The sequence below is a fragment of the Melozone crissalis genome, unplaced genomic scaffold (assembly GCF_028551555.1).
Source record: "Melozone crissalis strain CALT ecotype California unplaced genomic scaffold, PUWL_Pcris_2 ptg000061l_1, whole genome shotgun sequence".
Lineage (NCBI taxonomy): Eukaryota > Metazoa > Chordata > Aves > Passeriformes > Passerellidae > Melozone > Melozone crissalis.
This window is the reverse complement of record NW_026535839.1, coordinates 5,391,779-5,533,281: the sequence shown is the minus strand read 5'-3', so window position 1 is coordinate 5,533,281 and position 141,503 is coordinate 5,391,779. Positions and strand designations below refer to the sequence as shown.

Below are 141,503 nucleotides of genomic sequence, written 5' to 3'. Positions count from 1 at the left end.
GAACTGTCCCAGCAGTCCCACAGGGGGTTTCCTGCAGCCTCAGTCTGCTTTGACTGCCTGCAGCAGGTTCTGTCCATTTGTGCATTTGTACGTCCCTCCCTGCCCTGGGTCATGGCCTGTGGGGCTCCTCACACAGGGGGAACACAGCCAGAGCCCCACAGTGTCCTCCTGCTGCTGCTGGAGAGGCTCTGCTGACACACTTTCCCTCTCCCCATGCTCCCACCCCCAGCAGTGGGAGTTTTCTCACTGCCTCACCTCCCACAGCCCAGTGAAGGGGGGTGTTGTGTAACAGGAGCCGTCGGGAGGGGAAACTGAGTCACAGCAGGGAGGGCAGTGAGTGATTCCAGCTCAGCTGAGGATCTGTGGCCAGAGGAGCCCTCTTGGAATGGGACCTCAGGCACAGCAGGAGCATCCCTGCATCCCTGCATCCCTGCAGCAGAACTCGTTGCCATGGCGGGGAATAAACGAGCCCGGGGCGAGGCAGGAGGATCTGCAAACGGCCAGCACAGCCCTGAGAGGGCTTCTGTGCTCTGCCTGCCTGCGAGGGGAAAAAAATCAGATGGAAAAATACACAGCTGGGATCTTTCAGAGTCAACAAGGGTGGTTACAGGGTCAGAGGAGGAAGCTTGTGAAATGAAAGCAGCAATTGCAGTGGGAAAATGTACATATGTCTATCTGGCCAAGCCAGATAGCAAATAGTGGTGCTTATGTTATGGAAGATATGAGACGCTAAGAATTCAAAAAACAACGAAAATAGCAGGGAAAAAGCATACCCAGAAGGGCTAAGGGCAATAAGAACAGAGTTCTTCAAATTGTATTTGTATTGTTGCAGACAAATGCTTAATAGAGATGGCAAAATTGCTAATGATACATAACAGGCAGAAACAGGCAGCAAATATTTCTGTTTGGTACTTGGAAATGAGCAGGCAGCTATATTTGTCTCACGTCAAGCTGCTGAAGCACTTTCTAGTTCATTAATTATGTGGCCTTATTAAATATCATCTGCCAGGGATAAACACTGCAGAAGTGGCAGGCCAGGGTGCTCAGCTTCATGCCCTGCCTGAGCCAGAGCCTGGAGTGAAGCCCAGAGCCAGGGATGCTGCAGGAGGAAAGGTGAGTTGGCTCCGGGAGAGAAAACAGGGGGTGACCCAGATCGGTGCTGCCTGCTCAGCCTGGCTTTAATCCTGTGCAAGGAAAGGACAAGCTGATGTAAGATTCAATTAATGAAGAATTAAAGGATAGAAATCTAATTAATGCCAGTGCACATGGTTTATGGAAAACAATGTCTTGTCAAACAAAGCTGGCTCAGTCTGTGGTGGGGTGGTGTTGGGTGAACAGAGGTGACTGCACCAACCCACAGTTCTGGGGAATTCAGTTCCTCTGAACTGGAGGGGGCCGGGTCCCCAAAACAGGCTGGCAGACTGTCAGCACAGGGTGAGCATTGGGGTGAAATGTGGGCTCAGCATTGCAGGGACACTGCACAGGCTCACCCTGGGGCTGTGGTGACAAACACAGGGACCCTGCTGTCACCCCCTCAGCTCCTATGGCTGGAGTGTCCCGTGTTAACTGAGACAGAAGAAGACCTTTGGTGGCTGCCCCTCCTGCAGGAGAGACTCTGCCTGTCCCCCTTGACAATGTGTGAGGTGAAACAACCTCACCTGCATTCCTGCTCTTTGCACAGTCAGCCCACCAGCTGGTTTCCCCCTTTTTCTTTTTTTTATTTCTTCATGATTCCCTTGTTGCTTTTATGCTGATTTCTTTCTTCCCCTTTGTTTCAATCAGGGATAAGATTTTGGAGGCAAAATAGACCCACAAACAAGGCACAAGGAAGGGGACAGGCATCTGTGCCACATCCAACAGTGCCCTGCACATCTGTCACCCCCAGCACAGTGCCAAGGCATGCAGGGCTCTGATGGGCACTGGGCAGGCATCCCCCACATGCCAGGACAGGGGTTTATCATTCATATTTCTCCCATGCTGCACATCACCCTACTCTCACTCCTGAGGAGGAATTATCCATGGAAGAAATGCAAAGATGTCCTACCAAGGCAGGTCCCCAAGTACCTGTCAGGTCACCTCCAGGTGCAGCACCAGAGGGGGACTGTGAGAGATGCTCGCAGGGAGGGCTGGAAAAATCTTTTTGGCAATGGGAAGGAAATGGAGAGAACAGCTTCTGCTGTTCCATTTCCAGGCAGGTGAGCAGAGGGAAGAGGGGGACATCATGAGCATCCCAGCCACAGGGAAACATTGTGGGCATCCCAGCCACAGGGGAACATTGTGGGCATCCCAGCCATGAGTATTGGAATATTACCAATATAGTCAGATGTAACGTGCCTGGGCTTGTCTGTGCCTTGCTGCTTGACCAAAGGCAGCAACTGTGATGTTTTCACCTCAGAGACACCTTTGGCTAGCTGGATGTTGCAGCTGGACCTGTGGAGGCAAGTCCAGACATGCAGGAGCTCAGGTTTACCTCTGGTGGAGAAGCTTTAAGGCCATGGTGATGGAAAGGAGTCGGTTCTGATGGAGGGTTTGAATCCCGAGCTTTATTCTGGCCCACAGGCCTCTGAATGCAGCAACAGCTCCAACAGAACTCTCTGAACGGCGTGGTTGCTGTTCCTTTAACCCCGGGGAGAGGAGGAAGGAAGGGGTAGGGAGCCACCAACCAGGTAGGGGAGGGATGTCTTAAGGGACAAAGGACACCTGGATGACCCAGGGGTGGAGGGCATCTTTTGAACTCTGCAAATCACTCGATGCCCTTCTGGAATGCCAGGACTGACAGACAGTGCTGGGAGGGGTCAGGGTGTGTAAAGGAGAGGTGACTGACACACCCGGGGAAGGAATCTACAGGGAGAAACCTGGGGTAACTGAGGCAAACCATAGCATCACACCACAACACACGAGCCTGGCTGGCCATGCCCCGCAGCGAGGCCAGGTCCCTGTGCAGGTGTGCCCTCCCCGGGTCCCTGTGCAGGTATCCTCTCCCTGGGTCCCTGTGCAGGTGTCCCCTCCCCAGGTCTCTGTGCAGGTGTCCTGTCCCCAGGTCCCTGTGCAGGTGTCCCCTCCCCGGATTTCTGTGCAGGTGTCCGCTCCCCGGGTCCCTGTGCAGGTGTGCCCTCCCCAGTTCTCCGTGCAGGTGTGCCCTCCCCAGGTCCCTGTGCAGGTGTGCCCTCCCCGGGTCCCCGTGCAGGTGTCCCCTCCCCAGGTCTCTGTGCAGGTGTGCCCTCCCCGGGTCCCCGTGCAGGTGTCCCCTCCCCAGGTCTCTGTGCAGGTGTGCCCTCCCCGGGTCCCCGTGCAGGTGTGCCCTCCCCAGGTCTCTGTGCAGGTGTGCCCTTCTCGGGTCCCTGTGCAGGTGTGCCCTCCCCGGGTCCCCGTGCAGGTGTGCCCTTCTCGGGTCCCTGTGCAGGTGTGCCCTCCCCGGGTCCCTGTGCAGGTGTGCCCTTCTCGGGTCCCTGTGCAGGTGTGCCCTCCCCGGGCACTGTCCCCAGGTGCTGGGGGAGCTCGGGGCTGCCTCTGCTCGGTTTTACCAGCGCTCCGAGGCTCAGCCTCATCGCCATTCCGTGTCCTCGCGGCGTCTCCTGACACTGGATCATTTACAATGCCCAGGAGGCAAATACAATGACTCATTATTATTAGTTAATGAAGCATCCAAGCACTAAACCCACAGTCTGCCGAACGGATAAAGAGCTCCGGCTGAATCCGATTTAGCACGGCTGCATCTCGGCAGCTCCGGCAAGAGCTGCAGCCCCCGGCCCCTTCCCAGCCTGGATGGGGCAGGAGCAGGAACAGGAACAGGAGCAGGAGCAGGGAATAGGGAGCAGGAATAGGAGCAGGGAACAGGAGCATCCATCCCCCTGCCAGAGCGCTGCTGGCTGCTCCCACTCAGCAGAGACTGTTGCGTTGTGATTTCAGGGTTTACCTCAGAAACCCGGGTCCCTCCCCTGATAATTCCCTCCCAGATGTGTCAGTCACCTCTCCTTTCCCTTCCCAGCACTGTCTGTCAGTCCTGGCATTACAGAAGGGCCTCGAGTGATTGGCAGATTCAAAGGATGCTCTCTACCCCTGGGGGGGCATTGGGCCATCCAGGTGTCCTTTGTCCCTTTGTCCCTCCTCTCCTGTACCTGCTTGGTGGCTCCCTAGCCCTTCCCTGTCCCTCTCCCCGGGGTTAAAGGAGCAGCAACGCCCTGGGCTCAGGGCGTTCTGTTGGAGCTGGTGCTGCATTCAGAGGCCTGTGGGCCAGAATAAAGCTCTGGATTCAAACCCTCCATCAGAACCGACTCCTTTCCTTCAGCATCGCCTTAAAGCTTCTCCACAGAGGGAAACCTGAGGAGCAGCCCCTGTTATGGGGGGAAGCTCCATCCCAGCACCACCAGAGCTCCTGCAGGCCTGGCCTTGTCCCCACGGGCCCAGCTGCAGCACCCAGGCAGCCCAAAGTGTCTGTGGGGTGAAACACCACACACCCAGCCAGCCCAAAGTGTCTGGGGGGTGAAACACCACACACCCACAGCCAAAAGTGTCTGTGGGGTGAAACACCACACACCCAGCCAGCCCAAAGTGTCTGTGGGGTGAAACACCACACACCCAGCCAGCCCAAAGTGTCTCTAAGGGTGAAACACCACACAACCATCAGCCAAAAGTGTCTGTGGGGTGAAACACCACACACCCACAGCCAAAAGTGTCTGTGGGGTGAAACACCACACACCCAGCCAGCCAAAAGTGTCTGTGGGTGTAACACCACACACCCAGCCAGCCCAAAGTGTCTCTAAGGGTGAAACACCACAGTTGTTGCTATTTGGTTCAGCACCAAGGCCAGACACACTCAGGCACATCCCATCCTGCTATATTGGTAATATTCCAATCTAAGAAACCCCTTCAAAGCCACCAGCCTCAGGGAACAGGGGACACCAGGGGACAAGGGATGGTGCTCTGCATTTCAAGCCTGCACCCTGGGTCAGGGTGGGTGAGGGCAGGGGAGGCAGGAAGGGCATGGCACGTCCTTGGCTGGCAGCACAGATAATGCAGAATTTCTCAGGCTGCATCTCCCTTCCCAGAAGAATAAATATTTGATAACAAATTACTTTGAAGATAATCCACTTAATCCTTTGCCATGTCTCCAGGTTTCAATATAATTAAAGCATGATTAATGTTCTAAAGAAAAGCTGAAACCCCATGCTTCTTCTTGCCCCCCCTGCCTGCAGGGGATGGGCTCAGCTCATGACAGGGATGATGGGGTCCTACCAAAATCACAGCTGGTGGCCAAGTAAAGTCCAAAACTGGACCTACACACATCCTGCATGGCTCAAACCACCAGGCTTGGAGCAAGGACAGGCAGACCAGATGTGCTTCTGGCTCTGGGAAGGGCTGACAGAGGCATTCCCAGCAGCTGCTCACACAGATGTATCCCTGGACTGGGAAGGGGCTTTTGACCCCATACCAGCTTCCTTCCAATTCTCCACCAGCCCCTCACTTTCACTAGCCCTTGTCCCCCACTCAGGGCTGCTGATGTCCCTCTGGTATCCCAATTTCAGGCTGTGGTCTGCAGACCTGGTTGGATGCTCTTCTGCATCTCCCAAGGGCTGATGCAGCTCCAAACCAGGAATTTCAGATCCTCAGCCCCTTAACCCCACCTCCAGAGAGGCAAAAATATGTTATAGTGGTATCTTGGCAGGGATACACACGTGACAGAGCAGAACTGTGTGGGCTGGGGAGCAGCACAGAGGGGAGATGTGTGGGCTGTGCCCTGCTGATGGAGTGGGATCACCTTTCCAGTCCTCAAGCACTGAAACCAGGGTTGAGTCAGTTGATTAAAAATAGAGAGTGAGGGGAGGTGTGAAAGCCATGGGAAAAAAAAAAAGAAAAAAGAAAACAGGAGGAAAATAAAGAAAAGCCAAGCAACCTAAGACAATCTGCATTTGCCTCCCTGAAGGTCCTGGAGCTGGGAGGGGGGAGCCTGGCACTCGGGTATTTCAGAGCTGAGAGGCCTGCAGGGAGCCATGGTGACACCTCCCTGGTGCTCCCAGATGTGGCAGCACCGTCCCCGTGGGGATGGTGGCAGCTCTGACTGGTCACAGCTCACAGCACACAGCAAAGGCTCCGAGGGATGGGTGGGGGCAGCAGGTGACACCACTGGAGCTGGAGGACAGGACCCTCCCTCTGCTCTTCTCTTGCCAGCACAGCTATCAGGGACTCAGATGTGCAGAAACACTTCATTTCCCCTGTCCTGCAGCTGTTTGCAGCAAACCCAGGCTGGATTTTCTGAATTTTGCTGATCAGTGTTGAATGGAGCTCCCTACAAACCATCACCACAGTGTGTCTGGGGCAGCACAGGCAGAGCTTGTGCCAGCCACAAGTGTGTCCCCTACCATCAGGGAGGGGCAGTATCACAGACATGTTTTATGAAAAATCCTTTCTTTAGGATTTTTTCTTGTTGAGAAGCTGAGAGACCTCAGGAACAAAATGTAAACAATGGTTATCTGCTGCTGTGGAATGCAACAGGTGGATCTGTGATTGGCCCATGTTTGTTGTTTCTAATTAATGGCCAATCACAGTCAGCTGGCTCAGACTCTCTGTCCGAGCCACAAGCCTTTGTTATCATTCTTTTTTATTCTATTCTTAGCTAGCCTTCTGATGAAATCCTTTCTTCTATTCTTTTAGTATAGTTTTAATATAATATATATCATAAAATAATGCATCAAGCCTTCTGAAACATGGAGTCAGATCCTCGTCTCTTCCCTCATCCTCAGACCCCTGTGAACACGGTCACAGGGCAGAGCAGAGGAAAGAGGCAGCCCTGGCTGCTGTCACACATTCCACTGTCCTTGTGGCAGAGCAGCTCTCCCAGGCCAGCACTGGGAGGATGGATGTGGCTGCATGCAGCTCTGCTCCTGGTCCTGCAGCACTGGTGCCACCCCCTTGTCATCCCTAGGGATTCCCCAGCTCTGAGCCAGCTCCTCTCAAGGCTGGGAGCCCTGAGGAGTTCCCAGCTCCAGCTCAGGCTGAGGGCAGCCACATGAGCAGCCACAGTGCTGGAGCTGAACTGGGCTTCTTGTAGGAGGTGATCCTGCCTGGGGACATTGCAGCATGCCATGGGCAGGGAGCCTTGGTGCCACACTTTGCCTGCACCTAACGAGGATATGGATCCTGGCTGAAATTAACACTCTACTTTCACTCCTCAGGTCCTGGCAGGGCTTTCCTCGTTGTGTGCCCTGGGATAGTTGTGTCTTCAGGTCAATCCTGTTAAGAGAAGCTTTGGAGCTCAGGACCATTCACCATGAAGTTAAAAACCCCCTTAGCTGAGGGAGCGTGGGAGAGCAGCACGGAGCTGCACTCATCAGACAGCTCAGCCCAATCAATGCTGGCTCTAAGGACACTGGCAAAGCTGCAGCATTCAGAATATGAGCTCTAGCTATTGAATGTCAATAGCTGGCCAGTGCTTTCAAGCATCAAACACAGCAGGCATCTCGCTGCAAGTCAGGATGCTGCCCTGGAGCTGCTTCTGCAGCCGGCACGGGCAGGGACGTGGAAATCTGCTGAAGAGAGGGAGCCAGCTGTCAAAGCCTGCCAAAGTGTCAATGGGAAAAGAGTTACACTGCTGAAGGATCAGTTATTCAGCAGAGATGGCAGTTTCATTGCTGGGATGAATCACAGAGCCGTGGCAGCCGTGCTGAGGGAGCTCTGCCCGACAGAGGCTGTGCAGCCATCGGGGTCTGTGCTGCTGGAGGCTCTCAGTGTGATGCTGGGCACCAGGAGCAGGGTGGGTTTCCAACAGAATACCAGCAGGTTTTGCATCACAAGCTGCAGGGCTGACATTAAATGATAATGATAATGATAAGGAATAAAACTCAGCGCGTTCCTCAGCGCTCACAGGTGCTCAGCAGAGGGCAGCCTGCAAGGCAAGAGGGCTCTGCTCCGTGTGCTTTGCTTTTGCTGCACCCTGGGATAGCCCTGAGGAAGGGAAGAAACAATTGCTTTCACAAGCCTTCCTCCCTGCCTCTTTCCTCCTTCTGTTTTCCTCATTGAATTCAGGCTCCCAAATAAAACTAGGCAGAGAAACTCTCCTGGTGGTGTCTGACAGCTCTCTGCAGCAAGAGGTATTTTAGGAGCATCCTGCTGGCCTTGCTCTCTCCCCTTACAGGACCTGGACAGCCACAGTGCTAAAGACCAGTGGGAAAGGGGTTGAAATCAGCCTCAACCAGCACCTCCAAACCCATTTGGCAGTGCAGGAGCCCCAGAGTCCCTTCCCTGGCTGTCCCCAAGCCCTGGGATGCCCCTGAAACCTGTGCCCACACTGAGGCACATAAGGGTTCACTTGGGGCAATGCCAGCAGGCAAGTTTTGTATTTATCTCCCTTGAAAATATGTCCTTAACAGGCAGTTAACATTATGCTTAAGTGACAACGAATTACACATTTCATTTAAGAGCAGGCACAAGGAACAGTGTAATTCCCTATAGACTAATGGTGCATTTCTCCTCACAGACAGTCAATTAAATATTTAATCAGCACAATAGCCAGTTAAGTATTGTATATGGCCATAAATACAGCCCAATACATTTCCATGCCACATTAAGCTGAAGCTTGTAGACACTTGTCTCCCCAGCATCAGGCACAACAGCTCGGTCAATGCATCCTTCGAAAGCAGATTCTATTTATTGTCTGTCATATTAAGCAGGCATCATTTCTGTCCTGTCCCAGCCAAGTGTATTAACTCCTCAGCAGCACCATGTGAATAATCTGCATCAAATTGTGGGCTAGGGGAGGATTCCTGCCTTCCTGCTCAGCAGCTGTTTGTGAGGTGACTGCAAATTTATTTGAAAAATTTCTCTCCAGGTCACATCCTGGAGCTGCAGCAGTGACTGGAGGGCCCCTGCTCCCTGTGCTCCTCAGATGCTTCAGAAGAGATGAAAGATTCAGCAATTAAAAACACAAGCTAGAAAAAGAAAGGGAAAGAAACGAATTCTGCTTCTCCTCATTTAATGGAGAGGGCTGAGGTTGGAAAAGCAGCAAAATTTAGGTTTGCAGGCAGAGCACTGCCAAAAGGAGGAAGGGAGGGAAGGATGGGGCTGATGGAACCCTCCGAGGACACAGCAGAGCACTGGGTGTGGGTTCTTGGTGGCAGCACAGCACAGGCTGTGGGCACAGTGGAGCTGTCCCCAAAGGAGAGCAGTGCTGGATCTGGGCATGCAGGGCCATTCCAGGGCAGTGTCCAGAGAGAGAAACATTCATTCCTCTTTCCCACCACCATCTGGGAGACGTGTTCTTTCACCAGTGTCTTCTTTCAGGCTTGATTTCTGCTCTGCTTCCTTCCAGTCCCCACTTCCCGAGCTCTCATCGGCTTGATTATAACCGTAAGGATAAATCTATTTATGGTGCCTCGTTGCAAAATGAATCAATAAACCTGAAGCAAGCACAAGGCCAAATCCTCAACATCCTGAATGGTTTCGTGTCAGTTGCCTCCCACATCCCCCCTGAGTCTCTCAGGGGTGCTGTTTGCCAGCACAGGGGTCATTCCTGGGACAGAAAATTGAGCATATGGATTATTGACAGATGATTTTCTTTTCTGGCTTTTGAGCAACTTCAGATGCAACTCAAAATCCTCTTTTAAGTTTTGGCAGGCACAGTGATCAGTGCTGGTAAAGCAATGAGAAGAATAGAACCCCCTCTTGTGCTTGGAAAAGGGGTCTTTGCTTGATTTCTGGATTTCAGGCACATATCAAGGGCACAGCACCTGAATATGGCAGAGGTCCCAAAAATTTGGGACCATGGAGGGTCCCAAATAACTGGAGGGCTGTACCAGAGTGAATCCTACAAAATGCCTCTGTAAATGGCTTTTCAAGGGTTGTGAGCCACCCTTTGCAGAGCTGTAGACTGTGAAAAGGTGATGTGTAAGGAAAAGTCAAACTCTGGGAGGGACACCCGATTTTGGGTTGTTTTGCCTGTTTTAGAATAGTTTCTGGGAAATCTGTTACATTACATAAAGGTTTGGGAAAGTAAAGACTGTGTTACTCACTGGAGGCCAATGCACAGATGAGGGAGTCACACTTGCCCAGTGAGCTGTGGTGGCAGCCAGGACTGTGACAAGTGACTTCATGACCTCCCAGAGCTCCATTCTGACACAGTTCCATCCTCAGCCTGGCCACCAGCATGCTTTTGCTGACTGCATCCTCTTGGCTGAAGCACAGCCAGGCTTTAAGCCCCCAGTTCTGTGGCCCTTGCTTTAATCACAGCCTGAATTTCATCAGAAGTCAGTTTGGTCTTGAGTACAGGGAGAAATGGAATGGGAACTGCCCACAGTGCCCCCAGCCACCCCCATGGGCTCCCTCCTAATAAATCCCCTTCCATTAGGAAACAACAGGCAAGCACCAGGGCTGGTTTACACTTTTCTGTCTCTGTTGCTCTTTGTTCAACCTCTGCAACAGCTGCCAGGAGCCATAAATCACCAGGCACAGTCCTGGAGCTGGGGATCACTGTCTTGTAAAACAAACATCTTCCAGATTTTGTAGCACCTGATGCTGGTTACAAACTGTTGGTTGTCAAATTCTTCCTCTACCATTTATTTCCCAGCCCCTCATCTCTGCTGCTCCTTGTCTGCTATATATCTTCTGTTTATTGTTATTTCTTTTCCCCCTTTGTTTTAATAACTCTTTTACTGTGGATTCTTGTAAAAACAGCTGCTCTAGCCAGTAAAAGAAAAAAAAATAAAAAGAATATCTGGAAACAGATGCCCTGGCATTGCTTCAGCTGTAATCTGTTAGATTTATAATTCCTCTTCAGTTCAATATTGATTCAGAATAAAGCAACTCAAAACACACTGGCAGCTCACATCCTTTTGTAGTCTCCTCTAGTCTTTCTTCTTCGCTGCCACAACATTTCTTTTCTCTTCATCCACACAACTCAAAAAATATGCAGAGGAACAATCCAGTCCAAGCTGATGAGATATACCCAGGTGCCTGTAGAGCAGAGGCTTTATGTCTGTGGAAGCTCAGAGGAATGATGTCAGCTCATTTTTTATTGTTTTAATTTCTTTCCTCTTGTCCAGAATGGTGTCCCAGCACCCCTTTAAGTCACTGCCCTGTATTTCAGGGACTCTGGGAGTCCCCAGAGCCCCACAGGGAGGCAGTGGCAGAGCACAGCACCTGCCAGAGGACACAGCTGGGGCCATTCCCTGGGCTGAGGGTGCAGGAGCCCAGGGAATGGGCACTGAGGCTCCTCTTCTGCCTCCACAGGGGTTACTGAGTCCCCTGGCACCACACTGGGAAGGAAACACCAGAATTCCCCTTCCATAAAGTGCCCTGAGAGCCCCCCCCAGGACAGGAGAAAGCTGTTAGCTCACATCTCAGGTATGTGGAGGAAAAAGCCCATTTAGGATGCATGTGTTAGACATAAGGCAGCAGATGTCCCTGAAGCCTGACTGTGAGTGCTCGAGGGCCACAGCACCCTCCCACCAGCACACAGATTGCTTTTGACTGACCCCACACCAGTGAGACTCTGCCTAAGTGTTGAATGGAAGGGTTGTCTGAAGCCTAAAAGAGGAATTTGCTCTTTTGAACATTTTTCCACACTTTATTCAATGCCACCTGCCTCTTACATCTCCATTTCTCTCAGGAATATTTTCTTTGAATGTTGGGACTATTTGTAACTGGCCAAGTCCAGGGTTCCTTCCTCATTCCTGAGAAAACTCTGCCAGTCCCACAAGCTGTGTCTTCCCAGTGGAGCTCTCCTTTGGGTCCTGTAAATGTATTAATTTCTTCTTTAGGAGAGGTGGCCTGAGCTCTCATTGGATTGTAAAACCTCAGATGGTTTCCAGTCTCACATCTCACCCAGATATGGCACCACCTACATTTTCCCCTTGGAGAGATCCCCTCAGATTCTCCCCTGTGTTCTCTTCTCCTCTGGCTTTTTAGTTTTTCCTTTTCCCTCTGAGGAAGTGAGCCCAGCTCAAGGGCAGCACACAAAGCTCAGCAGCCACGTGTGTCTGCACTTACCTAAAGCCAGGCTCTAAGAGGCACAGATGTAGGCAGTATCAGTCCTATGATAAGGTGGAAAATGCCACTTCCAGCAAAGCCAGACTGCTGCAGGGAATTTGATTTGGGGAAACAGCTCCCAGTGGTCCAACCCTCAGCCAGGCTGTCTCAGCTGGGACAGAAGTTCCCTGATTCCCCTGGCTGTGTCACACATCAGCCCAGAGCTGAGAAACCCTCCAGCAGTCATTTGCATCCCTGTGCCTGGAATGGCAGAAATGCTTCTAGAAATGTTCCCAGAGGCTCCACATCAGCAGGAGAGCTGCTCTCCACCCTGCAGTGTCCTGTTCTCCCAGCACAGAGCCTCCGCCAGGGTGGGTGGTGGTGTTTGCAGGGGTGCCAGGATGAGGGAAGAGACAAGGATCTGACTCCATGTTTCAGAAGGACTGATTTATTATTTTAAGATATATATTATATTAAAACTGTGCTAAAAGAATAGAAGAAAGGATTTCAGCAGAAGGCTAGCTAAGAATAGAAAAAGAATGATAACAAAGGTTTGTGACTGACTGAGACAGTCCAGACAGCTGGACTGTGATTGGCCATTAATTAGAAACAACCAACATGAGACCAATCACAGATGCACCTGTTGCATTCCACAGCAGCAGATAACCATTGTTTACATTTTCTTCTGAGGCCTCAGCTTCTCAGGAGAAAAAATCCTAAAGAAAGCATTTTTCATAAAACATGTCTGTGACAAGGGTGGGTGATTTTCCAGCAGGGATGGGCAGGCACTTGTTTTTAGCAAGCTCAAAATCCATCTTCACCATGTTGGCCCAGCCTAATTATTGTGCTAGCCAGGGAAAATGGCAGACAGGAGCAGCTTTCTGTGCTGAGAGTCCCTGGATGGATGTCAGGCACAGCCTGCTGGAACCAGACAATGTCCCCTGCCCTCTGCCCGGCCTGCATCCCAGCAGAACACACAGACAGCTCTGGAAAGCCACCAGGGAATGACAGCAGTGAATAACTGTGTGCTCCCAGCACAACAGTTTGGAATAATTGTGGCTGGCTGTGGGTCTGGGGTGCACCAGAGTGTCAGCACATCCTGAGCAGGCCAGCAGGGTGACAGACACCAGGGATGCCTCCCTGCCTCTGTGATCAGCTCTCAGCAGCAGTGGAGGGGGTTTGCAGCTTCAGTGTGTCACATTTTCTGTGCTGTCCCCTCCTTCCCATGGGAACAGCAGAACTGAGCCCTTATGTGAGCTCTCAGGTCTGTCAGCTGGAGAGGTGGGTCCTGTGACCTGTCTGAGGTTTGTCACAGTGTCCTTGGAGTCAGCTGGTGCAAAACAACTGGGATTTAACAAGTTGGCAGTCTCTGAGGGGGAAAAAACCCCTCTTCTGTGGAAGCATTTCCCACCAGCTCTGTGGTCACTGTATTTTTCTTTCAGGAACTGATGCATTGGCAGAGAGGCACAACCCACACAGGGTCCCCAGGGTGGCTCTCCCTGCCTTGCACCTCCTGCCTCTCAGCTCATTTCCAGCACATTCCACTGCTGTCCATCACCACTCAGCATTTCCAGGGGTGTGCAAGTGCTCAGCCTTTCCCAGGGGTACCCAGGCAGGCCCAGGAGGGGCAGCAGGATGGTGTAGGCAGAGCTTGCTTGCCCTGTGCCAGGGGCTGGCAGAGCCATCGCCAGCCAGTCTGGGATTGTCCTCATTTGATTATTTCTTGGCTGCCTTCAGGGTGCTAGAGGACAATGCACAGAGCCAGGACACGCCTGTGGGCTGGAGATGGAGATTCATTAGGCTCATTGCATACCCCATTACACACTTGTGAGACTCTCTGTGGCTCTGATGCAGCTCTCTAGAAGATTTGCAGTCACATTGCTCCTCTCTGGTCTGTCTGTATTTATTTCAGGGAAGAAAAGGGGAGCTAGGTGTCATGGTGGCTGGAGAGACAGTCCATGTGGAACTATTCCCATAGGAGAGTCCCCACTTCTGCAATCTCTGTGCAAGGAACAGGGAAATGTGATTTTCCAGATGAGAGCATCCCTTCTCCAGTGCTGGACACATTTGCTGTGTTTTCCTTCCCTTCTCCCTTCTCAGACAGCCCAGCAGCAAAGCAAGATGCTGCTCTCTCAACTCTGCTTCACCCAGCTCCTCCTTTGCTTGCTTTCCTGGGCAAATCTATGTGTCAGCTTCAGGCTGAAGCCCAAGAGTCCCAGAACTGACTTCCCTGCTCAGTTTCCAACAAATTAAGCAAGAAATCACCAGAACTGTACAGGAGAGTTTTGGGGCACAGAAGAACATGAACCCCTTCCCTTTGTCTCTGCCCTGGTAATAGGGGGACCCCCAATACCACTCCTCTGACCCCACAGCTCAGGCCAAGGGACTTTTCTGCCTGCTGTTTCCCCTCTGTGATATGAACAGGGTTCACCCTGCGGTCTTCCTTGGGTGGATGAGTTTTCCTGTCTCCTCTGAAACTTTTTGATGTGTTTCCCAAGAGGGGAAGTCTGGGGGCATCCCATGGGAAGTGCTTTGTCTCACAGTGCTGTATACTGCAGGATGATGGCTATTAGCACGCTCAAAGCAGCTGTCAGTCACCTTTCATCCTGCTGCATCCCCTGGGAACGAGTCAGACAGCTCTGCACAGGGCTTTGCTCACCAGGCTCAAGTCTTTAACGTGGGGCTGCTGAATTAACAACCCTCAGCAGCAGCCACCAGCAATGGGATGTGACAGCCCCAGGCTGGGATGTCCCTGGTGCCTGGTGTGGGACCTGCAGACTCATCTGCCAAGCAACAGGGATGTGGGATGTGCAGGATTTTGCTTCCCAGGTTCCTCCAAAGGCAGCAGCATCCCTGCTCTGTTCCTGCTCCCAGCCCAGCCCAGCACTGCTCCTCCCTGCAGAAGGAGCCCAGGGAGCACTGAGAGGCTGTCACAGTGAGTGCTCCTGATGCTCCAGGTTAATCACTGCCTCTCACTCACACAGACACTTCAGGCTGATGTTTGCTGCCCCAGGAGACTCATTACTGGCTGCCTCACAGGGCAGGAGGAGGAGGATGGGAGGGATGAACTGCACACTACAGGGAGAGGAGAAGAAAGGACATTTGGGCAGCACTGAGCTTCACCTCTCCAAGTGCAAACATCTGGTCCAAGTAAGTCACTGTAGCATCTTCCCAGCCAAAGAAGGGGAAAATTCCTTCAAAGGAGAGGCTGCCTGTCAGAAATACCTGTTGGGACAGAGCCTTCCAGGGAGAAAACTGCCTCTTCATTGACCTCCAGATAATGTCTGTGTACTTCTGAATATCAGAGTTAAAATGTAACAGAATTTCGGTTGAATTACAAGATTCAGCTGATGGGAGCTGTACAATTCCTCCCACAATGTCTCGGTGTGTCTCAGAGGCCAGAAGCTTTATCAGGCTCTGAAGAAATAGAAAGAACAAGAGCAACCCTGGGTATGTGAATAAGAAAACATGAGGTACCCAAACCTCTGATGTTAAGATAGGAATTCATCTCTAAAACATAAAAAACTGGCAAAATACACTGAGCAGCTGAGCAGCCCCATCACTGGCTGATGTCTACCTGCAGCCACAGGGCAGCCTGGAGGAGTGAGGCTCCCTGAAGGTGCAGAGGGCAGAGAGTGAGACACAGCTGAAGGTCTGAGCTGACCCAGCAGGGCCTGAGCAGTGAGCTGTTGGTGCCACAGAGCTGCTGGATCTCCCTGCTCATCACCAGGGACCAGCACCTGCCCTGCCAGCCTCATCCTCTCATCTCATCCCACATTGTCACAGACATCTTTTACGGAAAAATCCTTTCTTTAGGATTTTTCTTCCTGAGAAGCTGAGAGGCCTCAGAAACAGAATGTAAACATTGATTATCTGCTGCTGTGGAATGCAATAGGTGCATCTGTGATTGGTCTCATGTGGTTGTTTCTAATCAATGGCCAATCACAGCCCAGCTGGCTTGGACAGAGAGCCGAGCCACAAACCTTTGTTATCATTCTTTTTTATTCCATTCTTAGCCAGCCTTCTGATGAAATATTTTCTTGTGTTCTTTTAGTATAGTTTTAATGTAATATATATCATAAAATAATAAATCAAGCCTTCTGAAACATGGAGTCAGATCCTCGTCTCTTCCCTCATCCTAAGACCCCTGTGAACACCGTCACACCACACCACATCTGCAGCCACATTTCTCCTCACAGAGAAAAGCAAGGCACAATTCTTCCCATTAATATTTCTGGGTTTCACATTTTCTGAATCTCAGAGAAAGGAAAAATAATTATTACCTTATTTGCTGTGCCTGTGTTGTGCCAAAAGTAGAATGCAATATAGAGATTGTTTACCCAAAGTGATGCTGTTTGGTTTCCTTGGCCTATCAGGGCCAAGCGTGTAGCCCCACATTTCTCTTCACAGAGAAAAGCAAAGCACAATTCTTCCCAAGAATATTCTCATCTCATTTGCTGTGCCTGTGTTTGTGCAAAAGTAGAATGCAATATGGAGATTGTTTACCCACAGTGATGGTATTTTGTTTCCTTGGCCTATCAGGGCCAATGCCTGTGTGTGTGTGCCAGGACAGCCACAAGATCCTGTGCAGTTGAATGCTTGGCAGATTCAGTTTAGATTTAATGTCATATAGTGGAATATATTATAGAATAATATAGTATATATTATAGATATAGAATAATATAGTAAATATTATATAATATTATATATTATATAATATATATTATATATTATATAATATATATTATATATTATATATTATATATTATATATTATATTATATATAATAATAATTATATATATTATTAGAATAATATAATATAATATAATATAATATAATATAATGATTAATATAGAATAACTTAGGATAAGAAAGTGATTAATTAGCCTTCTGATATCAATGGAGTCCCCCTCATCATTTCTCCCTGCCACGAGGGTCTGCCCATTTCAATACACGTCTGCCTTCCTTCTCTGCTTCTCAAACACAGCTTTTTCTGCCTTTCTTTGTAGAGACAGAATATAAAGGACAGAGGTCCTGGTTTCCTCCTAGCTCTTGAACACAAGAGCCCTTGGAGAGGATCTATTTTAAGAGAGGAGAGCCTTCCCACTGCTGGCAGAGCGGCCCAGCAAGGGCAGGCTCAGTGCCGTGCCCTCCAGTCGGGCACTTGAGACACCTGCTAACAGCCTCTCCAGCTGCCAAATGCTCCTCCAGAGCGGCACAAATCACTGCCTCCACCACAAACGCTGGCAGGGTCCGTGGGGAAGAGGGGGGAAGGCAAAGCCCCCACTGCACAGCCTCTGCACTGGCTCATGGCACGGGTGGCAGCAACGCCACCTTTCCCCTGCCGGGGGGCTCAGGACCCCTCCAAGGCTGAACATGTTGTGCTTTCAATCCAGAGGGCTGGAAGAGCTGCCCAGGCTCCCCTTGTTGAGGGCAATCATTTTTTCCTCAGTATGAAAAACCCTGAAGCTGATTTTATGTCAGATGCACAAGATGCCACAGAAGCCACTCGGCACATTTTGTTCTGTTCTCAGAATCATAGAATCATTTAGGTTGGAGGAGACCTTTAAGATGATGGAGTCCAACTGTTAACCCAGCACTGCCAAGCCCACCACTAAAGCAGCTTGTGCTCCAGGGTCACATCTCATTTTAGAAAGCCCCAGTGTGCCCACTCCAGCCTTGCCTGGTAGGTAATTCCCTGCTTTTTTGATTCTTCACTTGGGAAGGTTCTTCTTTACATCTGTTCCGAATTTGATTCTCCTCTATTTAGGTTTTATAGCCCTTTTTCCTCTCCCCTTGGTAATTCAGATGATATTATCCGTATCACTTAAGTTTTTAGTCACTTCACCTAAATTTTCTTATAATCAGCTTTATTTTTCCCTTTCCATATTTTTTTAGTGGTGGGTTAAGCGCCTTTATCCTGATTTCCCCTTTCTACATGGTTATTTTTTATTGGTGTAAACAGAGTTTATCACACTTAGCAAATAATCTGTTAAAAGAGAGCTTGAGCATATAGGCATTCTGATCCACTGCAGATCCACCCTAAAGAAGACTTTGGACCCCACTGATGTTCCTCTCACCCCAGAATGCATCCAGCAAGCTGGAAGAAGAGCAGGCCTATCCTCCAGGTTCAGCTCAGTGATATAAAAATGAATACTGCTCAGAGTAAAGCTGCAAACCTCCATTGAAACCAGCTCTTTGTTGCTCTCGCATATTGGAGAGTGCCTTTAAATTCCTCCTTGTCAAAACCATGCAAGCCCTTGGCATGCCCATTCTAAGAGCTGGTACCTGTTCCAAGCACTAATGCTGCTTCAGGGAACAGAAAAGCAAGGCTGAAGGCTACGATGTTCAAAGCTGCCTTAATTATTAGAGCGTGAGCTTCCAACCCCCTTGAGAAGCACAGGGAGTGTTGGCCTCAAAATTCACAGCGTGCTCAGAGCAGCCAGGGATCCAGGGAGGTTTGGGGACATCTTGACTGCAGTCTGTCTGCCTGGCTCCACCAGCCTTGGATTGAGTCCTGTTCATTGCAGCAGCTCTGAATTCAGAGCACAGGGAGCAGACAAGGCTCATTGCCTATTCCAGCCAGAGAGACTGCAACATTTGTGGTTTTCGGGTTTTTTTTCCTTTAAAATAAGGTTACTTGAGTAGACAGCCAGGAATAGACACTCAGTCTCCTCGTTCCTATACTGAGCCCCACTGATAATTATGCACAAACTGTCAGGGCTGCTTTGGGAAAGCAGTTCTAGAACTGAAGCAGCCTGACAAGCAAAGCTTTGCCTGGAGAAGTGGTGTCCTCAATGACCACCAAAGTCCAGCAGGGAGAGCTGGGACCATTCAGACCCTGCACAGTGCAGCAAGAGCTTTTTCTCTTGGCCACCAATGTTCCTGAAATTGGGCAGCCTGGCCAAGAGGGGCATGGATTCATGTTAGTCCTGAGGAAAAACATATTCCTGTGCAAAGGAAATCTGTGGATATGTAGGATATGTATCTGTTTGCAATGTGGAATGTGTGAGGCTCCCTCCTTGCTTCATACTCTGCTCTGGTATTTATCCTCCCAGCAAGCCATCACTGCCTCATCTTCCAGGACTGTGCTTCAACTTAGACATCAGCAATTTCCCCTGCCACAGGCAATCAGTGAAATTACCTGATTTAAGGCCAGAGGAGTCAAAAATGTTACACTTTGGAAACCCCTTTGCACAGCTTCATTGCTTTTGCACATCGCCAGGCTGCAGACAGACCCAGTCACTTTTTCCATTTTGCACCAGGCTGGAGCAATGACCACTGGTGATGGCACCACTTTCCAAGCAGGACCCTGAGCATCTTCCACCAGCATCCAGCTTCAGCCACCCTCTCCTGCCCTGCACTGCTGGGCTCTGTTTGTCCAAAGTAAATTCAGGCAGATTTCCCTGTTGACCGAGGGGATTTTGCTTGCTCAGGTGGATCACCATTTTTATTTTATTTATTTTTCTGCTAAAAGTCTGTTCTATGTGGATAAAACCCCAGGTCAGTCACGCCACAGGTAACTCCCAACCAGGGCACAAGGATTCATGGATGTTGGTGCTGTCTCTTCATTTCTTGGGAGGGATGGGGAGAGGGTTGGATGCTCTCCCGCAGTGACAAGGTTTGCAATTTCTTTTTAAAAGCCTGTAATCATCTCACTTCTGTGAGCTATTCAGGCATTTACATTGTTTTTCAGCATCTTGAGTGCTGGCTGGAGGCAGCTCCAGGGTTTGGGGGAGTGCAGCAGGGTGGCTGTGGGGGGCTGTGCTGACAGACACCCCCATACTGAGCAGAGCAGGGCTGTGCTCCTGCCCACAGGTGAGCAGGTTCCTCTGCATTGGCTTTTATCAGGAAAGAAAAAAGGGGGGAAAAAACCCCAACAAATCAATTCTGCTCACATGAAATATGAGCTGAACTTCCAACTAATAAACACCGAAGGATAAAGAAATGCCACGAAAACAAAAGTCCTGTTGTGACACAGCCATGGCTGAGCTTCATTCATTTTTTAGAGATTGTTTTTCCTTTTCTCCTCCTGGCTAAAAATGAGATTTTCAGAGAAGAGAAAGCATCACCAGCATACAAACACATATCAAAAAAGGAGCTGACTTTCCCTGTGGGTGCAGCCATCTGACACAGGACACAGGGTGGACACTGAGACCAGGATGGAGCTCCCTGACTCCACCCCCCACAGTAGCAGTGTGTACCTGCAGCACTGGGAACCCAAGGGAGAAACCTAGCAGGCTCTTGGGTGATATTCTTCCCCATTTATCCCCTTGAAGATGTGCCATCCAGGGTTTTCTCCCCCTAACCCACGCTGTGAGGCTGGCACAGCAGTGGGAGCATGGAGAGCCAGCTCTTGTCTCACTTATGACCACTTGGCAGGAGAGGGGGGATCCCATAACCATTCCCCTCACTTGCAGGGATCCAAAGGACTCCCTGCTTTCCTTTAGCCACCCTGCAGAAGCTCCAAGGTCGAAATGCAGCCCTTGACAGGAGTCAGTCCCTGCCCTGAGGAGCTGCAGGCAGAGACCAGAAGGCAGGAGAGCTCTGATTCCCTCAGTCTGTGCCATCTCATCCCCGTGCTGTCATGCCATCTGTAGGCTCTGTCCCAGCAACTCCTGTCGCATCCACTCCCATTGGCATTGCTCGGTGCTCTCCTGCCCTTTCCCAGCATCTGCTGACCAAGTCCCTCTGGCCAACCCTGCTCCTCGTCCTTCATCAAGGCTTTTCATTTCCATGCTGCCGTTTCCCACTTTTGCTGCACTCTGCCCTGCAGCAGCTCAGCACATGAGCTGCAAACCAGGCAACCCAGCTTGCTAGCAAAGAGAGCTCCCAGACAGGGATTGAGCTGCTATTAATTTATCCTATATTTGTTTTGAAAAGATGCCTGGGGAAGGTACACCATTTCCCTTTCCAGTTAGAGGCTTAAGAGCCACAGGCTTTCTCCTTTCTCAGAAATGGAAATCCGTGTTTATTTTGCATGTACTCCATCAATCCCCAAGGCATTGCATCCAACAGGCCAAAATCAGAGCTCTGTCTCCACCAAAACACTTCAGGAGTAAGAGCAGAGGGAGACATGCTCTACCTTTACTAGAAGAAACATCTATTTATTTGGGACCAAGGCAGCTGCATAGAGTATAAATTATTTTAATTGGTAAACCCAACAGGACTCACTCCCTCTTAAAGCAAAAAGTAAGACCTGGAACATCCATTTGCAGAGTGATCACTGAGGAGCAGCCAGACTGCAATTCCTAAGAGGCTCTTCAGAGGGTTTGATCATTCAGGATGCTCTCACATGTACAAAGTACTAATCTACCTGCAGCACCAGCCATAATCTGCTCCCTGCTAAAACTTGTGCAACTCTGCTGAAGCCAATTTATGAAGCAAACATTTAATTTAGCGAGCAGGCTCACAATCCTAAATTTAAACATATGTCGAGCCAGCGAGTGGCTTTGTTTTAATTAACTCTCAAACTTTGTGGCTGTCATTTCTTTATATAAATGAGGATGTTCTGCCAAGGGCAGCCTGTGTGCATCCCTAGGAAACCTCCTGCTATTTCACAGCCACTTTTCAAAGAGCTCTCGCAGAGGTAAGGGGATGTGGATGTTATTATAAGGGTCCATATGGCAGTACACTGGCACTGCAGCATTAAATCGGAGGTATTGTAGCTTTCCAGCCCGGATTCTCGCAGCACCAGGTAATGTATATGTAGCTTTATTGTTGTACAATTTTAGCGGCTATGCATTATTCAGGAGCAGCCCGAGTCTCTGCACTGCCGGAGGTGATTCAGCGATGATAAAGGGAATACGCTTTGCTCTAAAGCAGGAGTGAAGGGATTTCACGGGTCGCTATCTTCTCCACCCACGGAGAAACAATGGAAGCGTTAACACTTCTGCTAAAGAAATCAGCTGGCGACAAATTCTCATCGATAATTAAAAGGAAAGTGCAAGCTGCCTTAACGTGTAGTTAGACTTAGGAACCCTAACCTGCTCTCTAAATTAAATGCTTTCCTTGATAATTTGCCTCTCGCAGCAGGCGCTGAAATCTGCTAGAAGATGCCATCTAGTGGGTTATGGAAGTTTATTTAAGTTTAAATCCACTTGCTGATGTGGGGCGAGGGTGGCAGGAGCTGCAAATGCTGGGGTGCGTGATGGTTCCTTTTTGTTGTCGCTCCAGGAAATTCGGTATTTCCCCGCGGGGGTTTGCATTGGAAGAGAACTAATATTTATTTTGCCAGTGCCCAGCAGGGCAGTGGATTGTCAGAGCCTCGCTGTTGACACAGACGAGCCTCACGGCTGTTCTGCTGGCAGAGCATCTTCCCGAGCGAGCGCCGGGGCTGCTGCTCCTCATTGAGGACACGGATCCGCTCCCAATTCTTAGGAAAGCTGTGCCGCCATTGCTTTTTTCCCTAAAAACACCCTTCAAACACTATCCCGTGCCTCTAAATTGTGTCGTTTTCGTTATAGTTGAAGCCACTTAATTGCTATCCGGCTAAACAGCAGTGTTTTTTAATGCGAGCCAGGGATGGGGATGGATTTGGAGGGATGCTTCGATGGCATCTCCATCCCTGCTGGAGACTGATGTCCCCCGGTTATTGCGTGCCCGTGGGGGCCACCCGGACCTTTTGGGGAGCATTTACAGCCCTAATCCTTCAGCCTGCCCCGCTTCTCCCAGCCCCACTCCCATCTAAGGGGTCCCTCCCTCATTAAGGCGTTTTAAGCCAATTAACCACCGTGACCCCCTCCCTACCACCGACGGCCGCTTCGAATCCCGCTCCGCCAGACACCCCGCCGTGCCGCGGCACCCTGGGAGCGCCGTTCTTAGAGAGTCATTAGCGGGGAGTCATTAGCAGGGAGTCATTAGCGGGGCTCATTATCGGAGGGTCATTAGCGCAGGGTAATGAGCGGGGAGCGGGGCGGGGCCTCCCCGGGCGGTGGGCGGGATCTCCGAGGCCCCGCCCCCCCGCGCGAGCGGAGCGGAAGTACCGGAGTTGCCGCCCGGCGCCGCCGCCGAGCGCGGGCGAAAGTTGCGCTCCGGGAGCGCGGCGGGGGCGGCCGGACCGCGCTCCCTGCTCTGCCCGCGGCTCCTCGGCCCCTTCCCGCCGCTCGGCCCGCGCCCGGCAGCCGCTCCGATGCGGCGGAAGCAGAAGCGGCTGCTGCAGGCGGTGGGGCTGGCGCTGGCCGCCCTCGTCTTCTTGCCCAACGTGGGGCTCTGGTCCCTGTACCGCGAGCGGCAGCTGGAGGGCGGCGGCGCGGCCGGCGGGGACGGGGCGGCCGCCGCGGGGGCAGCGGCCGGCGAGGCGCCGGTGAGTGGCGGGGCTGGGGGGGCTGAGCGGCCCCGGGTGTGCTGGGGGGCTCCGGCGGGAGTCGCTGGGCGAGGGTCGGGGGGCTCCGGTGGGATCCGCCGGGCGAGGGTCGGGCGGCTCTGGTGGGAGCGAGGGTCGGGGGGCTCTCATGGGATTTGCTGTCGCACGGGGTGTGTGCGGGGCTGGGCGCGACCCTTCCCATCACAGGGGGCAGCGAGAAGCGGCAGCCGCCCCCATCAGAGGATGGGGCAGGGCAGGGAAGCCGGGTGGGCTCGGTGGTCCCCGGGAAGGAGCTGGTTTGTGTATCCTGTGCCTGCGGAGGAGGGGCAGCGCGAGTACTTTCTTGGCAATTCACGGGAGGGTCTCCTCGCCTTTTTTTTGGCTGAGCTTGGTAAGAGAATAATAAAGCAAGGTCTTTGCTTCTTGCGCCAAGGAGCGAGGCAGGGCTGGTCCCAGCCGTGCACTGAAAAGAACGGCGATTCCGCTTCCCAAGGGTGTGTGCCTCCGTGCCATTTCTCCTTACCTGCCCTGGAAGGGTGTGGGAAGCAAACATCACCTGTTACTCTGCCTCCCGCAGAGCTCAGGGCGAGGGCTCGCAGGGAGGACCGGGTGGAGCTGGCGGATTGTGCCAGAGCAGCGATGCTCCTTTGGGAAAAGCGGAAAACTCTTCCTGAGAGGCAGAGGATGCCCGCCGGATATGTGGCCTGAGGTTGTTGCAACACATGGCTGCTTTCCTTTCCTGTCCCACTGGTGTAGTAGTAAATTTCACAGCCAAACCGGTCTGTGCGGCGTGTGAGTCAGGAAGGCTGGATCACCCAAATTAGACGTTTTGGAAGCACAGTTTAGCTGCACTTACTTTTGGCTGTGTAATAGCTTTGTCCCCTTCTGGGTTTAGCTTTGTGCCATTAAGAATGATTGGGACTTGAAAGCTTGAAATGTCATTGTGTAACTATCAGTTCAGCTGCCACTCTAAAAGGCTCTGCTTGTTCAAAACCACTTAAAACTCTTATTCGTCTAAATCTTTCCCTCCTTGGAGACTTCATGCTGTAACTGCACCGTAAAGGTGGAGAAACCTGCTGTGACAATTTCTGCTCTGAGGGAGAGAAGGCTCTCAAAGAGCTGTACTCAAACTGGGACTGAGCTCTTCTTTCCCCCAAGAAATGCTTTTTCAAATTCAGGCTTTTTAGTGTAAGTCTGGAAAAAACCATGCTCATGTCCCATGCTGCTGGGGAAAGGGATCAGCTGTTGCCTGTCACAAAACATTAATTTGCAGCAGATCCTCAAATCTGTGCAGAAGTCCTTTTGACTTGGTCACACAGTGATCATTACATGCCTGGAGTTGCTGATGTTGCTGCCTTATGCTTGTATTTCTGTGGGATGCAGGGAGTCGATTTTGCATGACTGGTAAAAACCAAGCCCTGCTCCATAGCTTCATGTGTTAGGGTGAAATGAAGACCTTTGTAAAATCATGTGTCCTCCAGAGGTTACGAGGAGACAGTTGGTAATTATTCTTAGGAGGCTTCAAAGTGGCAAGTTGGTTTTTATGGTTTTGGTCTTTCAAAATTGTCCTTGCACCATAGGCTTTGGGTGGATGTAAGCCAGGCAGCATCTCTGCTGCTTTCTGTGTCCTTGCAGTGATCTCAGTGCTCAGCTATCCTGAGCTGCCCATGTTGTACACAATGCCCGCTCCATTTTTCTTTATGCCTCTGTAAAGTATGGCAGCTGTCAGTGATTTGAGATCTGCTTTTGTTTTGATGGTGTGTGGAGCTGGGCAGGAAACGCCTGTGCAGCTCGCAGGAAAATTCGCAGTAAAACCTCTCTGCACTTGTGTAAATCAGAGCTGCTGGGTTTCAGGCTGAGGGCTTCATCTTCCAGTCTAATTAACGTGGAGTTATGGGCTGCAGGGGGTCTGTGAGTGAAGATATATTTGTGTTGTGAGCTTATTTTTTGAATGACTTGGCCCTGCAATGATAGCTCCAGTTACATTGAGCTAGGGAAAACATAGCCTTAAGGACAACAGGCTGTCTTGGTAAAAATAATTTCAGATGAAGCAGGATAAAAACAACTCAAATGTGATTTTGTTTTTCTGTTTAGTTGTGTGGGTTTGTTTTACTGTTGTCATAGAGGTATCTGCCAGCTGACTGCAGAGAGTTTTTTGGGCATCCTCACAATCAATGGTTCCAGCCTCCCTTCCTTGGTCCCAACAAGCATTCATGGGTTTTGTACTTAATAATCAACTTCCAGCTTGTCAATGAATATGCTGTTTGTCTGAATATTCTTCTTGTTCCTGAAGCCTTTCGAAAGAGCTGACTTCTTAATACAAAAACTCCAGATGATAGCAGAGAATATAATGAAAAAATATATTCAGAGCAGTCAGAAAAGATTTTCTTCTGTTTCTGGCTTTAATTTGTCTTTTTGTGCAGGCTAATCTTTGAATTGAGGACATTTCCTATGTACTTCAGAATTGAGCTTTTCAATGAAATCTCTGTCCAGGCTCATTCTTTCTCTTTAAATAGTGTCTGCTGTTTCAGTCAGTAGTTCTATCCCTCAGAGTAAAAGCAGAAGAGGGGGAAACGTTTTAAGAAACAGCTGAATTAAAGCTATAAAACAATTCCTAGAACCTTGTTGTATTGCTAAAATTTTGAAGTTTGAAACCAGCCAGGAGTTTTTGTTGTCTGCCTGTGCTGCATGTTACCTTCAATAACATGGCAATATATGCATCACTATAGGTGATTTGGCTTTATTTAATCTTTCTAGTGCCCGAAACAAATGTGTCAGAAAATTAAGCAATCAGAAAGGATGTAAATATATTCCAGGGAAGATTATTCTAAACGGTTTGTGTGGAAGTGCCTAGGCAGCTAATTGCTTCTGTATTTACATGTTCAGGGGAAACATTATGGTGGCTGAAAATAGTGTCTTGCTTTAATAAGGAGGGTGAGGTATCTGCTCTTTCCTCTGCCTTTGGGTTTGTTCTTTTGCAGCTCTGCGGGTGTTTCTCCCTGCACAGAGGAGAGATGGAGAGAAGTCAGCAAGGTCCTGGCCTCAAGGTCGTGCTGCAGATCTCCTTAGAAAAGCTGGAGCTCTGAGTTAGTCCTTGCTTAACTGCTGTGTGCTAGAAGTGGCCTCTGTCACTCTGTGCAGTGCTCAGCAGAGGAGATGATCTGGGAAGTTCTTTTTTCCCTTTTTTCCTGGGGTGTGTAACAGGTCTGGCATTAAATGGGGCCGGTAGCATTGTGGTACTGAACTGTTTCTGCTGACAGCTTAGAAGCTGCTTTGACTTCGTGACTGTGCTGTTTGCTCATCACTGCGTGTGTCTCAGCGTGCTCACGGAATGCAGATTGACTTTTCTGTAGATTCATCTTTTTCTTTTTTTAACAACTATTCAATAAGTAAAAACATACGATCTGTGGGTGTGGGGGTAGGAAGAAGCAGAAGGAATGCAGCTATTCCTTTTGTCTCTTGGATCTCTGCTGTCTGCCTCAGAGGCTGCTGAGCATCCTCAGCCCAAATGTTTAATTGATGTGGATGTAGCTTTGCAGTGTGTAAACCCTGGGTGAGTTAGGCTGTGGGCTGGTGGCTTGTGTTTGGGCTAATGCAAGTGTTTATGTGGCTTTCAGTGCTCTGCAGAGCTGCTGCTCTGCTCTTCTGTGGTCAGGCTGGAGATTCTCGCTGTGTGAAACCTGCAGTTCTGGGAATGTGGCTTTTGGGCTCGCACAGATGCTAAGCTGGAAGGTTTTTCTTTGAATTGCTGGCTGAAAGCACTGTAGCAAATGAGCTGCCTTTGGTGGCAGTGCGTTTTTATCTGATATGATGAATGCTTTATGGAGTCGCCCTGTAGCTTGTTGTAGCAGTAATTTGTGCTCTATAAATTAACTCGGGAGCATGATGGAAGTGTATAAATCACATCGGTGATTGTGTGGTGCCCTCTGCTGCCGGCTGGCTGGAGTGATGTGGGGTACACCCTCCTGCTGCTTCCTTGGCAATCAGAAACCAACTGCAAACTCGGGACTGGAAAATGCCTGGGCAGGGTGCTGCTGTTGGAAAGTTTGGGGTGATAAACTTTGGCTTTAGTGCCATTCAGCCTAAAGTTTCCAGCCAGCACGGCTGAAAATGCAGCCCTGGTGATGGGTGAGTGGGGAGTGATGCTGCTCGTGTCCTCCTCATCTGAGGAAGAGGATGGGCTTTGCTGTTCTGACCTGGGGGCAGCTGGGAGCTTGTCAAGGTTTGTCAGCGTTGTGGTGTGGTTGGAAAAAACTAATAAAGAAGACCTAAAGCACAGTCCAGATGCCAGGAGCCAAAAAGTTTTGCAGTAGAAATCTTCCTACCACAAAGAAACGTCACCATTGCAGGAATTAAGCGCAAATGAAGCATGTTTGAACAGTGAAACAGAACCACTTTTCCAATAACAGAAGGGAGGAGAAGGACTTGGGAAAAATTGGAGAAACGCTGTTGTGCTCTCTGCCAGCCAGAAGGGAATTGGGCAGCCAGCTTGCTGTGCTTCACAGGTTCCTCTGGTCCTGTCCCAGACCCTGCTGCTGCTCCACAGAGCTCTTGGGCACTGCTGTGTTTGCCAGGCACTCATCAGCTGATGTAAAGGGAAACTTTGAAAAGCTTGTTTTGTAAGTAAGCATAAAACAATTGGCATCTAAGGACTGGAGTGCAAGTGCTACAGCTGAACAAGCCTGTTTTAATTTAAGAGTGGCTGATTGAGTGTGGGCTGCTCTGGAGTTTATCACTTGAGTGAGTGCACTTGAGAAATGATCAGGGTTTCCTGAGCTAGGTAAGCGTGTCCTGCGCTTGTGGTTGGCAAAGGGAGCTGAAGTGGAGTGTCTAACCATCTCACAGCTATAAAGTGCAAAGTAAAATTTGAAAATAAGTTTATAAAGGAAGTGGAGCTTTCAGTGGCCTTCACTCGAGGTCTCATTGTGGTGATCTTTGTTGTAATGGCAACACAGAGGTGGATGAACACACGGGCTGTATTGTAGGTCTCCTATGCTGTGTGAAAATAAATGGTTTATTGTACTTTGTTCTTCATCATTGAGCAGGTCCTTCTGTTATTGGAAAAGTGGTTCTGTTTCACTGTTCAAACGTGCTTCATATGCACTTAATTGCTGCAGTGGTGACCTTTCTTTGTGGCAGGAAGATTTCTACTGCAAAACTTTTTGGCTCCTGGCATCTGGACTGTGCTGTAGGTCACTGGTGAAAACCATAATCATGTGGTGATCTCCAGAGCTGTGTGCTTTTGCTGAAAGAATATGAATCAAATTGCAAGAGACAACTGATTTAAGAGCAACCACAATTGTAAATTTCCTGGCAGATAACTACCAGGTATTTGACTTAAGAGGACTGGAAAAACTAACAGGAATTTACTTATTACCAGTGAGGAGGGCAACCACAGTTGTAAATTTCCTGGCAGATAACTACCAGGTATTTAAGAGGACTGGAAAAACTAACAGGAATTTACTTATTACCAGTGAGGAGGGTTGGTGAAATTAGGCAGAAAAATGTTCTCAACCAGACTTTGTTATGTAGTGCCACCTTCCACTCCCTGTTTGAATACAGGTACAAGTGTCACTAGAAAAAGGGCTGCAGTTTCCCTTCCTGTCATTCTGTATTTGCTTCCTTGGGTATAGAAAACTGGCAAGGCTGAATGGATTAAAAACTGTCTGCTGTGATGGCAAGCAGACATTAATGATTATTTTAACAGTCATTCATTTAAATATTATTTCAATGTTGCTTCAGTCAGACTGAGCTAGATTTGGAATAGTTACTTTCTGTTAATTTAATTTGCTCTCTGTTCCTATTCTGAAATCAAATCAGGAATAGCCTTTCTGCCTGGCATTTGCACTTTGTCTTAGCCTGATCTCCTGTCCCTGGACAGAAGGATTTTGGTCAGTGCTAGTGCAGTTTGGCCGCTTGGATATTTCTTCTGGATACAGCTTGGCCTGGGATTTCTGTGCTTCTAGGGAGTTGTATAAATGACATTCTATCTTGCCTTCAGGCCCCAGATTGTTTGCAGAACCAAAAGGTGTCAGTGGGGATTTTTAGCAGTTCAGGGATAGTGTGAATCTGTTTATCATGTTTCACAGACTCCTGAACAAATTCTGGTGCCTGAGTCACTTCCAAGAGTGTAACAGTGTGATGCTTAATTTCCAAATCCAGGGATAATAGCCCCCACTTTCTAATTTTAAAAATTCATGTTCTACTTTCAGACTGCCTTTTGTCTTGGTGGTGGTGAAAAAACTTCATTATTCTCTGTTATCTCTTAAAGAGTGTGCTTGTGGTTTTCCCTTCAGGTCATGACTTCTTACAGCTCAGGGAGCCAGTAAGTGCTGCTGGTCCTGCTTTATTCCACATGAAGCCTGGCCCCTCAGTGGCAATGGTATCTTTTTTATCAGTGTAACCAACACCCGTGGTGGTATTTCCTGCATTTGTGTTATCCTGCATGGGTGATGGATAGGCAACAAGGAATGAAGTGTTTATCTACACAGCTTTGTTAAGAATATAAGTAGTAGTGGATATCAAATTATGGCTGACTTGTCAGACTCTGCCTCTTTTGTTAGATTTACAGGGCCTGGCAAACGATTGGAGAAAGCTGCAGATCAGTAAATCAATACCAGCACAAAGAGTTGCCAGGCAGTCCTCCTTTTCAAATGCCTGGGTAGAAGAGTTAACTTCTGCTGTGTCTGAGATCTGCTGGCAGCTCTGCACCCCCTAAAATACAAGAAATGAGTTGTTTGACATGTCTCCTTATTGTTCCTTGTATAAACTTGATAAAGCTTTAACTTGCAGCTTCAAAGAAGGGAGGTCTGCCAGTTTTTGGTGCTTAAGTTTGCTTTTCTTTCTAAATAATTACCTCTCTTCCCTTTTGCAGTTCCTCCATTTTCTCTAATCTTAGCTCTAGGTTATAAGAGAGCTCCCTGGAGCATATATCTATAATTAAGGCTTTTAAACCACAATTACAGTGGAGCATCAGCGGTGCTCTGCTGCGACCAATATCCAAGGGAGAAACTTGCTTCAGTAGAAAAGTTGTTGATTTTATTACAAACAAAATCACTCCTGTCCCACTCAGAGTTTCCTCTGATGCTGCTTCATGCCTTCCCTTTTTGCTGAGTTATCTTCCTAAAGCTGATGTCCATTAATGGCATGTCTTCTGTAGCTCACAAGAATAAAAAGGTTTTATTTAGTCCCCCTGTCATTTTCTGGAAACACAGGCTGCCAGCTCTACTGCAAATCATTCCCTCATGAGTACATCCAGAGAGCTCCAGGGTTTAAAATGGAAACCCTGATTTAAGCAAACTCATGTAACTCATGTGGATATTTGATTCTTCCTTTGGCCAGAAATAGAAAGCAAAGGAAGGGAGGGAGGATGGAGTTCAGGAAGGCTTGACTGTGTTGTGCTGCCCAGCTTGGTGGAGAAGCTCTCTCTTAATGTCACCAAATAAGATGGCTGTGTCTTCCAGTCTCAACTTCTTATTGATTTCTCAGCTTTAATACCTTTTTCCTTTGCAATTAGCACAAGTAGCAGAAAGCAACTTCTAAACCCTGTCTTTGAAAAAACAGTGAATGCTGACATCCTCCCCTGTTAAGCTGCAAATTGCTTCTGCCCAGAGGTAACTGATTCCTGATCAAAGCATCTCCCCTCACCACTAATGGGTATTTCTCATGTGTGTGCCATGTGTAGCTGATCTAACAGTGACCTGACACCTTTCCCTGATGTAGCTTTCAAAGGCAGAACTTGTCCTGTTCTTTGTGGTTGCACATCACAAGGCAGCTGCTGAAGTGGATCTTCCAAAAGGCATATCAGTATTTTTTTTTTTTAAATAACGAAAAATGCAGCTGTTTACTAAAATAATGACCAGCAAAGGGGTTAAATTTCAAACAAAAAAAACTTGTGTCTTAAACTTGGATGCCTGCAAATGAAGCCTGTCTTCCTGCTGCAGAACTATTTGGTCATAAAAACAAAAGATTCACAGAATAACAGTAAATCAGTCTGTCTCCTGCAAGAGTTCATTTTCTGGATGCATGGAATTTCTTGTTTGAATACTGTCCCTTTCAAAAAATCTGGTTGGATTGGCATTTTGTGTTTGTTAGTCAAGGTCTTGTGATGTTTTGGGACTTCACCAGATCTTATCTGTAAACACTGTCAGCTGTCCCTCCTCCACACAGAGCTGCCTTGCCTCAGCCCTCCTGAACAACTGGGGCTGTTTTACGAGCTAAAGTTGCTATGAAAAGTTCTGCTCTGCTTGATCCCTAAAGCCTGAAATCCTCTGCTTGCGGCTGTGTGTGCAAGCTAAGGTGACTTTTCAAAGCAAAGTCATTTCGTTCTCTGTCTGCTTATGATTATTCAGAAGACCTAATATTTAAATCCCACTAGTAGCCAGTCTTGTTTTTTCTCAGTGGGAGATCACATAGCCTTGTTTTTCTGTAAGTTGCCTTTATTTGTGTTCAGATTCATTTGGGAGGTTGCTTTTACCAAGTTGATCACACTAGCAAGGAAACATTTTTTCACCATGATGGCAAAGAGCTATGTTTTTTCCTTTCTTGAGCTTCCCTAATGTTTCCCATCCTTCAGATGGAGTCCAAGGAAGAAATGTTCACAGGGATTAGTAAGCATGAGCTGTTTCTTAATAAATAAAACAGGTGAAACAGAGTTGGAGTGTTCTTAACACTTAGACCGAAGTTTTCAAAGATGTCTTAGAGTATGATGTTCCTTTGAAAAATAAGAGTCTTAGTGACTTTGATCTAGGGTATGGTATAAAAATAACCACAACCAGGACTGGCATCCCATAAGATTTCTTTTTGTTTGTTTTTGGGGGGTTTTTATAATATTTTTAAAAGAGTAAGCAGCTCCTTCACTTCTGCTCAGACTGACTTTAATCTTCACTCTGCTTCCTTGGAAGTGGCTCTCTTTAGAGACTGTAATTTCAGCTCAGATAAATACAAGCAAAATATATTCCATCACTGAAGAAAATCAGAACCCCAAAAACTAGATAAATAAGACATAATGATGTTGTAAAGGGCTTCCATTGGGCAAGGAAGTAATTTTCTGTAACATTGCAGAAGGTCACTTAAATTTATCCTGTCCATCCATGTTAGCCACTGTGTAACAGGCTTGTTCAGGATCTCAAAAAGAAGTGAGCCCTGTGATTATCTTCTGTTTTCTCCTTTATCTCCCTGGTGGCCTGTTGCCAGTGTTTTATGTGTGATAGCCAAGTAAGAAGGAATAACTCCTTTTTTCCACTCCTGCATGTTGGTTTTGCTGATCCACCAAATACACTCCGGGCTGTCACTTCCCTTTGATTCTCAGGCTGTGTCAGAAATATTTAAAACTCCTATGAATATCTTGCTGCTGCATGCTGCCTATTTTTTTTGTGTGTAGCTGTTTTGGAAACTGATTCAAGGTACTAATTTAGCCTAGGAAAAAAAAATCTCCCTTCAGAAAACCAGCATCTGCTCACAGGTCTTATTTGCAGCAGTGAAGAAGTTATATTGGTACTGTTAAAGTGTTTGGAGTGAAATTTCTCAAGATTATTTTGCTTGCTTGGTACTGAGGGCATGGAAGTAAACTAAAAATATCTGCAAAGTATTGGAAGACCTGGGATATTTACGTAGAAAGTGGCAGAATTGTATCTGGTTATGTGTATGGAGAACAGAGAACCATCCAGGTTATTATTGTTGCTGTTGCCACTGATTTTTGGGAATGTGATTGTTGACCCATTGTGCCCCAGATTGTGTCTGATCTTCAGATGTGAATTGTGTGCTCTGCTATGGGAGATGGGAAAAGTCTTATCTGCAATGTGTGAAGGTCCTTCTTGTTGTCCTTGATTTTGAGAATCTGCTGCAGAGAATCTGTGTAAAATCTGTATAAAACATAACAAGTCCTCATTCATTGTACTGCCATATTTTCTGCAAATAGGAACTTGGGCCTGCTGATTACAGAAAGAGTCTTTGGCAAAGCAATTACAAACTAACAAGAAAGTGTTTTGAATTGCAATTTGTGCCAACATCCTTTTCTGTGCATCTTGGCCAAAGCTGTTATCAGCATAAACTTACACTGATCACCCTGCGTGAAAGGCCTAAGCTGTGGAAACAACTGATGGTTTGTGGCTTTTCAAGTGCTGATATTTTTATAATAAGTGGCTGCTCCTGATAGAAATGCATCTGAGAAGTTATGAATTGTCATGAATACATGAGCAGAGAGCACTGGCATTGCTGATAAATTAGCTGGGAATTGTCAGTTGTGTAGTAGAACTCAAATATTGGCTTAACCTGAAAATGTGAAATTAAATAGAAAAGAACAGATTTTCTCTCTGGATACTCTAAAACAATAACAAGTCATGTGAAAACTTGTTTTAGAAATTATTTCTAGAGGGTATGAGTTTTCAAGCCTAATGCAGTGAAGTCTATTTTTATAGTCCTTGAAAACAAAACCTGACAGACCATATTTGCCAGCACTTATATTGCTCTGGTGACAGTGCTTCTTTTTAGAGCATGCCAGAGGAAATACTCTGTGCTGGAGCATATGTCAGTGATTAGTGGGACCAGTGCTGCAGGATGAAGTGGAAGAAATATGGTTGTGTGAATAAAAAGCTGAATCGACAGAACGTGAGAAATGTAGTGGTTTATGGGTCAGGTTTAGGGTAGGAATGGAAAATAGTTATTTTTAGGGATGTCTGTATTTTTAGGGATAGCTGACATGCTGTCTTCCAAATCACTGAGGTTTAACTGAGAAGATGACTGCTGTCCTTCTCTGTGTGTTCCCCTTAATTTCTTCTTCGTGTAGAAAACTGTTTTCCCTTAGAATCGATCCCTGTTTGCATTCTGCAGGTGTTACATAATGCAGGTATTTGTATGCTCAGGGTGAACTGGAAACCTCGGGAAGTGAGAGACTTTGGCACCCACCCCTTTTTGTGGATTTGAGGGCTGAGGCAGAGAATGATGCCCAGAAACCAGCTGAGTCTCTCCAGACCTGACATCTTGGCTCCAGTCAGGCCCATGAGGTGTGTGCTCGTGTTTGGGTTTGCGATGGGATTTGTCAGCTCCTTTTCCCCCAGAGCCACCTTGTGAAGGGTGCTGAGGTCAGAGCACAGCTCTCAGCCCCAAGTTCTGGGACTCTGGGTCCTTCCTTCCTTCCTGGGCTGGAGGAAGAGGAGGAGGATGGAGCCCTGCTGCCCTTCTCCAGCATCACTGGCAGCTTTCACTCCAGACCTGCAGTGCAGCAGCTACAGCCCTCAGTTGACTTTGCCTCCCTGCTTTGACCATCCAAAATAACAAATACCTGTGTTCTTTGCAGGCACCAAAGCATGCAAACAGCTACAAGTGATTTGTGTGCAAAATAGAGGCACCACTGTACATAAATGTACACCAGGTGAAAATGAAAAGCCTGTCACAGACATCTTTTATGAAAAATCCTTTCCGTAGGATTTTTTCTCCTGAGAAGCTGAGAGGCCTCAGGAACAAAATGTAAACAATGGTTATCTGCTGCTGTGGAATGCAACAGGTGCATCTGTGATTGGTCTCATGTGGTTGTTTCTAATTAATGGCCAATCACAGTCAGCTGGCTCAGACTCTCTGTCCAAGCCACAAGCCTTCATTATTAATTCTTTCTTTTTCTATTCTTAGCTAGCCTTCTGATGAAATCATTTCTTCTTTTCTTTTAGTACAGTTTTGTGGAGGATTTTATTAAGAGTTGGTTAGCTGAGAAAGGCCATACTGACATAATGCCACTGGTTAAGCTGGAAGAGGGAGGTCAGCAGTCTCTGAATCAGAGACTCTTAATAAAATCCTCCACACAGTTTTAATATAATATATATCATAAAATAATAAATCAGTCCTGCTGAAACATGGAGTCAGATCCTTGTCTCTTCCCTCATCCTGGGACCCCTGTGAACACGGTCACACCTGTCATACCCAGTTGTTTAATGGGATCCTGAAAGTGCCCACAGACCCCACTGTGGAAACACAAAGCTGGAAGTTGAGCTGCAAGATGCACAGCCTTGTGATTTTCAAGTTTCTTGTATATTTAGCCCTTGACATCATAGGTTAGTCATCAGTCAAGTGCTGTAAAAATGTTCTGCTGCCTCACCCTGTTTTTCATATCTTGTCACTCGACATTGCAGTGCTCCAAAATTTTTGCTATTCAACATAAATGGGAAGAAAATGAAAATGCTTTGTTCCCTTTATCACAATTGATGCCTGTACTTGAACTTTGCCAGTATTTGTTTATGAAAACTGCTTGTTTTTCCCTCTGAAATGTTTTTGTCAGAGCAGCTCAATACAACTTGTATTAGGGGAAGTCAAAAGAGGGTAGAGAATCCTTGAAAACTGGAAAAATAATAGATTAAATTGCTACATAGAATTACCTAGCTGGTATCAAAATTAGACTGCTGCTGCAAACTAGGTATTTGGCTATTAATATTTAAAGAAATAATGCAAGAAGCCAAGCAACATTCATAAATGCAAGTTATAACTGTCTTCAGCTCACTACACTTGTGATTTACCTGATTTAGACTTTTTTTTCCAAAGTTTTCCCTCATATTTAAGTGTTTTTAAAGCTATTTTAGGTCTGGTTTTTCTAAAAAAACCTGAAAAGTTCTTGCTTTTGAATAACTCTTGAGATAACTGGAAAAACAGAATTAAATTATTTGGGCCCTTTAGGGAAAAGTGAAAGCTTCATGAGATTTCATTTGTATTTCTGTAGCACACAGGAGGCCTAGTCAGAAGTCTGCAAGGAGAAAATAAAGCACCCAAAGGCAGACTGTTTCCCATAAAGTAACCCAAACTGAAAGTATATATTTATTTTCCTTCCCTAAATTTGCTCTGTAGAAAATATCTTAAAAATTGGATTGTTTGGTGGTATTTGTACCAAAAAAGAGGAGCTTCTCAAAAGTGCAATAATTAGATTTTTGTATTGTGTCACCAGTACTGCATGGATTTCTGAAATGGACACCTGGATTTTCACTGGTGACTGAATCCAGTGTTTAAAGATCTTGATGTTTTCAGTCTGATATGTGGTGTCTCTAAGTTCTGTCATTGTTTCCTACTTGAATCTGCTGGCTCAGGCATGAGATTCTTGGATCCAGTTTCTTCTTAGTTTGTCAGAGCTGTGAAAGGAACTGGCTTTGAAACCTTGATTACAATTCATTTCTTGCTTCCTTACAATTGTTAAAGATGTCAGCATTTAGGAGGAGCAGCAGTTTACCTCGTTTGGGAGTCACAGCTTCACAGTGACTTGGTGTCTTCAGCAAAAGGTTTTCAAGCTCATGGAAATTGGATCCATTTGAAATGGAGTCACATTGTGTGTGCAGACACAGTCTGGGGTTTTTTCTGTTCTGCTGGAGGGTGGTGGAAGCTGTGGCTCTTGGTGAAGCGTTGTGGTGTTACTGCGGACTTGTTCATCACCTGCACTGATCTCTGCTCAGGAGCTGGAAGAGAATTCCAAAGGAAATTTCCTTCCATCCTGCTTGGGAACTTCATCAGCTTAACATGAACGGGTTTGGGCTTGTGCTCAGTGCTGCTGGATGAAGCAGTTGGGATTCTCTTCTGCCTCCCTAAACAAGAGCAGCCTGTAAACCATCACCATTCAGTGTGTGTGCAACCTGCCTGGGCTCTGTGCAGGCAGCAAGGGGCAGGATTTAAATAATGGGATCAGATCATGCACCTGGATCCTGTTTGAAATCACAGGGTGAAAAGCTTCTAAAGCCTCTAAAACCTCTCAGCAGCTCCTCAGAAGAGGAGACTGGTTGGCAGACAAGACCCTGAAATCTGATGGGTTATAGTGTGCTCTTAAAATTTAATGAAATGTAATCCAAGGTTTTAATTGCATGTCTGGGTCTGTGCATTTCATGTTGACTTTAGCAATTCTGCTCAGTACCTAATGAGGCTGAACTCTTTGTGTAGCAGTGAACCTCTTCCAAAAGATCTTAAGATGAAGAAATATTTGAAAGAGCAGGGAGGGAGAGACAGCAGTTGCAGATATCACCTAGTTTCTTGAAGCTCCTTAATTTTAAGTGTCTTTTGTGGTTCAAAGTAATCTTGGCTTCAGTTTGTTATGAAAATTTCCTCCTTGCTGGTCTGCAGGATGGCTTGGGTGACCCACGGCAAATGCGTCAGAGATTTCTGTGATCTGCAGCCAGAGCAGTGGAAGCATCAAACAGGCTCTGCAACAAACCTACTGCAGAACAGCTTTTGAGAGGGATTTAGAAACATCCATTTCTTCATCTGCTCCTGAGGCAGCATCCTAATCCCAAACCCAGCAGCCAGAGTGGGCTGTGATGGGCAAACACTTGGCACTGACTCCAGGAAAGCTGCTGGGCTGTGTGCTAGGAGCTGGCATCCTGTGGCTCTGACACAGTGCTTGACAAAACTCCTGATCTGTGCTAATGGAACGGCCTGAGCGGCCTCAGTTTCGTCACTATGGAGTCAGCAAGGGGGTGTTTCAAGTCTGTGGGGTTGAATATTTGACTATTTGCTCCCAAGGCTCCCACCCAGCTCCGGGATGGGGTCTGTTCTCAGCAGGTCAGTGTGCAGCTGATGCAAAAGGTGGCTGTACTAAAGCAGCACTCTGAGGTTAAAATGCATCAGGAAAATAAAGTTGTCTGGCCTTAGCCCCAGATGATCATCTGAGGTGATCATTGTGTGTCCTCTCTCTTGCTTTCATGTCTCAGAATAGCTCTAGTTTCTCTCCTGGTCTGCAGCTCGAGAGGAAATGTCTGTCATGTCAACATTTTTGTTTATGTATAACAAACTGTAAACACTGAGGTGTTTTGGTATCTGACAGTGTAAGGCACCATCCAGAAACAGTGGCATGGCTTGGATGGGCAGCTTTCAGAAAGAGAAAGTTGCCTCTGCTGTAGCTTCTGCTGCTCCATCTATTTCTGTCGTCATTTCTATTGCTGGAAGGGGACTGGCTGTACTTTGGAAAGGTTGCAGTTGAAAGAAGTTACAAAACAGCACCCAGCAGGGTATAATCTCCTCTAAATAAGTACTTGATAAGGCATTTCAAGACATAAGCCTTCTTTAAAGAGTAAATGAAAGTTCATTGGTGTCCAGACAAAGACCCTTTGGCCATCTGGACTTGACTTACTGTTGCCTGCTCCTGGGTGAGGAAGGGCTGTCTGAGCTGTGGATATAAGGTGCTATGCAACACTTAAGCTCCCCTGACCTAATTCACTTGCTTTTTTGCTGGAGCATGGATTAGCAGTGGCTTGCTGGTGCAAAAGTAAGCAGCAGTTAATTCTTGTAAGTCAAGTCCTGTATGGCTGTGATTTGGGTAATGCCATCTTTGTGGAAAAAGCAGGGCAGATTCCTGAAATGAAGTGATAAAAGAGTGGCAGGGGTGATCCTGGAGGCAAATATCAGCACAGCAGATTGTGTGTTTAGGTTTGGATGATGCTGGCTGTTTCTGACTGCTGCTTTCCCTTTCTAAGTCATGACTGATCTCAGCTCAGGCAGAACAGGCTCCCTTGGAGGCCTTAACACATTCCACAGGATTCCAGATTGTTCTGAAAATGCTTTCTAAACACTCTGTTAATTAAAGATTTCTCTAAGTCAGAATTAAGTTATTAAAATGTTCCAGGCATTTTGTAGAAGTCTTTTCAAAGCTGGCTGTACATTCCTTTCAAAGTTGATCTACTGCCTGTTATGAGTTACAAAGTAATATTGTGCTGCTTGTGGGTTACAGATAAGTTCAAATAAACAAATGGTTTGGGGTTTTTGCAGTGGCTTGCCTTTTTGTGAACTGACATTGCTATTGAGTCATTCTTTAGGATTTTGCAATGGTGTAGCTGTGGTTCTTCAGCAGTAATGGAAGCAAAAGTTTCATGTGCCAGGGAGGGCATTTCTAAAATCCCTGGGTATGTCAGAGCAGGTAGTGCTGCTCAGGACAATGGACTAACATCCATCTAAAATGCTTTTGTTTTGTTTTGCAGAACCTGTGTCTGTTTCTAAAAGACTGGGTGATCATAGGTGATAGATTTTGTATCATACAGAAAAATTGCACTGTGTGGCAAGTTTGCTCCCTCAGCTGTGGTTCTGCAAGAACTCAGTGTGCTGCTGAGGTGATCTGAAGGGGACAGATGCCAAAGACAGAGAAGCTGTGCTGTCCTGGGTCTGTCCCTGCCAAGCTCTGTGAGAAGAGAGGGTTCTCTGCCACCAAAATAGCAGTGAGAGCCTCAAACCCTGCCCTGACTGTGGATGTATGTACTGACATGGGTTGAGTGCTGTTGTCTGGGTTAGAATCAGGCTGTTAGTGTTTTAAAGGCACACTGCAACCAGAAATATTCTGTGTATCAACCTGAAAAGGCTGTGGATTTCTGTAGCAGTAAAGTGAAGTCCTTAGCTTAAAATACATCTTTGTAAGAGAGCTCTGCTTCTGCTTCCTTTGCAAGTCCAAGTTCTGCATAGATTATTTTGCAGGTATTTTGGAGGAGCTTCAGTGGAGTTGTCACCTTTTCCTGGCTGGTGTGGTTAACTTCTGCAGGAAGATGATAATCAGTGTCCCTTTGACTCAGTGTTAGGAAACCTTGGCTGCTGGTTCCAAGGTAAAGTCAGGGCACTGCTGCCTTCCTGAGCTTGCAGTTTGCTTTGGTATTTTGCTGCTCAGCTCTATGAAGTTACAAAAGGTTTAAAAAAAAATTTAATGAGAACCTTGTCAGTTTATGTTGCTTTTGCCAGGACCCACGAGCAGCTGTGAAAGAGCTGATAAAGTTAATGTTCCAGTTCTGACTGGAATTTGGAAGAGCATTTCAGGTTAGAAATAGGCCTGAAAACAAATGTGTGGTTATAGAGAGCACCCTTGTCATGTACATCATCCCAAAATCTTTTACAGTAAGTGAAATGTGAATTGTTTTCTGTTTGCTCTGCAATCTTCTGCTGGATCAAAAGCTGTGCAATTATCTTTCCTTATTAAAAGTTCAGCAGAGGGAATGGATGACTGTGTCCATGTTTGCTGTGCAATTACTGTTAAGGAATGGGAAAGCCTGCTGAGGGGTCAGTCAGCAAAAGCTTTACTGGGAAACTGCAGCTGTGGAGCACATGGGAGCAGAAGACAAATCTTTAAATGTCTTTTGTGTTCTCAAAGAAGGATGGGAGGCAGCTCTTACAAACTTTGCACCGAGATCAGAGTCTAAGCAGTGAAGGCAGTGAATGCATTAATCCATGGCGCTGAGAAAATGTTTCTTTCCCTATGATAACAAAGTTTGACAGGGCTGTTTATCTCCCTTAAGTTTCACAGGAGGTATGAACTCAAAATACATTGTGCTCAGCCTCTTCTATCACTGTGCTAGATAATTCCTTTGTGGAACATCTTGCCCAGAGAGGTCAGGTTTTTAGCACCAGCCTTGCTCCCCTGTTCCTGCTCTGGTTTTCAGAGTGTTTTACAGATGTGCCTGGTTTGTGAGAGGTGCTTTCTCCAGGGCACCAGAGGTAAAATTAAGTTTAGAGCTGCTTGTATTTAAAAGACAAGGCAGCATCATGGCTGTGTGAACAGTTGCTGCTTTCTGACCCCCAAAACAACAATTATTGGGGAGATGGAGTTTTTGGGGAAGGTTTATGTAGTTTTTTAGCCACTTCACCACAATCTGGAGCACAAGCTGTGTTTGTTAGAGGATTTCCATTTGCAGTACATCACTCTCCCTGTGCTCTTGGTCTGGATCTGGCTGGTGGAGTGTCCTTAGCGATGCTGAGCTGTGCTCAGAGGCCACAAAATTGTGCTGAACATTTGCCATTTAAATTGAACATTTTTGACTGCCTGTACCACAAGTTATTTAAGCTGGCTTTAGCCTTTACATTCAGGAGTGCCTGTTTAGGGCCATAGGAGCAGCAGCTCAAGGACCTTTGCAGCAGGAAAATCCCATCACCTTGTTTGAATGGCTTTCATTCAGAGGGAATGGAAACCTGGGTCAGCACTGGGTTCCTGACTGATTTAAAATCCCTGCTCTCATGTACCTCTTTTGAAGCAGTAAGCCACTATTTATTTCAGATGAAGGTTAAATTTAAAACCCACAATGTAAATTACTTGGGAAGGGATGTCATTTTGTGCACCCATAATGGTGATAAGCTGAATAAAACAATTGCAGGAAACTTAATTTCTGGGGGAGCAGCCAAGGGAGGTATTTCAGCCATGGCACTTTTATGATAACTTCTGGAGCTTGCTCCTCTTACCAGAAAGATTATGGATGTTTGACTGGTACAATCAAAACCAGCTGGATTTGGGGAATTTTAAGGGGTTGCTTTTTAAAGCATTTTTATAAAAACTCAAGAAGTCCAATTAGTAGAATTCAATTCATAGGAGTTTAAAAATTAATGGTAACTTACCTTATGAAATATGGATCACTTGAGACTAAACTAAGAGCAGACATATGGTTTTGATATTTTTTTTTTCTTTTAAACATGGGTACGGTGCTAACGCCAGACAACTTTATTTTCCTGATGCATTATAACCAGCTGCAGATGTTTTAGAAGTTATCGCTTCTAAATGGGTTCTGACAAATGTCTCCTGGAAGCCAGCAGCTCTAAATATCATATACACTGGATTCCAAGGAAATGTTGAAAATAAAGTTTTAGGAATTAAATGTTCAGTGTCTGAATCAAGAAAATTTACTTTCTGCCTCTCTCAGGGGGATTTGCTAGCTGAGAACATTATTTTGTGAGACAGGCACAGATGTTAGTCAAGGCACACATGGAGAGTGGAACAAATATTGCCACAGATGGTTTTGCATGGTGTTATTTACTGGCCCTCTACTGCTAATACTGGAAGGTGGACACCTGAAAAGGTACCTTGGCATATAACTATGGAATTTGTAACAGGTGTACAGCTATTCAGCATTAAAGCAAAAAAAAATTGAAGTATTTATTAAAACATATGGAAACGTTGTGGTTTGTGCATCAGTGAGCAGGGCATGGCCCTCTGCTACAAAAACTTGTGATATTTCACTTACTCTGTTCAAGATTGAAGTAAATAGTTTTAACTGAAGATTTTTTTTGTGCTTCTTCTCTTTTCTGCATAGCTTTGAATCACCCAGAAGGACATTTTCCCATATATATGGGATACAAAATGTTGCTTCTGTATCAGATGTGTGGCTTTGTGGGGAGAGAGGGACCATATGAATATTGACATGGGAATTGCATCTGATGTCCTTGACTTGCAAAATTCAGACAGCTTGATTCATCACTGCATAAACCATTCACATTCATTTTTCCATACCCTGAGAGAGAGAGAGTGGGAAAATAACTGCGCTTTGCTGGAGACACCTCATTACCATGTGATTCCAAATGCAGCTCTCAGGTCAATAGAAGAGGAAGGAGGTGTCCTGAGGGGACAGGCTGAGTGACTAAAGGCTGAAAACTGGGTAGCAGAAATACCTCTTCAGGCAGGGATGTGCCAAACAGGCACCGCATCTGACAGGGCTTGTTCATGTGTTGGCAGCTCACCAAGTAATGGTGGTCCTTGAAATTTTATTGAGAGTCATGCAAAAAATCTTTATGGCGTTTTAAAGAAAATTGGGAATTGCTGAAGTGTTATCAGTAACTTTTACCTTTTTTTGTGTGTGTGAGAGCTGTTTTGGTGAAAAGATATTTCAGAACGTGGTATGTACTGATTATATGTATGAAAGGTTAATGACGCATCTAGTTTGTACCACACAGGGTGACCAAAGGGAATCTCCTTGCCTGTCTGTGTTACCCCTAAAGAGCCTTGCTCCAGCTTTGGTCTGGTTTAAATGTAAGCCAGCTTGTGCTCCCTGGAATCCCTGGAGCCTGCCTGGCACTGGGGAGCCATTCCAAGAGCAGATCAGGGCTGGAAGCATCAATGGGACCTGCCTGCTCTGCTGGGAGGGACATGGCACAGTGCCCTGGGTGGGAGCAGAGCCCAGCAAATGCAGGTCTAATGATTTGGATTTTGCTATTTCACATTAGTGTTTAAAACTGCTTAGATATAATCCCCCCAGCAAATCTCTGCATGCTCTGGGATGGTGAGCATTGGCTGCTGCACGCTGGTTTTTAAGTATGAACTGGTTACACTGAATTCTTGTGCAGCTGAACAAAGGCTCTCTCTGGTGCCTGGCAAAGAGGAGAAGTTTTCATGTCTGATTCTGTTTGTACAGGAGCATGAAATGGGTCTTTGTATCAACATGCTATAACAAATGAAACATTCAGGCAGAGGTTTGGTTTGGTGCTTGCCAGTTGTGTGCTGGCTCTGGAAAATTACAGAATGTATGCATAAAATCCTTGGCAGGGAGGAGAACTTGTGCTGAGTTCAGAGTCCAGAGCTACTGGTTGCATGTGTTGAGTTGGACATTTTGGACATTTTTCCTTGGCTTACAAATCACTACTAAGAAAGTTTATACGTTGCAAGTTGATGTTTGTAATATGAATCTTTTCTTAGTGGTTGCTCACCTGAACCACAAAAAGTTTCTTCCTTTGGTCACCCAGGACATTTCCACCATCTCTTGAGCTTGCTCTGGTGTCATGCCACAAAACTCCATCAGAAAAAAAATCTCAAAGAGAGTATGTGCCCCTCAGCTGCAGCTGTCTCAACATAATTATGCTCAGAGGTCCTTTTTCTGTACTGTGTGTGGAGCCTGAATCCCTCACATTCCAGATAAAAGACAAGCCACAGTTCATTTTCTGAAACATCACTCAAAAGCACACAGTATTTTTGTAGAGCTCTTAGAAGATTGATCTGAATACTCTGAAATCCATAGAAGCTATGAACTTTGGCTTGCATCTTCTTAAGGAAAAGAAAATGATCCTACCTTTGATGGAATGGAGCAGAAAGTTGCCTTCCATTTAACTTGAAGGAATTTGGGGTGGTTTCTCATCTCTGTGGTCTAAGTGGAATATCTTGGCTTGTTCGAAACAACTGCTGCTTTTTTAAAAATGCATTTAAAGGAATTTTGAAGGTTAAAGTATTTGATTTTCCCATGTCACCCATCATGTAGTGCAGTTTCTTCAGACTTTCCCCCTCTTGGAGGAAATGTTCGGCTTACTGGAGTGAGAGCTGCTGCAGAAAGTGTTCCAGAGTCAGGAGAGTTCTTACAGAGGATAGAGGATTAAGTGATGAAAGCTTTTATAACTACATGAGCATGTAGTGTTAGTTAGGGTTAGTTTTGGGTTTTTTGGGTTTGTTTTTGGGGTGTTTTTTTTATGCAAAGGTCTTTCTGAAGCTTGCAAAGAAGATTAAATAGAACAGTGTTACTGTGGAGTTGTTGTTTAATCGGGCTCTTCTTTGACTGTCAGTGAGATTAAAAATGTTAACACAGGCTGCATGCAGTTCTAGAAACTAAAGCAAGTCCCTGTTTAAAGTTCCATCTAGGGAAGGTGGCTTAAATTGCAGCAAATAATTAAATTCAACTGTTTGGAGATGGTAAAATAGGTGTGCTAAGCAGACAAAAATGTGTGGAATTTCTCACCTACTAATAATTATTTATTGATTCCTTTAAGGCTGGCACTGAGGTTTCCCTTCTCTTTTGACAGAAGGAATTTCTGCTTCAAAAGGTTTTTAACCTCTTTGGTTTGATAAGCCTAAAAGTTAGGGGGAGGTGGAGGTTGATACATGTTCCTGTATGAGGAAGTTTGATTTTTGGAGTGGTAGAAATGGCAGGAAGAATAGTAAATTAATTGCCTGAATGTGCTCTGCTGCCTGAAAAATCAGGACGCAGTAACCAGGTCTGTTAATGAGGACTGTGATGGGGGTTGTCTCAGTAATAGAGGCAATTTGATGATCTTGCCCCATCTGCCAGTTTACCTTTCCCTCCACTGTGCTGGTTTGGCCCTGGATGGGGACTTACTGCAGCCAGATCGATGAGAGAAGCTGGGTTTGAGACAAGAAAAAAGCCTTAAACTGAGCTCTGCTTCCCAAGATGATGAGTGTAGAACAGCAGTGTAATTCAGCAAACTGCTATTGCTCAGCTGTGTAGAGTAAAAAGATTGTTGGTCTCGCCCCTTCAAGGAATTTGCAAGGATTTACTTCAGACCATGGACAAAAGTGTCAGGATTTATCAATCTAAGATTAGCTTTACTTGAAAGTACAGAGTAGCCTTGATTTTTGTTTTGTTATGCAAATTGGACACTAATTCCACTGAATTGCATGTACTAAGAATCTTTCTTTTTACTTTTTGGCAAGATTGACATCTCATCATTACAGTAAGTGTTATGGTCCTCCCTCCAGTAATGTAATTTGTGAAAATCCAGTCCTATGTAGGCTCTTCTGAGCAGCTGTCCTAAATGGGATTACTGAAACACAGACATTTATCTGAGCTTTTTGCTTTTATAATTCATAATAGTCAACTGCTCTGGCTTAGGCTTTATGGGATGGTGAACTTGTCTTGCCTCTTTGGACAGTGGTAAATTTATGGAAATACATAAATATTTCCTAATCTGGGAGCATCATGTGGACGTTTAAATCTCGAAGTCTCTTTGCTTACTTCAAGTTTCAGAAGCTGTTCTTAGAAATAAAAAAGACTATTTCACTTTATGTGTGGCCTCTGGAGTGTTCTGTATCATGAGGCATTGGAAAGTAGGTCTGGTTGAAGTCATGTGTGAAGAAGTACTGAGAGAGAAGTGGCACTTCTGTCTGAGGTGGATACTGAGGAGGGGTGAAAGTGTTTCCCTGCTCTGTCTGCGTGGTGAAGTGAATTTAGATGCCTCTGAAAGACCACTCTGCTTGGCATCTTGCTGTGAAATGCCAAGGCTGACTTTTAGTATGTGTTAGATATGAATTATGAAGTGATCTGGGTCCATATTCAATGCGCATCTCTTAATAGCATAAAATTATTCAAAGCTGACTTGTTTCCATGCATTAAATGTCTGGCATATTTATGATTCTCTTGCCTTTCTAGGAAAGGTGGCAACTTCCACATCTAACATTTAACATTTAGCTTGTGTTTTGGGAAGGCAGTTGCTCAGTTGCTTTTCCTTTTTTTTTCTTTTTTTTTTTTTCATATTACCTTAAAATATGTAGCTTTTCTCCCAGTGGTTTTGCATGTGCTGACACCCAAAACTGGCACTGTATGGAATGGATTTGGGATTCAGACTAATGTTCTTGGGCAAAACACACTTGCCATGTAGCATCATGTTTCATGATCTCATGGGGAGAGTCTGCTCTCAGGATTAGGTGTGGCTGCCTGTGGTTTGGGCTGAATAATCTACCTGCTGATTACTGCTGGTTTTGGTAACCAGTGTGGTGCCTTTTTCCCCCTGAAGCTTGACAAGCACCCATCCTGCTGCAGTTCCACCTTTATTTAAAAAGCCATCTTTCTTACCACAGCCTGTGTCATCCATGAATCCTTACCCTGAGAGCAGCGCTGCGGAGGGGATGTTTTCCACAAGAGGTTAGTTGATTAAATGCTGTGACAAATTATTACAGCTACTTGAAAGGCAGTTCCTTCTGTCTTTAATTTTACAGTGTCAAGTTACTCTGTCTCACTCAAGTGCCAACACTCTCCAGCTGCCTTTTGTCAAGGTCATTGTCCATGGCTCACCTGTAAACGTGTTCTCTTCTCTGGGAGGGGAGAACAGATGTTTCTGCCTCCAAAAGATGCTGCAGGAGATGGTCAGCAGGCTGTCAGAAGCAATCTTTATGGGCAGGCTGGTCTTCCACAAGGAGATGTGTTTACAGAGCATGAAATGAACATTTTTGCACAGAAGCAAATCATTGCTTACAACGGAGACTTTAGTAGCAGATTTGAAGCTTGGATGATCATTAGTAAGGTCAGCTGGAGCACACAGAGTGTCCATCTCCTGAGCAAAGTCATCCAGGACTTTTTAGCTGTTCTTTTGTGCTGAAAGGTTTTAAGGCATTGTAATGTTCACGCCATGAGCTTGTCACTTTTGATAAAAATTTGTGATGGGCTGTGTTGCTACATGTGTATATGTAGTGTAGTTTCTTCCAAAGCATTCTTGAATGGAAAACTATTTTTTGACTTGCAGAAGATAGGAAGGAAGCCCATGCCCATTATGTCATTTTAAAATTAATATTTAATAGTATTCCAGCATTGGCAAGGTTTTTAAGATTCTCTGCATGAAGTGTGTGTGAAACAGGCTGTTGTCACAAGCAAAAGGGATCTCTGTGAAAGCTTTCTGTGGTCAGGAGATGGGTCTGAAGGGCAACAGCTCCCAGGCAGTGTTGGCTGCCCCAAAATGCTCTGGTTAATGCTCTCACTCCTCAGGTCAGAGCTCTTCCTTGCGCAGTAATGAAAAATGGTTTCCGAAGAATGGCTATTGGCAAAATTAACCAGATTGATTCTTCACTTATGACACAGATCAAGACTTGAACTTCAGTCTTCTATGGTAATAAGACCAGTTCATCATGAGTAATTGTATCTCTTCGTTCCCAGCAGCTTCTTCAGCCTCCTTACTCTCCTCCAAGGTCACTTCCTCACTCAACACATGTGCAAGTCTGGCAGAGCATTTAAAACCCTCAGGGCTTGAAGGAGATGAAGTTTTTTTGTTAAAGCAGTTCTGTTTGATTGCGGTTCACCACGTCACAGGACTGAGGAAGTCTGGCTGATGTGAGCTGTGAGTGCAGACACACCTCAGAGCAGGGGGAGCCTCTCCCCTCTGCCCACCGCAGTGGGAAATGCTTGAGGCTTGGAGTGCTCCATTTTCCAAACATCTGCACTGCTTCAGGGAGGGAAAAAACTGCCAGTGTCACAAAGGCCGTTCTGAAAACCTCTTTAAAATGCTGTGTGTTACACCCATGATCTTCCCATTGCTCTTCTGTAGGACACCATTCTCCAGAGGGCAGTGGCCCTTCTTCCTTCATTCACAGCATTAACCATAACCCCTTTCAGCACAGTTATCCTTGTCTGTGCTGAAAGCCAATGAATGTGGCTCTTAAAAGGAACATCTGAGCGTTGCTCCCAGAACAACTGTCCTTGAGTCCAGGGAACACACAAAATCCAGGATACAAGTTGTGTCTCACTCCCTGTCCCCATTAAAAGGAGGCTTTGAAATAGTTTATGCTGCTCTGTACAAGGCTGAACAGAGATTCACCTTCAGAATTCCTCCAAAGAGCTGAAGTGGAGCTCCCTGTGTGAGCTGAGCAGCCAGCACTGTTTTGCCAGTGCTGTTTTTGCCATGAGGTGTTACACCATCAATTTTCAGAGGACTCCAGAGAGATGAACACACAATGAATTAGTCAGGCACTCTGTAACACGACCTGCTAATAGCCTGCCCTCTCTGAAACAATCCCAGCAGTGGGAACATAATTCTTTCTTCCTGTTTAATGAGACTTGGTAGAACAAACACCTAAGCAAATCTGAGGGGTCTGTAGCTGTCATTCTCTGCTGCATCTCGTGTATAACCATGCGTTTTATTTCTTTATTGATTTTTTCCCCTTTTTGTTGATGTTTAAGCAGTGTTCTTTCAATACCAGATATAACAAATTCTAGTCAAATTGGGTGCTTCTTTATTCTGGTATGAGAAGCTACAAAAACTGTATTTCAGTGAATGTCCTGCTGTACAGCAATTTTTCTCAGTCCCATGGAGCTTCATTATAGCGAGGTCAGACTATGCCGTAGAGAAGAGAATTTATATTTTATCATAGGGCTAACTTCTATGCTCTTGTAATGACCCTGAAGGACAGTAAATGCTCTAAATAATTCAGCTTCTTTGGAATTTAGTTCTGCTGTTCTATAGGAGCTATAATAGATCTAGGAAAATAGAAAATATTGTGGTGTATTTTAATGTGATGCCTAAAGGATGCTCATGAGGATGTCTGGCTGCTATAACTCTATCCAGGAAGTGGACATGTAAAATTCCAGGAATTCAGTGTATTCTCAAGGGAAAGGCCTCCCTTAAGATCCTTGTGGTGAAATGAAACTCCTCAAAGTCTAATTACCTCTTGGACCAGGATGGAATATATTAATTTCTCTTCCATAATTCCATGTGTGGTACTTCTAATTTCATGGCTTGGCCTTTTCTTCTTTGCAGCAGTGTGGAAAAGTGTGAGGGCTGTTTGTAATGCATGCCTTTCCTTTTCTGCCCAGTCATCTCTGCCCTCATCAGCATCCATTATTTTGCACTTTCCTGTGTGTGATGTTTTTGTAAATATCTCAGGATGAAATTAGCTTTTTTCAAACAGCAGGACAGGGTTCCATACAGTCATGATGATAGAACAGCTGCTGAACAGCTGCATAAAAAATCATTGAAGTCTCACATTTGTGCAGCTAATGTCTTCTTTACCCTTTGAATTGTATCCTAAATTTTTGATGCTTTTTTCTGTGGCCAGGACTGCTTTTGAATTTTAATTCCATTCTCCAGTAAGCGACATCAGCAGATTTAACAAGCCTGCTTTCCATTCCAGGATTAAAATCAATAGATAATTTCACAGGGTCTAGAAAGATTCTGGCAAAGATTATTTTGACACATGACCTGAATGTTTGCATCAGAATTTGTAAGTTTTTATTAGATTTGAGTGAATTCCAATCTGGATATTAACAATAACAAGACTCAGCCTGCTCAGTTTTACATCACTGAGTGACACCTCTCTTGTCTCTCCTGCCTGCCTGGTCTGCTTGTTTCTTCCCTTTTAATCCTGACTCTGCTGTAGTTAGCAGCAGTGTGTCACTTTAAAGATGACATCCAGAAGTGATTTGTCACCTTTTAGACATATACAATGTTTTGGTGTCTGCATCCCCATCCCTGCTCTTCCTCAATTCCCCAGGAGTGCTCAGCACCTTTCAGTTATTGCAAATACAATCTGCCTTCCGCAGGCAGCCCAACGCTGCCAACCAGCTTCTTCCCACACCCAATTAATTTGTTTTTCCAGCCACTTTTTCCCCTATTACAGGCTCAGTGGTCACTACTGAGGGCATCTCTAGAAGGAACTTGATCCTTCTCTGTCCTTGGTTCAGCCTCACCTCCCCCCAGGCTGCAGGCATGGACAGTTCAGCCTTGGGGTGGCATAAAGATGTGTGAAATTCCCAATTCCATGAAGTGTTTGAAAAAAGGGCTGGAGTGAAGCCTCGTGAGCAGCTTGCTCGGGGAGAGGAGTATGAGCCTTGGGAAGTGTGAGGAGATGATGCACACAGGGTGCCCAGGAGTGCTGCAGGGAGCTGTGCCAGCTCTCCCTGGGGAGGGAGGAGTGGGGAAGGGGTGCCAGACATTCTCCCTGGCTGGGTGCTGTGCTTGGCACTCAGCTTTTAACTGCTCACAGCCCTCTGAACATCACTATAAATGTAAATTATTTTTAAGGTGCTCAGCACTTGTCCATGGGATAACCTTCCCTGAGTGGTTCCTGGTGGGTTTTTTTTATCCATAATTGTGTGATATGTGTGTTCTCTCAGTCATTTTTGCCACCCATCAGTGGTGACCTGGTGTCCTAGAAGAGGTTGACGACTGAATTTGGGATTTTTGTGCGCTCTGATCTTTAAGAATTTGGGAATTTGCATTTGCTGGGTGAGCAGCAGTTAAATAAATAACTCCTTGGGAAGAAGAGCCCTGTTCAATGTTCCTTTTCAGTGCTGATGTTTTCAGTTTAACATTTAACATAACACTGTCAAGAAGCAGCAGGTTTGCCAGGAAGGTGGTAAGGAATTCACTCTAAAATCTTTAAACAGCTAAGAGGGAAATAGGAGTATTCTGTTGATGAAAGCCAGAAAATTGTGGTTTTTCTGCATTGCTGCTAGTAAAAAGCTGTGCTGAGGTTGATGCTGTTGGTGGGGATCAGGGAGCAAATTTGTTTTGGAGCACCACCTGAAGTAATAGTAAAAGTTTATTGAAAACAATGATTTTTTTCCCTAAACTAAAGCTTTCAGAGTGGTTGTTGATTTCCCAATGTCTGCAAGGCAAGTGAGCGGTGTCAGCACTGAAGGTACTGCCTGAAGAGTGTGGAAAATCAAACGGAAAAATGCTTGTGGTTCTTTTTGCTTTATTGTAGAGGAACTGTATGGTTCAAGATGTGTGCAAGTGTTTTGTAGGCAGATTAATTGTTCCTGGTAGCAGGAAATAAACTGGGAAAGAGTGCACTCTGAAAATATCTGTAGGCCTCTTGATGGCTCAAGCTCTCCCTAAAATCCTTTTGGCTGAGTATTTATTGTGCACCTGTCTGCATTTCCAGTTTAGGGTTAAGCTGAGCAAGGTGAGCTGGCACAGCAGGTCTGGGGATCATTCCTGTGCTGGTGGATGCTGTGCATAGATGTTCTGCCATCCTCTTCCACAGATGACAGTCAGATTCTGCCTCCTCTCAAATATCTGGCTAGAGATACTTCATTAATTTTATGTAACTCCTAATGATGGGTCAAGGCTCAAGGAAAAATACCTAAAATACAGATTTTTAATTTTTTTTTTTCCTAGTAGCTTTCAAAATTCAGAGGAGAAACAGTTTCTAAGCATGATATGCAGCTTGCTGTGGGAAGCACTGTGCTGACATAAAACACATTCTCAGTACCTGGCACACAACAAAGTGGCAGCTACAGTTCTTATTCCAGTTTTTGAGTCATATCTGTCACGTAGGTTTTGTATGGATTGAATATATTTTTCCATAGCACTGAACATGGGGTCTTTTTTTACCTTTTTGGAGATTTTGGAGGTTTCAGAAGAGCAGCATTAACCTTTCTGAAGCCAGTGTGCTGTGTTTGCTGACCAGTCTCTGCCCCTCACTCGGCATCAAACCTTCCATAGCGTGCCCTTGAATTTTGTTTGTGTAAGTTTGGCAGCAGCCCAGTTTCCATGAGGAAAGGTAAATATCTGATCTACACTGTCAGCTGTTGCAGACTGCAGCAGCTCTCTCAGGCTTATGGATGCCTTATGGTGCTCTGCCTGCTTTTTTGGGCAAAATCCTGAGCATTTCTGTTTACTATTATGAACTATAACTGTTGGCAAGCTTTCAAACTGCCTCGCTCATCTTACCTCAGAAAACATGTTCTAGTGCAGTCTCACTTGTGCCTTTATCACAAAGTGCAGAGTGTCCTGGTAGGATACTTTGCACATTGCTAAGTCCCCAAAATTAAGTGTTTTTCTCTTGAAATGTCTGTCTCTGTGGAAAGTACTTAGAATTCTTCTTTTGCATGTCTAGCAGCTAGATTTTTTCCTGTCCTTGCTTTAGTGATTATTGAAGCATTAGCAGCCTTATCTTTTTTTTATAGTTTGATTTCTTTTTTTATACCGGTTATACCAATTTATACCAGGGTTTCCCAAGGACCCAATCAGGTGGATTCCACTGAATGAAAGGCACAAATTACCATGTTTTATCATTCAAATAGTAATAAATGTTGTACATTTTTCCCTGTAAGCTGAACAGGTCAAATTTGCAGCCACAGCTTTGGCAGGTCCACCTACGTGCAGCACCACCTGAGGTGTCATCTTGAATTGGTTGAGTGCTGGGAATTTCACCTCTGTAGTATTTCTGTCTTGAGGATATTCAGGATGCTCCTTTTGATGTATTTTTAATGAGATTTCTGCTAATATTATACAGTGTGCTTCTATGCTTGTGTATAAAATATTTGGAAGTTGTGTTCATCTCAGCAGTCCTTTATTGGCTTAACATTCCTATAATCTGATCTGGAATTTATAGAGTACAGGGAATTCACCAAAATGATGGAATTAATAGGTTTTGTGTCCTGCATCTTTATTAAATCTTAATACAGATTATTCACTATTTTTTGCATATGCAGCAAAATCTGTAAGTCTTCCTGGAAAATCAGATTTCAGAAACAGTGCTCAAAATTTTGCCTTTGTAGCAAGCCACTGCACCTTGTGGGCTGTTGAGCTGAGTTAAATGGAGTGTGGGTATCTGCAGACACGTGCCAGGTTCTGCTTCAAATGGTCAAAACCAGCTTGCTCCCTCCTTCTATATGCAGGGCTGTATTTTAGACAGCTTGAGCTAGCACTAGATTCTGTGCAAAACAAAGTGCATCTCTCTGGATTTCATGCTCTTAGCTTCTGCCAGGAGTTCAGTCCTAAAGCAGCTCTTGGACGTGTGATAAAACACTAAATGTGCCCTGGCTCCTTGGGAGAGCTCATCCAGTTTTATGTTTCCAGCAGAAAGGGAAGGTGGGAGGGGTGGGAAGTCTAATCTCATTTGGAATGGCAGCTGAGAGATTACTTTGGCTGCATCTTCATTTTGTGTGTTTATTGTCCAAGCCCCTCCTGCTGTTGTACCTCAGGCAAGGTGAGGAGGGGATTGTCTCCATCAACCAGAGGCTGCTAAGGGTATGAAATACTCTTTGGGAATTTTATAGGGTGTTGCTGTGTCTTAGAGCAAGGTAAAAGAATTATTCCTATTTCTTGAGGGGAAAACAGGGTGGTTTACCCCAGCTAAATGCCTGCAGGAGCTTTTTCCAGGGTGTTCAGCAGATTCCTGAAGCTCAGTGTGGGAGGTGGAGCAGTTCTGGAGATGGAGAGGGCTGTAAACGTTTTAGTGAGCAGAAAAGATGAGAAAGCTCTTGTGGGCAAATGAATTCTAAAACTAGGCCAGCTGGGGTTTTAACAGCTGAAAGGAAAGTCTGAGAGTGGAACTGCTGTGCTATCACAAGATGTGCTTAAATTCAGGGAGGAGAATGCTGCTTGGTGCTCTGTGCTGACCTTGGAAGGAGCTGTGCCTCTGCAGGCCTGGGCTGAATTAGTCAAACAGTAAGTTCAGAACAGCAGACATCACCAAACTATAATATTATATCTAAAGGTAAGCAAAGAACAAAGTGTGAGGGGTTTGGCAGAGACAGATGACTAAGCTGGATGTCATATCACCGTCCTCAGCTGATGTCTGCAGACTTTAATCCACTGATGATCCAGGACTTTTTACAAGATGATTTTTTTTTTTTTTTTGTGCTAAGGGATTTTCAGCAGTTGATGTTGAATAAAACTTGTTAACCAAAGGAATTTAAAGGGAGGGGGGAAGTTTCATTTCAAACAAGTACTCTTCTAGCACTTGATCCAAAACCCTTACTGCATTAAAAAGCAGAGTCAGCTGAAAGCAGCAGGCTGTCCCATCCACTGAGTGTTCTGCAAGGAACATATTCTTTAATAACCCCAGCTCCCAAATGTCCCTGGGTGTTCTGCACCAAAGGCTCTGCTTTGTGCCTGTCTGCCATGATCCCCTCAGCTGGTTCTGGTCCAGCTGTGGTTTCATTCTCTGACACAGGGTGAGGACTGATCCAGGAGTGCCCACAGTTACCTGGGGCTGTGCTGCTGAAGGAATCAGGATATTTCCATGCTCCAAAGCCTGGCCTCCTCAAAAACAAAGCAGAAATCTGAATTTCAATTTTTAACTGGTGTCACAGCTAGTAAAGAAAATGATGGCCAAGGTATAGCATTCTGCAGGAAAAATTCAGGTCTGGTTCAAACCTGTTGCTTGGATGTGAGTCCCAGCAAGCTGTGAAGTTGAACTTGGCTTTTTTGTCTTTGAAAGCATTTAAAAATTCTGCGTGATGGGATACCATTTAGTCCTGCGTGTCCTTATAATAGTTCCTGAAATGTTGGAGGTCTGAATTATGTTAATGTACCTTTTAAATTTTTTATGGACTGAAATAGCTTCAAAAATTAACCTTCTGAAAACGCTTGGGTAGATCACACAACAGGCTTTTAGCAGCCTTTTTTTCCAGTAGTGTGCTGCCTCCTGTTCCAGTAAATGAGGAGCTTTGATTGACTGAGGTTATGCTCAGCTTCCTGACCCAGGAGCAGCCTCCAGCTGATGTTGGTGATATTTTTATTTTTCATTAGCTCATCTGAAAGTCTCAGCTGTTTTCCTGCCAGTGAAAAGGATGGAGTCTGTTTGTGCTGCGTGAGTGCTGTACCAGTTTGGTGTTCAACACTTGCTGATAGAGCTCTGACAAACCAAAAAAAGAATTTAATTTATTCATGCTGCAATAACACTTGCTATCTATTTATTTAAGAAAGGGTTACTTATATTTGGCATGGATGGCCAAATGATGATTAAAATCTGAGTTTGCTGCAGTGAGAGGGAGGATTCCTCCTGTTTTCTCCTAGATCTGGCTTCCCTCACATTTTGCTTCCTGAAACACCTCAGGTCCTGCAGGTTTTGGAAGACTGGAGGGAATCTGCCTATGGATGTTTTCTCTTTCTGCTTTGCCATGTCACAGAATGTGACAACTGGGCTGTTCCCAGTGTGTGCTCCTGAGTGTTCCACTGAGTTCACCTCAGGTTGAAAGTTCCTTTAATAAACAGAGGAATGGTTCTTATTTGCTGCTTTCCCTCTCCCTATTATCTTCCTTGAATTATTTTGGCATCTTCAATATCTTGTTTCAGGATATAAGTGCAAGACAGACTTGCTGAGGTGCTGAGATAAGTGAAGAGATCTGGAGTGAAGCAGATGCCTTGTTTGACACTGTCTCCAAAATCATGGGTCTGATTACAGCTCCTTGATTTGAAAGAAAATAATAAATCAGCAAAACAAATGTTTGGAGAGAGTTTGAGATCTGTACAGCATTATGGTTAACATAAATGCTTCAGCAAATCTTTTTTCCTCATGTGTAGAAAACTCTTGGCTTATGTCTCGATCTGCACTTCCTTTTTTTTTTATTTTGGCTGCAGCCAGACACACTAAATAGTGATTAAACAAAAAATTAAAATTCTGTTTTTGTGCATTTGGCGTTTGAACGCTGATCAATTGCTTTGGCGGCGTGTTCAGTAACAGTGTGGTAGACAACAGAAGGGGCTTATTTACAGCAATCTGTCTAAATCCATTTTCAATGTATTGCTTAATATGCCTTTCTACTTTAGTTCATTTTCAGTTTTTAAAAAATGAAGGCTGGAAACAGGCAGGAGAGCGGTTTAAGATATTGCTGGAGAAGTAATCACTCCTTAGTGGTAAACAACTTTCAGTTCTTAAGGGAAAGAAAATGTGCTTGAGCTGAAATAGAACTTATGGGCTTGTTGGAGGAGTTACTGGATGGAATTCAATGGTACACTTATATAGCCTGAGTGGATAATCATAATGAAACCTTCACGCTTTAAAATCTGATTTTTACGTGTTGTTTACAATTGACCATTTAAAAAAACAGCAATATTTTTGCAAAATGGGAAGCTAACACAGAGCTGTTACAGAGCAGAAGTGAAAATTGCTGACCTCTTTTGTAGGGATAGCAATCCACGTCCATAATGTGAATTTACCCTAACCATGCAGAATTGACAGCTCAAATGTTCAAACAATGGTCACTGCATTCCACAGATAAAATGCACATAAGGGGGGATGGGGTGGAGGGTTTGGACAAAAATGTTCCACCTCCTGCTATGCAGTTATAGTTAATGAGAAATTAGGATGAGAGTGTAAATTGAGATGAAATACAGCATTACATGTATGACATAACTCCCCATAAATGAGATGCTTGTTTAAGAGTTAAAGAAAAAGTCAGTCTTAGGAAACTTGCTGTGTTTTGCAGATTGCTCTGATATCACAGTCTAGAGCATTTGTTGAAGGAGTATCATCAAGTTATGTAATTTGCATAATTGAGTCAAATCCCATGCAGCATCCCTGAAGGAAACCACTAAAAAAAGCAACATTCTGGTCTCTGTATGCTGTGTCTGGATTTCTAGAGCCTCAGACGTCTTTTACAAACAGGGGGCTGGGGGAAGAAAGCAAGAAAGAAGGAGAAGAGCTTCCAGAATCCCATCAATGTCAGCAATCTGCCCATTTTCCCAGGGAGAGGGACTTTGAGGACATATGTGCCCATCCTTCCTCTGCTCGTGGTGGCACCGTGCCTGCAGCCTCGCACACAGCTCTGCTGAGAGGGATGGCATCAGATAACTGCAGGCAGGGAGGGGAAAGGCAAATGCTTTATAGTTCACACTGGCTGTTTTTGGTGGTCTGCTGAAATTAAGTTGGTGTTGAAAGTAGTTTTTAATCAGAAATACAACACTGATCTGGCTGCTGCAGCTGCACCTTCCCTCCAGGGCTGTGTGGATGGTGAGGGCTGGCAAGGTCACCGAGGCAAAGACACTGATGTTCCTTTTCTAGCACTGAAAGTCACTTCAAAATTAATGTTTAGACACTGTTGACAGAGCTTGTCAGTGACTCACAGCAGACTTTTCAGTTATGGTGTTTTAACAGTGACCTGCAAAACCAGTGTAAGCATTGTGTGTTTGCTTGCAAGTGATACAGTAAAAAATATTCCAACCTCTTAACATTTACCCAGGCTGAATTAAATGTAATGGAGGACTCCAGCGTTGGATGAACTAAGGTAACTTCTCTGCCAAAAACCAAAAAAAGGCTGCAGAATGCAGCATGTCTGCCATGACCTGGAACTGTCTCTACCCTTCAGGATTCTAAAAGCCACTTTGAGGTTTGTGTACACCCAGCAGAGGTTCAGGTTGTGCTGTCCTGTGTGAATAGGACAGCTTGGAGTGAGCTGTACAGGGCAGGAGCACCATGAGCAGTGCAGGCAGAGGAGCTGGTAATGACTCACCCTGCACAATCCTCATTTCATTCTGTCAGTGCCAGCATCAAGAAGTGTTGATCTTTACAAGCTGATCCAGACTGAGAGCAGTACAGAGCCTGTTCCCAGCACTTCAGCATCAATAACTCTCACTCTGGGCACCTCTGAAGTCCCACACTGCAGTTCAGAGAGGTCATGCATCATATTAACTGATGCATGTACTTCATAGTTTTCCCTCTTGCTTAATTTAAAGTTTACAAATTACTGACATGTGTGGCCCTGACAGGGTTAGCTTAACCCAGCTCACAGATGCTTTTGTGTGTAAATTTATCTAGGACTGAGAGAAATACATCTATGTGCTTGACTTTCTACTGTCCATGTGTCTGGTTGGTGCAGTGGGTAATGCAGTGGCAGTCTCTGTGATTTTGGTTTTCCCTGTTTTTGTTTTCCTTTATTTTCACAGCCCTGGAGGATGGTGTGCTGCTGCCTGCTTTCCTTCTATCTCAGGGTTTAAATTGCTTGCATTCGGTTGTTGCTTGCTCTGAGGATGTTTACATGCACATTGCTGACCCCTCTGAATAATGGCTCGAAGCTGTGCAGAAAATTTACTTCCCTGTACACATTATCCTACACTGAGCACACAAACACAAGGAGCAGCCAGCCCAGAGCCTGGGGCGGCACACACTGAGCAGGGATGGCTGTGAGTGCTTTTTAATGGCTTTTGGGCTGCTGCTGTGCTGGGACAGCTGTGTGATGGTGAGAGATGCTCCTCCTGACCCAGCCCAGTGCTGTGGCCTCCCTCAGAGGGGTCTGGAGATGTTGATGTGAATCCTTTGGGGTGTATTTCCAACTTCTCTCCCATCTCCTGGGAGCTGTTGTGGAGGACAGCTCCAGATCCATCCCCTGTGCATTTCAGTGTGTTTCAGAAGGAATGTGTCCTGGTTGTGTCCCAGCTGGCAGCTCACCCCTGCAGTAGGGTGGGGGTGAGAGCTGGCAGAGTTAGAAGCGAGAAAACTCATGGGTTGAGAAAAAGAGTTTCCAAAGTAAAGCAAAAACCCCACAAAGCAAAACAAACCAGGGAATCCATTCCTTACCACGGGCAGGTAGGCGTTCAGCCTTCCCCAGGAAAGCAGGGAAGATAAATGTCATCACTGCAAAAAACCCTGCTTCCTCCTCTTCCCCCAGCTTTATGCACTCAGTGTGGCACCACATGGTTGGGATGTCCCTGGGGACAGCTGTCCTGCCTGTGTCCCCTCCCAGCCTCCCATGCTCTGCCACCTTCCTCTCTGAGGACAAAGCAAAAAAGCTGCAGCTCTGGCTAAACCCTGCCCCAAAAACATCCCTGTTTTATCAACACTTTCCTGTACTAAGCCAAGTCACAGCCCCACAGCAGCTCCTGTGGAGACAATTAACTCTACCCCAGCCAAACCAGCACAGAGAGCAGTCCCCATGGGTGCCTGCAGCCATGGACAGGGGATGTTTTCAGAGGTGCCTCTGCAATTCTAGTTTAAGTTGCCCAAGTCTCAGAAAGAGATGAGATTTAAGCCCCCTTAGCAATCCTCTCTTAGGCTGGATTTTGCTATTTGCTGGTGGGTCTGGGTTTTCCTCTTTTTCTCCAGGTTGCCTCCATTCCCTGCTCACATTGTCTGGGTTTGATTTGGGGTGCAGTGGGTGTTGTGAGGTTCAGGGTTGCACTGTGTGTTCTTCCCTCTGGATCCAGTCCCTGGACACTATGGCCATGCTCTCCTCTGCAGGGGTGGGAGAGGTTTCCACAGCAGCTGCTTTTAAAGGGTTTTCACACTTTTAATCCCAGCAAATGGCAGGAGGGACAGTGGCATCGTCAGTGATTCTCCTGGTGTGTGCTTTCAGTCCAGAACACTACAAACAAGAGACAAAGAGACCTAAAATATAAAAATTTCAGGCCTGCCAGTTGTTCCTGTGCCCAGTATGATCCTTGTGCAGAAGGCTAGTGCTCAGAAAGTTGGCAAAACTCTCCTGGCAAGGAGGTGCTCTGGGCTGGGAGAGCTTTCCAGGACTTTTCCTGGCAGAGGAGGAGACTGGTCAGTGAGCTGGCCTGGCAAAGAATTGTTCTTGTAAAACAGAGGCAAAAATTTCACAGCATGGCAGTGTGCTCTGGTGTGGGTTATTTGGTGGGAGTGATTAGAAGGGGTGGCATTATCACCAGACAGGAATTTGCAGGAGAACAGTGGTGTTAAATAGGACAGCTGGAAAACCACAAGGCAGGTTAAGCAAATTAGTTTGATATTTCTGTGTGGTGAGTCCAGGGGAGCCCTTCCATGGCAGGAGTGTGTGGTTTTTCACCAGCTCAGCTGCTCTGGGGCTGCACTGGCCTTCCCCTGCATGATGTGAATCAATATCAGGCTTTTGCAGTGCCTCTCATGACTCCTCTTCCCTTCAGCAAATGTGAGTCTCCATCCTGAGCAGTCAGAGGTGAGCTGGAGACTTTGGATTTCTGGGGATCTTCATTTGCTGATTTGTTTTCAAAGCCCCCCTGGCTTGAATTTCAGGAACAACACAATGAAATAGAATCTCTAATTGGGTTCAGCAGCAAGAGTCTTAATAAATGACCTTTCAAATCTTATTTTGATTTTATTCAGGTGTGGTAGTGTCTCATTAATAATGATCCTGCAGTAGGTCTCCCAGTACATCCTATTTAATTAACAAAAAGGCTGTAAGATGTATTGGAGGTTTTCAAAATGAAAATGGGAGTTTTTAATAGATTCTCTGATTAAGAAATAATGTTCTGCATATGTGATGGTGCCTGGAAAAATATCACTTAACAGACACAGATAAAGTTCTGAGACAAGCAAAACTCACTTCCTCCCTCACCCCTTTCAGGCTAAAAGCCACTTGCTTGTGATGATCTTACCTTAAGGGAGATATTTAATTTCCTCTTACAGGAAGGGGAGGCAGCTGAGGAAAGGTTTCATTTGTTGTGTATTTATTATATATCCAATTTTTTGTTTAAAAGGCACCATATGTGAGGCAAAAGAAAGACACTTACTTTGCTGATGGACAAAGGAAAAAGGACTGGCACAACAAAGAAGCCATAAGGAGGGACTCAGAGCGTGTAGGTATGTAAGATTGCTATAAAAGCGTTTTAATACAGATTGTAACTTTGATTTTATTTGGTAGGCTGAGTGTAGAACGTGTTCAACTTTAGGGTCAAGGTGATGTTCTTGACATGATACAGCATTAAATTAAATTAAACTTCATAAATTATAATTAAAGCCAATTAATCTGTTAATCTTTTAACTGTGTTAATCCCAGTTAAATTCCTTTTTCCTCGACTCCACAATAACTATTTTGAGGTGCAAATGTATCACTTAAATCTTGGTGGTTTTATGACAGGTGGAGAATTGATTTATTAAAAAATTACCCGCCTCCCTCAAAAAACCATGCATGTACCTCTCCCAGAAATGGGAAATCCACAAAGAAAGAATAAGAAAAAAATTCTGGACTATAACATTCATTCAAGTCCATTCCATAGTTCTGGGGTTTGTCTTGCATTGCAAATCAGGCTCATTTTGAATGTCACAACTTTACAGTGATGTGTTTGCAAGGGCTCTGCCCCTCAGTGCAAGGGCACAAATCCATCTGTGCTGACAATTCCAACAGTGCTGAGATATTCAAACCACATGGGTTCTTCCCACTGTGAAACAAAAGGCATTCTGGAGATCTTCCACAGCATTGCCAAAACCCCTTCATCTGTTTCTGGTGTTAGGAGGGAAGATTTTTACCTTGGATTTGCACAGCTGAGTGGTTTGTAGCAGAACTGCTTATCAGATAAAACTGTTAAATTGACGTGGTTGACCTGGTGCTAAATGACACAGAGCACAAAACTCATAAAGAAATGTTCAAAGGACTCTAAGATGCTCTTTTTTCTGGTGTATGGATTGGTTTCTGGCCCGTTAAGCACTAATTAGCAGCAATGATCTGTATTTACTTTCTGTCTATCCACAGGAAATGGAGAACAGGGAAAACCTTTCCCAATGACTGATGCAGAGCGAGTGGACCAGGCATACAGGGAAAATGGCTTTAATATCTTTGTGAGTGATAAAATTTCTCTGAATCGTTCCCTTCCAGACATCAGGCATCCAAAGTGAGTATACACTTTACATTTCTAGGAGTGAAGCTTTGCAAAGCCCCAAATTACCACCTCTACAGGAATGTGTTCTTTTTTATTATGGACTCTTGTACCTTTGTTCATAAAATCCAATCTTTGCACAGCTGGGTCCTGGTATTTCCTTAATAAAGGACGGGGTACAGTAATTTCAGTGGGAAATAGAAGAGATCAAATCTGGGGGAAAAAATCGTTTTTTGATTTCAAAAGACTTAAAATTACCACAAACTTGCAACCCTGCTCAGAAGAAATCTTTAATGTAACCCTGAGGTTCCACTTATGTTGGCCACTGGCTGGAAATGACTGTGGAATGCTCAGGAGCAGAAAAATATGTGAGCAGCTTCACTCAACTATATATGAAGAGTTTTACCAGGTGTATGGATTATTTTTATGGACATCTTCCTCATAAAAGCAGCCTCATCAGGGTTTACAAGTAGAAATGAATTCCAATTGAATACTGACTTTAAAGTTCATCTGGTTTTGGACATTATGCTGTAGGATGGTGTTGAACTGGATTTTGGTCAAGCCAGAAGTTTTTCTCTTGCAAAAATGCATCAGTTAAGACTTAGCCCTTGTTTATACAAAGCTGAGAGGTTTTTAAATACTGTTTGTGAGACTCTTAATCTGAAAGCATTGTTAGACATTTGAATCTAAGATTCTTTTGTGTAAAGCTGTGTTTATCACAGTTTAATAAATCTGAATTCAACATCTACTTTATTCACGAGATACAAGTTCCAGAAGTCAGGTTTTATAATTTGTTAACTGCACAATTGAAATATTACCTCTTCAGCTGTCACACCAAAGTAATCAAATACACTGGCTTGACACTCTTTTTCAATATAAACACATAAAAAAGGTAGTGAGTGTAGCTCCATAAATATTTTAGCATGCAGCTGAAATGTTTAAACATAGAGATAAATCACGTAACTGAAGATGTTTGTGGATCATCCCATGCTCAAGTTTTAGGAAACACATTTTGAGTTTACTAATCTAAATTATACCTGGCCTCCATTTACAGAGTCTGCCTTGGGCTCTGGGAACTTAAACATCAGATAATGCCAGTATTTTGTTATCTGAGGGTTTAATGTGTTACCTCACATGCTCCAGTGTTTCCTGAAATTGCCAACTCAGTGTTGCTAATTCTGCTATTTAAACTTTTGTTGAATGTTTAATTTATTTTTTTTTAAATTTACAATTTTTTGAAAATTACAATTTTTCAAAACATCTAACTCCAGCCTCAGAAAAAATTAACAAGTGAAGTGTCTGGGACAACTTAATCCAACTTAATCTGTGATTAATGTGCTGCTGCAGTGGTTTGCTTGTTGCCTGACAAATCCTTTCCCCCAGCACAGCAAACTGTAATTGTGGGGGTCTCAAGGAGAGGATAAACAGCACAGTGCCTAAAGGGTGCTGGGATTAGCTGGGCAGGCAGCAGGGTTTCCTATAATGGGGATGTGCAGAGAAGAATTCACAACTGGAAGGATCTGCTGTGCATTCTCTGTGCCCATTAAAAAGATATACGTGAAATGGTGTGGTTTGTGTTACTGGAGAGGTTGGTGAGGGCAGTTTATAACAAAGTTAGGCTGAGACCCAGCCATGAAGTTACAAGTCCATAAAGAGTATTGCAGGAAGAAGGGAGCTGTGGTTTAGAGCCCCTTACATGCAGTGAGGAGTGTGAGGAGAAGGTGTGCTGGGGGAAAATGCATCATCTGCCTTGCCCTGAGCTTTGGGGCCACACCTGGGCTTCTCCCCAGTGGCTTTCCTGGCTGGGGAAGGGCACAGAAGCAGCTGATGTGTGAGATGGTTTGTGTGGATTTAAATATACCAACCAGTGTGTCTGCTTTCTGTTAATTGTGGGACTCAGGGAGCATGGGCACAGCATGTGCTGGATCTGCCTGGTGCACACATACAATTGTTTGTTTCAACAGTCATGTCTTCCCCTGATAACAGTTCCTTTAGGCTCCTCTAGGGTTTTTAATATTAAATACTAATTTTGCAGGTCTTGTAAAGCAATTGTAGATACAGTAGCTGGAGGGAAGCAATTTCTCTCCATGCTTAATGGTTAAACTTAATAGCTGAAGTTTTCCACTTGTTTAAGTCAGCCAGAAAATGAGGATTCCAGTGTAAGAAGAGGTAGAAACAATTCAAGGGCTCTTGGTTCATAATGGAGCAGACCTGTAGCTAGTAGCTGTTGGAAGAAGGTTAGGGTGGCAATGCCAAGGGTGGATGAAAGCAATCCCTGCAGCTTCAGTTTGCATCTTGCATCTGTGCGTTGCAGCCACAGCCTGCAGGCTCTTGGCAGCACCCCAGGACAATTCATCACACCCAGAATAAGTCACTGTCCTCTCACACAGGCACCAGGGTAACTTCCTGTAGGCACAGATGTGTTGAGCTTGTATAACATAGGTACATCCTTCTCTGTGCCCTGGGAAAGGTACCAGGATAAAACTGCCAGAGCTGCTCTCATCCCTGTCTGTCCTTCCGGGGGCCAGGGCAGGGAATTGCTGCCTGTGTGCCTGGGATTGTGCACAGTGACAGCCCCCAGGGCAGTGTGACAGCCTGGGGGCTGTGCAAGGGACAGGGAGCAGTGTGGGACCTCCCTGTCCTGCTCCTGGGCACAGGGCAGCTTGTCCATGGTACCCCCACACACCTCCATTCACACAGCACACACTGGTTTGTTCTGGGCACGGGGGGCTCCAGGGATGGAATACATTTTTGACCCCTACTGAAAAGCTACTGAGTGGTTTTTAACTACCTTGGGTCACTGTGTGGCCTTAGAGGTTACCTGTTTAACCAGGTATAAAGTCCACTTATGGCCACACCTGCAGGAAAGTAAACACTGCACTTCATACTGCAGGATTTTATTAATGAAACCACCTTGAAACCAACCCTACAAGGCAAGAGTTTGTTACCTCTATTTCAAAAACAAGAAAATTAATGCACTCTGCATCATTTTGAGGAGTAAAGAAGTTTTCTAAGTTTATTTTACTTTACTAAGTTGCTTGCTGGTAATTAATATGGAAGTGCTGGTGTGTTGGTGTGTCTGGTGCGTTCTGGCAGCACCTTTTGACTTGCCCTGTGTGTGTCCGGCTGCAAGAGCAAGCTGTACCTGGAGAAGCTGCCCAACACCAGTGTGATAATCCCCTTCCACAAGAGTTTGTTACCCCTTTTTCAAAATCAAGAAAATTAATGCACTCTGCATCATTTTAAGGAGTAAAGAAGTTTACTGAATTTACTAAGCTGCTTGCTGGTAATTAATACGGAAGCTCTGGTGTGTTTTGGGTGTTTTTTGGTGTGCCTGGTGCGTTCTGGCAGCACCTTTTGACTTGCCCTGTGTGTGTGTCCAGCTGCAAGAACAAGCTGTACCTGGAGAAGCTGCCCAACACCAGTGTGATAATCCCCTTCCACAACGAGGGCTGGTCCTCGCTGCTGCGGACGGTGCACAGCGTCCTGAACCGCTCCCCGCCCGAGCTGGTGGCAGAGATCGTGCTGGTGGATGACTTCAGTGACAGAGGTAGGGTGGCTTCATGTGACATCCCCATCCCTGCCTAAGGGGCCAGTGCACTTGTAAATACGTGTGTCATGACCTGAGGGGTTTTACTTGCCAGCAGCAGAGCTCAGGGCAATCTTGCTCCGGTGCATTTGAAAGCAGAAAATTCATGTTGCATATTCAAGGTGTGCTGGTGTAGCTGCTGCTGGCAGGGGCTGCTCTGTGTTCTGGGCAGTATCAAAAGCCAGAGAAGCTGGTTTTAATATTCAGCTAAGGGCCTGTGTAGCCCTTAATGTAAAATGTTAAATGTTGACTCTTGAAATAACAAAAAAAATGCCAAGAGGTGGGAAGGTGGGAATAGCTCACTCCTTATATTCTACTTTATTTTTCCTTTCTTGATGCACAACATGTAAAAGAATCCATGATAAAAGGTTTCCATCTGGGACTGCCTATGACTTGGCTTGCCTTTCTCATGAATTTTGTGCTCCTGAAGAGTAAATGTGCAGCATCCAAACCTTTTCTCTCCCTTGCTGGGAACTTCCCTCAGTATTCTGTAGTGCATTACCCGGAGTAGTTACTTTGGATTGGGTTGAAGTATCTGCAGAGGTGTGGAGTCACTGGCACACACATCACCACAAATGGAACAGCCACTTGTCATTGCAGCACCAATGTGTGCATGTGGTTGCTGAGATCTTTTTCTCTGAGCCATTTAAATGGTGCCTGATGCAAATTAAGCTGCACTTTGCCTTGTGTTTTGTTAATTAAGCTGCACTTTGCCTTGTGTTTTGCACTCCTGCTGTGGTGGAAAAGGCAAGGGAAGGAGGAATCAATGCCCCTGTCCTGTAGACGTTGCAGAGGTGGAGAAATCCCATGTGAAGTCCTCTGATTGGTGTTGAAGGGGGCACAGTGACTTTGAGGGGTTATGATCAGATCTAGTAACTCTGTTTTCCCCTTTAAAGGTACTATTTAGCTTTATGAGCTGTAGAGAGTTCAAGCCACTGATCAAGTGAGGCAGAAGAGCTTTCTGTACAGAATACATCTCCAGAAACCTGACATCTAGGAAGCTCCTAAATGAGTTTTGGAACAAGCTTGTGAATATTTAGTGTTCTGCCCTATTCTGGCTTCCAAACAGGCACTGACCAACAGCTGTAGTACTTGGCCTGAAGTTCTTCTCTCATTAGTTTGCAAGCAAGGCATGCTGCATTGAACAAATCAATGTTACATGAAATAAGTATTTCTTTGGAGAATTTTCAGGCTAAGGTGGGGAGAAGGAAAACCCACCTTCCTGACAAGGTCTTTTTATTGCTACTCAGTCTAGAAGCAAATTAGACAAGCTCATGCTGTAACCACAAGTGAATTGTACAAATGGATTTCTTTTCAGAGAAGTGGAAGTAATGAAATCTAGTTTCCTGTGGGTCTGTTTTCCTTGTTCTATAGATGTGCCCTGACCAGGTGAAAGAGAGCCTCAATCTGTACCTGTGCTGTTTGTCCAGCTCACTCTTCTCTGTTCCACCTGCCTCTGATAAGACAAAAACTTTCCTCCCTTGGTCATCCACCTTTCATGCAAAGGTTGCAAGGAGTAGCTGGGATTCATTTGTGTGCAGCATCTATTTATAAATGGATGTAAAAGACTCCAGGTGCTGGACAGTAGGCTAAATTGTCAAGGGAAGAGAATAACACTCATGCAAAGAGAGTGTGTTAATAAAAATTGGTGTGGGGTTTCTCTTTGGGGTGGATTTTTCTTGTTTGTTTGTTTGTTTTTTAAACCAGTATTTTCCTGCTAGCAGAGTTGATTTCTGCACACTGGGACAATTGCTGGTTAGGATGAAACATCTTTCCTTCAGTGCTGTCAGTTCTGTATCTGCACTTTTCTTCCTTACCCACACTGAGGTTGGCTTGCACATCCCTCAATGGGCTTAAATAGATCCTAAGTCCTAGGGGGCTCTTAAATCCTAATTACATGATCTTGACTTGAAAGGATGATGGCTACAAACTTCTGGTTGCAATTTATCCATTGTTAAAAAAAAAAAAACAAAACCAAAACAAAACCCTAAACAACAAACACTTCAACCCAGTAACTGAGAATTGATCATTTAATGCATCAAACTGAAATGCATGAAGGAGCAGAAGTTCCAGGAAAACTTTTACTTGTATATTATATGTTTGAAAAGAGCACATTCTTGGATTTGGACTGTTAGGCAACTGCTCTGGTTATCTGTTTCTTATTATTAAATTGGGAAGATAATAAGAACTCCACGTCCAAGCTGATGATCATCACAGCTGTGCCACAGAACTGGAGAGCAGTAAAAAGAATGAGAAGAAATTTCTTGATTTTTCTTTGCAAATCTTAAATGATTGGTCCTCTGCATTGTCTGCAAAGCATTCTGTATTATCCTCAAGAATTCTGTGCTTCTGTGTGAAATAACAGCCCCCTAAATTTGTAGCAGCATCTTTTAAAGTTACAGAATCACTGTTGGATGTAGTGACAGCAGAGGCCATGGCTGAGATCAGAGGGGCATAGGAGGAACAGTAAATGTCATCTCCTTCCCTGAAGAGATCAGTAAATAGTCACCATAAACTCCAGTGAAAAGCCAAGGATGGAAAGGATAATCACTCAATAAAAATCTGTTATTAATTTTTTTATGGAGATGTTACTCTGACAGGGTAAAACATTGGATATCTCTGCTGTACCTCACACTGGCCTTTCACTCAAGGGTTGTCTAAACAGACCTCCAGAACTTTAATAACTCTTTAAAGAATATTCTTCAATAGCTTGACCTTCGCTGGCAAGGAGATTCTCTCTATCTCTCTCCAGCCAGCATTTCTTGTGTGCTGACCTGTGCTGGGGTTAAATGTGCTGGGCTTTGCCAGCTGCCCTTGAGGTGCTGGAATATTTCTCTCTTATTCTGCTGTTTCACTGCTTTCTGGGAATGTTGGTGCTGATCCATCAGCCTCTTTCATCCCTGTGTCTCATACATGGAGAATCTTTGCTGCACACGAAGGAAAGAGGACTTTGGTAATAATGGAAATAGTAAGTGTGGAAACCTGGCTACTGCAAGCAGTGTTTGTCCTGACAGATGTTATTTTCATATGTTTTTCATCTGGTTTTAAGCTTGAGTGTAAGGAATTTTTGGTGTGTCTATGCAGAGGGCTGAGAAGTTGGCTAACAGAGTGACAGGAGAGTGCAGACAGATTTCTGCGTTAGCTGGTGGCTGCTGTGGTCTGCAGCAAACCTGAGGGGCAGCTGTGGCTGTGCATTATTTGAGCTCCTGGACAGATGAATCATCTTCTGGAAGTGTCAGCAGCCATTTATTTCTTAATTTGTTCGAAAGAGACAACTCTGTGACCTTTAGCAATAAACATTTTTCATCCAAAAAATGCTGTCCCGATGACAGCAAATCTTAACAGGGAGCAGCAAAAGCTTTACAAGACATGTTTTTTAAATGTTTCCTTTGCTTTGCACTTGGAAAGTCAAAATGTGCTGGAACAACTTGCTGTCTGGAATGGTGTGGGGTTTTTTATATGCCTGCAGCATAATGCAAATGGTCGAAATCTAAAAAAAGCCTAGAGCTTTACCTCACCCAAATTCTGTGCAGGATTCTGTGTCAGGCAGAGTGCTGTGGGAAGGGCTGCCTGTCCATGGGTGTGGTGGCTCCATCCCTTTGCCTTGAGCTGCAATTATTGTCACCTCCAGCAGCTCCTTCTGACACTCAAATCTTCCTCTCTGGGGTTTTTGGTAGGTTGGGTTGATTTAAAAGGAGCTGCTTTCCATCATGTGCCATTGGTCACAGCAGAGGGAATATTGCAAGGCTGGTTTTTACCTTCTCTGCTGGTAATCTCTGCTGTCAGTGCAGCATTGCATTAAGACTGCTATAATGCTTTTCTTTTCCCCACAAAATTGATTGAGAGTGATGTAAGAACTTTCTCCCCAGTTCAGAACACTTGTTGGGATTTTCTGTACAGAAGAAAATAGTTGAATATATAATATAATAGTATAATAAGTTGAATGTATGGTATAATAGTTCAATATATCGAAGAGGGAGGCACCAATTCAGCAAATGTTGTTGGAGAATAAGAATTAACCTGGCCAGCACTGGCTGCTTCTTCCTGCATGGAACAGAGAAGTGCCAGAGAGCCACAGGCTGACCTCCAGGGTTTGATGAACCTCAGCTCGTCCAGGGTGGTCCAAAATAATGCCTCCCCTTCTGGATAAGCAGAATTCTTAATGCAACACATGTGAATTACCACTCTACAATTCCTGGTTATAAAAACTCCTAGCTGTGGCAGTCCTGTGTGGATTTGTGGCTTCACTTTTAATTTCTATAGCTATTCTTTCAGTCTGGTAGGTTAAATTAAACCTTTTCATATGCTGGCTTGCAGGATACTAATTACATCCCCCCCAAGCCTGTTGTTACCAGAATGGCCCTAAGTAAACTAAAATGTTTTTTCCATGTATATCAGTTTGGGGACTATAACCCTCCTGGGGACTGTCGTGTGAAATTTGTTTGCTTTTTGAATATCTAATTACCATGCTGCTGAGTGGGAATTTGGTTGTATTCTATCACAGAAATGGGAGGAGGAGAACTGAAGTGGAATTGCAGGTCAGTTTGTAACACTGCAGGTTTTTCTATCAGCTCTGATGGCATTTTGATAGTGATGGCTGGCCACAAGTCACAGGCAGGCAGTTCATGGTTCTTCAGGGTCTGCTTCAGCCCCTGGGCCTGCAGCTGAATTGCTGTGCTGAGAAATGGAGCTGTTCAGCTCTAGTGTCTGTCCTGTACTAAATGAATTGTTGGTCTCCACCTCATTCCTGTAGCTTGTGGACACCTCTGCTGGAAAAGCTGTGTCTGTGTCTGCATGAACAGATGTAAAGCTGTCCTCTGCCTCAGTAATAAATGATCAGCCCTGAGCTGGGGGAGCAGGGATGGCACATCCCTTTGCAGGATGTTTGTCACAATGTTCTTTGCTTTTCACCTCTTTGGTAGCCCAGCACAGCAGTGGAACATCAAACACTCCTGCTGAAAGGCAGAAGGCAAACTCCTCTGTTTTGGAGGTGAGGTCTCTTACAGGTGCAGGTGGGACTGGAACAGGTGCAGAATCACAGATAGCTGAGTTTGGAAAGGGAATCTGGAGATCATCTAACCCAGCCCCTCTGCTCAGCTACAGCAGGTTTCTGCAGATCTTATTATTCACTCAAATTTTGAAAATCCCCAAGGACTGAGACTCCCTGATGTCCCTGGGGAACCTGTTCTGCTGTTCAGTCACTCTGTCAGTGACCTAGTTGAAAAAAAAAAAGTAATTAAAAAATACCTTATGCTTAACCAGCACTTCCTGTGCTTCAGTTTGTGCCCAAGGACTCACAGGTCCTTTTCTGCAGAGCTCCTATAACTTATCTAGGAAACACCTGCAAAAGAATACCTCTAAAACAAACTAATTGTTTGCATTTATGTGCTTCTGGAGCAAACTGATATCATGGATTTTTCAGCCTTTCCCCTAATGTCAGGCATGGTAGGATTTTTACCTTTTCACCCTTTGCAGCAATGGAAATTTTAAAATTATTCAAGACATTTGAAGCTTACTGTGTGCAGGAGGCTGTGACTTAATTGCTGAATGTCATTAAAAGAAACATCTTGTGGTGTACTTGGGGCTGGCTGTGTGCTCAGAGGAAAGGCTACACACCACACAGGGTTTATCTTATTTTCTGTCTGAGCTTGACAGAAATCAGTGATTGTGGCAAAGTGCTTGAATTTCCCATAAAAACTCACGTTTCAGCATTCATTTATTTGCATATTGAGTGACAGCCTGCTCTTGTTTTTAAGATCACTTTGGTAGAAATGACAGTGTTTTAGAACAAATGTTGTCCCTTGTTGAAGAGGAGAACTGCAGCATCAGTCATCTCCAAAGCATGAGTTACATGCAAAGCACTCTGTTGGTACAACAATCAAGCTGGGTGTGGCAGCACTGAAAATACTGCAGTCTCCAAACATCAGGATTGTTCTGGAAGTGTTAACCCAGCTGGGCCCTGTGCCCAGGGTGCTGCATGTCTGTACAGAGGCAAGATGTGAAATCTGAGCATCCCTCTCAGAGCAGCCAGGCAGAATCTGCACCTGGCAATGGGAGGCAACCAAGCTTTGGGACCGAGTGTTGGAGTGTGTCTGAACCAAGGTGACAATGACAAGCCCAGGTGTAGGAATGTGTTTGACCCAAGGTGAAAATGACATTTACAAAGTGAACCCTCTGGTCTCTACATCAAACACAGCCTGGTCTAGGGAATGGCTCTGTAAGTGCATCCTTGGCTGCAGTGGATTTCAAGGAGACAATTTTGTTCTGAGGAATGTATATGGGAACTCATTTTCCCCTGGGTGGTCATTATGGAGATTTTGGATTTCAGCTTCATCTTCCAACACTACTCTGTTATGTTGCACCTCATCTTAATTTGTGAAAACTTTTTTTAGGAGTCTATTCTATTTATACGTTCAACCATTTAAATTTTTAATTCCTTCCCTATCAGAGGGGAGACACAACCAAATCCTTCCTTTTCCCTTGACAGATAAATTCCTGTGACATTTTAAACCTCTATTTATATTGCAATACAGGTAATTCTGGAGGTATGGGATAATCTGAATGGAAAACCAAATGTGAGTGAGGGAACTTGGCTGAACCATGAGCAGCATAATTTGGTCTGGAGGGCAGAAGTCACTGAGGAGTGCAGTGAGGGAGAAGGCCAGGGGTGATTAATGTGTCATTTGGTGCAGCAGCAGGTATATAACAAATACAGCTCTGTTCCATTAACCACATCTGCCAGGCCTTAATTGAAAGAAATCATGTTCTGAGTATCTGAAATAGAAAAAGGTTTAATACTTGAATTCTTTTTGATCTTTAAATGGAACAGTAACAGATTTATGCAGCTAAAGAGATTATCTTTTCATCTTCAGGCACATGCACTGTAAAAGTAATTTTTTTTTTCTCTTAAATGCACTGAAGTGCATCTGGTTAGTACATCTCAGTATGGAGCGACTGTGCTTAGGACAAAGTGATGACAGCCTTTCTTGCTGAATTATCAATATTTTCATCTTAAAGCTTCTTACCAGAAAGTATGAAGAAAAGAAGAAAAAGCCAAGCTCTTTTGGGCCAACTGTGCTTTTCCACAACCTTTAAGTGTTGCTTTCAAGGTCTCATAAAAGTTGTTGTAAATATTGTCCCTGATATGTTGTAAATATGTCCCTGATTGTCCCTTCTTGTCCCTAAGAACTGATAGAAAGATTATTATTGTAAATTAAGTCGCAGAATAAAGAAGATTTTTTTTTTCCTTGTTAGAATTCATTGCAGATCTGTTTAGACTCATGAAAAATGTCTTTGAAGTAACAGACAGACAGATCTCCCTTTGGGTGAGTGGGAGAAGGTTGGTGGTTCTTGGGTGGAGAGATGTGCAATTTCTGCCCCAAGCTGCAGCATGACTGCCAGGGAGCAGAGCAGAGCAGGGATGTGAGTGTAGGAGTGAATTTGTGAACTCACCAGGAGTGAATTTGTGAACTCACCAGCATTCCTTTCCATAGTGAGCACCAAGGGAGCAATAAAATAAAAGGTGATGCAAATGTCCCATTTTTGTTTATAAGAACAGAGTAATTTGTTATTCTCCATTTCTGGCAGTGTCTTGTGAGTGTGGGATACTTCAGATAACAGTGACAAAGTCTGCTTTGGATCAGAGTGAGATGTGGATGAAGTTCAATTTTATGTTTTCCCTCCTTTGAGTATCCATTTTTAATGTGTGTTTAATGTCTGTACTCGTGTATTCCCTTCATAAAGGGATGTCTGAAACCTGCACTGTTCATTAGGCAATGCCTGGGGACCATTAAAAGTTTATTCTCTGGTGTTTTAAGAAGTGTGAGGGCCTATTGTAGTTGTTTACTGCAGCTTTGTTTGTGACAGCCTAAATTAACCAGTTTACTTTTCATCATCTTGTGTTTATTTCACTAAGATCAGCTGCTGTGGCTGAAAGATTCTTCTAGAAAGGAAATGAGGTGGCTTTAAAAGGTCGAGTGTACTGTGACCTCTTTCTCAGCTAATTATTGTGTAGTGAAGGATGTCTGGCAGTCTGAAGTTTAAAAAAAAATAAATAATTGAGGAGCAGAGTTTCCATTACAGCTCATTAAGTAAATCTCAGTGCATTGCTTGCTCCTAAGAAACCCTACACATGTAGCTTCTGTTAGAGGAGCTTTGCAGGAAAACAGCTTTAATTTCATTCTCCTCACCTTGAAGTACATGTCCTCATCTGCTAGGAGTCAAAAATCTAGATATCTGCCAGCTGCAGTGCAAATCAGCATTTTAATGCTTTACAGCTGCTTCTCTGTAGAAGTTAATTAGAAATGTGATTCAAACACCCTCTGCCCATATATGATATCTGTTACTGGTAATCATAGTTTCTGCTATTTAAACCTGCATTTGGAGTGGTATTGACAAAGCAGCTGTTTCACACAGGGACTTTGATAAAGGTGGAAACTTCTTCACTCTTCAAAAAGCATTTAGCTTCTTCAAAATTGGCAGCTAAATGCTACTTCAACTGAAAAATAAAAGTGGATAAACCAAACCACATTCCTTCTCTAGTTTTAATTGCAGTTATATGTTCTTAGCAAAGAAAAGGCACACAATTCTGTCAGTGTAGCATCAGTTCCTGAGGAGCACGGCTGCCTGTTCCCCACATCAGGGATGCACTGATGGAACACAGTAATTTAACTCTGCTGGGCAGGGGAAGCCAAAGCTCCAGATTTAAAAGCAGGGACCTTCAGCTATCAGCCCTGCCCTGTCCTCTGTCATCCAGATAAAATTAATGTGTTACTTGAGAATGGTGTTGCCCACAAGATGGCTTAGTTTTGGTATCAGTGCAGCTGGAACAGGCCTGGATTTGTGCTTCAGGATTTAATGGATTTATTGACCTTTCTAGCAGATGTCACTGACTTACTGTGATAGCTGCATTTCTTGTGAGTAAAGTAAACCAGAGTGTTGGGAACTGATGGTGAAGAGGTCTAGAAGAAGAGTGAAGTGTGAGTTTGTAAATGATACTTCTGTCGTGGCAGAGTTTGTTTCTGCAAGTCACTTGTGTGTGTTCTCCCTGCAGCTGTATTGCTGATTTTGTCATTTGCCAAATACATTGTTTTCTGTTCTCTGACACACAGACTACAGGACAGACCTCCTTCTGCTTTGTCATTCATGGTTATTAATGTTCAAGCATCATTGTAGGATTGAAGGATTGTCAGTGAGTTTTCCAGTATTCCAAGTTGGCTGCAACCCCAGAGCAAAAACTCTGTAGTTCTCTGCTATTAATTTTAGGTTTCATAGTTGTTCTTCCTCACTTAGACACTGGAGATCAGAGCCTGTGGGACCCAAAGGGTGCATTCCTACCAAATCAAAGCCACTTTCAAGTGAGTTACATCTCTAATGGACTGTTCTCTAACAAGACAAAAGTCTGGAGCAGATTTCTCTGTCAATCCTTGTGCTCTTTCTGGAATATTTCCTTTTCTGATGATTTGCACAGAGCAAATACTTTGAGGCCAAGAAGTTCCTTGCCTTTCTCAGCACTATTCATGTACAAAGCCATCCCTCTGAGAACTGGTTTGTTTTGGCATCTTCTTTTCTTTTCCTTTTTTCCCCAGCAAAACTCAATGACTTTTAAGGCTTTAATCTTGCAACTCTGATATGTTCCAAAATGTTTCAGTAAGAACTGTCTTAACACTTCATCTGCCTGCATCTCTTCAGATGATGGCAAGTTTTGCCTTGCTGTTGGTCATGGGCTTTAGGCTCCTGTCATGATACCCCGTGCAGAACATCACTGCCAGCAGTGGCTGTGTCCTGACACACTCCCTGGGCACAGAGGAGGCTTTGGAACAAAATTCTGAGATGCTTTTGCACCCCTCCTTGTCTCTCCAGTGCCCAAAAAGGAGTTGATGGTGTAGGTTCAAGGCAGTTAAAGATTTTGAGAGTGCAGGAATTCCTTTGGTGAAACAACTGGGCAGACAAAGCTGCTGGTGTGGCCTTAAGATGAGTGCAGAGATTGCTTGGGTTGAAGGCAGGAATTTGGGACAGTAATGCCCTTCCTTGCCAGTCACCATGGCTACATCAAACTTGAGCTGAATATTAAGTGTACTGCAAGGAATTCTTCCCTGTTTTGCTGCTACAGAGGCTGTGTAGGCCAAAACCTGCATCTCTCCAGTGTGTGTGTGCCAGCACAGCAGCTCTGAGGTTAAAAGCAATCAACAGGAAATCACTGAGAGTCACAAAATACCCTCTTTAGATGAAATGTAGTCAACAGAAGAGGAAAAAACCTAAGTGTGTGCTTTAATCTTGATACATATTTAATGAAATGGGAAGGGAGAAGAGTAAACTAATGAGAATGACTTGAGTGTTTCCCCTGGGAGAGATGGGTTCTGGCAAAGGGGGAAAAACTGATCCTGTAGGTTAGCCAGGAGGTCAGTGTGCAGGAATTAAGAGGTGATGCACACACCACAGGTTGGCTGCACTCCTCCCAAGGAACAGGAGCTTTAAGCCTTTACAGCATGAAGGAAAGATAAGTAAATGGATTTCTCTGGATTCCCTCAGAAAGCAGCAGTTGGAACAGACTCCTTTACAAATTAAACTTTCCTGAGAGATTGAGAGGTTGTGCTGTCACTGAGATGATTGCTCCCTGTGTATTTCCCTGCTTGGAATTGCAGCCTACTAAACTTTCCTTGGGGTCTGGTTGTATTTATATACTGATGCCAGTAAGTGGGAATTTTCCCATTTTAAAATTACATCTTTTTGTCTGCATTCAGTGCCAGTGTCTCCTGAAGGATTCCTGAGCAGGGTTGGGATGTTTGCTGCAGGGTGGAGGAAGCACTGGGAAAGTTCCCTTTGCAAACTGAAGGGTGAATTGGTGGCATGGCAGGACAGCAGAAATTTGTGAGCCTGAGTTTATCACAGCCCAGGCTCACACCACTGGTCTTTTCCCCACTAACTCTCAACCTGGCTGATTTCTTGGGCACCATTCTTCCACTTCTGTGCACTTTATTGTGCCTGAAACAGAAGCTTGGTTTGAAACCATTCAGAAAGAGAACAAAACCAGTAAGGTTTTCAGCAAACCCTTTATCTTTGTTAAAGTCCAAACCATGCTATATTGTCATGCTATATTATCATTCAGCTATTGTCTCATGCACACAAACCCTTTCCCCCCTCAGATTTTGTTTTTAAAGTTGTGCTGAGACCCAGCACTGATGCAGAATGGGCACTGGAAACTGGACCCCCACCCATTTTGGAGTCCACCCCAGAACTGTAATCAGTGAAGCCACAAATATTAATTCTCTCCCTTCTCAAGCCTTTTCCTCTTTGTAAGAAGATTCAGCTTGGAAAGCTGTGATCAGCCTAATCAGTTTTCTATTACCGAGACTGGTGCTCATAGTACAATTTGTTAAATCAATTTATTATCCTCCCAACCAACTTCAGTGATCAGAGCGTGAAAACATTGAAAGAAAATTAAAACTAGTGGAAGTGCTGCCTGTTTGGATAACAGCACATTTTGCTGTTTCAAAGGATTACTCATCTGCACCAAAACAGGGAGAGAAGTTAATTCCAATGATTTAGAATCTTCTATTTCAGGGAGGCCTGGCTTGCACATTATGATGGATTCAGGAAGAAGTATAATTCGTTCTTAAATTGTTAAACAGCACACTGGGGCCAAGTAGCCAAGTAAAAATGAATGGATTCATTTGTAATCTTCAACAAGCATGTCTGTGTGTGGGAGGGTGGGGATGGCAGGCTGGGGTAACCTGTAAACAAATGCCAGATGCATGCTGGCACTTGAGGCTTCGCTGTTGGAAAGCAGCCAGAATAACCTGCAGAGAAGGGAAATGGTCCTTTTCTGCCTAAAATGGAATGCTGCAGATCCTCCAGCCCTGTCCTCCTGTGCCCTGCAGTGGGAGGGGGAGGTTCCCTGGGTTTTCAGAGGGCTCCCCCATCTCCACAGCTTCAAGATTCTGAGTGTAAACTAAAGCACAGCACTCAGCAGGTCCTGTAGGGCAGAGGCACCTTTGGTGCTATCAATGGCACCTGAGTGATGTGGGAAGGTGGCTGGGAATGTTTCCTTTTTCTGCAGTGCTGTTGTTCTGGACTGAGTTGATGATACACATCTGGAAAAGGCACTGGAGCTGCAGATGTGCTGCACAGTGTAAAATTCAGAAACCAAAGCTGATGGTATCATGTGAACCATGAAATGTTGCACTGGCAGGACAGAAGTGTTTCACTCATAGTTCTTTCACAGGACATAAATCACTTTAATAGTTTCAAGTCATGGCTGGTATTTTTTTTCTAATATTGGTACTCCCTTCCCTGCTAAATACTGCAGAGCTGTTACAGGGACTATAAGCTATTAAAAAAAAAAAAAAAACCAAACAGAAACAACTCCTTGGACTCTTCTGTCTTCCCCCAGCTTCTGCATATGCTTGTTTTTGAATTTCTTAGGTGCCTCTTCATGTGGCAGAGTACAATGTTGGAATGAAAAGTCAACTGGATAGGAGGAATTCCAATCTTGGAAGGTTCTTGCCGTGACTAGAGGGATCTGAGGGCAGCTCTGCTTGGATGGGGCCAGTAGGAAGAAGTACAATAAGAGCACCACCAGAAAAAATTGACCTGTGGGAAAAAATGCCTTATTTTGGAAAGTTGAGGGCTGCTTCTGTAAAGCAGGCTGCTTGTTAAAGCTTCTCTGCTGTCTTCACATAGTTTTATTTACAGCTCAAAGTAAAGAAAGCAGCAGTTCTTGACTGGTATACACTGTGCATCAACTTTATTGCAAAGTGTGCTAACAAACTACCAGAATAGTTTTTAATCTGCAGGTGATCTTACTCTCATTTATATTTTTGGGCTGTGTTACTTTGCCCAGCATAGGCACCGCCATTGGAATCTGTCCAGTTCACCTAACAACTTTCATTAAAGAAAATTGCCCTTGTAATAAAAATTACTCAGTGTGACAAGATTCCATAATATTTTTTTTTAAAGCTTCATTAAATTTTGTAGCAGTTAACGGCACTTGTTTGGGGTTTTTTAATTTTCTTTTAAAAGCAAAATTTGGCTTAATTGGGACAATATTTGAAATAGAATGAAATAACTATTTTCTGTCTGGGTGCATAGAAACCAGGCTGTGTGGTAGGAAGGGTAAGGAAATAAAAAAATCTCTTTGAAAACCACATTTTACTGAGTTTTCTGTATTGTGAGGTTGCTCAGATATCTGTGACTCTTCAGTTAGGCAAAGCAGATGCAATAAACTCTGCCTGCTTGCAGTTCATGATAGAGAAGTCTTAATCTTACAAAATGCAGTGACCAAAGATGGATTTTTCTGCAGCAGCTGGGAGGAGCAGCTTACCTGAGCATCACCCTGCAGGACAGCCCTGAGCAGGTGTGCCCTGCAGCAGGGTGAGCTCACAGGTGCTGCTGGAGCAGCTGCAGCTTTTCCTTGTTCTCCCAACCATCAGGGACAGGATTCCTGATGTGTGAGGCACTTCAGCAGTGCAGCAAACAGCAGGCTCCTCTCTGCAAGCATGGAATGCTTTGGTATTTTCTTGCTGTGGAAATGCAGTGAAGTGCTGGAAAAGCAAACCCAGCTTTTGGGAATGCAGTGAGAAGTCAGGGGATTAGACTTTCTGCTGTGTCTTTGCAGATTGCTTGCTTGAGAAAACTCCATGGTTCCTATGCCTTCCTTTCCCAATAACACTATGAAAAATGGGGAAATCTCCATTTTGAGCTGCTTGTTCATCAGTAGATGCAAATCACCCTGTCCTCAGTCAGTGTAGCAGAGCAGCATCATCATCCTCACAGCTGATGTGGCCAGGTCCAGTGACTCTGTGTTCACCTTCAGGCTGTGTCAGACCAGGTCCCAGGGCATCCTTGTGTTTGGTAGCAGGCTGAGCATGCTGTGATGTGTCCCTGGAGGAGTCACTGCAGCTGCCCCCGGTGTCACCTCAGATGAAATTGCACTACAAAACAGAATCAGAGAGGCAGGTGATGCTGAAATGGAAATGATGAACACACATGTGGTAGACAAACCTCTGGGATCTTGCACAGTCTCATTTTTCTCATTTTAATCAAAATAAAGAGCTGAAGAAAGGCTCTTTATATTTTCCATTGGTTTGGAGCTGTGGATTTTTTAAGACTTTCCAGTGCTTCATAGATTTTGCTTGAATAATGTAAGTATTGTGCAGTCTGATCTTCCAAGTGTCTTCTGCTATTATCAATCTCTGGCTGTTGTTAGGGAAATCAGCCTGAGAGTGTCTGTGTGACAGTTCCCTCCTTTATTATAACGAGCACCAGCAGCCACTCTGGTGTTTATCTTGTCTTGGGTACATTAAGTAAAGTCTGCATCCTGGTTTGGGCTTAGCTGATTTATGCTTGAAGTGAGGATTGTTTGTTCTGTGTGATGAAACAATCTTTTGTGACAAACTAACAATGGCAAGGGATGAGCTCTGATGTTAAACACTGGTAGCTTTTCTTTCTTTTTTTATTTTTTTCTCTTCTCATTTTAAGTTTTAAGTCTACCCACTGCCTCAGGAGGAAGGCAGCTGCACTAATAATATGTCTAGTCTCTGTGGAAGGCCCTTATTTGAAAAATCTGTAATTGAGTGGACAAAATTTCTGGTTGCTTGAGAGGATCTATTCAGAAGAGACCTGAAAAGGATGAGGGAAAAGCACACTAGACATCAAGAAGTCCTAAGGGCTCTATCGAGAGGGAAACCTATGTAGATATTGTGAGACAATTACACTTGTCAGGCAAAACACTAAAGTGGATCTGTGAAATAAAATCCTGGGGAACGTTAAACAAAGCTTTGAACAGAGCAGAGAGCTTGCTGGGAATACCTCAAAAGCAAGGGATGTATTTGGGTGGTGTTTGAAGGAAGGCACACGGTGGCTGCTTCAAAGAGCAGGCACAGAGTGTGTGTTAGCACAGGGCTCCTGACCATTCTCACAGCTGCCAGGTCAGCACCAGGGGGAGAGCTCAGAACTAGGTTAAATTTGTGCTCCTTTGCTCTTTTCAGCGAGCTGTTGCAATGCCCAGCCTCCCTGGTGCCCTGATCAGGGACACTTTCCTGCTGCTGCCCTTTCCAGCCCCTGCCTTTGATGCCTCCTTTGGAAGCTGAGGAAGATGAGCTGTACAGAGTGGAGAGGATGTGTTCCTACAGAAGGCAAATGCCCTCACAGGGTTATTTGTATTTCAGTGATTGCCTCTAGTCAGGTTTTGTTGTGTGAGATTGTAAGGGTTGCTTGCTTAGATGTAAGATAAGAAGTTTTGTCTAGTGAGGCTTCTTTCCTGCATCAGTTGCTGACTGCAGTGGGTGGTGTGGGGCATTAATGAACAATCTCTGGCACCCTCTGAATGGGCTTTGCTGTCAAAACTTCAGATGCCTGAAAGATCAACCCATTAGTGATGAGGCCAGCGTCAGCTCAGCCTATTTTTAGGTTTTTCTTTGCTGCTTCACCCTTTGATGTAAAGACAGCTGTGTTCCCCTCGCTCGTTACGCAGACCAAACTTTTTATCTCCACTTTGGAACAAGCTGTCCGTTGTTTTGATCACTCAGTGATCTCTCTCTGCAGCTCTCCTGTTTGAATTCTTGTTAATCGTGGTGACTGCCACTGTGTTAATTCAGATGTGGCTCCAGTCCATGTTCAGTTGTGTAAATATTTCCATATTTTAATGCAAATCTCTGATACGCATTTGAGGAATCCATCCCCATACACAATGTGGCTGTGCCTGCCTTGCACGAGGAGTGTCTGACTAGGCTTTCCCTGGTTTTTATTTATGCATGAGTAGATTGTTATGTTGTGTGTTTTGAAGAAACCACACAGAACTTAAATGCTCTGAGTGTGGTTTACTTCTGAAAACCAATTCCCCTGTGTCTTTTCTAAATTACAGTGGTTTTCCACAAGTGTCCAAGAATCCTGGCTCAGCCTTTTATTCCTTTTTCTTTTCCTCTGCTTGCTTTCTCATCCTATACTTTTTGTTCCTTTTTTTCCCCCTCTGTTTAGTTGCTTCTAAAGTTTTTAAACATCTTGAAAAGATGCTTAGGCAAAAGTCTTGCTTAGGCAGTTATTTTTCGACTTTTAAAAGTAGTAAGCTTTATTTCCTTTTTCCTGTTGCTGCATTTGTTACCTGTCACAGACATATTTTATGAAAAATCCTTTTGCTAGTATTTTTCTCCTGAGAAGCTGAGGCACCTCAGAAACGAAATGTAAACAATGGTTATCTGCTGCTGTGGAATGCAACAGGTGCATCTTTGATTGGTCTCATGTGGTTGTTTTTAATTAATGGCCAATCACAGTCAGCTGGCTCGGACTCTCTGGTCAGTCACAAGATTTTGTCGTCACTTCTTTCTATTCCTTGCTAGCCTTCTGATGAAATCTTTGCTTCTATTCTTTTAGTAGAGTTTTGTGACCATGTTCACAGGGGTCTCAGGTTGAGGGAAGAGACAAGGATCTGACTCCATGTTTCAGAAGGCTTGATTTATTATTTTATGATATATATTATATTAAAACTATACTAAAAGAATAGAAGAAAGGATTTCATCAGAAGGCCAGCTAAGAATAGAAAAAGAAAAAATTAATAATGAAGGCTTGTGGCTCGGACAGAGAGTCTGAGCCAGCTGACTGTGATTGGCCATTAATTAGAAACAACCACATGAGACCAATTACAGATGCACCTGTTGCATTCCACAGCAGCAGATAACCATTGTTTACATTTTGTTCCTGAGGCTTCTCAGCTTCTCAGGAGGAAAAATCCTAAGGAAAGGATTTTTCAGAAAATAAGGCTACATAGTTATATATTTATAAAATAATAAATCAGCTTTTTGAAAACATGGAGTCAGCATTCTCATCTCTTCCCTCGTCCTGAGGCCCTTGTGAACACCACCACAGTCACCTGTTGAGGCCACACTTCCAAAAGCCACCTCCCTGTGGTAAAGCCAGGGCAGGATTTTAAGGAATTGTTTGTTGCAGCGTGCCAGTGTCTGCTTTCCCCCAGAGCACCTGAAGAAGCGGCTGGAGGATTACATGGCGCAGTTCCCGCGCGTGCGCATCCTGCGCACCAAGAGGAGAGAGGGGCTGATCCGCACCCGCATGCTGGGGGCCTCGGTGGCCATCGGGGACGTCATCACCTTCCTGGACTCCCACTGCGAGGCCAATGTCAACTGGCTGCCGCCTCTGCTAGGTGAGTCAGGGGTGCTGAAGTTATTCCCACCTGCTGCTTTCCCCTCCTGCTCTAAGTGGGTAAAAGAGAGAGCAAACCGACCACAAGGCTCAAGTGAATTGTTGGCAATTTGTAGTGTTTAGTTAGAGATCTTTTTCTGTTCTGGAGTCCTGCACTGTGCAGTAACCTTGTCATATGGTTTTGTTAATTAAAGAGCAGAAATCATATTCTTCTCATTAAATGAAATAATTTGCATCTTGCTAGAAGAGTAAACTATCACATCGGCTTGCAGAGAGGAATGGCTTTGTGATACAGAAAAGATACGTACATTTTTTTTTATATACAGTTTTTGAGTAGCTTTTAAGGGTTTTATCTCCTGTATAACTATATTTAACTTCATAGTCTGCAAGGCTGTGAAAAATACTTCTTGTGAATGAGAGCTGCTGGTGTGTATTTGTGGAACATGGGCACCCCTTTCCAAGGCAGCACTCCATCTTTGAGGAGGTGTCACTTCCTTTCAAGGATGACTAATTGAAGGGACAGTGCCTTCTGTTTCTGGTACCTGCCTGCCTCCAGCCAGTACCAAACTCCTTCACAGCCCTGCTGCCAGTGACCTGTCAGAGCTCTCTGAGGTGTGACTTTCTCAAATAGGCTGTAGCAACAATAGTCAAGCAGAGGTTTAAGAAAGAGTCGGATTTTCCTGCAGGATTGATGGATGGTTATCCTGTTGCTTTCACTACAGTTTATATTTGGCAATAGTTTGAAACATTTGCAGCTTTATGAACCCCAGGGAGGGAGGACAGAATTAGCTCCAGTGCCATTTAAATGAGAACACAGAGAGGATGCTTTGGTTTTTACAGCACAGAAAGGATTTCTGTGAGATGTGTTTTGGAAGCTGAAACATCATTTTATCCCCTCTACTCTGAGAGCTAACTTCCAACAAGAGACCATCTCAGTAACAAAGCATTTAAGGAATTCCAGATGTTTATGCAGGAATTTATCCTGTGTTGTATTATTTGGTTGGAATAAAAGGTTGGAAGGGAGGAGGTAACACTTGCATTTCTTGTGCCTGCTGAGAGTATTTGTGCCATTAGTCTGAAATGCTTCCTGCCAGATTCTGGTGTGGCAGTTAGGGCTGGGTGGTGCAGTGGGTTATTCCCTGGATCTGGATCTGCACAGAAGGGGTTCACATCCTGGTCACTTGTGGAAACGAGGATTGCTTACAGAGTTCAAGAAGTCTGGTTTTAGCCTGGCAGTCAATTCTCTGTGCTAGTGTGACTGTGTCTTCCCATTCTGCTTCTGGGTGATGGGTGTGTGGTGTTTTTCTCTCAGTGATTGCAGAAGTAGCAGATAAATTGATATAAATTGGAGCATCTGCTCACGAGAGAAGGAACAGGAAGAAAGCTCTGTCGTTCTTGGACAACTTCATATTTTGATGCTCTTTTTTTTTGTAATTTCATGGAGAAAGGAACCAGCTGGTGCAGGTTTTCTAACACGTTTCTCCCATCTTCAGATCGCATTGCCCGAAACCGCAAGACCATCGTCTGCCCAATGATTGATGTCATCGATCACGACCACTTTGGATACGAGACCCAGGCTGGAGATGCAATGCGAGGGGCGTTTGACTGGGAGATGTATTACAAGAGGATCCCTATTCCTCCTGAGTTACAGAAACCTGATCCCAGTGATCCCTTTGAGTAAGTCACTGAAGCTGCTGGGAGCCAGCTAATGAAATAACACCCTGCTGCAAGCTTGGTTTACACCTCAGCACAGCAAAAGCCAGGAGCTGGTGTTAAGCTACTTGCTTTTTTGGCAGCTGTTTGCTTTGCTGGTTTAAAAGAAATGCATTGTGTAGTAGCTGTGAATACTCTCCTTTTCATTGCTGTTTTTTGCCACGTTAATTCCTGCAGAAGTTAACATTTCATTGAAAACCCTAATGTGTAACAATTAATGCGGTCATTTATTACTGAGATCTTTCAAACATAACTTAGTATCCCTACTGCTCTGCCAAAAACAACAAATCAATGGTGGGTTATGTGTCATTCCCAGGTGGGGGAAGAAGAAAACTTAGCAGAATAATTACAGCAATTTTGATTATTACAGTGCACTGCAGAAGAAAATCTGTGATCAAGTTGTGCTCTGCTGTTGCTCTGCTTGCCAACATTGAGACAGTTCTGCTGTCCTTTATACTCTGCAGTGTTTAAAAAAAACCCAACCAACAAAACACTTTTTGCGATCAAACTCAAAGACTTAATCTTACAATAGAAGCAGAGCTGTGTGGAGCATTCAGGTCCCTTGGGCTGAGGTGGTCTCCTGTCACTTTATGGTCCTTGCTTGGAGGAGAGGCATTGGCAGGTTCTGAAGGGAGCCTGCTCTGGTTCTCCTCATTTGCAAGTGGGAAATCAGTAGATAACACCAAAACAACTGTTTGATGCACTGACAGGGCTGTAAAGGCACTGGGAACACTGGGTGGGGAAAAGAATATTTGTCAAATCTTGCTTTGTTTTTTAAATGTTTAGCTAGAGATCTGTGTCTTTGTGATGTGTTTGTAATATGGAGTCTGGTTTTTCCTTAAGGTCTCCTGTAATGGCTGGAGGACTGTTTGCAGTCGATAGAAAGTGGTTCTGGGAGCTGGGAGGGTATGATGCAGGTCTGGAGATATGGGGAGGAGAGCAGTATGAAATATCCTTTAAGGTGAGCCATGTTCTCTGGAAATTACTTTTGTTTTGAAAAGTAAGAATTTGTTCTGAGGCGCAGAATGTGAATGATCTGTCTTGTCCTTACTTTTATATGTGACTAAAGGTGAAAAAGCTGGGAGTAGTGAGATAGTGCCCAGAAGAATGAGCACTGATGTGAGCAGTGACTGTGAGGGTGAGTTTTGGAGCAGGATTAGCTGGGCTGTGCCTGTGCTGTGGTCACAGCTCCAGTGCAAGCACTCTTCCCAGCAAGGGTAAGTCAGCTGTGTGGAGCTCTCTGCCTCTGGGGGTGCTTAATGCTCACCTGGCGAGATGTGAAATACTCTTCTCCTTGAGGGAATGAGGATTCCAGTTCCAGGAGGACCTCAGTGCTCAGCTTGAGCTCTCAGAGAGGAGAACAGCTTTGTCTGAAGTCAATCCAGCTGACCCTGGCTGTGAGGAGCTCAAGCTATTACTTACCTGGCGAGAAATCTTCAACAACTGCAGTCATTACTGTTGCTGGCAATGACTTTGGGTCATTATCTGCCTGGCCTGGGGACAGTTGTGCCACTGACTGATTGAGCTGGTCAGTGGAGGGCTTTAAGGGTTATCCAGCTGACCAAAAATCCATACAAAGAGTAACAAGTCACTGTAACCTACCAAGACTGCTGGTACCTGTGCTAGATTCAACTGTGGAACTCTGAAATCCAGTTCGGGCAACCCACCAGAATGTCACAAACTCCTGAAGGCAGGTGCCCAGTCTTCTCTTCAGTGGGGGGAGCCCTTCCCATAGCCTGGACCACACTGAGTAGAGATGTCCACATTAAACTCTGTTTGAGGTTTCTTTCAGAGGTTGAATATTTGATTTTACAGGTGTCTGCATGCCACTGATCTTAGCTAGCTGACCTTAGCAGGAGGCTGCAGGATAGCAGGGATGTGGTGCACAGTTTGGCTTCAGCAGCTGAAATTCTGTCTCCCCTGACAAGTCATGGCTGATATGACAGCCTTACAAAATCTTAAAAACAGATTCCAGAGTCTCCATGCCTCTGTGCAGTTCAGAGAAAATCAATCCTCAGCAAGCCACACTGCCATACACACACCCCATGTGCTGCTGGGCAGAACACAGTGGGAGAAAAGACCCTGATTTTGAGACAGCCTTTTGTTCCATCATTTCCTCACCAGAACCCATAAGTCACCTTGGATGTCCCTTGTCCTCTAACAGTGGCAGGAAGGGAGGGCTTGGGGCACCCTCTCTGGGGGTGCCACTGTGGTTGGAGCCATTCCACCTTTGTGTGTGGTGTGTAGTGAAATTGTGTAAGGCACTCATTCTCTGCAGGAGGGGCAGCACTCAGGCTCTTCCTCTCTGAAAATTCTGGTTTCCAAGAGTGATGACAGTGGCTGGGCAAGCCCTTTGTCTCCAGTGCCACAGCAGACAGTCACACTGCTTGATCTGCAGGAAATAAGACTGCTTCATTCATCTGTTTGCTTATCCCCTCTGAAACATGCTGTGTTTTATTTCAGTCCAGAGATGGTAATTTATGGAGGGATAAATTTGCTTTAATTAATCTCTGCAAAGACCCCCTTTTTTCTTTCATTGTGCAACAGAAAAATGAAGTTTTCAATGAAAGAGGCTCAGTGTATTTTCAGAAATTAAGATAAATTGATACATTCATCTGTGGCTGATAGATTTAATAATTCTGCTGGAATTGCAAGAATAGAAGGTTTGTTCATAGAATTTATGAAGCTATGACATTTCCTGGTGAGCTTAGAGCCATGTTTTTACCTTTAGAAACAGACTGAGATTTTGTAGTTAAAGGTGCTGTCAAATAATTTAAAGCTCTGGCTTTAGGTGTGGGGTACCTGCTTTCACATTATTTATTATCTCATGGGAATTCAGATTATAAGCACGCCAGATTTACAGGCCACCTTTAATAAAGAATCTGTTCCTGTCCCTGGGTGTTGTGGGTGCAGGAACTCTTCTGTACTGCTGGCCTGTGATCCATTGCATTGGATCTGGTCTTTTTGAGCCTCACCAGGAGTACAGGACTTTTGGGGGAGGTTTTTTGTGATTTGGATTTGTTTTTGCTTTAAGCATATTCTTTTTTTGGTCATTCATGGACTGTGCTTTGCTGGTTTTGCCTTTATTTTAAAATGCAGGGCTCTGTTGCTGAGAGACTGGAAATAAACAAGTTTATTTAGGAACCTCTTGCCTTTCTTTTTAGAAATCATATGTATTTCTGTTATCAGCTGGCTCTGCTTCCTTCTGAGCAGAAATTTTCAAGCAAGCCAACAGAGAAAGCATCAGTTTAACACCTCAGAAAATATTTAGCTAGAGGGTAGATCAAGCTGTAGAAGCCCTGCACTTTGTATGAAACATGTGCATCAAGCATCATTAGAAAACATTGCATGTAGGAGGGACAAAAACTTGAGGTGAACTTTCTAACCTTCACTGCTGGTTTGTTGTTTTCTGGATCTTAGCAATGCCTTAAAACAGAAGTTTCTGGTTCAGAAAGGAAGGAGTTGATCTATCCACATTGAAGCAGAAAACGGGCACTGCTTCCTTCTCTTGCCCTGAGTGCAACCAAAGCAGCTCAGGGTCTGTCAGGGGGTTCCTGCTCAGACACAGCAGGCAGATCAGTCTGCACTGTGGTTACAGGTGAATTCCTAGGTGCTGACCCTAAAATGTGTTCTTTTATTTTGGAAAGAGGGTAAACAAGCATTCCCAGCTGTCTCTATGGGGCGTTTGTCACCTTTCCTTTCTGCTGCCCCCTGCTTCCTTTTTCAGCAGGCTTCATTCAGGTGGGGTTCTTTGCTTTTTTGGAGTCACCTCTCCTCTCTTGCAGCTTTTCCTGATTTTTTTTTTTTATCTTCCTGATTGTGGAAACAAAACTCAATTCTTTACCCAAAGTTATAATGGAGCTTTCCTCTTCTAAACACAATTTAACAGCTGCCTACGTAAGCACTTCATTTTTTTTTGACATAAGTGCATTTAATTTGGAGCAGTATGTGTGAAGCATTTAAACTGTTCCCTTCTGCAAGTGCTACTTTGTACAGCACTTATCTATGCTCAGTTTTATTTGAGATGGTGTTGCCTATTTTCCAGTATTTTTGTGGCTTCTATTCTGTTTGGCTTACATAAATCTTCACTAAACTGCTTCACGCCTCTCTTCCATAAATACATAGTCTCTGATTTTTTTGGTTATGGGGAAACAGAAGAGTAAAAAGGGATATGTCTGACTTGTGTAGGCATAAATAAAATATAGATGTACTTCGCATCTCAGATCCAAGTGATGTGGTTCTCAGTCCTTTAATTGCACACTGTACTTGAAGAGTAAAGAATGAGAATCCAGAATGTCCCTCTCCAGGTGATAAATCATTCCAGTTTTAGAGACGTTTGCTTTGTAATTTGGAGATTGTAAAGCCTTCATAAAATGCAAAGGGCTCAGTGCAAACAAGCCAAATTGACAGTTTCCCTGAAAAGAACAATTAGAAGGGAGACAAAAGAGCTGGTTAGTACTTGTGGTCTTCAATTCTTGCTGCAGCAATAGGAAAAGAGCCATTGCACTTATTCTGGTCATTGTAGGTCATTGCAGATCATTGCATTTTTCCAGATCCTTTTCCCAAACCATCAACGTGGATTGCTTCTGATTTCCACAGCTTAAAACATGTTCCATGTTTTCCAACAAATCCAAGTGCTGCACAGCTTCTGTTCACATGTCTAATGCCTGCCTCTCCTCTGCCCCATGCCAGCAGCACATTTCTGATTCCCATTTTGCCCCTGGGCTCTGGCAGGTGTGTAGTTTGGGTGCAGCTGCCAAGGGATCCCTTCTGACAGCATTTCTGCTTGTGTTGCTGAAGTTAGTGCTGATTGTGAGCCTGCACTGCTCATTCCAGGCACATCCTCACTCCACTTTGCAGCAGCTCACGTTTGCCCACACTGGAACAGGCCAGGCATTCTGCTGCTTTTTTTTTGTGGGTGTTTTTTTGGTTTTTTTTTTAGCCAGCACATGCTGCTTAATTCTAAGGCTCTCAGCTGCAGTACAGGGTGGCTTCTTTCTCCCTTCCTATCTGGTGATGCACAGTTCAGTTTCAGACCATTGCCTTGAATTTTTTGCCTCTCTGCACCCTCTCCTTGGTTCAGGTTCCTGAGCTGCCTCCCACCAAGCAGCAGCAGGGAAATGCTCCCCTCCACTCCCTGAAATGTGATTATTAGAAAGCGCTGTCATTGCTCTCAAATGCTGCAGACTGTGAGGAGGGGCTGTACTGGTGTGTGGTGTGTGAGAAGGTGCTGTGCAAACACACAGATCCCACTGCCTCATGGGCTGCCTTAATCTCTCAGAGAGCACCAAGTCCCAGCAGCAGGAGCAGCTGATGCTTCCAGTACAGAGGATTACAATTTCCCTGAGTTATTGCCTTTGCTTTCATCCTCTCACCTGCTTTGTTATAAAGAGAACCCCCTTGACTTATCCTCTGTGCCCTTTTCTTCCCACCTTTCAGTGTGTGCTCACACAACCAGCCAGCTGCTCTCTGTTGGTCCATCCCATGGTCTTCATTTCTGTTGTCTCTTGCAGAAGCAGCTTTATTTTCAAGGCTTAACAATCCTTTGTGTTTTTCCCCTCTCTTGGGAAGCATTGGCTCATCATGGTGCAGTCTTTGGAAACCATAAACCTTGTATACCCAGATAATTTGTGTTCACACACCAACTGCAGCATTGTATTGTGTGTTTGAGAGGAGAGGTTCAGCTGTCTTACCTGACATTGTTTTCTGAAATTGCAGAAAGGGAATTGGATCAGCATAACATTCCCATGTAGAGAATAGGTGGCATATTATCTGCTGCTTTCACAGCATACTGACTGAATCAAAGGCTCTGGAGTCACTTTATGAATATGGAGTTACAGCTCTCCAGGCTGCTGGGAAGATGGAAGCAATATCACCAGTGCTAGTTTATTTCCCTTGTGTAGTTTTTATTATTAGGGTGAGATTGTGGCCTTAGCTAAATCTGCTCAGTGTGCCCGTTGACCTCAGTGTAGCCAGGTTTTCCTTTAATTCTAGATCTGTCAGCTGCTGGACTCCAAGCCCAAAATGAAGATTGGCAAAATTGTGCCTGAGGAGGAAGAGAAATTTCCTGTCCTCTCTTGATGAGATCTGATTAGATTATTGTAAGAAGCACTGTCTGCCTGACCAGCTTTAATTCTTGTTCTTGTGGTCTAAATGGCTGTTTGAAATCAGGCGCAGGTTCAGGCTCTGAGGTTTCCTGTCATGTCAGCTGAGGAGTGAGGCAAGAAGAAACAGGCCTAGAGAAGGCAGCAAGTGACAGTCAGTGTTGTGGGGAAGGCATGAGGTGCTGCCCCACAGCCCAGCACCATTTCAGCTCTCTGACAGTGCAGTATTTTTAGCAGTGTACGTTCTGGTGTGTCATGCCTGGGAACTGCACTCTTGTTTAAAAACAACCAAATATCAGTAAGTGAGTGGAAGCATTCCCTCGGCTAGCATACAGCTATTTTGGGTTTGCTTCTCTTGCATTTACTCTTTGACAGACCCCTGGATGCGATTCTCTGACCTTTAGCTCTAGCTTTCTAATGCTTTTGTTAGCTGTGTTTTACCAATGCATATCACGCTCTTTCCCTCTCCCCTTTTTCCAGTTGTATAGATAAGGACTGGTAATTGTCTTTATGGGGGTTGTAATGAGTTCTGTCACCACACAAAGCAGCTCACTAATAAAATAAATCAAAGCAGCAACGAATGAATGGAAAGCATGCCTTTAAAATTAGATTTGTACTGCGGGTGCCATTCTGTCACTTGCAGTGTGAGGCAACGTTAAAAAGGCACAGAGGTGGCAAAATACCTTAAAAGGGTCACTGAGCTCTGCTGGTAGGGATTAGGAAGCCTTCCATTGCCTCCATTGCAGCATTTTAAAAGCATGAGCAAGAAAAGAGTAAGTCAAACTGATGCTAGGTTTTACTTATTAAGCAACTCAGTTAAGTAGCTTTTCTGATCCCATTGCATGTGTTCCTGTGATGCTGTCATCTCAGCCTGGAGTCTTGTACCAGCTTGGAGCTGCTGGCCCATCAGTCCTGTCCAGCTTCCCACTCCTGCTGCCTCTCCAGCTGTGCAGCACAAGCACAGCTCTCTCCTCTCCCGCTGTACCGACTGCAGGGCTCTGCTGCTCAGCTTACACAGGGACATCATGTTCCAGAAAACTGCATTGGTGGTGGCCTGGCTGAAAGCCTTCCTTAGAGACAGGGCAGGTGAGGCATCCTGTGGGCAGGCAGCAAGGAGAACAGGCTGTGTTTGCAGCCAGGCTTGTGTTACACCAAAATGCAGCTGCTGTGAACCCGTCAGGCTGCTTGCTGCAGGGTGCAGTGCAGGTTGTTGAGGAGTCTGTGTGTCTGTGCAACTGAGCTCTGGGCTTCTGCTGCTGCTCCTGAGGGTTTTTATGGTTCCCAGGTCTGTTGCAGCTCTTACAGCCTTGCACAAACCATTTCTGTCCTAGAAACACAAACCATGTCCAAATTCTTGTTTTCTCAGCCTCTTAATTTCCCAGCAGTGAAATCACACTGGCCCTTTGCAGCCAAAAGCACAGTCACTGCAGAATAAAAAGCATTTCTAATTCCATAAGAAACTTCACAGGAGCTGAATGCTAGTTTCTTTTTCATCTCTTCTGCACCAGCCTCTCAGGACACAGCAGGGACAAAAGGAATGAAATTCTCTAGGAGTGTTTGTCAACTTTCTTCTTGTCTCTCTCACCATAATGACATATAATTAAGTACCTTGAACTTTAGAAGTTGCCCATGAAAAATATTTCTCTAACTGAGAGCAACCAACCTCCATTAGGTTATATGCAGTCAGCAAATGACTGTAATTATTAGGGCCAGCAGACAGAGCTGAAACTCCAGAGGACTTTAGTGTCAGAGCTAATAATTATGCAGCAGCCTTGGCCAAATATTTCTCTTCTGAGCTAAGTATTTAATATTGTCACTGTAGAATATTAATGGAATTGCCTGCTCTGTGTGAAGCTGTTGACTAAGCTCATTGTACAGTGAACTCTGGTGGCTCAAATTAGCCCCAGTGAAGAGGGAAACCAGGAGCACTGCACCAAAATCCACGGCCTTTGGGGCACTCCCGTGGGATCTGGGGACAAACAGAAAAGCAAAGGCAGTGCCTCCCTTCAGGAATTCAGAAAGTCATTTTTTTGGCAATCTAAAAGGTACTTTTTCTTTAAGTATTGATTGGATATTTCTGAGAAACACAGAAATATTTCTTAAACCTAATGAGGTAGATGGACTGATTTAGAAAGCGTCTCCTTTTGTTTCACTTGGACAAAATTACTACATCCACACTATGCAGAATAAAAGAAAGTTGTTGCAGAGTGCTGGCACAAAGTGAAATCTTCCCAGATGGGGAAGGAAGCTTTTGGGCCCGCTCTAGACATTAACCAAGCATCAAGGTAGTCATCTCCAACTTAGCAGTGTGTTCTAGTGACTTCCTGAGGGCTTTTTTAAAGCTATTTATGTGTTCACCAGGCAGAGATTTCCACTTAATTGTAAGGCTGCAAAAGCAATGAATGAATGTCAGCAATGAAACCATAAAAGAGCAGTGATAACCACGGGGAAAAGTAGCAGTTTCTTCTGATTTCTGGCACTTGAACAGGCTCATGAATTCCCTGGAGCCTTTTGCATAACACATGACCACCTGTACTGGGGAGATGGCCTCCCTTTTACAGCCTCGTTACACAACCCACACCCAGGGCTTTTTATGGCAGCCCAGTTTAACTGTTGTGGTTACTATTGCTGTAATAACATATATCAGTTTAAAGCAAGGTGTGTGCAGTTTTCTCATTGCTTGGATTTTTTTTCCCTGTTCTTTTCTGTATAGAAGGCTTGAGAGCACTTTTGCTAAATCAAAGCTTGCTGAATGGCTCTAAGCAGGTTGTTGTAGGATTTGGGACTAAGGCGGGGAGGGGATTTGGGAAGAGTGTACTTTAATGTAAAAATCTGGGTTAAGTTTTTTTAGTACTTGTAAGTCTTTTCTTTTTCATTTTCCTCCATAAAGCCAAGACTGAATGTGTTTGCTGTTCCACAGGTATGGATGTGTGGAGGTCGCATGGAGGACATCCCTTGCTCTAGAGTTGGCCATATCTACAGGAAATATGTTCCATACAAGGTTCCCACAGGAGTCAGCTTGGCAAGAGTAAGTGGCAGTGGCATTCCCCACAGCAGGAGTCTGGCTGCAGCGTGACTGTGCTGCTGTCTGCTCTCACCCCACAATGGGAGGCATATTTAGGGGGTTTTGTCTGTAATTTGCACTTGTACAGTGCAAGCTGAGCAGTTTTGCAGTGGTGGATGTGTAGCACAAAGGGAAGAGAGCCCAGGGAACTGCAGATGTGTGTATGAACAGCTGCCATGCTCCAGACATCAGCCACTGCTGGGCAGGGACTTTGTGATCAGCTCTGGCTATAAAAACAAGATATGGCTTTATTTGTATAATAACTTGAGTCATTTTATAGCTGTGCTCTCTAAGAGCAGCAGGCTTCAGCGTGGTGATTGGTTTTGGTGATTGAAAGACCTCTCAACTTCAAGCATCACAGACCACTGAATGGGCAAGCTGTAATTTTCCACAGTGGAATGTTCTGTGCCATCTTATTTCTTCATCTAGTGTAGCCCAAAGAAGAAAGAGCTTTCTTCTATCCTGCACTGGGTTTCTCTAGCTAATTTTCAAATTGAGGAGGGATTGCATTGCCCTCTGGTGGGAGAAAAACATCCTAGGAGCAGAAAGGCTGCAAAACCAAAAACCTCAGAGAGGTGCCCTGCTGTTCTGAAATCTTAAGGCTTGCACAGTGTTACAATGCTTTAATGGCATCACCCCAGTTATAGATCTGGATTTATTCCTCAGCCCAACATTGACCTGTCAGAGCTCCAGAGCACTCTCCTGTCTGTGCCATCTCTTCAGGAGGGAGCTGTGCTTCTTTTGATTCACAGTATTTTGATTTCAAGTATTTGGCTCTTGTGAACTCCCACAGTGCTGGAAGGAGACAGCAGAGAGGTAGGAAAGGCTGTTTCTTGGCATCTTAACGGGCACCTTGAGGTAAACACCTGCTCCTGTTGTGTGCAGGTTGCACTGGGGGCAGGATCAGCATGCTGCTCACTCTGAGCTTCCCAACTTTTGTGGCAGTAAATGATCACTGCTGGACTGAGCAGCTTCAGGTGAGGAGTCACAGCTGCACTTGGCACATTACCAAGGGGCACCAAGAATGTGCCTGATGTTGCCAGAGAGCAGCCCAAGCTCCAGCACTCTCAAGGGCACTGTGACAAGCAGGCTGTCTTGAGTGGGTGGTGTTTGTTGCTGTCTTGAAGGTGCACAGGGGATTAAGCTTTACAGTAATACATGAAATGTGCTGCTGGCACAAGGTAAAACCCTTTGCTTCTATTCTTAAGGGTCATCACCTGAAAGCTCTGCATTCCTGAGGTATCTCAAGAGTTTTACCCAAGAAAATGGAAAAATAGTGCTAAGAAAGAGTATTGTGAACTAGAGCTTTTCAGAAGGGAGTACTTCAAATCCCATTCCTAGATGGATATAAAAGATGCAATAAGAAGGATTTAAGAAAGCAGCTTTTTGTCAGAGACCTTTGAATGTCCTGTGGTATTTACCAGCATCATGCTCTGACTACTTTCCTTACAGAAAAAAGGAAAGAAAAACAACTTTTGATTAATGTTGTTTTTCTTAGCCACAAGGAACTAGATATAATGGCCAAGTGCCAGGATTCTGTTTTGACCTCAACTGAAAATATCTTTCTAAAAGTCCCTTGGAACTACAGAGTAATAAAAATAATCTTTGTCCTGAAGCTGGAGAGAAAGAGTGGATGTGAATGAAAATCCTTTCTGAGCAAAAACACGCCAGCTGCTCTGAATGCTAATGGTGGCTTGTGCAGCTCTCTCAGGTGGTTTCCCCTCTCACTCTCCCTCCCCAGAACCTGAAGAGGGTGGCTGAAGTGTGGATGGATGAGTATGCAGAGTACATTTACCAGCGCCGACCCGAGTACCGGCACCTCTCGGCGGGCGACGTCGCCGCGCAGAAGGAGCTCCGCAACAACCTCAACTGCAAAAGCTTCAAGTGGTTCATGAACGAGGTGGCCTGGGACTTGCCAAAGTTCTACCCGCCAGTGGAGCCTCCAGCAGCTGCCTGGGGAGAGGCAAGTTTGTGCTCTGACATCTGCAGTTTGGTTTTTTAAGGCTGCCCATGTGCCTCGGTTACTGTGAGTAAGGTGCGAGCGAGTGTTTAAAGATCTGCTTGATGTTTCAAAACCCAAAACTCCTCTGCCATTGCTCTGGCCTGATCAAAGCAGGCAGTTGGGCAGGCAGCTGCTTCTATTAGTGCACAGCTCCAACGAGAGTAGAGACTTGGCTTGTTCTGCATGTTGTGTATTTAGTAGAAAGCAGAATATGCCAGAGGGAGGATTAGGGAGTGGCGGCAGCTGAGCAATAGTGAAATCTTGTATTTCCAAAGCGCTTCACAACTGTGTTGAGCTACTCTTGTCCTTAGCTTTCCCATGTGAAAGGCAGGAAAACCAATTGTATTTTTGAAAGTCAGCTGTGTTCTGGGAGTAGAACCACCCCAGAAGTGAGGCTGTGAATTGTAACACCCAACTCTCGTGGCTGAGTGTTTTGGGTTGCTCAAAGAATCACTGGCAAAGGTGTTGGCAAAGCAGGTGTAATATAAAAGTGAAAGCATGACAAGATTTATTGGCAAGGTTCACTCTACTACTTTCTAGGAGGTTAAAGCACACAGAGAAAAAGCAAACTAAAATCTAAAATCAATTAATCTAAAATTGAAATCAGCCTGTGTGAAGACTAGGGATGGAAAAGGGTAAGGATAAAAGAGTAAGGGAGATCCTCCCATGGAGTTACAAGGTTCAGAGTGAACTCCCTTACTAAACTTAGCTCTGAACTCAACCAACAGGTTTAACAGCACTTAATCTATAGCTTAAGTTATATAATTCAACAAAAGCTTCATGTAGAATTTACTATAGCACAAGAGTAACTCACAGATCCGAACTACTTAAGAATCTAGAAGAGAAGCGTTCATTGTACACTTGCTACAGAATATTCACACTGGTACAGACCTAAGAGAGGAGGTACAAGGTACAGACCTGTGGAAAATGGCACCACCAGACAACCCAGCCCACAGTGGGCTCTGCAGTCCTGTCTCTGCTGGGTTTTGCTGCATGCTGGGGGTACAGCTGGATCCCATTTTGGGTTCTGTGCTTTCTTCCAGTTAAGAGAGGAATCTTAAAAACTACTTTCATACAAATACTGGTGAAATTTGAGACTATCTGAGCTTTCTTTCCTGGTAGGATTGAGTGACTAATTCACTATTTCAGATCCGCAATGTGGGAACTGGACTGTGTGTGGATACCAAGCATGGAGCCCTGGGATCCCCACTGAGGCTGGAAAACTGTGTGAAGGACAGAGGAGAGGCAGCGTGGAACAACGTGCAGGTAACAGCCTGAGAAATCATCAGCCCCTAAACCTGGGCAGGGGCAGGATCCAAGGAGCAGTGCTGAAGGAAGGAAGGCCATCCAGAGCTGTCAGGTGCACCCAAGGCTCACATGCTGCTTGTGCTTTGGGACAGGATGTGGCTTGTGCTTGTGGCACAGGGGGTCTGGAGCCTGGCAGGCTGTGCAGAGCTTTTACTTCTGCTTTGAAGTTCTCAGAGTGAACAAAAGAAATGACAAGAAAACAGTGTGCCAAAACAATAAACCAGTAACAAGGCAGCTGTAATATGTAACAAAGTGAATATTAACTTCAAAGGTTGTGCTGAAAGAAGTGATAGAGGAGCATCATGCATATTAATGAACCTGCAGGAGCATTCAATAACTGTTCACTATCATCCTCCTGACAGGAGGCAAATGCATTATAAACACCCAACCATTGCTGGGGAGATGAAACCAGCCAGGTTATAGATTCACCCTCTCAACATATGAGGTGCCAGAAACGACAGCTTTATTGTAACAGAAGGGAGGAAAATATTAGTTTGTCTAAACTGTAGCAGCTGAGCTGAGAAAGAATCAAGAAAACAATGCCTCTATTACAGAGCCACGCATAACTCTTCAGGGAATGGCTCCAGTAGTAGGAGACAGAGGGTTGTTGCATATCAATTTGATGCGTGAAAAATAGAAACAAAACCAATTTACTCAGGCACAGTCCAAAACTAAGCCTCTGTTGTGTCAGGAGGATCTTGAAAATTAGTTTTGGCTTATGTTTAGGAAGAGAATGTGGCTTGAACTTCTGAGTAGCATTGAGCCTAAATGATTGTGGTAATTTCTGTCTCAAGAGGGATTTAAAAGACAGCCAAGAACAAAGTAGTTTCTTTGTTCAAAAGTTTTTGGCCACACTGCTTCAAATAGCAGCACCCTGATAATTACTTGCCTTTCTGAGTGTCCTGTGAGAGATCTCTGAGGAGAACTGCTCCTCCAGCTGCCTCCAAAGGAGGCTCCAGAACAGCCTTTTCCTTAGGGACTGAAGAGAGGCATGCTGGCCTGCAGAAGCACATGGGCCAGTGCTGCCCTTTCATCGGGGACTGCATTGCCAGGCGTAGATGTGCTCAGTTACTGGAGTTAAAACTCCTCCTCTGCTCTCCAGAGTCCCTCCTTCATTTCACCTGGGAGTGCTGAGAGTTCACTGCAGGGTCAGTAGAAGGGAGCATCAGGAAACCACGCCCCAGCGTTTGCCCTTCCTGCACTCCTGTGGGTGGGGTGGGAAGCTGTGGCTCCTGCTCTCCTGTCCCAGGGGTGTGGGACAATTTCTCAAGGTGACTGCAGGCTGCCTGTGCAGCCTCTGGTGTTCACTGCCAGCGTTAACTCCGAGCTGCTGGAGCTCTCTGACTTTTTTTGCTGGCTGGGAAGGGCTGTAATTGGTCAGCTGCTCACTTAATCCTTGATGTATGTCTGCATTGCAGAGACATCCAGGGCTGCTCTGTACCCAGGCTGACCAGCCTGGCTGGCTGCAGCAGCTCAGTCTCGTTTCACATGCTGTGTGACAGCTGGTACAGGGTCCCCTGGTCAGCAGTCCCTGTCCCCAGAGGCAGCAGGAGTTTTCCTCTAGGAGATACTGTCCTTCCCTTGAAGGCATCCCCACCCTGTGGGCACAGGGAGCAGCATTCTGCCACTGAAAGTATTATGACCAGCCATTGTGAGGGTCCTGTTTATCCTCACAGGTTTTCACCTTCAGCTGGAGAGAGGACATCCGTCCAGGGGATCCTCAGCACACCAAGAAGTTTTGTTTTGATGCCATTTCCCACAGCAGCCCTGTGACCCTCTATGACTGTCATGGAATGAAGGGGAACCAGCTCTGGAGATACAGAAAAGTGAGTCTGTGTGTGTGGGTGTATTCTCAGCTAAGGTGTCAAATTGCCTGAGGCGCTTACGTTTCCTGAAAATGTCACCACAACGTTTTATTCCTTCTCTTCGTGTAGCTGTAATAAGAGAATGTGCAGACAGCCTGTTATTGGTTAAAAAGAGGTGACTCTCCTGTTTGAATGGTTACAAAGGTGAGGACCGCAGGGCTCCTGAGCAGGGGACAATCTCTGTGCAGTGTCCCCACGGCTGACAGTGAGGTGCTGCAATGCCCTTGAGTTTGCAAAGAGATGTTCTGAGATTTGGTTTGTTCTGAGCACTGCAATGTCCTGCCAAAAGTAGATAAGGATTTATTCCTTCTCCTACTAAGCAATGCTATTGTAGGCCACAGGTAAGTAAATTCTTGTCTAAGTGCTGTGCCCTAGCCCTTGCAATCTGCTGGCATGGTGCCCTAGAGGGATGCAGCAGGATTCCAGGAGAGCCCCTGGGAAGCTCTAGAGGGTTCCTAGTGCAGGTGAGGGATTGGGCTGCATTCCCTTGGAAGGGGTGAGAATGAACCCAGACACTTGTCAACCAGTTAAGTGTGGAACAACTTCAGATACACCCAGGTGACATAATTGGTTTTTAAGACTTTTCTTGGTTTTAAAACAACCTTTCTTCTCCACTTAAGCAACCTGACATCAAATTTCTCTCCTCCAGGACAAGACCCTGTACCACCCAGTCAGCAGCAGCTGTATGGACTGCAGTGAGAGTGATCGAAAGATCTTTATGAACAGCTGCAACCCTTCATCTCCAACACAGCAGTGGATATTTGAACACACAAACTCAACCATCTTGGAAAAATTTAACAGAAACTTTGATCTTTAAAAGACTGAGAGAATATATATATATATATTTTACAATTATAGTTTTTACTGGGGAGGGTTACAAAAAAATTTTTTAATACTTTTTTTTAAACACTTAATGAAGGTAAAAGGGAGAATCTCAGGAGAAGGTTAATTAGCAGGCCAGTCTTTATTGTGAAGATGCTGCATCCTTCTCTTCTGGGGATGGTGGAATTTTAAAGGCTTTGCCAGAGCCACTTCTGTGCTGAGACTGAACAGAAACTCTGTTTTTAGAGGAGTCTGAATGTGTTTCAAATGGCGCTTTTTATTTTTTACCTTTTTAGTTTTATTTCCCACTGGGGTCTGGTGTTAAATGATTTTTGTTATCCACGACCCTGCAGGACTTTTTGTAGCTGCTATACCACCCACTGAAGCATTCCCACATAGGTGCTTTATCTTCCAAACTCCATATAAGTAAAATATTGAAGACAAGATTTAAGCCTCCAATCAAAGGAAAAAAAAAAAAAAAGCCCATTATTGTAAAATGAAATGTGTATTTTTTTGCCCAGAACCAAATATATTTCAAGCAGGTTGAGTATTATTACTTTCCAAATCATAGCTCTGATGAAGGAATGAGCTCTAGTGAAAGTGCAGCCAAGTGTTGGGAATATGGCTGTTGTTATTAGCCATGAGGAATCTGAGTTTCTGCTCCATTCACTTTGCAGTCAGTTTGTCACTCACTGTTGAATCTTCAAGGTGAAAGATTAGCAGAGGGTTTTTAAATAATAAGTTCTTACAGGTAAAGACTTTATGCTAAGAGCCTTTGGATATCAGGTTCCAAATTTGCCTCTTATAACCTTTTTAGCACAGACATCTCTAGGATTTCTGAGTTAAATCTACTGTGTGAAGACAATTTCCATTCTTCCTTTAGAGCTTTGAAGGCTAAGTTAATTTACAGTTGGTGTGAGCAGATTAATTCAGGATAATGAAGTCAGGGCTGAGATTAGCCATTGGTCTTTATCCATTTGTTCATCAGTCTGTAGTTTCTTGAGTCCTGCGGTCAGTGGTGTTCTAGCCTTGTGGAAATGTGCTGTTAATCTCTCATTTCCCAGCACCCATAGCACTGTACAGTTTACTGTGACTGCAAATCTGTTTGCTTTAGCAGAGACATGGGACTGATTGACCCATTTTCCTGGTACCCTCTCCTTTGTGCAGTGAGTGAGCAGTGCAAGGTGTTACCCCTTCTGGTTTGGCTGTGGGATCTGCCAGACATGAACCAGGATTGTCTCATCCAGGAGCTGGAATGTACTGACACTAAAGAATGAATGGAGGACCATTGGTTCAAGTCTATCTGAAGCAAGTATTTTTTTTAAAATCTGGTTTAAAGTGAAGTTGTTGCAAAAACACATTTACTAGTTCCCTTTACTGAAGGGAGCAGTGGCATTTTCTGGTAAAAGCTGGGAATGATGATGCAGTGAACAGATGCTGTGTAAATTAGTGACCAGGATTCCTTTGCCAGGAATTGCCCAGCTCCTTGGTTTGTCTAGCTGCCCATGCAGGGGTGTTGCAAGAGTTAGGCAGCAGGCAGCCAGCTCTGGGGTCATGAGGAGGGGAGGACCTCTGTGGGATGCTTGATGAGCATGGTTAGAACATTGCCCCTCCTCAGAGGCACAGGGCAGCTCTGCTCTGGGATGTCTCTCATGTGAAGGCAAGGAGATGCTTCCCTGGTGTCCCAAAACAAGCAGGGTAGCTCCCTCTGCAGAGCTCCAGAAGCAAAAGCCCTTTTGTTGCCAGTTGTAGGGTTGTGTCCCATGTTTCAGAGGTGCTGGAGGCCATGTGGTGCTGTGCCTGGCAGCTGGGAGCAAACAAGGACACAGCTGTCTGTCCCCAAACTCTCCAGTCTGGTGTATTGTGTAGGAGGCTCAGAATCATTTCCACCTCTCATCCACACAGCTGAGGCCATGTCTGACCTTTCCTGCCAACTCAGCTGGTCCATGGATAACAGGAAACATGGGCACTGCATTGCAGCTGGGACCAGGCTTTCCAAATTGTGTCTAAGATTTTGGGAGTGAAGAAATAAAAAACAGCCCTAGACTTCCCTTGTGACAGCTCTGCAGCAGTATTGGATGGAAGTGAGACCAGCTTCAAGCAGAGCTGACATCTTATGTTCTCAGTTACTACAGTATGTCTGTCCCTATTCCATCCCTTTGCATTTCTGTGGGAGCCTGAGTCACCTTCCAGTCACTTTGTGTCTGACTGCTGCTTTCCCTCAGTTATTAATGCTCTCATTAGCAGAGTAGTGCTGACTGTGGAGCCACTAGATGGCCTGACTAGATGTCTTTATGAATGTTTTAATGCCTGTGGAACAAGAAGCTGTTTGTCCATGAGCAGTGCTAGTTTTTTATAACTGGGACACAATCAGCATATTCTATAAATGGACTGTAGGTTGTTCTGCTTGCAGGTTGCAGCTTTGTGTGTCTTAGTTTTCTAATGAGAGGATTAGCTTCTGTTTCTAAACTGCATGGCTTGCTTTGTACTTGGGCTCACCTTGTGAAGGGAGCCCTTGCTTGGCCCACTGGATTCTTGCTTCAGAGAGAGCTGCAGCAATGAACAGGTCTTTTACCACTTGGTAATCTTAATTTGGAGAGAAAGGTCAGCTCTTAGCAGCTTGCACCAACAGATTAGGCAATAGTTGAGGCAATTCCTGTTTGCAAACCACCACCAGTACACAGAAACCAGAGATTTGGTGTCAGTGTTTGTACCAGGTCCATCTCAGTGTGGTTGATCTCTTTTCTGAAGGTTTGGGATCTGAGTGTGGCAAGAGCCTCACAAATTCTGTATGCTTCTGACTAGCTCACTGGGCTTTGAGCTATTCATTATTTGCATCAGTTACACTTTTCAGTACCCTAGAGGCTTTGTTGACTAATGCAAAGAACTTAATATTAGCCAACCATCCACTGATTGAGAAATATAAGCTGTATTTTATCATCTGCATCTTTAACTGAGCCTTTGCAGGGCAATCTCGTTAATTATTCTAATTACTTTTGGTTATTTGTAAGCAAAATCACTAAAGCATGAGTACATAATCAGATCTTCACATCTGCATGCAAGTCAAGACTGGAGATTAAATACTGGTGATTATCTAATGCCAAATACATGTTTTCATATTTTCCCCCCAAAAGTATTGAAATACCCTTCTCTTTGTGGCTGCATAAGTTTTGCTGCTTTTAAGTATCAGAATCCCAGACTACAGGGTGTGTGTTATGTTGCATAAAAATCCTTTGATTTGCTCTTGAAGCTGTTGTTGATCTATACTGGTGCTAATCTCTAAGGCCTACAGACAGTAAATAGGTTTGGGGCTCTCATATGTGCAAGGTGTCTTTTCTCATACCTAGGAAATTAATTATCTTTTTCAAACCACAATAGAAGAAAGTGTGAGCCTTCCTGAAAGGGGAATACAGCATCATTAAAATAAAGATGTGCCTTTTTAAATGTAAATGTACAGCAAATGCTTAAACTTGAACCATTTCCTAGTGCCTTGCTGGACAAGAGAGGAGAGGGGAAGGGGTTGGGGGATAAGGATGGAAAAGAAAGCTTGCCTCCTGCAGGGTTTGTGTGTGGGATTTTTTTTTCTAAATGTCTGATTTTCAGTGCAAAATTTGTGTGAACGACAGTAATTCAGAAGCTCCTGGGCTCCCTCTGTTAAATCGATGTGGTTAATGACTCTGGGGAGGTTTGTCACTCCTAATAGGGAGACTTGGAAAGGTTGGCAGCTTCTTCTGGGTGTGCTGTAACAGCTGAAGCTGTACTAGGAGATGTCTTGGTGAGCTGCTGGATGTTTCACCTCATGGTGAAGGCTCATGATTTCACTGGCATGCAGGATCCTGCATTTTATTTTCTAAGTATGCAAATCACAAATAGTCCCAAAAGCATATAACATGTGTAGCAGAAGTATCTTTCAGAAGAAGCTGATGCCTTCCATCACTGGGAAACTTTTTCAAGAGTGTATTTAAATCTCTAATACAGAAGTAGCAAGAAAGCAATTTCTCAGCCTGACTTTCCTCGTGGCTGGTTTTACAGCAGTCTGTGCACAGGGCTTTGCTTTCCTGTACTACTGGAGTGTTCCAGTCAGCAAACTTCCCTTCTCCCTGAGAGTCAAACAGGCTCCAGCAACAGTGCAGGAGCAGCACAGTGCTCTGGGGCTGCTGCAGGGCTGTGACAGCAGCTCTGCTGGCTCACATCACCCAGGGGAAACATCTCCTAACAGTCAGGCTGGGCAGTCATGGAACTGCCCGGTGAAAAGGGAGAAGATTTTATTCTAAATTGTCTTTCAGGATACAGACAGGGACTTGGAATTGATTGGAGAGAACAGCCAGCCTCTGGCAGTCAGCCTGTCATGCTTGCAGTCAGAAGAGCCCTGGTGAAGCCCTGTGTGAAACAGCCCAAGTGATGCAGGTGTACCTTCGTCCCACAGCCCCTTCCAGCTGCTGGGGCTCATGGACTCTGGGTGCTTTCACAGGTTACACAGCAAAGGGGAGCTGGCTGGTGAGTCAGGAGCACTGGGTGCTCCCCGGCTGCCATGGCCTCTTACTTACCTTAAGCAAGGAAAGTCTGTGTGCTGCAATTTCCCAGCTTGTGTAGGATTCACCTTCAAGTGCTTTTTTTTCTGACCTAGTGAGTGTTGAGTCCAGATTTTAAAACAAGCTGCACATCTTCACCTGGTTCAAGTGGAGAGATATGTGGTGGGTGGAGAATGGGAAATGAGATCTGAAATTGCCATCAGCATTCAACACAGACTCATCAATTCATTTCATATTCCTCATTAACCAGTCAGATTGATTTATTCACATTATAAATTTGAAGTGTAACCAAAATAAGCTCACCTCCTGCTCTGATTTCTACTTTGTAGTGCCATGCTTTAGCTTGGAGAATCTGTATGGAACTAGGCAATGATAGATCATGAAAACCCTGATAAAAAACCTGTGTCTGTTTTTGACTCTGCCTCTGCTAGCTGAGTACACTCCTTAATTGACTGCATTTGAGCTTTCTTGATGCTTCTGTATGACCCAAAAGGCTTCAATGATTCCAGCAGTTGTGAGTGATTTGGGAGTTTATATAAAGCCATTGGATCAATGTGGTTTTAAATATACTAGTTCAATTCTTGGAGAAAAGTCTTAATCCCTGATAGTGAGCAAACAAATGTGAACTTCAGCCACAAAACAAGATAAAAACTGATCAAGCTAACAGCCTGAAACCTTAGCCCTTACGATAACAACAACAAATAGCTTTAGCCTCTAGGGTGGAGAAGGGAATTGGTTTCAAAATGCATTCTCTAGGATCTCGGTGATTAGGTCTAAGTTTGTCTGTACCTTGTACTGCATGCATTTTCTCTGTAAAACTGGATGGTGCCTCTTGAATCAGTGTGTATTTATTTTGTGCGTATTAGGACCAACAGCCTAATATCTGGGGGTGGTAAAGGACTTGTAGCACTTTAATGTAGTAGCTTTCATAAATTGGGAATCATTGATAGAATGCCTAGTGTTTTTAAAGTTGAATGGACTTCCTTTTATAATATATTTAAAATAAATTTTTAATGTGTTTTCTGAAAACTGTGTATGCAGACGTGACTGTCCCCACCTGCTTTGCTCCATGATTGATTTCCCTTCTACTTGTGAGAATAAACTCAGCTGCCCTGGTGTGGTATTTCCCCAGCACAGGTTTCCTGTGGTGCAATCCTGAAGGAACCATGGATATAATGGATGACTTGTGCCCAGGTAGGACCCCCCTGGGGTGCACTGGCCTTGGTAGGGCACAGAGGAACAGAAAAACACGGCTGTGACTTTTCTTTCTCTGCCTCTTGGCCTTGGGAGTGACTGCTGGGAGATCCATCTCCACCCCTTATTTGCAGGGGAGGGCTTTAACAGCTCATGCCTTGTTTGTGTTCTGATCTCCACAAGTGTATCAGCATTGCTCATGTTCCCACTGGGACCCTCAGTGCTTCCTACTGTCACCACTTCATTTCTTCAGTGCCCTTCTCAATGCTCCTTTTTACTCAGCTCCATTGGGGGAAAAATGGATGGGAGACAAACAATGAAATGTGTGAAAATGTGTGTGTGGGAAAAGGAGCCTTTCTGGGGGGACCAGCAAGGCATGATCCCCAGGGGAGACTGTGCTGTGATTCTTGGCCACGGGAACATTGCCCAGGGTAAGGATGTGCCAAAAGCTGTGGCAGTTTAAGCATTTTAGCAGGTTCAATATGTGCAACCCCAGAAAAGTGCTGGGGAGAGTGCGAGTCTGGGGGAAGGTGCCAGAGCAGTGTTTTCATTGGCCTCCCCAAGGTACTGTGGAAGGAAATGGTCTGATTTCTGATGATGAAAAGTTTAAAAAAACCCTTCTTCCCAGGACATCTCAAGCAGCACAGACCACTGGGAGAGAAGTATTTCTGTCCTGAGCCCCCTGAATGGCTCTATTAAAATATTAAGTTCCAGATGACAGCTACACCACTGACTTTTCTTTAGAGGGTAGTGCTGCTCCAGGTGAGATTTACAGGCCTGCCCAGGCTCCTCTAATTTGATTAGAGGCTGACTGGGCTGGCCAGGCTATTGCTGCTTCAGAGGTACTAAAGCTGCCTGGGTACTGATGGGTTTATGAAACATTGTTTCTCACTTCATTGCAGCTCCCACAAAGAATTATTGGATCAGGTTAGTGATAGAAACCTAATAAAGAATGTCTCGATGAGGCAGTTTATTTTGCAGAAAGCTTGTTCCAGACTAGCAGACTGTGAAATCTGGAGGTTCCCACGAGGATAAATATGCTGAAATAAACTGCAATTATAAAAACACCTCCATGCATTTTTTTTTATTTGAAAGACTGAAAAAAGTGTCATCGTGTTAGCCTGAGCAGGAGGTAATTAGCATCGAATTAGCAAACAGACAATGACAAAAGCTGGGTTTTTCCTTCCAGTGAGCATTGCAAAAGGACTTAAAACCTTTTTGTCTGCAGGGATGCGAGGTTGCAGCCCAAGATGAAATACAATCTGATGGTCAGTTCCATCCTGTTCTGACACTTACTGTGCCTGTTTCTTCCCAAAATATAGTCAGGGAGCACCTGCACAATCTCTTCCTCAAGGGGACAGGAAGAAGTTCTGCTTGTTCCCCTTTATCTCCTTCTTTGCTGTTATTATCATCTGTCCCTACAGACTGTGGGTTTGGCTTCCTGAGTGTCAAGATAATCCTTCTGCGAGATTTCCTCAGCCAGCCATTTGATTTTTATTGGTAATGTTAAGATAAAGCCAGAAAGCTTGTTATCAGCAGCTCTGAGATCCCTGTCAGCCTCTTGGTGTTTTCCCTTTCCCCCAAACAAGGGAATATCGGCATGGCTTTGCCAGGACGATATTACTTCAGGCAGGCAGATTCCAATCAGTTTGGTCTGGGGCTTTTATAAGCCGTGGTGTTTTACTGTTTTAGATCTCTTTGCTCTTTGCTAACTGCTTGTTTGCTCTGTGGGTAAAGCCATTTGTTTCCAGCAGCTTCCCGTGAGAACGGCCGGCTCCGAGGGAGCGCGGCCCCGGGAGGGTGCACTGTGGTTCTCTGCTGGTCACATGCACAAACAGAAATTACCGATTGCCCGAGGGCACCCGCAGTGAAAGCCAAGACAAGAGGCCGGACTGTTGAGGAGTACGAAGTCTCTGCCCTCCAGATCTATTCTGAGGCTTGTTTGGTATTCTAAGGAGTGCTTGGAAAATACAGATTTTGGCTTTTCTCAGTTGTCTTGTGCAGAGCATGCAGAACTTGTTGCCAGCGTTGCTGTGTGGAGCAGCCTGAGCTCATGACCAAGAGCTTTAAGGAGTCTCTTTCTTTCAAAGGTATTTGGTGTGATTCAGCACAGCTCACCCAGTGCTCGCTCACATTGTTCCATGTGCAGGATTTCAGGCTTTGAAGTCATTTTAGTCTGTAGAATATTTCTTCTGTCTGAGTAGAAAGTCCTTTCTTCAGGAAGATGAAATCCTTTTCCATTTAGAGCTGCTCAGGAGCTCTGACAACAGCATTTGCTGTCTGGTGTTACAGAAGTCACAGCATTTCCAGAAGTTACAGCTTCCCTTTACAAATCAGCAGGAATTTCATTCTTTCCTCTTTTCTCCCCTTTTTTATTTTTGGGGAGATTTGGGGGTTGTGGTGGGGCTTTTTATTGTTTTTGAAGGGTTCTTTTTGTTGGTGTTTTTTTTTCCTTAAGATGAAAAATGCGAAGTTTAAAGTCACATTGCTTTGAGAAACAATTCTCCAGGTCCCATCTTTTCACTATCTCTGCCTTGTGACCAGGAAAAGAAAAAAGAAGAAAAAATATAAAATAAATACTGTATTTCTTATAACATAAAAAATTACATTTCAGCCAGGAACTGCAGCCTAGGCGATGACCCTATAACAGGCATTTGTGGCTGTGCCGACCCGAGTTTTGTACGAGGGCGGGGTGGGAGCCGCAGCTCCAGGCCTGTTACGGGTCCGGGTGTGTCCCAAGAGCGGTGCCGGTGCCGCCGCGGGCGGCTGCAGGACCCCGCGCTCCCGCGGCTGCATGCGGGTGTCCCGTGCGCGTCTCGGCAGCAGGGGCAGCTCCAGGCCGGGGTCCGAACTCCTCCCGCCTCCTCCGGGGGTACCAGCCCGGCACCTGCCGAGCAGCGCGGGGAGCGGCCGCGTACCCTCAGCGCCGGGCGTCCGGGCCGGCCGAGCCGCCGCTCCCTCCGCGCGCCCCTCACGGCGACCTTCCGGCTGCGGGGGCCGGGCGGCGGCGGCGGACGGACAGCTCCCGCAGCCAATCGGCGCTCGGAGCGGCGCGGGGCGCCCCGCCTCTCCAGCCGCGCGGGCCAATCAGAGCCGCGCCTGCCGGCCGGGGGCGGGACTTCCGCGGCCGGGGAGGCGGTTTTGTGTGTGCGAGCGCTGCGCGGTCCCGGCTCCCCGCGGGCGGCGGCGCTTGGGGGGCCCGGCCCGGCCCGACCCCGCGGGCAGCGCTGAGCGGCGGCGGCGGAGGGGGGCTCCCCTCCCCTGCCGTAGTGGGGGGCCCCCGCGGAGGCGGCGGGGTCCCCCCGAGGGCGCGGTAGTGACGGCGGCTCGTCCCCCGGTTGGTCCCCCGGTTGTCGGCTCCCCGCGCGGGGTGAGGGGCGGGCAGGTGGGCGATGAATGGGTTCAGCACCGAGGAGGACAGCCGGGATGGGCCGCCCGCCGCCCCCTTTTACGGCCAGAGCTGCTGCCTCATCGACGACGGGGACCGCTGCGTGCGCCCCGCCGGCAACGCGTCCTTCAGCAAGAGGATCCAGAAGAGCATCTCGCAGAAGAAGCTGAAGCTGGACATCGACAAAAGTGTGAGTGCGGCCTCGGCCGGCGCTGCCGGGCGCTGCCGAGCTCTCCGGAGGGGCGGCCGGGCCGGCCCCAGCTACCACCGCACTGCGGTGCCTCCGGGGAGATGCGGATCCGCCCGGCGAGTTGAGCTCCCGGGCGGCCGGGGGGGATCGCGCCGGGGCTGGGGCTGTGTGCGGCACACCCGGCGCCTCCGGACCGCGTCTGCCCGTCCGCAGCCTTACAGCGCTCGGCAGAGGGAAGGACGTGCCTGGGTGGACCCGGCTGTTCCCCGGGTGCAGAGCCGGCTTTTCCCTGTGGCTCTGCCCGCCGGTTGAAGCACAATGTAGCTAAAGCGCTAAACGCCGTGTTTGGGAGGCGGGTGGTGCGCGGGGAAGCCAAGGAGAGAGCTGTCAGTGTTCGGAGGCACGAGTGCTGTTCCCATTGCGGGCTCGGCTTGGAGAGGCTGCTGCTGTCAGGTGAAAACAGCGCTGTGCTGCTGCTTCAGTCAGGCGGCACTGACGTTACTTCTTTAATTGGGAAGAATTGGTGTTGTGGTGAAGCGGGTTAAAGACCGAGCTGGCGGTGAGATGCGCTGCCTTCTTCATTCAGCAGGGCTTATCCGCACACAGAACAGCCCGGTTTGCCGCCTAATGACATTGACAGCTGTCAGCTCGAGATACAAACGGGTTATTTGCCCAGCAGAGAAATAGGCAGAGCAGAGCAGATCACAGAAGGAATTTCTCAGAAGTGACTTCGTTAACGGAATTCAGCTCTGCACGCTTTTTTTTGCGCCTGATCTGTAAAGATCAAAACCACTGAAAACAAAGCAAAAGAAAAAAAAAAAAAAAGGTGAAGTTTTGAGTCAGTCTGTTTGGCAGCTCCCCCAGTTGGTTGGGTCCCTTCTGCACAGCCGAAATGCATCGTGTCACGGGAAAAGTGACTCAGTTTGAAACATATTCTTAAAAAATAGAGCATTTCTCCCAGTTGTAGTTCTCAGCAGATTTGTCTAGTGGCGTAGTAATTTCTTGCATTTTAGAAATGAGTCTTTGTTGACAGATGCCAGGCTTTAGAAACAAAAAGGGGAAATGAGACTAATGCAGTCAGAACAAAGGGAAAGTGTAAAGCAGGCTGCATGGAGTGATTTTGGATGTAGGGTGCCTGTGTTATCTGAAGATATTTTGCCTATACTATAGATAGCAAATAATTTTGATCGTTTGAAGTCCTTTGTTTTGCTAACTCTAGTGGGATTATAGTTGTTAAAAGGGAGATTCCATTGCTGAACAAGCAATAGGAAGGAGGCTATTCTGCATTTGATCTGTTTGTTTTAATTTAGGTGATCAGCCCAAGTTTTATTTGTCAAGGTTTTGAAACACTTGCCTTAATAATCTTTTGTACTATTCAAGCCAGAAAGTTCACAAGAATGAAATAGAATAATACATTTTTGGTAGCTACCTGCTAGTACATCCTGAAATAAATGCACTTCCTCCAGACAAGCGCCCATTTTTTTTCCTGACATATGATTGCAACCATAAAAAAGAAATTTATTATCTCCAGAGGTTCAATTCAGCTGGAGCTTGAGTTCTTTGTTTTCTTTGCCTTTAGTCTTTGTAAGGTGAGTTATCTCTGAATAAAGAGTGTGATATCAGGGCCGGGATTTAAGATTAGAAATTCCTTGATGTCAGTCGGTCACGCCAGTCTTGAGGGATGCACCTGACACTGCTGTCGACGTGACTGCTGTTGGATGCTGTTTCACAGTATCCTTTTTGATTGCTTTTTCACCACTTCTGGTTCTCAGGTGAGACATCTGTACATTTGTGATTTTCACAAGAACTTCATTCAGAGTGTTCGGAACAAGAGGAAGAGGAAGACGAGCGATGATGGAGGCGACTCTCCTGAGCACGACACGGATGTTCCAGAGGTTTGTGGGCTGCTTTATCCCTTCTTAGCATCTTGAAGTTTCGCTTGGATGTTCTCATCCTTCAGAAAATATTTATATTTTAAATTACAAGGCCACTGAAGCTGTTGTGGAGTTACTTTCACTTTCCAGGAGGAGTTTTTTCTAATGTGTGGTGTCCTAGTTCTCTTCATTCCCCCATGAGTTCTTTGCCCATGTAAAGCTTTCTATAAAAAGAGGTGTGATAAGGTAACTTCATGTACGTACAGTTAAAATCATATTTTATACTAATTTTTAAGGCTAAAAATAAGTTATTTTTGGTGGTGTCTGATGCCCCAACATAATTCCTTGTTACTTAGTATGCATCATTTTGCAGATACACTACAGAATTCAATAGGTCAGTCTCTTTGATTGGGTGTTTGATAGCCAGAGATATTGAGCTGCTCCAGATATTTGCATAGATGGTATTTTTTAGCACTATTTAAATCTACCTTTAAATAGTTTGTAACACATTTTTATTTTCAGGGGATAGGCCTGGGGGAAGTTTTCTGTGATAGGATTATTCTAGAGTTCTCTTTCTCTGTGCCACTGCGTGCTGCACTTGCTTCAGTGGTGTTTCTGGCACTGTTGGCATGGCAGAAGTTGTGCAGAGGTGATGTTCAGAGAAGCAGAGCGTGGCCACAGTCAGCAGAGCCCTCTGCTGGAAATGCCAACCCTATTGGCAAAAAGCTGTTTATTTCTGAAAGAAAAAAAAAAAAAAAGCCACCAAGAGTCATTTTGCCAGCAAAGCTGTGTCTTGGTGCAAAGCTGGTGCACACACCTCCTGTGTGGAGGTGTTGAGAGAGTAGCAAGTTTTTGGTTGGGGTTTTTTTTAAGATAACCTGACCTTTTTTTATCACTGTTCATGTTTCCATTCTACAAGCTTCTCCATCAAAACTTTGCTGTTCAGGCTTTGCAGTAGTTGCCAGGGTGATTGCTGAAGACCCGGTTGGCATCTAAAAATGTTGGTGCTGTAGAGCACACAGAGTATTTGGTGCCTGAAACCTGAGGGATGCACGTCACCCAGCTGAACTGGGAACTCTGCACCATGTCACTTTTAATGTCATTTCCCTCTCAGTTTTCAGCAGAGATTCCTTTTGTCTTTGAAACTTGGCATTTCCCACATGATCTTCATCTTCCTTGCTGTAACCTCGCCACCACCCCCTTTGCTTCTAAACTCTGCACTTCCTATTTAAGTATTTGAATTTCATTTCATCTCTGTACTCTGTTTTATGTCACCAGCCGTTTGTTCAGTGCCTGCTAAATTGTTATTTCATGTGTGAGCTTCTTAAACCTTGTGGGAACAAAAGGTTCCCCTTTGCTTGGAGGTTGCAGAGGTGTAATTGAGAGCAGAAATTGGCCAGCAATTCTGTTGACAGCATGTGAACCAGAACAAAAATTTCTATTTCCCTGGGGCTATTTTGGTCCTTTAGCATTAACAAATACAAAATATACTTAGGTTTGTCAGTAAGACAAGCCAGTGTAGTTCTGAGCGCAAGCAAGGAGAAGTGCTGTTGCAGAAGAAGTAGTTATTTTTAGATGTTTTTAGATAAAATAACTACTCACAGAAGCTAAAGGTAGTGCTCATGCCCTCTTCTCTTTATCACTTCCAGGTTGACTTGTTCCAGCTCCAAGTGAACACCCTGCGACGTTACAAGAGACATTATAAGCTGCAGACTAGGCCTGGACTCAACAAGGCTCAGCTTGCAGAAGTAAGTGAGGCAGCAATGATGTTATCTCTGTTACAAGAAAACTTTTTATCTCCTCTGTTCAAGGGCAGATTTTGTGGGCATTCACACCTGTGGGACTGACTGGTATGGACCAAGTGCCCACTGGAAGGTTTCAGGGAGTGATGCCAGCAAAAAGCTGCCTGCTTGCTTTCACCTGGGACAGGCTTGGAATGCACAGACAGTGGTTGTTCAAAGCCTGGTTTAGTAACTTGCTTGTCTCTGCTTCCCTTCCCACCTTTTTCATAGTCCCAGTTGATGCCCTTTAGGGAACAGAAACAGGATCCAGTTTTTGGGTGTTGTCTGGGGATGGCTGCTCAGCTGAAACTCAGATTTAACCCACTCATTGTCTCCCTAAGTGCTCCTGTTAGTTTTTCTTCCCTCATAGGCACCTGAACTTGTTGGAATTGCTTATTATTAAAGGCAGCATCACTGTCCATGGATTCAGAGTCTTCATTTCCCTCCCTTGTCCTGACAATTTTTTTTTACAAAAGGCTTTTTTCTTAAGGGCCTCTGCTGCTTTCTCACCATATGGGCTTTTTGTTCAGAAAGAACTCTCTGTATCTCTCTGGTATTTGGGCAAGTTGTGCTTCTGCTCTGCTCTCTTTCCTGACTTGATCTGAAGCCATGCTGTGGAAAAAATCTTCTCTAAACTTGTAAAAACTGCAGTAGTTACTGATTAGTACTGAGGTTGATTTTGTAAGTTGTGGCTTTCACAACTGTCTGCCTAAAACTGTCTGGTTTGCTTTTACTTTTGCTTTAAAGAACAAAAGCCTGACAGAACAAAAAAGTCAGCAAGACACTGTCTTCCTCTCTTTCAAATTCAACCAGGGAGTGAATACATAGAGAATGTGCAGTATAGGGCATGTAGGAGTAAATGGAACAGAGTAGGGTGGTGTTGTTCCTCATTAGCAGCCCTGATTTGTCATATTTTAACTAACCAATTCATGTCTGTCAGCTGCCTCCTGCCATGAAGGACTGCCTGCTTAAGGAATTTACCATGAATGTACCCAAGAGGAAAGAAAAGATCAATTACTGTGCAGGCAGAAAATAAAGGCAGCCTAACTTAAAGCTGTCACACAGTTCCCAGATTTCCTGTGAAGCCTGAGCAGCTTTGACTCTGCTGGATCCTCATCCAGCTCCCATGCTTGAATCACTGCTGCCTGAGGCTCTTTCACTCCTCATGCTATCCCACTGTAAGGGAAACTCAAGCTTCCATAAATCTCCTTGGAGTGACTTATTGCTCAGCCTGCATCAGAATCCTGTTCTAGAGCTGTGTTGGGTACCAAAAAAAGTTTCTTCTATGTGAGGAGCAGATCTTGTCCAGCTCCAGCATGTTTTCTACATTCACTTTCTGAAGAAAAATCAGCTGATATTTCAGGGCTTATGCTACTGTCAGAGAGGGGCAGCCCTAGGCAAACCCTAACCCTCCCATTGCAAATGTTCATTTCAGTGAAAACTTAAGAGTGCAGAGGAAATCTTTTTGGATAAAACTTTGCTCCACCTGGTTCACACAGCAGAGTGCTGCAGTGTTTCTGACACTCTCCTTCAAAACACGGAGGTGCAGGGAAAACTCCCTCGCCAAATAATCTCAGCACAAAATGTTGCTGAGGAGAAGCTGTGCTGCTTTGGCAGGAGGACATTCTGGCTTCCAAATTCCTCTTGTAGGTTGGCTGCAAATCCTGCTGACATAGCAAGGCTGTGCTGTGTTCATACACACATTCCAGCTGTAAAGAGAGAGGGAGGTAAATGAGGACTGACAGTTGGAATTGGTGCATGTTTCACTCAAAGGATAATGCGCTCAGTGGCCATGAAATCGTTTTTGGAAAGTGAAGAGAAACCCTGTCCTGATTATTTCTAGTTTTTAATTCCAGCATTTCTGTCTCTTTACCTGTTGTCCCTCTAGACTGTCAGCCGTCATTTCAGGAATATTCCAGTGAATGAGAAGGAGACGCTTGCATATTTCATCTACATGGTGAAGAACAACAAGAGCAGGCTGGACCAGAAATCAGAAGGCAGCAAACAACTCGATTGAAGATTGACAAGGCTTGGAATAAGAGAGACCTTGAAGGAACATGTGGTATTGTGCATTTTAGGTTTATAAAAACTGTTAAAATATATTGTAAATTTTTTTAAATGCAGTGTCTGGATGACAGAAAAAAATATAGACATTCTTATGAGGAGTATTTGAAAACATGTGCCCATCATGTTTCCGAAGACTTCTTCCCCTCATTTCAAAGTCATATTGGAATAAAGAAATGAGGATAATGGGGAAACCAAATAAATCTGTAGAACTGTGGAGTTTGTCAACTTGGTGTTTTAAACCATTTCTGGAAATCTACATCTCAGTGCAATTCAAATGCCAGATGGAATTTTTTTCACTGAATTCAGGCTGCATCACAAACCACCATGCAGTTTGTCTTGGTACAGGACTGGAAGAGCAGCAGAGATAAAATTCATTGTCGAGGTGCATGGGTCAGAAGTTTGTCTGAAGCTTGCTGCTCACCTACACATGCTCTGTCTTGCCTTGAGTCAGTGCTTCAAGTCCCAAACTTCTACAAATGCTCCAGCTCAGCAGATCTACTCCAGTGAATGCTACTTGACCAGTCTGAAATTGATGGGGGTTTTTTTGCCATTTTTTTCCTTCTGACCCCATCCTACGCAGATGCCAACCAACTCTCTGCAGTCTCTTTTCTAATTTCTTTTAAGAACTCACTAATTAAATTTTCTGTAAGCATTTAAAAATTTCTGCATTTCTCTGAATGTAGTATTAAGGCAAACACAACCTATTTGCTGTATCTGATTATGTTGATAGAAGTGCTTATTTAATTGATTTATGCATATTTCAGTGATAGTAGGTGAAACAATGGCTTGAGACATCAGTCTCTTAATTTCTGTGTCAGGTCAGTATTGGTCACAAGTGATGTGCATTTTATACTGAAGCTTTAGCAGGTGGCACAAAACTGCTGTGTGCATTCAGGGGCTCTGTTTAGTATAAAGCAGATTTATGGGTGAGGCACCATAACCAGGGCAGTGATCTGACTGGAGCATTTCATGATACATTTCATTATACATTTCATTTCCCTTTGCAATGGACAAGAAGCATCAAAGCATTTGCCTTTCATCAACATTACATGTGCTTTCATGAGAGCTGTGTGAGTGAGGGTGGCAGGGCACTGTAGGAGGAGATAACCCTGATTTTATTCAAAGCCAAGGTGTCCTTACAGATAATACAATGATTATTTTGGCAAAAGGAGCTTTTAAAAGTGTTGGTCATGACTGACTGTTCTCCAGTGACCTCAAATTCTCTTCAGGGGATCTCATGATTTAAAGCACTGCTCTGTTTCTTTGCTGTCCTGACCAGTGTCTCCATTCTGGTACAAGATGCCAAGACTCCACATAGAGAGGATATTCTTAACAAGCCTTAAGCAACGAAATGAACAGTAGAAAACTTCAGCTAGCATTTTGTAAATGGCAGGTTTTATTATTTCAAAACTGGATGAAGCTTTGTTTAAGAGCTGAACACACTGGTCATGGTCCCAGCTTAGCACTGCATTGTGTTCTGTAAGGCATGAAGGGTTCACTTAGTGAAGCTCTTGTTAAAGCTCTCCCAGGGTCTCTTTAAAATTGAAGTCACAGTTTAAAGCAGGTTGTTCACATCACTCTGAATTGTTTGCTAATACTCCAAAAACATGTTCAACCAACTTCAACATGTCTTAAGTCCTGTGTCATAGGCAGAAATACTCTGTTATGGTACATGTCCCATTTGTGACATCTGGGGAGTGTGATTATTTCAGCATTTCCTCGTTCAATTCTGTGTGGATTTTTAGAACATCATACAAGAGAGAGGTTCAAGGAATGAGGAGAGAATGTCTTGTGTCAGTATTTCATGAATGTTTAAAAATTTGCTATTTCTGCTGGTCCTTTCCTTATTGAAAGGGTGGAGTAGTTCCCAGATCAGTCAACACGATCTGGCTTCTCTCACTCAGGACAGATGGTTAGAAGGGTACATTCTCTGACTGCATGTGAACCTTCAGAGTGCTCATGTCATCAGAGGATGCTGCCAAGGGAAAATGAGTTCCTGAGTTGAGAGGGTTATGCCTCATAGTGATTCTTCCCTCCACTGGGCACTGGTGAGGCCACACCTTGAGTGCTGTGTTCAGTTCTGGTCCCCTCAGTTCAGGAAGGACATTGAGGTGCTGGAGCAGGCCCAGAGAAGGGAAACAAAGCTGGTGGAGGATCTGGAGCACAGGTCCTGTGAGGAATAGCTGAGGGAGAGGAGGGTCAGGGGGCACCTTCTCATTCTCTGCAACTCCCTGCCAGGAGGGTGGAGCCAGGTGGGACTTGGCTTCTTCTCCCAGGCCACCAGGGACAGGACAAGGGGAAATATTGCCTCAAGCTGCACCAGGAAAGCTGAGGTTGGACATTTGGAGGAATTTCTTCACAAAAAGGGTGATTAAATATGGGAATGGGCTTCCCAGGGAGGTGGTGGAGTCACTGTCCCTGGAGGTGTTTAAGGAAAGACTGGCACTTGGTGCCATGGTCTAATGGACACGGTGGTGTTTGGTCATAGGTTGGACTCGATGATCTCAGAGGTCTTTTCCAACCTAATTGATTCTGTGATTCTGTGATTCTAGACCAAAACTGTAAAAATGTAGTTTGTTTGGGATTTACTTTTTTTTTTTTTTTTTTTTTTTTGTGGTTGTATTTTATTTTGTTTTATTTTTAAAAGTAAATAAATATGTTGGGGTGTTTTAGTAGCCAGCAGCAAAATGATTCTTTTCAAGGAAATATGGTGGCAGGTTCCATCTGTTCAGGTGTATTCACTGGAATGCTTTTGTGCCGAGGTGGTATCCAGGAAACTTTTCTTTTCTTTTTTTCCTGAAGTAGTCAATTGATGTTAAACGTGATCCTTGTTGGTTTCACTTCTAAAGCAATTCTACTTTTTTGAAAAAAAAAAAATTCTTAATGAAGTGTGATGATGAAGAGATGTTTACCAGCCATTAGCAGTTGTTTATAAGGTGGAAAGCTTGGAGGCAAGACACCAAAGAAACAGAAGAATCTTTGGCTGTCAGACCCCATGGCCTTATAAACCCCTTGCAAATGCCTTATTACCTTGTTCTCAACTTAGCTAGAGCAAAACACCTTGAGCAACAGAAAGCTGATGGTCTTGTTGGAAGGGTCAGCCCCTTGCTGGCTTCCGTGCTATGAACTGAAACCACATGTCAATTCAGTAGCAATATCCATGTTCAGGGTGCCTGTGATTCTTGAAAAGCATTTAGTGTCTAATAACCAGAAAACGCAACAATGCAATTGTCGTGTACGATACCGTGCTGTGTGTTCGACTCCTTATGCTGCATGCCAAGTAAAAACAAACAAAAAAAGACTTTCCAACTTTTTATTTTAAATGTCAGATTAAATGTGTTTGAACCTCACACTTGTGAAGCCATGAGGTGGGACATTTTCTCAGCACTTTTAGATGGGACTTGTTGGAAAGGTGTAAGACCCAAATCGCTTTGGCTGGTATGATAAGATATTTTTTTTGCATTTTGCTTTTCACAGATGGGCCTTAAATTCTGTCTAGCTTTGAACCATGGAGCACAAGCCTTGGGGGCATGGAGGATGACCAGATGTCATCTTCTGTTTATAATAGTGGAAGCTTATTTCTTACAAGCCTGCATAGGTGACATTCACCCTGGAGCAGAGGAATTGTCTCTGAAGGTCTCCAGCCATTATATAGCCTAATGCAATTCCATAGCCTAGCTCAATTCTCATTGCAGAGTTCCATTAACTTAATTAGAGTTCTGAATAGATCCAAAGCCATTAGTATGCAATCCAAATAATGCAGAAACATCTCTTCTGGGTTTAATTTCATCCTGTATGCTGACCCTCTGCTCACTTCAAGGGAAGAAGAAGAAATCATTGCTGGTAGTTATTGGCTTGAGCTCAGCTCAGGGGAGTTGGAAGCATGCAAAGACTCGAGTCAGTAGCAGCCTGATGGCTGAAAAGTGCAAACACATCCAAGGAGGCTCTGTTAGAATGCAGTTTTTAAAAATTCATAATCTGAAAGATTATTGTATATCAACCTGAGGTAAACAGTTGCAGTAAAAAGTAATGTTTCTTTTGCCAGGCACTTTAGATGCTCAGCCTGAGAGAAGCAGAGCTTTGTACCACTTCTCTCCAGTATTCTGGTGTCCCAGTTTTCCTTAGAAATGTGGCTGTAAACCACTAGATACCCCAGGGTGCAAGAATTGACCAGAACATGTCAAGCCTAGCATTTCAAGTGAGTCAAAAGTGCAAGCTGGGTTCAGAGAGGCTTTGAACACAAGAGCTGAAATAATCCACAGTAAATGGGAGTTTTCATGTGGGTCATGATGGCACAGGGAGGATGGAGCAGGACATGGCCCACAGGGAGACTGAACAAAACACACTTCCACAGCAGCAGCAGCGTGGAGCGAGATTTGTTCTGTGTCAGCTCTCGTGATGGATGTTTTATGAGAGGGGGAGGAGGGTGAGCTGTGCACTTTACATCTTTTGGTTGAGCCAAATGTAAATACCAATGGGAGATCTTCAGCAGGAACTGCAGTTGGAGGGGAGAGGAGGGGTCTGCTGAGGGACTCTTTGTTTAAGTTTGCAGATCCCTGGACTGCCTGGAGCACTAGAGTCACTTTGTCTCTACAGTTTAGAAATGTGGGTAATACAAGGTGGCCTCCCTTCCCATAGGAGTCCTTGTGCTGCCCAGAGTAAGGACAGAAGAGTCCCAAAGGTGAAGGAATGTTATTGATGCCTCACTGCTCGTGTCACTGATGCCCTTTAATCATGTCTAGCTTATCAAGTTAGGGAGTTCTCGTTTTCCACTTTGGAAGTGCAAATGAACTGTTAGGATGTAAGATACTCCTTGCACTTTTCACAGCTACCCCTGGTCTCCTGTTTTTGACTTGCTTGTGAACACAGCTGGTTGGGATGAACTAAATGCTTGAACAGAGTGTGGGGAGAGGGGGAGGCTCCTGCTTTGAGCCTGAACTTCCCTTGCAAGCAGCTCTGCAGGCCATCCTGTGCACCAGCACCTCTGGCTCACCTGAGCCTCACCAGGGCTGGCTTTACCCCTGCCCTGCCCTCACCTCTGCTCCACAGCTGCTGCAGGGGACGTGGGTAGCAGGGACCTTGCAGAATGGTCTGGAGTCTTTTGGCAGGCTTACTGGGAGAGAAAACTGTGTTCCCTCTTCTGTTTCTGGCCTCCATGTGTTGTGCTGATCTTATGCCAAATGTTTTGGACACCTTGTATTTTTAACTGTGTAATATAGCTGTGTATTGTTAAAGCAACTTAGTAACTTATAGCAAAAACTGTAGAACTCATTTCTCTGAGGTGTAGGAAATGTCCTGCTTCCACTGTGTATGAGACTTTAACTCTGTACTGTCTGACAAAGATAAAATTCTGAATTTCACTTTAATAAATGATCTATCTAGCAACCAGGCCCACATTCCCTTGTTTGCCTTTCTGCCCTCAGCACTGATGGTTCCAGAGCCAAGGGAGTTCTGCTTTGCGTGGATGTTTTGTGCCAGGCTTCTCAGATTCTCTGCCTTTCCCACCCACCTCTCAGGGCTGAAAACACTGCAGACATGGAGCAGAGAGTGGCACTGCTCATGGGAATGCCAGGCCTGCAGTACAAATCCCAGGTGATGGGATATTTCCTGACAAACCCAGGTGGGTTGCACAGGTGCAGTTCACGGAGCCTTAAGAATGCAACAAAAATACAACAAAATACAATTTGCAAAAAATACAAAACTACAACTTGCAAGAAAGACTGAGGCTGTTGAAGAGCCACATGCCCTTGCATTTTGGGGAGTGTTTCTGTGATGGGAATTCCTCCCCTCCTGTATCATGAAGAGTCTGTCAAGTGCAGCTTCTCATTTGATTCATGTTTCCTATTGGATCTCCTTTATGTCTAGTTCAACCCTGTGCTTCTGCTCCTTTCTCAGGCACATCCTTGGCTTTGTTTCATGCATGATTTATAGTTCCTGTTGTCCAGAGTCAAAGCTGCATGCCCAGCTGACAAGGTGGGCACTGCTCCAGAGCAGCAATGACATGGACCATCCCAGCATTCAAGATCCTTTGCCTTGAAATGCTTTGTTTCATTTCTTTTTCTGATATTCCTCCTGATCATCAGCATTACAAGAAAAGGTGCCTCACTTTTTTTGCTGCACTGAGAAAGCAAGTGAAAAAAACTGGGATTTGAGTATTTGTTTGTCTGAACTCTGTCATGGTATTTTTAAAGGCTCTGCTGGCACTGTTTGAGTTGTGCTTTTAGCCTTGATTTTTAGCCAGGAAAGAGGTTGTAGTGCAGCATTTCACACACTTGGGTTCTCACAGAAGAGGATGATCAGATGTCAAAAGCTTTACACCCAAAACAGATCCTGGTGTCCCCAGTGCCTGCCTTTGTGGATGTGCCTGGAGGCCTCAATGAAGCAGGATCATTTTGGAACATGCTGCTGTGCCACAGGAGGCTGCCCCTGCCTCGGGGAGCTCTCAGGTGAGGAAGGCAGGACCAGAGGTGGATCACATCACACAACCTGTGTCTGTCAAGGGTTTTTAGGGGGTTTCAGGGGAGGATAAGGGCAGCATAACCCAGTGAAAGGGGAAAACTGTATTTGCATTCCCAAATTGATGACTGGGGGCTCTTCTGCCAGCACAGTGAGAAGGAGAGGCTGAAGGAGGACAGCTGTAAGCAGCAACCTGTTGTGCAGGCACTGACTTTAGTACAAGAGGGCATAAGGGAAATTTGTGACAGAAATAAACTACCAGTTAATCTGTTATAGAGTAATGAATAATGCTACTTATTCTCATTAGACCCACAGAAGATTTCAACCTGGAAACCAAGGCAGAATCTGCTCAGTCTTTTTAAGATACTCACACAGACAGACAAAGGAGGCAGCAGATTGATGTGATGGCCGGGAACAGCACATCCTCTGCACTCCGGGCTGCCGTGCGAGGGCAGTGTTCGCCCGGGAAGGCGGAGGGGGAATCGCTGTCCCTCGGAGCCAGGGCAGCACCGGGGCCGTGTCCCCATCCCCAGGACGCCTCCTTGGCAGGAGCTGGCTGTGCCTGTCAGGGACCGGAAGCGGGATGATGCTGTGCTGGGATGTGGAGATCATAAAAACGCTTTGTTTGGGTTTTGAGGGTTTTTTTCCTGGTTGGACATTGAAATTGAACACGTCCGATCATCTGCGTGAGCCGTCCTCGCAGCCTTGATGGAAACCAGGCATTGCTTCCCTGCTCCCCGGCAGAAAGGGCAGCACAGAGGAGCAGGGAAAAATGTGAATGTGGATTTAATGGTTTTGTGTCTTAGAGATGTGGCTGTGCAGGAGGAGCGTGGGGGGAAGAGACTCAGGGCTTGCTTGCTTTTTTTTCAGCTTTTTAAAAAAATTTCTCCTCTATCCAATAAGGAATAACTACACAGCTCCACCAGCACTCAGTGTCACTTTGCCAGGAGCTGGAGTCCATTTTACATCTCTTATCCTTGCAGGCAGTGCTGGCTTCTTCCCTAAGTACCTGAAAACGCCCCAGTGTGCTTTTACTTAATTGCCTTTTGCACTTTCTGCAAGATCTGTTCCCTTTACCTGTTGCAGGAAGCACCCCAGCACCTTCAGCAGGAGCACCTCGGTGCTGTGGGGAAGAGGGAACACTCAGGTGCCTGAGGTGGCTCTGCTGCTTCTCCTACAGTGCCATGGACTGCCAGAGAGCAGTGATGGGCACCCCACAAACCCTGGGTCTCTTCTGGCCTTGACACCTGTGTGGGCAAACCCTGTTGGATCCAGCTCCTTGGCACCTCACTTTGCCGTCTGGATTCTCAGCTCCTGCACCCAGCCCAGCTGCTGTGGCCTGGGAGGAACCCAGGTGAGCAGAGGAGGGATTTTCAGAGTTCCTGTCTCAAACTCAGTTCTATCCTATCCCAAACATCTCAGTTTGGGAAGGAGCTCCTGGCCATGGCAGGTAAACCGGCCTGCTCTGGCCCCTGTTCCTCCCTCAGCTGCTCCTGCAGGTCAGTCACAGGCCATGACAATTTTGTCAAGGTAGCTGCAGTTTGAGGGGGGAAAAAATGCTTTTCCTCTCAATCCCTCAGCCTTTATGGCATCACCCTGCTGGTGATGCCATAAATTCCCTTACTTCTCTGGTTACTGTAAAGTCTTTCAGGGTGGTCAGGACCTGAATTCCTCACACAAAAGAAGAATCAGGGGGGAAAGGAAAGAGCAGGAAGGGCTTTTCCTGCCTTGGGGATCTGCCGCAAGGGCTCAGTGAGGCTCCAAGTGTGTGCTATAGCTCTGCAACCCCTCTGCTCCTAGGTGACTGCCTCTTCCTCCCCTCTCACCAGTGCCTGTGCTCCCCACTCGTGTTCCACAGCTCCATCTGGCTCTTTGGCCCCTCTGATCAGCTCCAGGGCTCCTGGAGCTGCAGCACCTCCAGGTTTGTTACTGCACTTCAGCTTTGGAGTAACCAGGAGAGACAGAGCTCATCCAGCATCACAGGGCTGTGGCACTGAGTGCTGCTGAGCAAAGTGCCTGCATGGTTCCTGCCCTGAGCTGTACAGCTCTGGTCCTCTGCCACTCCTTCCATCCTGGGCCTTAAATCCAGCTGCTGCATGAGACACAGGTGGGCTGCTGTGCCACCCCACACCACCCACCCTCACCTGAGATGTCGTGGCAGATCACTGGGAAATTGCAGCAGAGTCAGCACTGCCAGAGAAGGTGTTTGCTGTGGGGATTGCTCCACACTGAGCAGGACAGGAACAGGTAATTCTGCAGAAAGCTGTAGGTCTCCCATCCTCTGCAATGGAGAAAGAGCCTTTATGGAGTAAAGGAGCAATGCAGGCTGGCTTTACAGAGGCAGGGACATGGGATGGATGATGAGTTTGTCCACTGTTTATAGGTTGGCCCAAGGTGCAGGGCTCTTGGTCTTTTCCCAACAAAGGCAGATGCATGGAATAATTTACCCCGGGCAGAGCTCAGTGCAAGCAGGAACTGCCACAGGGGTGAAAACACAGAGAGTTTGGATTTGGTTTAGAAAATAAAATAAAAGCAAGCAAGAAAAAGAAATCAGTGGTCATCTACCTTTGGCTGCAGAATCTTCTGCCACAGGGGTGAAAACCCAGAGAGTTTGGACTAGGTTTAGAAAATAAAATAAAAGCAAGCAAGAAAAAAAAAAGTCAGTGTTCATCTACCTTTGGCTGCAGAGTGTTCCCGTGCTTGGACATCATTCCTACAGGTAAGGATTAGAAATGCATCATCTCCTTAGATGGGTCTGGGCATCCTGTGACTCCAGGAACGTGGAGATTTGAGGAAGAACTATTGAATGTCATGAACTTTGCAGCTGGGCGGGGCCCCGGCTGGCAGAAAACCTTCCCACCTGAGCCGGGCTCCCAGGAGCCAGCCTGGCTTAGGAGCCAGCAACTGGCCCGAAAGGCTGCGAGTGTTGGGAGAGGATCAAAAAGCTCCCCTGGCAGTAAATCTTTCACCTGCCATGTGACTCACTGCGGCTTGTGGCCATTCCTCCGGGGTCGGCCCCGGGTCAGGATTTCTCCTGTCTCTTTAGCCCCCCAAACCTGGAGATTTTTGTCTTATCTTTGACGCCATCTTGACACCGAAAACAAATTATGGCCCAATTACCCTTACTCAGAGGGGCTGGGCTACCTTAAACGGCCACAACTCCCAGGCGCTTCCTTAAGAGCGGTAATTAGGGGGGCGTGGGGTGGGGAGGGGGCAAGGGCTGGGGGTACCCTTGCTATGAGGGTGCTCTGTTTGCCAAGGCAGGAGGGGACATCCCATCCCATCCCATCCGATCCGGCTCCATCCCGGCTGCGCTTTGGGCTCGCTGCTGTCCGGGCTGGGGGCTGCCCTGTCCCCCGCCTCCCCCAGCGCTGTGTCACCGCTGGGCCAGCCCAGAGGGGCCCCGTGACGGGAGCAGCAGCCCTGGCCCTGGCCGTGACCTTCGGGACGCCCTCGAGCGAGTCCCTGCCCGGGCTGGGGACCGGCTCTGCCTCTCGTTCCAGGCTGGGACATTTCCGTGCTGGCCCCGAGAAACGCGGGACAGCAGCATCGCGGCTGAACCGCTGTAACAACCGACCTGAAACTTCTAAACATTATTTTTCTTGCCATCTTTCAGTGTCATTACCCTATCCTCTCTTCTGCTCTGTCCCTGAGCATTTTTTGGGTGCTGTCTGCCACACCCAGCAGCTGTTTCGGGAGCTGGCAAATCCACGAGCCTGGACAGTGCTCATGGGTGATGGGGTGGCTGGGTCTGGGTGTTTCTTTCTTTCCCCCCACCCCTTTTACCCCTTTTTTTTTTTTTTTTTTTTGGCAGATTGGTATTTTATTTGGCTCCATCCTGTCTACCGAGCTGTCCAGTGTAACCCTTCCCTTGCTGCTTCTGAGATAAGAATAGGCTCCCCCGAGATCAGATAAACAGGCCCATAAATACCTACAACAACAAGAAGCGGGGTCTGGGCTTGGCAGGAAAGGAAGGGAAGAAAAAAAAGTCAGAAAAGGAGCCAAACCAGGGGTGCAGAGCGAGGGGTGGGAAGCACCCAAGAGCCTCCTTGCCCATATCATTGCTCCCATGGCCGGACAGGGAGCCAGGGCCAAGCAGGGCTGGCAGTGTCCCCTGCCGTGTCCCCTGCCGTGTCCCTGGTGCTGGATTCCAGGGCAGGAGCCTGGCACGTCAGGCGCTGCCCCGGGGCCAGGCGGTCCCTGCGTGCGTGTTCCTCTGCCCGAGCCCCGAGCGGCAGCTTCCCGGCGGCATCACGTTCACGGCAGGGTCGAGCCGCAGGTATGTGCAGGGCCGTGTCCCCTGAGCGATGAGCTGGGCCCTTCGATAGCCAAAATCTCAAAGCTGGTGGCCAAGCCGCTCTTCCAGCGAGTTCTGGTGCCACCGGAGCGCTGCCGGGCGCCGCTCCGAGCCGGCGCTCGCTGCCGGGGAAAGGGAGGCTGTCCCTGGGCAGGGCTCCCATCCCCTGCAGCTCCTCTCCCTTTGGGGGTGACCCCATCCTGGGCTGGAACAGCGCTGAGCTGGAATTTCCACTCCCTTTCCCAGCCCCGGAGTGGCTGAGCTCCGGTGCGGAGCTGGGCTCGGAGCTCGCTGCTGGCAAACGCAGCCCTTCCAAAGCGTTCGGGGCAGCGGGGAAGCCCGAGGCTGCAGGAAATGTTTAGTGAGGATTTTTCCCCCAAACGCTGAGCCACTACCTCACAGGAAAACCCCTTTGCTGGGCAGGGAAATCCTCTGCAGCCGCGGAAACGGAGAGCGCTTTCACTCGCAAAACCCCGAGGGGCAGGGGAGGCTGGCACTGGGGACCCTTCCCCAGCAGTTTGCAGCCAGCAGGCACCACCACCAGAGACCTGTGGTAAGAAAAGAAAAAATCCTGCGGATGCAGGCAGAACATCGCCCTGGCTGTGCAGGGTGCCCCTTCCCAGAAGCGAAATTGGAAACACGCGGGGTAAAAACCAGCGGAGGTTTCTGGCGGGGTGAAAGAAGGTGCGCAGGCTGAGTGTGATGTACCGTGGTGTGCCGGTACCGGGGACACGAATCCCGGCAGAGTCACCTTTGCCTCACAGCAGAGCAAGTCCCGAGTCCCCTTTTAACCCTTTCCCTCATCGCTGCCGAAGGGCAGCCCCGGCTGGCACATATGAACGGGACTGCGGACACATTTATGGGGCGCCGGATTGTAGTGTTAGTGACAGCTTGGGAGCTTTCCCATAAAAACCCAGCCTTTAGGAGACTGTGAAACTTAGACATAAAATAGGATCTTTGAGGCTGACTTTCTGTACGTTTTCTTTTTTTTTTCCCCTTGAATGCATTCGGGTTTAGGAGTGCCCTACTCTACTTCACTCATGGAAGTGTTATCATGCTAAACCTCTTATAGCTCAAACAAAAAAGTACCACTGCGGGCGAGCACTGCTCTTCTCTGGCAGTCAATTTTCATCTCAGCCTCGCTCAAAGGGATCAGAAAATAGATCAGGGTCAGGGAAGGCAGACGTGCAGCGGCTCCGGAGCGAGGGAAGGCTGATTTAGGCAGCCAGATTCTTTTCGTCAAAAGTTAATTACACTGGCTGTACCCACCAATGTTTGTGTGTCCCTCCGTCTGTATTTGTACACATGCACAAAGTGGCTGTAAAACCCAAGCCCCTTCCCAATGGGTGAACTGGAATATTCTCGATGTGTGCCGATTAATGGATGTGTCAGTATTTTACAGACGTTGCATCATTATTTCTATACCTTTAGTCGCAATCAAAAACTTGGTTTCTAACAGAAAATGTAAACGTCTCTGCTGTGAGCCCTCAGATTAGCCCTAGAATAATGCACACATTTTCCCGTGCTGTTTTTCTTTGCCCCAAGCAGCCTCCCGAGTGTCAGGGTTTATCCCGGTGTCTCTGGGAACGGCGGCGCGGCCAGGCTGGGAAGGCAGGATCAGGATCAGGCTCTGAGCCCGTGCACGCACCTCTTGGAACTCTGGTGAGAGCACCGTGAGTGCACAGCGGTGATAATTTGGCTTTAATTATGAAGGATTAATAAGGATTTATTCCTGAGTGGTGACAGAATTCGGGCTGCGTGAGCGTTGCTGTGTCTGGGGCTGGTGGCATCCGTTCGGATGGCGAGGAGGGGACGCTGCTCCTTCGAAACGTGGCCGGGGCAGCGCCGAGCAGGGGATCCCTGTGAGAAAGCGCTGCCGGTGCCAGAGCCGGGTTCGCTGCCCCGGCGGGACGGGGGAGCCGAGCCCCGGCTCTCTGCGTGGCAGCAACAAAACCCGGGGCTCCACAGCTCTGTGGTGCCATCAGACGCTGGAAAGGCCTGATCCTGCCATCCTTCCCCAAGCCAAATACGAGCCCAGTCCCTCTGGCTGGGGTCCTGGGGGGGGAAGGGAGGGGATGGTAGCGCAGGAGCAGAGTCCGTGCCCTGGAGGTGGTCCCGGGTGTGTTTGCAGAGCTCCATCAGCTCCTGCGGTGAGCAAGGACGGCATAAATATGTCTCAAAGGATCCCGAGCTCCTCAAGAAGGAATTCCCTGGCATGGATCGGCCCCACAGCAGAGTACTAACTTCAGGGATGTCTCTAATCCCGCAGCATCCCTGTGTGCAGCGCAGGGGACCCGGCCAGTGCAGCGCGATTGCCGGAGCAAGGGAAAGCAGAGGGCTCGGACCCGAGGCCGTTTGCATAAAGTTTAAATTTTATTTTATTAATTTTTTTTTTTAGCTATTCAGTTTTAAATACGTGGTGTGGCGCGCTCGGTCCCTCGGGAAGTGGTCATGCAGATCTGAGGTAGAAAACCCGGCACAGGAGTGTTCCCAAATGCACCTCTAGGTAGTTTCACCGCAGCCACACGTCGGGCAGGCGGCGGACGGGGACAGGGGATCGGGGGCTCGTATTTACAACAGCGAACGAATCGAAGCGTCCAGTCCGGCCCGGCGGGGCAGGAGCCGCCGCTCGCTGCTGGCAGCGGAAGGGAGCAACGATTACTGAAATGCGGGAAGGGGACAGGGAAAGGGCCCGGCTGGTCCCCGCTGCCTTCGAGGCGGGCAGGAGCGAGCCCGCAGAGCTCGGGGAGCGTCCGTCCGGGCGGGGGCGGCCGGGCCGGCTCCCCGAGTCCTGCGCTCCGGGCTCCGGGCCGGGCTGGGCTCTCTCCGACATTGCACATGGAGGGGCGGGCGGGGCGGCTCTCAGGGGTTCAGTTCCAGAGCCCAGACCTGCTGGGGCCAGCCCGTCCGGCCCTTCAGCTTCTTCTCGCCGTGCCCCAGAGGTTGCGAATAGACCTCGGGCTGCTGCGGGAGAGGGGATGGGGAGAGGAGAGGAGGGAGAAAGGAGCGGTCAGGAACGGAGCGGGGTCCCGGGTCGCGGGGCTGCAGCCGGGCCCGCAGCCCCGAGCGGCTTTGGCAGCCCGAGGACAAAGAGGGGCTTCAGAGGTGCCCACCCCGCACCCGCCCGTGCAGCGCGGGGAGAAGCGGCCGCCCTGGCTCCGAATCCCTCCTGGGAGAGGCGAAGGGCAGAGCGGGGCAGGCTCCAGCCCCGGAGCCGCGGGCTGAGCCCTCGCTCAAAGGGAGCCCACCCGGCCCGTCGGGCTATTTTTCGACGAGTTTTCCTTCATAGATTTGTTATTGCTATTATTATTATTATTGGTAAAACATTCTTCAACGAGACCGGGAGAGTTTAGAGGGTTTTTTCCCCCCAGCCCCGGCGTTTTTCCCGCCCGCTCCTGGCCCACAGGGAGCAGGGACGCGGGTCCCGATCCGCCTCTTACCGTCTCCCTTTTCCTCTTGTTCTCCCTGCCGTCCGCCTTCTTGAGCTCGGCTTTGAAGCCCTCGGTGTCGCCGGGCTGGCTGTCCTTGGCCAGCACCTCCATCAGGTAGGCGATGTAGCTGGTGGCCAGGCGCAGGGTCTTGATCTTGGAGAGCTTGGTGTCGGCGGGCACGTTGGGGATGCACTCGCGGAGCTCGGCGAAGGCGCTGTTGATGCTCTCCGTCCTCCGCCGCTCCTTCTTGGGTCCCCCGACGCCTTTTCGCCGTCCCAGGCGGCCGCTGAGCGCCTCCAGCCGCCCCGGGCCGGCCGGGCCGTACTCGGCGGGGCCGTAGTTGGGACTCTGCCCGGCGAGCTCGGGGGTGGCCTCGGCCGGGTTGAGCACCCAGCCGGGGAAGTAGGCGCGCTCCTGGTGGCACCGCGCCGCCGGCCCGAAGAGGAAAGGGTCGTGCAGCATGTGGTGGTGATGGTGGTGGTGGTGGTGATGCTGGTAGCCCCCCACCAGGTTCATGATCCTCTCCGCTGGCCCCGGGGGCCGCTCAGCAGCGCTCCATGGCCGGGCGGGAGGCGCTCCCGGCGGGCTGCGGGGAGCGCGGCTCCGGTGGCGGAGGCGGCCGTGCGGTTTGCGGTGGGGGCGGTCGGGGTTTGGGGTTTCGGGTTTGTTGTTTGGGGGTTTTTTAACCCCTTCTGGAGCCTCCCGACCCTGCCTTTATATAGGGCCGCGGCCCCCCCGCCGTGGAGCCAATGGGCAGGGGAGGATGCGCGGAGGCCCCGGGGGGAGCGGGGCGGCGGAGGGGGCGTGCGCGGGGCTCGGGGCTCACACCTCCGCCGCCTGCCCTGCGTCCCGCCCGCTCCTCGCTTGCAGGGGGAAAGGGGTGAGGAAGAGCCGAGGGGCACCCCAGCCCCGTCCCGGAGCGCTCTGACCCCCGCTGCCTCCCCGCTGCCGGGGCGGGGGTGTCCGAGCCCCCAGAGCCCCGCGCCCGGCCCGGGGAGGAGAGCGACGGGGCGGGGGAGCCGCGGCTGTCCGGAGCCCCGATGGCAGGGCCGAGCGAGCGGAGAGCAGCGGGGCCGGGGGATGGGGAGAAAAGGGGGTGAAGGTACTGGAGTGAGGCGGGCTGGGGGCGCAAGGATGGGGTGTGGGCTCCCTCCCTGCTCATGGGGCTCCTGGCCCACGCCTGAGGTGCACAGCTGCACAGGGATGCGCACTGCACGCGTGTACAGCACACGCCCACGCTGTGCAATGCACGCTGCACAAATCCACGCTGCGCTGGTGTTGGTTACGCCGTGCACTGCTGCTCACACCTGGGTACTGCACGAGTTGCCCACACGCACCACGAAGATGCTGCACGGACCACACAACTCTGTGCTGTGCTCACACTCCACAAACATGTCACACACCCATGTATGTTACACACACCAGCAGCACGGATGTGCCACATGCACAATGTCACTATAACTATGACACATGCACACCTATCACACACATGGCTTATAAACACACGTGTGTGTGCTGCTCACAGACACTGCATAGATACATAAATATATGAAAATTATACTGTCCATGCACACAAATGTATTTACAATAGGGAGAGGGGGACCTGTCCTGCATTCCCTGTCCCATCCAGCCACGAAAGTGCTGGGGGGACACGCTGGGGTTGGGGTCTTGTACTTCACCACAGCCCCAAACCCCAGCCCGGGGAGGGGCCCTGGAGTGGACAGCACACCCTGCTCGCCTCTGCGCCCATGGGCGACACATCCCCGGGCCGATGTCTCCCTGAGCCCTCACCCCATCCCAAGGGCGCACTGGGGCTGACCCTGCTCTGCTCAGTGGCTCCAGAGAGGACAGGCCGGGCACGGCAGCGGCGATCACAGCCCGGCGGGGCAGGAAGGGGCTTTGGGCCCGAGGTATGTTAGCGATTAGCGGCGCTTTCCAGCGATTCATCTTGCAGCGGAGGGTGGAAACGTTGGAGGGTTGTTTGCAGGCGCTTGTATTAATCATCCGGGCTAACACACCATTAACGTCCTCCTGCATTTTAAAGATGACAAATTTTATTTGACTTCTCTCAATCACGGTTCCCGGGCGGATTCGGGAGCCACTTAAACGCCTCGGATTTTCCATCGTTAGTTGTTACAAGGGGGGCTGCAGAGGCGGGAGGCTGGGGGGGCCGGGCAGGGTGCGAGCGGGTCTCGGTTCTGCGGCTGGGGCAGCCGGATCTGCCCAGCTTTGTTCCCCCCCGCTTTGTTCTCAGCTGCTGCAGAGACCCCGCTCCCCCACCCCCTTTAAACGAGCGCCCTGCGAACATTTGCTAGTGATTACTCTCCTGTTAGGGCCAGCCTTGGGTAGGGTAGGGCGCCGTGTCCCGGTTTCCTTCAGAACAGCCGGGGTTGGGTGGGATCCCCGAGCCCGGCTCGGAGCTGGTGGGAGCCCAGTGCCCACCTGGGAGAAGCTCAGGGGTCCCACTCCATGCCTCACCCCTCCATGGGGGCAGAGCATCACCTGTGGAGCTCTGCTCCTCTTACAAACCATACAAGCTCCTCACTGAGCTTCTCCCCAGCCCTGCAAACTGCCAGGTGAGAGTCTGTGCCACCCAACCCCAGCTCTAGAAATACCTCCCAAAAATACCCCTTTCATCCCCTCAGCCCCGCATTGATGGCACAGGCCATTTACAGCCACATCCAGCTGGGAGCTGTCACCTTGAGCCGTGCACCAGAGCCACCTCCAGCTGCCAAGCCAGGTAAGTCCAGCCCAAGCCCGGGCATTATCTTGTTTAATCCACCCCCGATGGAGACCCTGGACCCTGCAGAGTTTGGAAGTGCTCAGCTGAGCAAATAGTGGGACCAGAGGGTTGACTTTTCCTTTGGAAAATCATTCTAATATTTCGTGTTTTAATAAAATAATAAAACCAGAGCCCTTTTCATGCCGACACCTTCTAAATCAAACCAGACTGCCTTTGTCATGGCGTCCAAATTTAGCACTTCTCAAACTTTTGGTGAGTTTCTTTAATTTCACATCTCCCCACTCGCATGGGGGAGAAAACATCGAGCAGTTTGGATTAGGAGATTTATGGCTGGCATGGCAGGAGGAACCACGTTTCTCTCCACCTGTTTTCCTTCAAATCAGAGAAAGATTTCCTTCCCTCACGGCCAGGTGATGGTGAGGGGGCTGATGCTGCATGTTGGGAGTGAGGTTATCCCAGGTCTCTGTGAACCCCAGCCCCCCAAATGCAGCAGGGGCACCAAGCCCTGCATCCATCCCCATTTCTGGGACAGGAGCTGAGGTTTTGGCCCTGGCCCCTCAGCCACCTCCTTATCAGCGCCCAGCCCGCGGCAGCCCCGGTGTCCTGTGACTTTGACGCCAGCTCTGCTCCCCCCCTCTGGCTCCCTTATCTAAATAGGAGCGTAAATCAGGCCCTTGGCAGATGCCCTGGCAGGACAGGGACTCCATAAAAAGGGGCTCTGCTCCAGCTCTGTTTACATTGCAGCCCCGTAAAATATTCCCCTTGTCTTCCCTGTTAGCGTCTCCCTGCAGCGTCCCAGCGCCCTGCTGCACCCACAGCCCCCCGCCCCACGCTCCTCCGAGCCCCAGGGTGCAGCCAGGAGGGTCCCAGCCCTGTCACCCCCCAGCCCCACACCGTGTCCCCCTCAGGTTGTGCCCAGGGTACCTCCTCACTCCTGCAGAGCCTCCGATCCCCTCCTCAGGCGCTGCGGGCGCAGAGCAGGGCTGAGCCAGCTCCCCTGGGCAGCTGGGCTGTGTCTAAAGGTGCCCCTGGGTATTTATAGCACTTGCCTGAAATAATGCAATAATAATCACTCAGCACCTTCCCAACAGTTCTGCTCTCAGAGGCCTCGGGGGATGGTGGCAAAAACCCTTGGGAAACTGAGGCATGAGCAGAGCCTGCTCCAAGGAGAGTTGCAGAGGGGAATCCTTTTCCTCCTGGCAGCGTGAGGAGCGAGAGAACCTGCAGCAGTGAGTGGAATCAAGTCAGTTTGGTCAGCAATGAACTCAGCTCTGGGGTCACAGCCCAGGCTGGGCTGCAAAAGCCCACTCAGGGCATCTCTCCTTCCCCAGCAGGGTTTGCCACACGTGTTCTGCTGTACCAGGATGGGTATGATGAGGTTCATTAAGAGAGGGTAGTTAGTCATGGGAGATGGTTTGGGTTAAGCTAGGGAGAGGATTTGAACTTCTGAATTAAAGGACTTAAGCCTTTTGCATTTTCTGAGCTCTGCCACGCTAGCTGGTCCTTGTCTTGGGCGTGGTGTGAGGGGTGCTGGGGTGTGCAGAGCTCACTCTTGCTGGTGCCTGTGCCCTCCTGTTCCACACACTGCCTGAGTCCCCCAGACTGCATCACTGGGCTGCTCAATTCTGCACCAGCCCCACAGGAGCAACTCCCAGTGAGGTGCAGCCTGTCAGAGCCCCACAGAAGGAGCAGGAGGAATTGGGGATGAAAACAGGGCCGTGCCTGGATGTTCCTGTTCCCAGCACAACCCACAGCACCTTCCCTGTCCACACCCCTCCTGTGCCGCCCCCATGGCGACACACAGGATGACAGCAACCATTTCCCCTCAAGAAATGCCATCTATTTATGGCCAAACAGCCACTGTCTTGCCTGGATAAATCAAAAGGAAAACAAAGCTTTACGGAAAAAAGTATTAAATTTTCCATGTGCTCCTGAAGGGATGGGCCAGGCACTCGCTGTTTATTTTTTGGGCTCTCTCTTTGCTAGTACTGTAAGTTACAATGTGTTTACAAAAGTTTTTATGTCATCAGAGCAAAGTCACAGCTCAGCTTCCTCTCCTGTGTATTTTATGTAGATGGATGTGTCTGTGAGGAACATTCAAACTAAACAGAGAGCTGGTTTATAGGAAAATGTATTTATTTGAAAAATCGTAACTCACAATTTCGGCAAAACCGGGCTCCACATTTATTGCTGCTAATGGGGTGTGGCGGCCATAAATTAACCTGGAAAATTGCTGCAGCCATTTCAACAATGGCTCATTGTGCTGATGGAGCAGCAGCTCCTCAAAGAAGGCTCATGTCAATTGGCAATTAGGTTTGGGTGCAAACAACAGGTAAAGGGAAGGTAACAGCAGCCTCGCTGCTGGAGCCAGCCCCAAAATCATCACCCTAGGCTGGCATGGGTGCCCTGAGTCTCACTTAAAACAGAGCTGTTCCCTCATCTGATTGCCATGAAAATCAGTGGAAGGAGGCTCCTCCTGCCATAAGGGGAATTTCTATTTATATTACCTGTCATAGACATGTAATTGTAGATGACAGAAAAACCCAGTCCATGAGCTCTGACTGGCAGCCCAGGTGAGCCACGTGCATGGTGCTCCCTGGTTGACCTCTCTTCTTGAAGGAAGTGTTGCACTGAATCAGGAGTGATGCTCCTACCCTAAAGCCTCTTCTTTCCCACCCAGATTCCTTGCTGAGGCAAGCACTGATCCCCAAAACCTTGAGGCTGGCTGCTGACCCTGGGGTACAAGCTGCCACTGTCATTGTCCCATCCTTGATCTGCTGGCTCAGGGCAGGGTTTGGCTGCTGGCTCCTGGTGACAACTCTCCACTCGTGGGGAGCGGTGGAGAAGCGCTCCCGGATGATTCAGGTCCTGACAAACACCAGTGCCTTTCCCTCCTCGAACCACTTTCCACTCCTGAAGCAAATTTACAAGGGCTCTAGAATGTCCTGCTCCAGGGCATCAGCCAACTGCTAATGGCTGGGGATTGGGAAAGACATTTCCTCTGCTGAGGATTGCATAAGCGCTTATTAAGGCAGCTCCTGGCTCTTCAACAAAAGCATCTGGTTTGGGGCATAGCTGGAGACAAGCTGCTGGTTCTGGGTGGGCAGAGCTGGACTTGCTGCTTCCAACCTTTCCCTTAGTGCAGGTTTGGGTCATCTCCTCTGTGCTGGTGAGGAAAGGAAGGTGGGTCATGACATGAGATGTGTCCTTCTCCCTCTCCCCTGCTCTCCATTAATCCTGGTGGTGCCACTGTGGGGAATTCTTTTCCCATTCCTTCCAACTCCTGGAGCTCATGGACCTTCCAGCCCCAGGAACCACGACACCACGTGTGCATGAGGGATTCCCCTGCTCCCTGTTACACCCCCATCCCACATTCCTTGAAAGAGGAATTCCCTCCTGTCCCATTGCTGCTGTGCCTGGCACATGGACTGGCCTGGCTCGGTGGCTGAGCTCTGCACCCTGTCTGTGTGACAGTGCAGGTAAATGGCTTTGTGGTGAGAAAAGGCTGCTGACACTGGTCCTGACCACCAAAAAAGGCTGGGATGCTTTAAACAGGGCTCTGCTGTGTCACAGGCTCAGTGTGATGTGCTGGCACTGCAGAGCAGCCAGAGCCAGGAACAGCATCCTGTCCATGTTTCCCTGTGGTGGGACCATGTCCTGGCATCCCTGCTTCCCTCCTTCCTCTCTGTGTGGATCCACATGGGGTTTTTGATTCATTTTGTCTCTAAGATTTCCAGGGCAATTCCAGTTCTCATCACAGTGTCTCATTCCAGGTCTGGCTCTGCCTTCCCAGCTGTGCCAGGGTAGGAGGACGAGGACCATTAGTGGTGCCTTATTATCCTGGTTATACTCAGCTCTCTCAGAATTCCAGGTGTTCTCTCTGCTCAGGTGCAGGAGTTACTGCTCACTTCCATGGGAGCAGAGGGACTGACTTTCCCTTGGTTCCCCCCACTGCATCCTGAGATGTCTGTGCAGCTGCTGGGCCAGCCATTACTGCAAGATTCTATGAGATGGGTTTTATAAGATGGGTTTTCCAAGGCTGGATTGAGATGGTTTTAAGAATTAACAAGCATCTGTTAATACTTTTTTTTGCAACAGAAAATTATTTGGGAGTTGGGGGTCTTAAATAATTTTAGTGCTTTTTCCCACCCTTTCCCCCCCTGTTTTATAAATGGGAGGTGGCAGAAGCCTCCCCAGAGCTCATTATTGCCCATCCCAAACTGGGATCCAGCACCCAGCATGGCTGTGCTGCTGCCCTCATAGGCATGGGGGGAAGTGGGGGGATTTTGGGGCAAAAAGGCACAGAGACACTGAGTGTCCCTTTGTCAGTGTGGTCCATGGTGTCACCATGGATATTTTGCCTCCTTGCATCCAGGCAGTCACAGGATGGGGACATGCTGTAAAAAGTGATTCCAGACCTCCAAAGAATAACACTTTTATTGTATATCAATATACACAGTAAATATGTGACTCCTCCTAACATGCTCTGGAGAAAAAAAAAACTGTCTGAAATGGAGCTTATTGGAAGGAAATAAATTGCTCCCATAAAAATGCTGATCCCCCCCTACTTCTCAAAACTGAAACAAAATCGTTTGCTGTGAGCTGAAGACCTTTCTTCTCTTGGCTCCTGGTTTTCCAAGAAGAGCAGGGAACATGAAGGAAAAACAAGCCTTCCCCATTAAAACCTGCTTAAGTGAAACTCCAGTTTTCTCTTAAACTTTGCTTGGAAACATTTGGAGCAGCTTCGTGCAAACCAGTTCTGCTCTTTGAAAGGCCATTAAAATAAAAAACACCCAACCCAAAATAGCCACCTCTGCAAGAAGCATCTTGTTTGGACAAAAGTGGTTTGTTTTACACCCTAAATCCAAACACTCCTGGGGAAATGTTGTGAAATCCACCAGGCTGGCGGTGTGGCGGCTCCAGGGATGTTTTGTGGGACATGGGCAGAGCTGGTGGGTGCTGGCACGGTGATGGACACCACCAGCACTTCACTGCTGGTTATCCCAGCTGCTGGAGTGTCCCTGACTTCAGCACAGTGCATTTTCCATCAGGGTGAGTTCTGGCAGGGAGGGATTTTGTACCATTGCTCAGCCCCACTCTGTTCTTGCCCCAGAGCTCCTGTGGCCTCTCTGAAGGGCCCATCATATCCAGGAGCTGAGAATACTGGGACAAACAAAAACCGTTTTCCAACATGGTGTTAAAGCCCTTAATTTTTTTTAACCGACTCCATGTTATACCCAGAGCATAAAAAAACCCCACAGTAATTCCTAAGCCAGCAATACACACACCAACAACCCTGATACAGTATTTATACATATATATAAGAATAAAATTGCATGTATAAATAAATATTTTACTATATAAAAATAAAATAAATGTAAGTACAAATATAATTATGATTGTATTTGTAAATGTAAAGAAATATATGTAGCGTGTGTGTGTATATGTGTGTATATATACATATATATATATATAGTGCTCCTTTTTCTGCTAGTGACATCAGTATGTGATTTAGGAAATCACAAATATTTCTATGCCAGGGTCTTTGGCAGTGAAGTTTTGCTGTGCAGCTGCCCCTACTATGCAGCAAGCCCAGCCTGGTGAAGCCCGGCCAGGAGCCCAACACCCATGGAGTTAGGGAGAATTGTTCCTCATGGATTTGCCTGAACTTGCCAGTTTATGGGGGAGCTGGGATCCTCTGGATGGGCACTCCACCTCACTGTGGCTCTCCAGAAGGAAGCTGGCCCAGCCTCATTTGCTTGGTGTGATGCTGAAATTGTGGGGTGGAGGGTGTGAGCCCCCAGTGCTGTGTCCTCCCACCCCAAGAGCTGCTGCCCCACCTTTCCTCTGGAGGGCATGGGGGGAGAAGGGGCTACACCACTGTGAAACTGCAGTTTTAGAGGGTGCTGATTGTTTTCTGGGGCCAAAAGGACAAGAAACATCATGTCTAAAGATGACAGGCTCGATTTGCTGTGTCATTAACCAGAGCCGAAACTCTAGATGGGCTGGGTCTCCTGTGAGCTGCACGCTGCTTCCCCTGCTGCTGCTGAGCTCTGATTCTGACAGATAAAGGCCTTTGTGGGTGCATTTCTCTTGCTCAGACCTTGTTTTAATTCCATGGATGCTATTATGCTGTCTGTGAGATGAGGAAGTTGTTTCTATCCCACTCCCACATGTATCTGAATGTGCCCCCTAAAATGCACTGGCTCCCCAGCACACATGTGCTCCCCCAGGTGCTTCCAGGGGCTTCAAATAAGGACAAAGCATAATCCTCCTTCTCACCAGGAAAAAAACTCTCATTCCCAACCTTCCACAGCCTTGAGATCTCATGGAAATAAGCCCCAAGGTCCAGCCCAGGAGTGGTGGGGTGACAACGGTGTGGGGAGCAAACAGGCAGCAGAATCAGGAAGCCCCACAAATGCCCCATAACCACCAATCTCTTGGTCCTGGCTGTGATGACAACCCCATTCCAGGTTAAAAGCAGCTGCTGAGACCCAAATGTGGTGGATGAGGAGAGCAGTCACCAACCAGGTGAGCTGGGCTCAGCGTTTGGCCACGCCAGGGCTCTGCTGGGCTTATGGACACCAGCACCTAAACACAGAGCACTTTGTAAATGAACACGGGTGCTCTGGGCTCTGAGCAGCCCCTGCCTTTGCCAGCAGAAAGCTGGAGGTGACAGGGCTCACAGGGAGGTGGCTGGAAAGGGAGCAGTGGAGCTGAGTGTGCATGAGCAGGCTCAGAGCACAGTAGGAAAAAATACCGCAATAGGCAAAGCATCTCCCATTTGCCCCTAAGCTCTGGCTCTTCCTGTGCTGATAACAAGCCCAGTAAATCTCCTTCCAGCAATGAGACATTTTTTTCCCCTCTCCTTCCCTCCTCACAGCCTTGTCAGACCGTGCTGGCTGCGGGAGCTGGGGTGGGACTGCCCTCCTCACCCCTCTGTGGGGAAGTGTCCCAAAGCATGCAGCCCCCCGAGCATCCCAGGAGGTTCCAGAGGTTTCCAGCCCTGCCCTGAGGCGTGGGAAGGAGCTGGGTGCAGGCAGGAGTTGTCTCCTCTCTAATTGCCCCCGGAGCCCCATGGCTGAGCCACTTGCTGCTATCTCAGGCCATCTCAGCTGGTGCTGGGCTGAGTCAGGAGAGATGGAGACTGATACTGACCCTCTGTCCAGCTGACAGAGGTGCAGGGCGAGAGTGGAGGGAGAAAACCTGGGATGTACATGTCCAAAATCCCTCTGGCCTTAGTGCTTTGGCTGAAATAGGGAGCTCAGGCAGTGAGCAGGTTCCCATCAGCAGTTTGGTGCTCAGCCCTGGGCTGGATGAGCCCCAGTGACCTGTCAGATGTAGCTCCTGACCTGGGAGAGTTTGAGCCAGCCCAAAACCTGGCAGAGAGAGCATTGCTGTTCTGAAAAAGCAGCTCTGGATATGCTGGGCAGCAGGATGGGATTTACTCAATTTAGGAGTAGTGGTGGGGCACAAGGCCATCATTTCCCATGCAGGAGATGGCCACAGAGCTTCCTCCCAATTGCCTTTTTTATGGCTGAGGGCTGGGACCCCTTTCTGGTCCCACCACGCTGCTGTTCCCTCCCCATGGCCAGACCCTGCCACTGAGCTGTCCCCAGTAAATGACACCATGCCATGGCTCAGCTGCTGCCCTGCTGGGGTTTTCCTCCCTCGTGCATCAGCAAACCCTGCTCATTCTCCTCTTCCACTCGCGAATTCCTCATAAATTTCCCACTGCCGGCTCCACCAGCGCCGCGTTCCCATTAAACCTTGCAGGCTGATTGCATCTGTCAGTGTCACTGTCTGGGGCTGGAATGTGTCACCGTGCTCCAGAGGAGTCGTGTATTCAGCCCTGGCAGAGCATTTCAGGACAAGGCACTGGGTTAGATCACGGAGGGACAGTTTTGCTGCAGTGGCAAGCGCTGATCCATCTCACGGAGCGGGAGGAAAGCACCGCCTCTGGATTCTTTCCTATTTATTTTTCCTAAACAGAGAGCTGAGAAGTGCGAGAGTCACCTACCAACACGATCCTGAGCTTTGCTGGAGCGTCCTAAAGAAAGGGAGTTTGCTTTAAAAAGCCTCCAAACCCCATGAATTTGGAGCAGACATTTTTTTCCACTGTCCCTGTCATGTCTGACTGCTTTTGTCCAGATTCTTGGGGTGCCTGGTTGGTGGCAGGGGTGGCCCCAGAGCTGCATGTACTTTGGGGTCCCTGCTGTGTGGTAGCAAGGGCTGTGGTTTGTGGGGTCTGGGATGTCCTCAGTAGTGCAGGAAGCAGGTACAACCATGGCCCAGCACCTCACCGTGTCCCTGCAGGCAGTGGGACAGGGAAACTCTGGTGGTGACAGTGCAGTGACCATGGGGAGCCAGCTATGACGCTCCCATGCCCACACCAGGTCCCTAATGCTGAGGAGGGGGGTCTCTTGAGATATTAAATGTGATTATCTGATATTCAGAGTTAAAACATAAAGTGAAATTATGCTTCTTCTTTCATTATCCATTTAAGTGTGCAGCTGCATGTAGAAACCCCACATTCTGGGAAATACTTCATCCTGACCATCAGGAGCTTCGTCCCCTGTCCCTGCCTGGGGAAATCTCATCCCTGTGTGTTTGGGTGGGGCATGGGGTGGATGAGGAGATGCAGGGACAGCTGTAACCTCAAGGACAGGCACCCTTGCACAGCAGCTGTGCAGCAGGAGCCTTCATTCCCTGCACAGTGATGGACTCAACTGCCTTCCTTTGGGATTACATATCCTTGGATGGTCCCATGCCACTGGTAGCAGGTTTCCCATTGCTTTTCCTCAGCTACCTGTGCTGGTGTCCTCCAAGGGGGGCTCAGATGCTCCGGGAAGCTCCTCTCCCCAGGGTGCTGCCCGGTGACCTGCCTATGGTAAGGGTGGAAGAGACAGTCAGTCTGTGTTGCTTTGTTTATAAGAACATATTTGCAGTGATTGATGTCTGAGCTGGGGAAGTATGCTTGCAAGTGAGACTTTAAAACATGAATCAAACAATGTTTGGAATATGTATGCTGCTCTGTCAAACATTTCTCGGCGTTTGGAGTCTGCAGAGCCTGCGCGTCCAGAGGTACGCAGAGGTGTCTGCAGGGAAAGCGTCCACCACGCTGTGAGGGTGAGTGTGGGCATCCTTCAGCCTCACCATCGCCTCTCCACGCCAGGAGGCCGCAGGGAGCAGCTCAGGGTTTGCAGCACGGCCAGGGGTGCACGTGGAGGCGTCCCGTTAAGCGCCGTCCATCACGGGACATTCCTTCAGGCGACGCTCCTCTCTGCCAAATCCTCCCCTGGGCCTGCTGAGGAATGAGAGCAGCCCTGCAGGACAGAGTCAGCTTCCAGGCTTCCTTCCCCTCCAGATAACCCCACTGCCCGTGGAGAGAAGAAAGGTCTGGAAGGGGAGGGCCACGTCCAGATGTTCACTGAGTGCATTAAGACCCTCAGCCAGAGGAGCACATGCTTCAGGTTAAGCCCCTGAGCAGTCCCAGCTGCAGCAGAATTAATAAAGTCTTCACTTAATCACTTACTGAATGCTCTCCCTGATAAGGGCTGGGGTAGTTTGTAGTGGACAGGGAATCTTCTCAGGGTTTCTCATTGCATGTCCTGTGTGGGCATCCCTGCACACTGGCATCCCTGCTGCCATGCCAGCTCCTTTGACCATGGAGCAATGTGGGTTTCCCAGTCAAGAGAGCTGCCTGCACTATAATGCAGGGATTGTGGACCTCATCCCATATTTTCTGGAGCTCTGCTTTCTCTTCTATTCATTGGGATGTTCCACTTCCCACTGCCCATGGAGTGGGGCTGGACGTGGCTCATATCAACAGAACCAGCTGTGGAAATCACTGCCAGCTGTTGGAACAGCTCTGTCCCAGCTGCTTCATCCCCCTTCCTCCAGGTCCCAGGGGATACCTTGCTTTCCTAACCCCAAAATTGCCCTGGGCCACAACCCCACTCCACACAGAGGATCCAGCCATGGATCCTGCTGATCCGGCTGAGGGGAGCGATGTCCTCATACTCAGGAACTTGCAGACATAACCTGATGGCACCAGGTGCTGTGTCATGCTCAGAGAAGCATCATCACCCCAATAAGCTGTCCTGGTGGGTAGGATATCTGGGGTGATGCCAAGCCCACCTTTCCTGGGAAAGGGTTTGGTTGGGAACAGCCTGAGAGGGGCCAGCTGGCTGCCCATAAATGATGTATCCAGCCCCACACTGGGT

General features: G+C 46.6%; 3 protein-coding genes across 3 annotated transcripts; 2 read left to right on the top strand and 1 right to left on the bottom strand.

Moving 5' to 3' along the window:
* The first annotated feature begins 23,218 nt into the window (after positions 1-23,218).
* On the top strand, positions 23,219-100,844 carry GALNT10 (polypeptide N-acetylgalactosaminyltransferase 10). The gene is made up of 12 exons (XM_054287836.1): positions 23,219-23,264; positions 60,591-60,693; positions 61,583-61,721; positions 65,090-65,256; positions 82,262-82,447; positions 83,940-84,123; positions 85,003-85,120; positions 93,184-93,291; positions 95,069-95,290; positions 96,479-96,595; positions 98,314-98,463; positions 99,152-100,844. Exons 3-12 carry the CDS (start codon positions 61,612-61,614, stop codon positions 99,317-99,319), a joined length of 1,530 nt encoding a protein of 509 aa, XP_054143811.1. The 5' UTR covers positions 23,219-23,264; positions 60,591-60,693; positions 61,583-61,611; the 3' UTR covers positions 99,320-100,844.
* A 7,418-nt stretch (positions 100,845-108,262) lies between these two features.
* Positions 108,263-119,734, top strand: SAP30L (SAP30 like). The gene is made up of 4 exons (XM_054288014.1): positions 108,263-108,628; positions 110,401-110,523; positions 112,152-112,250; positions 114,172-119,734. The coding sequence occupies exons 1-4, from the start codon at positions 108,443-108,445 to the stop codon at positions 114,298-114,300; spliced, it is 537 nt and encodes a 178-aa protein (XP_054143989.1). The 5' UTR covers positions 108,263-108,442; the 3' UTR covers positions 114,301-119,734.
* Positions 119,735-127,965: 8,231 nt separating this feature from the next.
* Positions 127,966-129,050, bottom strand: HAND1 (heart and neural crest derivatives expressed 1). The gene is made up of 2 exons (XM_054288205.1): positions 128,544-129,050; positions 127,966-128,067 (listed from the first exon to the last, which is right to left on the bottom strand). The coding sequence occupies exons 1-2, from the start codon at positions 129,048-129,050 to the stop codon at positions 127,966-127,968; spliced, it is 609 nt and encodes a 202-aa protein (XP_054144180.1).
* Between the last annotated feature and the right edge of the window lie 12,453 nt (positions 129,051-141,503).

Excerpts from the sequence above, each read along its gene's own strand:
- GALNT10 (XM_054287836.1), top strand. The coding sequence starts at position 61,612 with ATGACTGATGCAGAGCGAGTGGACCAGGCATACAGGGAAAATGGCTTT. Across the intron at positions 93,292-95,068 it reads CAGGAGTCAGCTTGGCAAGA|AACCTGAAGAGGGTGGCTGA; the intron begins GTAAGTGGCAGT and ends CTCCCTCCCCAG. Across the intron at positions 96,596-98,313 it reads CAGCGTGGAACAACGTGCAG|GTTTTCACCTTCAGCTGGAG; the intron begins GTAACAGCCTGA and ends TTATCCTCACAG.
- SAP30L (XM_054288014.1), top strand. The coding sequence starts at position 108,443 with ATGAATGGGTTCAGCACCGAGGAGGACAGCCGGGATGGGCCGCCCGCC. Across the intron at positions 108,629-110,400 it reads AGCTGGACATCGACAAAAGT|GTGAGACATCTGTACATTTG; the intron begins GTGAGTGCGGCC and ends TCTGGTTCTCAG. Across the intron at positions 110,524-112,151 it reads ACGACACGGATGTTCCAGAG|GTTGACTTGTTCCAGCTCCA; the intron begins GTTTGTGGGCTG and ends TATCACTTCCAG.
- HAND1 (XM_054288205.1), bottom strand. The coding sequence starts at position 129,050 with ATGAACCTGGTGGGGGGCTACCAGCATCACCACCACCACCACCATCAC. Across the intron at positions 128,068-128,543 it reads ACAAGAGGAAAAGGGAGACG|CAGCCCGAGGTCTATTCGCA; the intron begins GTAAGAGGCGGA and ends CCTCTCCCGCAG.